At 44.5% G+C, this 142,796-nt stretch overlaps 1 protein-coding gene and 1 long non-coding RNA gene across 2 annotated transcripts in view; both read right to left on the bottom strand.

Moving 5' to 3' along the window:
* Positions 1-43,279: 43,279 nt before the first annotated feature.
* RYBP (RING1 and YY1 binding protein) lies at positions 43,280-116,568 on the bottom strand. Its single transcript, XM_023620086.2, has 5 exons — positions 116,316-116,568; positions 115,430-115,555; positions 47,900-48,076; positions 47,709-47,807; positions 43,280-47,269 (listed from the first exon to the last, which is right to left on the bottom strand). Exons 1-5 carry the CDS (start codon positions 116,345-116,347, stop codon positions 47,017-47,019), a joined length of 687 nt encoding a protein of 228 aa, XP_023475854.1. The 5' UTR covers positions 116,348-116,568; the 3' UTR covers positions 43,280-47,016.
* Positions 116,569-138,726: 22,158 nt separating this feature from the next.
* LOC138918117 (uncharacterized) overlaps positions 138,727-142,796 on the bottom strand; it is a 5,685-nt gene continuing 1,615 nt past the window's right edge. The window contains exon 2 of the long non-coding RNA XR_011427110.1: positions 138,727-139,036. This is a non-coding gene — a long non-coding RNA (uncharacterized lncRNA). The remainder of the gene's footprint in view (positions 139,037-142,796) is intronic.

Raw genomic sequence — 142,796 nt, 5'->3', positions numbered from 1 at the left:
GGTGTCGTAGGAGATGACTCGGGGAGGTATTGGTGAGGAGGGAGTCGAACATCACGTAGGACCCTGCAGGCTGCTGAAAGGGCTTTGTTTTTAATGCTAAGAGAAATGGGCTGTTCTCAAGTTTGGGGCAGAGGCGAGAGCTGATCTGACTTCAGTTCTGTCAGGATCTCTCCGGCGGTTGTGTTAAAAAGAAAGTGATGGGGGGCCGGCTCTGTGGCCGAGTGGTTAAGTTCAGGCGCTCCGCTGCGGCGGCCCAGGGTTCGGATCCTGGGTGCGGACATGGCACCGCTCGTCAGGCCACGTTGAGGCGGCGTCCCACATCCCACAACTAGAAGGACCTGCAACTAAGACATACAACTGTGTACAGGGGGGTTTGTGGAGATAAAGCAGAAAAAAAAAAAGAGAGAGAGAGTGATGGGGCCAGGACAGGAAGAGGGAGGCAGCTGTAGTGAGACAGGAAGGAGATGGCAGGGGCTCGGACCATCAGGGAAAGCAGGAGGAGGGAGAAGGCATGACTTTCTGGACCCAAAAGAAATTAACACCAAATGGGTCTGCAGACATGTTAGATGTGGCATGTGAGAGAAAGAGAGCAATCTGAGGATAATGTCAAGGTTTACGGCTGAGTTTCTGCAAGGAGAGAGTTTCCATTAACTAAGACGGTGGATTTATCATATGCCAAGCACAGAACACAATGCTTTACTCGAATTGTTTCATTTAATCCTCCTCCAAACCTATGAGTTGACACCAGGACCCTGCCAGTCCATGCAATGGGTAGACAAAATAGGCGAGGCCATGTAGGCAGGGCTGGATGCTTTGCTGGTTAAGCTGTGGCTCCTGATCTCAAATCTTGGTTCTGTCATCCTCTAGCTACGTGATCTAGGGCAGTTGACTTTATTGCTGCACCAGTTATGCCTGCATAACAAACCACCCCAAACTTCACAACTGTCGCTCATCGTCTGGGGCCTGGCTGGGCTCAGCTGGGTGGTTCTCCCTCTGAGTCATTTGTGTGGCTATGGTCAGGCAAGGACTGGGGTGAAGTCATCTCCAAGGCTTCCTCGTTCACGTCTCTGGTGCCAGGGTGGAAAGACTCCCACTGCTGAGACTAGAATGGGGGAGCTCCTTGGGGCTCTTTCTGTCTCCATGTGGGCTCCCCCCAGGGGCTCTGCTACATGGTGGCCTCAAGGCACCTCAACTTCCTTAACGGAGGGTCAGGGTTCCAAAGGTGTGTGCCTCTAGAGACAGGGCCAGGAGGAAGCTGAACTCCATCCTGATCTAGTCTGAGAAGTCACACGGGTCCTCCTACCTCATTCTAGTCCTCAGAATCAAGTTGCTCATCTCGGCCCATGTTCAAAGGGAAGGGAATTAAACTCATCTCTGGAAGAATTTGCAGATGTGTTTTAAAACCACTGCAACAACTTCTGTCCCTCAGTTTCCTCATCTGTAAAAGGGAGAAGATGGTAATAACAGCCTACCTCAGAGGGCTATTGCAAGGATGAAATGAGATAATTCGGGTCAAGTGTTTCTACAATGTCCCCTACATAGTAAGGACTTTTGGAAAAAACCCATGGTTAACCATTTCATTTACATCAAATTCAAGGAACTTTCAAGTCAACAAACTGCTCTTTCCCAGATCATCAGACGTCCCCCTGGGTTTTGACTTAGACATTCTGGATTCTTTGCAGGTGCCAACCAGCCCTGGAAGGAGCTCCCAGCTGAGCAGCACTTGGCTGGGCCTGGGAGTTGGGCCCTTCAGGTTCTGCTGCACACCTGGCAGGTCGGGGTTAATTCACTTCTGGCTTGTTAGTGAATTCAGTTGCTGAGCACAGGTCTCCGGCTTCCAGCCAAGCTCCCTCGCTCCCCTCCCAAAGAGCCATGTCAGAAAAGGGAAAATAATTAGTCATTAAAACAAGTGCTTCAGGAACGTGACAAACGTCAAGCCCTGATATCGCAGCTGGGTGACATCCTGACATTTAATACAGTGCCACAGCCCCCTCCCGATGCCCAGGATGCATCATCCATCTGGTTTCTCAAGTCATAGCTGGTGGCCCAGAGAACCCTCAGGCTGCCCTGCTGGCTGCAGACTCAGTGTGCCCTGGGGTTCTGTGAACAACTCTTTGTCATCTATCTGGCAGAAGTGGCATTACAGAGAGAGTGCCCCATGCTAACAGTGTTGAAGTCACGGCCCTGCCTCCTAGCACTCAACCACCAACCCGCTTCTTTATCCATCCATCCACCAAGGCACTCACCTATTTCCCATCCATCTGCCCATCCATCCGTCTGTACACCAACCTACCCATCTCCCCATCCATCTATCCGCCTACCCACCCATCTACTTATCCATCCACCCACCCATCCACCCATACATCTACCCATCCATCCATCCACCCATCCCCCAACCCATCCATCTACTCATCCATCCATCCACCCATCCACCTACTTATTATCTACTCATCCATCCATCTATCCATCCTCCCACGCATCCATCTACTCATCCATCCATCCATCTACCTACCCATCCATCCATTCATCCAGCTAGCCAGCCACCCATCCTTTCGTCTATTCACCCTTCCATCTATACACCAACTATCTATCCACTCATTCCACCATCCAACCATCCATCCATCCACCTACCAACCCAACCCAGCCATCCATCTCCCAGTTAATCCACTCATTCACCCAGCCAGGTAGTAGACACTTAATGAGCACCTACTAGCCATTCATGTATTCATTAATTTATAGCAAACATTTATTAGCAACTACTATTAAGTCATTCATCCAACAAACCAACATGTATAGAGAACTTAATATGTTGTTCATTTATTCAGTGATGAGCACCTACTGTTTATGCATTCACTTAATAGTGATTGGGTAGCAACCATTTATCCATTTATTCACAAACATTTGAGCAACCAGTATTCATCAGTCAGCCAGCAAGCAGGTATTCATTGAACACTTACTAATGCCAGACCCTGTTCCAGGCACTTGGAATACTGTGATGATTAGGACCAAGTCAATGCCTTTAGCAACAAACAGTAGAAGCGAGCAGACAGACCTATCAACAGATAACTGCTCTATAAGGTGGTCAGCGCATTGATAAAGACGTACACAGAGTGTAGGAGGGCTCCCCGAAGGCATCCCAAATCCAGTCTCGAAGCTTTAGAGGAGGCTTCCTGAGGGAGGCCGATGAGCTACGACTCACCTGTGGGCTTGAAATTCAGACCACCTTAAATCCCAGCTCTCTTTTCTAGCTCTGTGACAGGGGTTTGTGACTTGCCAGCGGAATGTCAGTTTTCTCACCATAGAATGGAGACACTAACAGTACTTACCAGGTGAAGAGGGAGGCAGGTTTGGTTGCTGATCAATGAGTGGTTGCTCTGACTACTACTTAAAACAGGAGCAGCAGTTAGCCCTTGAGAAGTGGGAGGGCGGGCACCCCAGGCAGCAAGACCCAGAGCGAAGAAAGGCCCAGAGGCCGGAAAGTCTTGCTGAGTGCAGGGCCGGGGCATGGCAGCCTGAAAGGGAGGTCCCTGCAAGAAATGGCCAGAGAGGAGAAGGAGTGGCAGGCAGGAAAACATGGGCCACAGTGTAGGGCAGCGATTCTCAAAGTTTGTGCCCTGGAGCACAGCACCAGCATCACGTGGGGACTAGTTAGAAATGCAGATTCCTGGGCCCACCCTCAGACCTACAGGATGAGAAACTCTGGGGCTCGGTGTCCCCAGGCCTTCCAGGTGACTGTGATGCACTCACGTTTGAGAGTCTTGAGACTGACCTAGGGGGCGGGGAGTTATCTTGTATGGGGGCCAGGAGGGCGGGGCGGAGCCGGTAAGGTTTCCATGGAGGAGGGTCTGTCAATGGATTTGATTTCCTTACCAAATAAAATACATTTAGTTGCAAATTGTTGACGAGGGGAACAAGGGGCAGGGAATGTACTAACAGAGAAAACCCATCTCTCCTGCTGGCAAAGAAATTCCCTGCCAGGATTGTGATTGGGAGTGGGGGTCCCAGCGAGAGGAAGCCCTTGTTTGGGGGACCCCTTACTCCTGAAGGCAAGGGGCAGCTTCTGGCTCAGACCTCAGGGCACCAGGCCATGGATCAGCCAGTTCTGGGGGCTCTACCTCCCCGGTTCCCCCACCCTCCGCCTGTCACACGCGGGGATGTCACAGGAAACAATGTGCCTCTGCCAGCTGCCCAGGCAGCGTTGGCGGCGGCCTGGCGTCAGGCATCACAATGACTCTCATTTCCTAGGAAACAGGGAGTCGCACTTGTACCTTCGCTGGGAGCCTCCGCATTTGGAGCCGTCATGTGACTCGGGGAGCTATTTTTAGCCTCCCCTGGCCCTGTGTTGTAGGAAGAATGATTTGATGAAAATACTAAACTCATTAAAAGCTTGGGGGATGGGAGGGAAGAAGGGACTGACAGAGCAGGAGGCTGCAGCCTCCAAGGTTCCAGCCCAGGCTGAGCAGCCCGGAGGTGATGACAGCTGGGACCTGCCATTTCCATGGGGTCTGTGCCCCGGGGAGGGCGGGGGAGGGAGAAACTAATAACTCGCCTACCTGGGATTGCTGGCTCACACTCTGGGCTGGGCACTGCTCACACTTCACCTGCATCGTCTTGTTATGCCCTCCTCACAGTACTCGTAGGAAGTAAGAACAGCATCCTGTTTGCGGATGAAGAAACTGAAGCTCAGAGGGCTTGAAAAAGATGTTCAAGGTCGTTAGCTAGGAAGCTGGGAATCCAGGATTTGAACCCAGGCCCCCTGACCCTGGAGCTTGCCCCTTACCCATCCTGCCAGAGGGAACCCCTTCGGGACCCACTAGCAATTCAAAGCAAGGGAATAGGGCCAACTTCATGGGCGGGTGACCCGGCTGTCACACAGGGCCCGCGCTTAGAAGGGCTCCGTGCTCAGTTGGATAAGCACCATCACTGTCTTGAAATTCTCAGTCATCTTTTAACAAGGGGCCCCATATTTTCATTTTGCACTGGATCCAGCAAATTAGGTAGCTAGTCCTGCTGGAAAATTCTCCTGCCCTCTTCACAAGCTCTGATCTGGATGCTAGACAAGTTTTTCCATTTCATTTTCTTCTTCCTGTTCAGGATGGAAGAGGACTTTCCTTTTATTGTGTTTGCAGTGACGATCCAGATTCTGGAGTCACCCAGACGTGGCTTCCAGTCCCAGTTCTGCCACTTATTAGCCGTATGCTCCTGGGAATCGGCTTCTCCTTTCTCTGCCTCAGTTTCCTCCTCTGTAAAATGAAGACAATAAGAGTTCCTACCTCATTTCACTGCCTTGAGGATGAAATGTGATTTTTTGTGGCAAGCACCCAGCATGGTGCCAGGCCCATAGTACATACTCTGTCAAGGCGAATTGTTATTGTTGATGTGAGTAAACATAGCACACAAGCCAGCCCCAGTGGCCTAGTGGTTAAGTCTGGTGCACTCCACTTCAGCTGCCCAGGTTCAGTTCCCGGACACAGACCTACACCACTCATCTGTCAGTGGCCATGCTGTGGAGGCAGCTCACATAGAAAAAGAGGAAGATTGGCAGCGAATACTAGCTCAGCTAGAATCTTCCTCAGAAAAAAAAAAAAAAGAAAGCACAGCAAGCATCTGTGGCTCTGCCTCCACTGCACCCCTGGGACCTTTCCTTCCCTGCCCCGTTCTGCATGTGCTGGGTTTTCCAAGGCAGTGTCTCGCGTGGTTCAGAACCTGCTGCCTGTAGCATTTGCCATGGACTTCCTTCCTCTGCAGCCCCCTCCATCAATGCTCACTGCCTGGAGTCTCTTGCGGGGGTCCTCAGCTGTGCCCCCAATGCCAAGACGGGTAGACCCCATCACCTAGGCCAGTGGTATGTGTGACTCCCAGCAACCTCGCAGGCTCAACGCCTGCAAGAAAGAACACACCCCGAGAAGCCCCGGGTTCCAAGCTGAAGTGAGGGGACGCTCTATGCTCCACTCCATCCTGTATCGGATGCATCCAGATCTGGTGTCGTACTCGCAGTAGGGAGATATGGAGAACTGGCCCCGGTTTACACATGCAGAAGAATGAGTTGGAGAAGAAAGTATACTGTCCAAGGTCACTGCCGGCAAATGGTCCAGCCAGGATTTGAACCCAAGCCCATCTGCCAGCGCAGTGCCACTGTCAGGTCCCGCCTGTGCGAGGCAGGCAGCTCGTGCCCTCGTCCCACAGAGAAGGCTGGCTTCAGTTTCCACTGCAGCCCCTTCCTCCAAGAGATGCAGAGCCCGGCGGGGCGCTGCAGGGAGGGGTGGGGTGGGCAAACAACAAGCCAGTGGCTCTCACCCAACCTCCAGACCCCCGGGCAGGGAGCTCCTCCCCTCTCCTTTATCCGGAAAATACTTTCACTGCCCTCTCACAAGTCTGCTCCTCCCAGACCTGCCTGCCATTTCCCAGCCAGCCCCGATTCTCAGGAAGGACGCCCCGCTGAAGAGGCATGGGAGGAAAAGCTGGAGAAGACGCCAGCGGGAGGACGGTCCACTCAAGACAGAGACTCATGGTTCTATGGGAACGATGCGGGCCCTTCAGAGGGCAGGGGAGGCCAGAGGACCCCAGGGAGACCACGGACAGATCACATGATGTCCTTGAAGGAAGTCCAGGATAAGGGAGCCCTCAGAGCCCAAATGGAGTCTGTTGGGGCCTCACCTGCATCCCCTCAGCCCTCACGGCTCCTGACACCCACAGGCTTCTCAGGCAGCACCTGCGACCCTCAGCCCTCGGGGGCCCCTGCTCTCAGGAGCGAGCTTGACCATGCAGAGCATATGTGGTTAACACTCCCCAGGAGCAGCCTCAAGCAATGACATGGGGAGGTGGGGATCAACTCTCCCACCCCAAGGGGGACAACTGTAAGACATGTTCCACGTCTCCCAGGGGGCCCAACGGCATTGCGTCCCTGTTGCCCACAGCAGGAACCTACTCATTAACATCCCTGCGTTGGCTGCTTTCCCTTCCCTGTCTCATTTCCCACACCCCTGCCAGTGTTTCCTGTTGTTAACTTCCAGTTAGTTTCCAGTGGATTCCAGCTCCTAGCCACCCTGTGTCCAGCAGAGCAGAACCCTGCCTGGGCTTTTCCGCCATCCTCTCACCGTCTGGCATTATGTCAGACAATGCTCTGCTGTATTCAGAGGGTTTTCATGGCCAGTGTTTTCAGAAGCGGGTGGCCGGGTCCTTCTTCCTAGTCTGTCTTAGTCTGGAAGTCCCGCTGAAATCTGTCCACCATGGGTGACACTGTTGGTATTTGAAGTACCGGTGACAGAGCTTTCAGCATCACAGCAACACACAGCCTCCACAGTATGACACCGACAGATGGGTGGCGTGGTTTCCTGACCGGGAACTGAACCCCAGCCACGGCGGCGAGAGTGCCGAATCTTAACCACTAGAGCACCAGGACTGGCTGGTGTTCCCTGGGGGCCCTCGAGTCTTTGCCTCAGAGTCTGCTGCTGAGGGAACCCAGCCTAAAACTGGAAAACGTTCATTCATTCATGTATGTTATGGGTCCTCCTTGCATCCCTGCTGTTGTATGAGCATAAACGGTGATTTCCTGTGGGCCTCTAGAAAATAGGAACCATCATTCAGTCAACAAACACTCACAGACCACCTGCGTGGGCCCGGCCTCTGACTCGAGCTCCGTTTCAGGAGTCTGGGAGGCGATGGGGATGGATAAAAATAGACACCTTTGCCAAGAGTGTCCCATGTGCCAGCCCCTGTGCAAAGACCTTCACATGCGTTCTCTCCTTTCACACCCACGATGACCCAGTAAAGTAGCTATTCTTAGCCTCCTTTTTCAAACAGGGAATTGAAACCCTCCGGGAGGTTAAGTGTTTTTCCAAGGTGACACAACAAGTAAGTGACAAAGCCAGGGTTCCAGCAGAGTCTGTGGGAATCTCGCGTCTGCTGAACCTTGACTTCCCCATCAAGCCACGCAGCTGCTTGTCGCCCCCACTGCCCGCCTGCCTGCCCTCACCAGCCAAGCGGCCCTGTCATTTCAGCCAACGGCTGTTCGAGGACTCGGCTGTCATGGAGGAGCTCAGGCCAAAAGGACTCAGACTCCAGTCAATGCCCACGCCTCCCTTTACGCACCCTGTGACCTTAGTCAGGTCAGTTCAGCTCTCTGAACCCGAGACCCTTCATCTCTAAAACGGGGTGGTGTGAGGGCCAGCTCTTTGTACTCTGGTTATGAACGGATGCCCTGTGACTACCAGAATCAGGTCTTGGACCCAATTTGTCAGACTCCAAACCGTGTATCTAAAAATACCACCCCCCTCCCCCGACACACACACACACGTCTACCTACAGATCCATCCAGACGAAGTGGTTGGTTAGAGGTAGTTTCCAACTGTGTTTCCAGAAGTGTCTGGAAAGCAGTGGGCTGAACCCCAGATGCTTTTCCCATGGAAACAGTGTTTTAGTGTTCTCAGCCCCCAAGAGCCTCTGAAAGCCGTCATGTGCGTAAGGCTCGCTCAGAGGACCACACCTGCCTCCCTCTGCCAGCTGGCCCCTCTTGCATGAGAAAAGACTGGGGCATAAAAGGAAGAATTCACAAGACCAAACCACAGAAAGCCCCAAGGTCAGAGGGCTGGCAGGGTGTGTGGGGGTGGGGGCAAGCGGGCAGGAGCTATCGAACGGCAGTGGCCAGTGACGTCCATCCGAGTTGCAGAGGATTCTGGAGGCAAAGGGAGTCTGACCGTGCCACTGTCTAGCTGGGTGGCCCTGGGCAAGTCCCTTCTCTGAACTCTCAGTTCCTTATCTGTGAAATGGGATAATAACAGCATCCGCAGTGTGGGCTTGTTGTGAGGGTTAAGTGAGATGATGTATGTAAAGGCGTCAGCTCCCCACCAGGCTAGGAGGTAGCTCTGGATAGACGGGGCAGTAAAGATGTGGCGAACTGTGCTTTCCACACAGGAGCACAGCAGCGTCTTCATTTTGTATATGCTTCTCATGATGTGACTTTGACACTCTTCCTATCAAGGCACAAAGTCCATGCTCCCTTCCCTGGGATCCAGGCAGGTTTGTGGCTTCAGTGGAAATGACACTATGTGACTTCAAAGGTTCGGTCATAAGAGGCAATACACTTTCTGCCTGTCTCTCTTGGGATGCTTGCTCTTGAAACCCAGCCACCTTGCTGTGAGGAAGCCCAAGCAGCCCACAAAGAGACACAAGAGGAACCGAGGTCCCTGGCCCGCAGCCCTGGCTGAGCTCCTGGCCCACAGCCGGCACTTCCTTGCTGACCACGGGCACGAGTCCTCCTGACTCATCCTCCAGACTGGGTGGAGCTGTGTCGGCTTTTGTCAGGTGGAACTGGGAAAAGCTCTCCCCACTGAGCCCTACCCAAACTGCAGATTTATATAAACATATGATGGTTGTTTTAAGCCACTGTGCTCGGGAGAGCTTTGTTTGCAGCAGTAGATAACTGATTCAGAGAGGTTAAGGGGCTTGCCGAAGGTCACACAGCCAGTCAGTAGAACCAAACCTTGAACCAAAGTCCCCAGCATCCTGGGGAAATTCTTCTTCCTTTCACAATCCTCATTTAACAGATGAGGAACACAGGGCTCAGAAAAGTTAAGTAACACGCTCAAGGTCACAGAGTAGTGTTATAGGTTGAATTGTGCCTCCCCAAAAAGGTATGTTGAAGTCCTAACCGCCTTATTTGGAGATAAGTTTGTACAGAGGTAACTGATTTAAGATGAGGACATTGGGGTGGGCCATAATGCAGTAGGACCAGTGTCCTAGTAAAAAGGGGAAATGTGGATACAGCACGAAGACGATGCAAAGGCACAGGGACAACGCCCTCTACAAGCCAAGGAAGGCCTGAGGCTACCTCCAGCAGTCACCCAGTCTGTGGTGCTTTGTTACAGCAGCCATGGCAAACTAGTACAGCTAGTAAGTAGGATTCTAACCCAAGTATGCCTGATCCTATGCTGTCCTGACTCTCCCCTGAGGCATTCTGGGAAGGCTTCCTGGAGGTGGTGACATCTAAGTGCCGAGGGATGCACAGGAGGCAGCTAAGAGGTGATGGGAGGGAAGAGTGTTCTCTACAGAAGGGGCAGCTTGGATGCCAGGAGGCCTGCTCTGAGGACTGAAGAAGCTCTGGCATCTGGACCGGGCAGCGTGTGGCAAGGGCGCGGGCCAGAGCAGTGCCCTGAAATGGGAGGAGGATGGCCTTTGTTAATCCAGCAGGCAGGCAGGTTGGATGTCATCCCGAGGGCAGTGGGGAGCCATCTGCCTTTTTCTTCCGAGCCCTGTCACCCCAGCAGGATTCCTCGGAGAGCGTTTCACACTGTGGCCCGGCCCTCCTCTTTGGAGCCTGGAAGGGAGGGAAATGGTGGGTTTGCTCTCAGCGGGAGAGGAACTGTCTCTGCAAAGCCCCCTCGGGTCTGGGAATTAAGGGCTGCTGCTGTTGGCTTCCACCCTGCAGCCCCTCAGGAAGCCTCGTCACTGCCAAGTATGAAGCCAAATAAGAAAGGCCCCCCCAGAGCTGCCTGGGGTGGGCGCGGGGCCCCTCAGGGGATCCCTTACAGAAATCTGCCCTGCAGGGCATCCCCATCTCCAGAGGCCCTGGGTGGGATCCTCAGGTCCTCACTCATCATGGGAAGGTTTCCTGATTCAGACACCTCCCTCCCCACCCGCTTTGGAGCCAGGCCTGTAACGAGTGGGTATTAAGATTCCTGTTCTCTAGAGCAAGGCCCCGTGTGATGGCAAGCTTTGGATGCTGGAAGCCTTTCCCCACCCCCCAAAAAGATAGCTTCCATGTGTCTCCCAAAGTCTTTCCCTACATTCCTTTCCAATCCAAATTCCTCAGCCAAACCAGAGTCTCTGACGAGTCCCTGGGGCCGCCACCCCCCGGCTCCCCGGCTCCTGAGGGCCTCCTGGCTCCGCTGCGTCAACTCAACTGTTCCCCCATCCTAGACGAACAGAGGCTGTCAGCAAACATCGCATGCGATAGCTATCCCATCTGAGACAGAGCAGAAGCTGGGGGGGGGGGGGGGGGGGGCGGGGTTACACAGGGGTGTACCTGCAGCCCAGAAAATGGCACCGATCCCGCCATCCACCCTCCCACCCTCACCCTGCAAAGGCCCTAGTAGTATTTTCCAAAAAGCTGAAGTTGTCTTAAAATTTAAGGCTCTCCAAGTGGAGGTTGTCCTGAGAGCATAGAAGACTGGGGGGTCGTCCTGACAGGAAGCAGCCATGTGGCCCGGTGACAGGGTGCTCCCCACACGGGCCTGCTGCGCACGCCCTCACCACCCAGGTGTGCCGACCCCAGCTAGGACAGGGTGCAGGGCTCAAGGGAAATCAAGGTATGTGAAGCAGGGACTCAGGAGCACAGGGAGGAAGGCGGAGGGAGATGTTCAACTGAGCCCTTGGTTTGCATGTGTTTGTTTTGTCTTTGCTGCTGGGGAAGAGCCAGAAGGAAGGAGAGCTGTTTGTGGCTTGTTGACAGCAGGCCCCAGGAGGTAGCCAGGCCCCTCGGGGTTACTGCAGCGCTTGGAGACAGCCTCTCTCCAGGCTGCTGTGAAATCTGGAAGGTTAGGCTGGGTTCCCGGAGGGAAGAGAGGGGAAAGATTCTCTAGGAAGAAGATGGAATCTGAAGGCGTTCAGGGTATCCCCAGGGAGGTGGCCGGGCCTGGAGTGGGGCAGATGGTGATGACCGTGTGGCATCCCTTAGGAGACTGGCCTCTGATCTGATACCAAACCGATGCCAGCCCCAGCTGTGGCTTAGAAGGGGCAGCCCTGGGAGACTTCAAAGGATGGGCTGGCATCGGCTGAGGTGGCCGGTGTGGGGGAAAGCTGGAGGGGGCGCTGGAAGTTCTATTCTGCATACAAACCCTGCAGGAAAGGCGGTGGCAAGGCCCCGTGGGGACTGAGATAGAATGCCCCCCAGGCACACAGGCTGAGGCTTGGAGTGAGGGTCAGGTTCTCTGGGAGAATGTACAGACGTAGGATAGCTCCTGCGAAGCTGAGTTCACGGCTGCAGATTCACCAGAGGAGGAAGAAAGGAAACAGGAGGAGCGGGGAGAGGGAGCAAGGGAGGGAGGGAGAAACAGACAACAAAAAGAGACAGGCAGACGGAACAAGGAGAGAAGGAGGGAGGTGGGCAAGGAGATGAAGGACCTGCAGAGAGAGAAAGAGTTCCAGAAAAGGAGAGGAGGAGCCGGAGGAGGGGAGGGGAGGGGAGGAGTGGAAGAAGGAGGGAGAGTGGGAGGGGAAGGAGGTTGAGTAATGACCCAAGACAGTCAGCCCTGGGGTCCCAGGCCATGCAGCTCACGGTCAGTGCTCCACCCAGCCCACTCAGAGCCGTGAGAGCTGGCAGCCTGAGGCTGAGCCCCTCATCCCCTCAGCCCAGCGCCAGGACTGGTTTCCTTGGGGGTGAGTGGAGACTGGAACCCCGGTCCACACTCCGGTCCCCTCTCTGTGTGCCCTAGCACGGGGTCACATGCTCTTCCACGGGGCTCCATTTTCTAACTGACACAGCCCTACCAGCCAGTCACCCAGCCCTGGGCCACAGAGCATCTGCTCAGAGGAGGCGGCTTGTCCCATGTACAGAGAGGGCGTCCTAAAGGCGACAGCAGCCCTGATTGTACGTCCGTCCTGTCAGCCCTAACTTCGGCACACGTCCACACCCGGCAGCAAGGACGGCTGGGGAGGGTCTTCTTTATCCCAGGGGTCCTGGGCCCAGGTGGCTTCCCATTTGGAAGTTCAATTCTAAAGAAGGAAGGACAAATACTGAAGGACATGAAGCAGAGAGCCAAGCCCCAGAGAGTGGGAGCGAGAAGTCAGTGTCAACAGAGGAGGCAGGAAGAAAGCGAGGCTAAAGGTGTGAGGCCTCTCCGAAGAGGGAAGAGCAGAGTGAAATCTTGGGGGGCAGACCCTCCCCGCCCCGGGCGGCTCCCTGCTACCCCTCCTCTCCGGAAGAGCCACGGCGGGAAAAACCCACATCCAGGTCGCTGTTGCTCGTGCCAGGGGGGGGTCCCGCAAGGGCACGTACCGAGCAGGTGAGAGCACTGGGAGCATGGCAGGGGGCCAGGGCGCAGGGGTCCTGAGGGTTTTCTCCCAGGCGTCTTGGAACAGGATGTTCTGAAACAAGGAGGCAAGCCAAGAAGCAAGGCGTGCGTGCACGTGTGTGTGCATGTGTGTGCACGTGTGTGCAGGGGAGATGAGCGGCACCATGGGACGTGAGGGACAGGATCAGAGCGAATGGGGGAGGGGGAGGCGATGAGGAAGGAGAAGGTGGAGGAAGAGGAGGGGGAAGATGAGGCAGTGGGAGGAGAGGGAGGAAAAGGAGGAGGTCAGGGATGTCAGGAGCATCTCACGCTCTCCCTGTCCCCACCTCCTTCCGCTGGGAAGAGCAGGGGGTCCCTGCTCCAAGGACAGCCTCAAGGAGCACCAGTGGTGCAAGTAGGAAGCTGGTGGCCTCAGGTCTCCTGCCCTGTCTCCGTGGCCATCAGCACGTGGCCTCTCTGGCTGACAAGTGGCTTCCACTGGAGTCACAGGTCACCTTACTTTCCCCCTCCCACTACCCCTACCCCCCTCCATGAATCAGGAGCAGGCGGCTGATTTGGGACCACTCATTCCGGATGTTGCTGAGGGTGTTAAGGCACATTTTTGGTTTGATTTAGGGTTTCTGTCAGTGATTTGGTTCTATAAGAAGCCACCCTGTACCTTGATGTCGACGAGGTTAGATGAGTGACTGATTGATGGTGGCTGGCTGGCTGGCTGTGATTGGGACTGACCAGACCTCAGACTGTGAAAGCTGTGACTGACTATGACTGACTGGCTCACTGCGACTGGGCTGACGGATCGAGCCCGACCGGCCGGGTGACCAGTTGACGGGAGACTGACCCGCTTGCTAGTTGATAACAATGGGCTTAGCGTGTAGTGGACTGGTTGGTCTGCTAATTCAAACCGACTGGAGAACTAGGCAACTTACTGTGACTTACCATTTTGCCTGCCTGACTACTGTGACTGACTGATTTAGTGTGGCTGTTGGCTGATTCAGACTGACTGGGTAACTGGGTGACTAACTGTGATCTCCTAACGCATAGCCTTGAGCGACGGGCTCACCTGACTGACTTTGGCCGGCTGCAGGAGTGGCTGGCTCCTTCAGACTGACTGGATGACTGGAGGTCTCACTGGCCCCGGAGCCGTGACTGACTGCCTTGATCACACGCCTGTCTCTTTGAGACTGACCGACTGGCTGGCTGGCTGGTGTTCCTTGTGGCTGTGACTGTGACTGACTGTGACTGACTGTTGAGCTGACGGAAACTGACTGTGCCCAACTGACTGGACGGACTGGGTGGACTGACTGCCCACCTTAGTCATTGGAAACTGGCTGTTAGTCGGCCTTGACTGCCATAGACTGCCCGAGAGGACTAGCTGGCCAGACGACCACCTGATGACCGCCTGACGACCGCCTGACTGGGTGACTGTGGCAGGGCAGGAGTCGGCTGTGAGACAATATCCTACCAGCTAACTGGCTTGCACGTGCTGACTGGCTGACTGATTTGGGTGACATGACTACTAGGTGACTCGCTGGCTGTTTGAGATGGGCCGACTGACGTAGCTTTGACTGACTGACTGACTGACTGACTGACTGACTGACAGGTTGACAGATTAAGACTGACCAGGAGACCTGCTGGCCACGGCTGTGAGTGGCTATGTCTGACCGTGTAGGCCTGACTGTATAATGGAGTCTGACTGTGTGGCAATGACTAATTGATGGACTCGCTGACTGACATTGGCTGAGTGGCTGACTGACCAGTTGATGTGACTGTGACCCTTGGTGTGAACGCTTGTGCCAGGAGTAACCAACTCTGACTGTGAGTCGAACAGCTAACTGCCTGACTGGCTGAGTGCGGCCATGATGCCTATTGTGCGTGGCCCTGCCTCACTGTGTGGCCCTGGCTGTGTGTCGGAGTCTGACTGTGAGACGGTGACAGACTGACTGGTTTTCCTGGCTGACTGCCTCCGGGTCAGCCTGTAAACACAGTCCCTACCTGTCCCAGGACCATTAGAGGCCCTCCCTGGAGCCGGCCCAGCCTGAGGGCACAGAGCAGCTTGTGTGGAGTAGCCGGGCAGGAACAGGGAGAGCAGGACCAGGCCCTGCCCAGGGCTGGGCCCAGATGGAAAGTTCTCCCCTCAGCCTCTCGGGGCTGGGTCACTGGCATGCATTCTCCGAGCTGAGTTTTTGGCTCGGGTCTTATAGCTGCTTTATTTGGGGGATGTGGGGGAAAGGGGAGCTGGGGGAACCTATAAAAATATGGGGCCAATAACTCCCCGACAAGACTCCAGTTATAGGGGCTGGGGTGGGGGAGGGGAGGACGGTGAGGGGCTGGGATGGGGGCCAAAGGCGGCCCTAGAAAATTCTCGCCTTGTGATGTAGGCTGGAAAGCCTCAGGAAGGAGCAGCCTGTCTGTCAGGCACACGTCTGTTACCTCAGGCCCCAGGGCATTTCCCAAAACCTGGCCCTCCCAGGCTGCCCCACCAGAGCCCAGGGGGACGGTGACCTCCAGCCCCCACTTCCTCTCCCTAAGGGAGTGGGGCTGCAGGTTTTAGGGGGCAGAACTGATAGCCTTGGGCAGGGCACTCCTCCTCCCCGAGCCTCAGTTTCCTCATCTGTGAACCGAGGGCCGGGTGGCAGAGCTCAGGCTGGGTTCACAGATGCCGCTGCCACTTCCTGCATGGGAGCTTCCTCACCCACAAAGGGGAACAATATCCACAACGGCTCTTATTCTACAAACTTGTCGTGAAAGAAGAGAGTGATCCAGATAGAGACTTCAGCTCAGCACCTGGCACCTCGTCAACAAGCAAGAAATGCGAACGTTCACAATTATTAAGACTCGTCTCACAGGGGATGTGTTGGGATTAGCGAAGATCTGTGATGTGCACGTACCCAGGAAGCCACGCAGCTCAGCCCCGAGGGGTGGGAGGCAGCTGCGCTGAGCCCAGCGACGCCCCCGCCAGCCACCCTGAAATGCCACCTGTCCCCCCAAAGGATCAACAGACTCTCGGGGGCACCAGCTGCTCCCGACACCATGGCCCCTGGGGCCTGGCCCTTGGGACAGGCAGGTGAAAATAGGAGGAAGTTCCCTGGGGTTCCCCTGGGAAGAGCCAAGGGCCCAGTTGACACGAGCAGGCCCCAGCGAGGCCAGGCCTCTTCCAGGAAAGCCCAGCGTCTAGGACTTCCAGCGACGGCAGGAAAGGCCAGGTTCTCCTCTGAACCCAGCTGGTGAGGGGCGGAATTTCCCCAGGAGGCTGAGAACCCAGGTGTGAGCCCAGAAAAATCCCGCCCACACCCATCCCGCGGCCTGTTCTCAAGGGCTGCCGAGGACCCGAGTTCATTTGACCTTCACAGCCACCCACCTGCGAACTGCCACAGGCCGGGTCATGAAGCATCCCCAGGGTTACTCCCAAGGAACAGAGGGTTCCTCCTGACTTCTTCCTTCCTCATTCATTCCTGCATGAGGTTAAGACCTTAGACTCAGGAGCGAGGCCAACCTGGGTTCGAATTCCAGCTCAGCTGGTTACCAGGTCTGTGACCATGGGCTGGAGTCTTCTCCCCTCTGAGTCTCAGTTTCCCCATCTGTAAAATGGGGATGATTATAGCACCAATCTTACAAGGTCGTGGCAAGGCTTTGATAAAATGCTCAATAAATGCTTAAACAATTTAAGGCTCGGGGAGCTGAGAGCGTGTGCCTTCTGCCCCACAACTGCTTCCTCATCCGCAAAATGGGGGGATGACCTACCCCACAGGTCCTGGGGAGGAGTCAGTGAGCACTTTGCATAATCGCTGTCACCTTGCACAGCTCCGGGGGGCGCTCTTCACATCCTGCTTCATCAGTCTCGTCCTCCGCAGCTCTTCACGGCGGCCCTGTCTGGCACGCAGTAAGGGCTCGATAAATAGGAGCTGTGTGTCTTACTCTAGGAGGGGAGAGCAAAGAAGGAAAGAAGCATTTAAATAGAGAGTATGCTAGGGGCTAACTGAAGGTGTGGTGAGAACGCAGAAGAGAGGCCCCCGCTACGTGGCGGGAGGCGAAAGGAATAGACGGGCTCAGAGACGTCCAGCGCTAAGCCAAGAGACAGATGGAGCCAGCTGGGGAGCTCCAGCAGAGGCGACGGCCTGTGCAAAGGCCCTGAGGTCAGAGAGAGCAGAGCATCTGGGGGCGCCAGACCCTCTAGCCAGGCGGGAAACGACGCCCTTGACCTGTGGTTGGGGTGAGATGGGGCAGAAGGAAAGCCCTCGGCCACGTTCCCAGGTGGTCTCTGAGCACCTCTCTGCTGGGGGCAGGGCTTTTGGGCCCCCCAACTCCTAATCTCCAGGGCCTGCGGCAGAGGCTAGCACTGTCCCCTTTTACAAGAGAAGAAGGGAGCCACTTCTTATACGAGTTTCCTGTTGCTGCTGTTCAAAATTATCCCAAACTTAATGGCTTAAGACAGCACAGATTTACTCTCTTACGGTCCTGGAGATCTGAAGCCTAAAGCCAGGCGTCGGCAAGGCCAGCGCCTTCGGCTGGCTTCAGTGGAGAAACTGGTTCCTTGTCCTCTGCAGTCTCTAGAGGACATCGCTGTCCTCGCTCTGTGGTCTCTTCCTCGTGTCACTCCAACGTCTTGTTTCCCTTTTCACATCGCCTTCTGTCGCTCAATCTCCTGCCTCCCTCCTGTAAGGACCCTTGTGATTACGTTGGACTCACCACGGTAATCTCCCCATCTCAAGATCATTAAATTCATCACAGCTGCACATGCCTCCTGCCCCAGGGCCTTGGCACTTGCTTTTCCATTGCTTGGAATGCTTTTCCCCCAGATACCTGTTTGGCTCATTCCTTCACCTCCTTCAACCATCTGCTCTACTGAAACCCTTGACCCACATCTCTGCATACCTCATTCCCTGATCCTGCTTCATTTTTCTCCATTCCACTCATCACCACCTGTTGTATTAGAAACCCGTGCCTTTGCTTATTATCTGTCTCCTCCAACTAGAATGTAAGCTGCACAAAGACCGGGATTTTGTCTACCTTGTCCCCTGCTGTATCTTCAACACCTAGAATAAATGAACAAAGGCAGCAACTGAAGTTCAGAGAGGTAAAGTCATGTGCCCAAGGTCACCCAGCTAGTAAGTGGCAAAACTAGGTATTTGAACCCAGGTGGGTCTGACTCCCATACCTTAGAGGTTTGGCTCAATGATGCCTTTTACGTCTTAAAATTTACTTCTGTGGGGACCAGGCCTTCCGGCCCTGCCCTCTGCCTTCTCCTGGTTAATGACGGGCTAGTTGTGGGCGGCTGTGTGACTCATGGGAGGAAATAACCAGAGGAATAAAAATAGTTTCTGTTGGCCCAGGGCATCAGATTTCACAACAGAGTGAGGGCACCGCGAGAGCAGGGAGCATACGTGTTTCTCTTGGCACATATGATCAGTGCCAGACAAATGCCTGGCACGTCGTCAGTGCTCGTGAAATCCATGCTGACAAGGGAATGAATGACTCTCACTTGATTGCCCAGAGAAGCCCTGCTCTATGTCTGTCTATGGAACCATCCGTCCGTCCATCCATCCATCCATCCATCCATCCATCCGTCCATCCATCCCTCATCTCGCTCTCTCTGTGGGCCTTGGGGACCGCTCATTTCTGCCCAGAGGTCTGGGCCACCCTCCCCGTTTCTCTGCCCGTCTCTCTCCCCTCTGCCTCTCTGGGTTTCCTGACAGGGTCCCACCCAGCAGAGCCCCACGAGGAAGCCTCTCCCTGCCCTGAAGTCCCTGCTCTCAGAGGTCAGTGCCCATGACAGCGACTCCAGTGACGTGGTGGAAAGGCCCCCATTAACCTCCCTGCCTGAACTGTCCCCTCAAGACTGGCCAGAAGGTGACGGCAGCTGTGCTCTCCTAGGTGCCCCCAAACACGTGTTTTCTGTACCTACCTCTCCAGCCCAGCCACGATTTTCCGGAAAACAGACCCTTTAGCCATCTGGATAGTTTCCTTCCTCCAGAGCTTCCAGGAGGAGAAGTCCACCCAGCTCCCAGCTTGGGAGAGGAACGAAAAGCAACAGAAGATATAAACAAGGATTCATTCAACCCCATGTGCAGCCCCGAGGGGCCGTGTTGGGGCAGCTGCGGCTGCAAAGACACCTCCCCAAAGGGGGAAAGGGATGACAGGTGGGCCACCTGGGCTGACCAGGGCAGGAAGTGACTGTTGCCACACTGAAGAAAAGGGGGTGAGATTTGGAGAATGCATGTCGGCCTGACTTAAGAGGAGGCCCTAACTGATGTCACCACAGCGGTCAGTCCATTCCAGACACAAACATTCAATCAGCCACGAAAGTACCTGCAGGAGCAGCAGCTGCCAGCCCTCCTGCCTCCCTGTTTTAAAGCCTCTTCTTTACAAATACCGTCATCCCCGCTCGATGGAACGATAACGCCGCTGCTTGAGCATGGCCACTTCATGTCCAGCACCGCTGGGAACCAGGGCTCCGTGCTCAGCACCTTGTCTCCCTTAACACTCAGATATTTTTAAAAGTTTCTGTGAGGTAAGGTGTGCCCTTCTCTACAGATGAGAAAACTGAGGCTCAGAGAGGTTAATTCACTTGCTCAGAGCCACAGTGCTCTTCTCATTTCCACTTTTGTTCCCCTACAACAGGAAGGGGCAAACCACTGCCTGTGAGCTGTCCAGCCGCTGCCTGTTTTTAGAAAGTTTTATTGGAGCACGGCCGTGCCTGGTTGCTGACGAATGGCCTCTGGCTGCTTTTGTGCTTATCACCCAGAGCGGGTTAGTCACAACAGAGGCTGTAGGCCTCCAAAGCCAAAAATAATGACCATTTGGACCTTTACAGAGAAAGGTCGCCAACCCCTACCCTACCTTCTAGTCTCTGCCCATTCCCCACCGGGATCCTTTCAAAAGCTAACTCAAGTCATGACACAACCTGTTTAAAATCTTTTGAATCAAATCCAGATTTCTTCCCACAGCCCTCAGGACCAGCAGGATTTGGTTCCTGCTAACCTCTCCCACTCTCACGCCCATTGACTACATTCCAGCACACTGGATCTTTTTCTAGTTATCTAATCTGGCCTCCTTCTAACCTCAGTACCTTTGCACATGCTATTCCCTTGTCTGGAATGCTTTTCCCCCAACTTTAGGTCTTAGCTCGAATACCATACCCCCCAAGAAGTCTTCCCTGTTGTTATTCTCCACCCCCACACCCAGGCTATGTCCTTCCTGGGTAGCAGTTTGTCGTTGTTTATCTGTAGGTTCACTTTTAATCTCTCTTTTGCCCCAGGCTGCAAGCGCCATGAGGGCAAGGAGTGGGGCTGTGTTGCTCAGTGCTCTATCCACCACTGGCATACAGTAAGCAGGTGATCCGAGAATATTTGTTGAGTGGCTGCAGTGCAGGTGTGTTGGCATTGTGACCTACAGGATTCCTAAGCCGCATTCCTCGAGCAGAACCACCCGTCCCCTCTTCCTTCCACCAGCATTCAGAAAGCAATATTCGTGAAAGGCTGCAGGGGATCTAAACCACTCCAGAGGGGTGGACAGCCAGGCCCCTGCCCTCAACCCATTCCCACGGACCGAATCCTCCCACCTCAGCCCCTTCCTCTTGCTCAGAAATAGTCGCCAGAGCAGGGAGGCCCCCATGATGTGTGTCTGGGAGCAGCCCCTCCGCAGAAAGGACTCTGCTGCTCCTCACTCAGGCCCCACCAAATGTCCCCCAAGATTCCTAGCCGCTGGTAGGCCTTGAGACACAGCTGGGCTTCCCTGGAGAAGGTGACACTCCAGGACTGGGGTTGCTGCAAACAGGGCCCAGATCCCAGGTGTAAGAGGTTGAATGGCGGCCCCCAAAACCATAGGTCCCAGTCCTAACCTCCAGCAGCTGGGAATGTGACTTTATTTGAAAAAAGCGTCTTTGCAGATGTAATTAAGTTAAGGATCTCTAGATGGGACGGTCCTGGATGACCAGGTAGGTCCTCAGTCCAATGACAAATGTCCTTTTGAGAGACAGAAAAGACACAGACACGGAGGAGAGGCCATGTGCAGACAGAGGCAAGCCTGGAGTGATGCAGCCACGGGCCCCAGAGCGCCTGGAGCCCCCAGGAGCTGAAAGAGGCCAGACAGGGCCCTCCCTGGAGCCTTCGGAGGGACGGCAGCCCTGCGACACCCTCATTTCAGACGGGTACCCTCCAGAACTGAGAGAGAATACACTTCTGTAGGTGTCAGCCCCCAGCTTGTGGCTCATTTGTCACGACAGCCACAGGAATCCAACACACCTGAGAAGGGCAGGCTCGCTTCGTGCTTTGGCCCACAAAGGACGCGCCTCTGAGAAGCACCGCGCTTTCTGCTGGGAGGGACTCCAGGCCTGAGTCACCTGGCCTTTCCTAGATCTGGGCACCGGGCCTGACCTGAGCGCTCTTTCTTCTTCCACACCCGACTCTACTCTCTTCCCCTAGTATTCGTCTGCAAACGGCCCTGACTTTCTCCTCCTCAAACGCATCTCCGGAGAGAACTTAGGATGAGCAAGGAGAACAGCGCAGCTCGCAATTCATTCGCTCCAACTTTTCTTCATTCATTCAGCCAACAGGATATTTGCGAAGCACCAGCGGTGGACTGGGCACTATTCATGGCTCTGGAAACGCAGTGGGGACGAAGCCCACACACATCCCTGACCTCGTGGAGCTGGCATTCTCGTGTGGAAGGGGAGCGGGGAGCGATAATTGCCTCAATAAATACAAAGCTGTTAAAATTCAAAACCGTCATTAGCATGTTCCCTAAAGTTGTGAGCCCCGCGTGGGGAAGCGCTGATGACAGAGTCCCTCGCCTTCCCTCTCAGGGAAGGAGTTGGGGCTGGGGAGCTGGGTGGGGGCAGAGCCCGGAGTTTGAATCCTGGGTGTGCCACTTCCTGGCCCGGTGCCTTGAGAGCCTGTCATCCCTCCACTAATGCAGAAGGAGCTCCGGGCGCTCCCTGGCGCCCTGTCTCCAAGAGCCTGTGGTTCGGAGAGAGGAAGGGGCCTCCTCCCCAGGAGCAGAGCTGGATCTGGGCTGCGGAGCCAGGATGGCGGCATTTTGAAGGTGCTGGGCTCAGAGGCCGGCCCCGAGGGCAGGCGAGAGGGAGGCTCTGGGAGAGAGAGCACAGCCTGCCAGAGCTCAGAGCCCGTGCCAACCCCATCCTCCCACGAGCGGCAGGAAGGGATGTCGTGTGACTTGTGGGATCTGCGGGCAAACCAACTGTGAAGCTGGACACCTGCCCAGGGAAGACGGGAAGCCTGCTTAGGAGCCCTTTGGTTCTAATAAACATCAATCAGCCACTGAGTATCTACAGTTTGCCAAACCCGGATGACCTGTTTTACACGGTTTACCAGCACAATGATCAGCAAGGTAAGTGGTGCTATTTTGATTTTACAGAGGAGGAGACTGAGGCTCAACAAGGTGGCACAGCTGTAAGTGACAGGGCCAGGATTTGAATCTAGGTCAAACCTTAGCCATTTCATTCTATGTCTTTAGCTCTATTTCTGACTTAGTAAGGTGTTTTTGGTTGCAAGGAACAAATACTCAATTCAAACTGGCCTAAGCACCCCTTTACCCAAAAAAAGAATTTGTTGTAGAAAGAATTTAGGGTATTCAGGCACAGGTGGATCCAGATGCTCAAACAATGTTCTCACAATTCCGTCTCATCCTTTGGCCTTGTTTTCCTCGGTGTCAGCTTCACTTTATGGTACCAGAGGTACTAAGATTGGCTATCTGGGGCTCCAGACTTCTGTTCCATAAGCTTCACAGATTCACTGGAAACATGAACTTCTGTTCTAAGAATTCTAGCTAAAGCCCTGGGTATCATTTTCATTGGCCCAGCTTGGGTCACAATGACAAGTCCAGATCCAATCATTTTGTCAAGAGGATGCAGTATTCTCATCGTCCAGGAAAGGATCAAGTGTCCACTCGTGGAGTTGGCAGGTGAGGACAGTTTGAAATCACAAGGACTGAGAAGGGGGTGAGGGATTCCCCAAAGGGAAATCAGGAATCATTGGATTCTTGGTGAGCAGAGCCAATGGACACCTGCTACAGCCTCTCTGTTTCTTCCTTCAGTCTTCAGTAAAGTTCCTTTGAAAAGTCTCCAACCCCATCCTCATGGAAAGAAGGGCAAAGCCTTTGCCCATTGAAGTGAGGCAAGATGGCCTTGGGCTGAGCCGCCTTCATGTGGTGGATGGATTGTACAGGAGGTGATTGTACCTCTCCCTACGTTGATGGTGTGCCTGGCATTTGACTGCCTTTGGCCAACAGAGTGTAAGTGAGTGTGTGCAACCAGAGGTTTTCAATGGGATGGCTTCGTTTGACTTGGTCTTCCATGCTTCTGCCATTTACCATAGGCGTCCCCTGATTGCAGGAGGAAGAAACACACACCAATACGCCCGATCACAGACCCGAAGCCTAAAGCAGAAGCTGCCTCAGACAACTCAGGCCCCAGGGCAAGGCACATCAGTGATGGTGGTCGGAAGCTCCTGAGATGTGGGGGGAGTTGTCTGTCGTGCAGCATCATCACAGCAAAATCTGACTATCGCAGTTTGAAAATTCAGGAGGTTTTCCGTGGAGGGAGGCCACTATTCCTTGAAGTGAGTACTCTGAGCGGTGGCCACTCTATATTCTGCCAAGTTGCCCTGGGAACCCAGAAAGGCACAGCCACCATGTTTCAACACAGCAGCTGCATTTCAGCTCCCACCAAAGGAAGTCTCCACAGCCCCGAAGGAGTTTCAGCATCTTTTCTGGAGCCCTGCCGTTTGCCTTACCCTCCATCCAGGGTCTCTCAGGATCTTTACCCGCTGTATGACCTTGGGCCAGTCATTTGTCCTCTCTCAGCCTTAGTTTCTTCATCTGCAAAAGGGAACAATACTAACCCTTAGCTTTGGGGGAACTAATGGGGAGAATATGTATAAAACATAGAGCGGCTGGTGCAGTGAAATAGCTCAACAAATGTTAGCTTTATTCTTACTTTTTTAAAAAATTAAATTATTTTTGCCAATTAAATTGAAGGAGTAAAGATGCATTTGAATGTTTGGTCTGCTCCTCTGAGCCTTGGGAACATGGTGCAATACGCATGTCTGTACCCCATAGCAAAGAAACCACGGGTGCCTGAGCCTGGGGGAAGACGGATCTGGGACATTGGTGAGGCAGGTTTTTTCTCTTCCTTTTTTTTCGCTTTTTGTTTTAGTTACCTGAAATCACACAGCCAATTTATTTATTTTGATTGTTCATCCCACGAATAAAAATAAAACAAAAACACACAAACAGTGACAACATTCACCACAACTTGAACCCACGAGAAAGGGCCATGGCTGGAAGAAAATTCACCATTCTGTTCAGGGGGAAGCCAGTGAACTCCCATGCTTCATTTCTGCTGGAAATTTCCTGCGAGGTGGGATTTTAATGCCACTTGACAAAGCAGCCCCGGGCCAGCCTCCTTCAGGGGCTCTCCCTTTGGCGGCCTCCTGGCCCCAGCCGTGCAGTGTGGACCTTGGAGTGAAAGAAAGATCATTGTTAGTGATGGTAGCAGAGCAGGAGCTAGCTTGGCGCTCACCTGGCGCCAGGCTCTGTGTCACACACAGGGTCTCCTTCTGTTCCCACCACGTTCCTGCGAGTAGAGGCTGGAATACGTACAATTTATCTCGGATGAGGAAACTGTGACTCAGAGCTTTCAAGTGACATGCCCACATCCCACAGCTAGCCGGGGGCAGATCCAGGACTTGAACTTGGCTCTGATTCCAAAGCGTGTGCCTCGCATTCCTGTTTGAGGCTGCGCCATGTGGTCCTGGGTACTGCCAGCCCCAGGGGATGCTGAGTCAGTGAGAGTCCCCTCGATTTTGTGCGGAACCCCAGAAAGAAGCTCATCATCAAGGCCCTTCCTCTGCTCATTCTGCACTTACTGTCCCCAGCCTGTGAATCTGGCCCACGGCTACATCCCACCAAGAACAGATCCAAAGCTGTGGCTCCTTGAAGCGTCTCACCAGCCGTATCTAGGGAGGGCATCCTGGGAACTCGAAACTTCTGCCCTCGCAGCAAACCGCCCCCGTCCTGGCCTCTGTGACAGGCTCCACCACAGAGGGCACTGGAGGAAGGGGATGCAGACCCACGTCCCACTCTTGGAGTGACCTCTTCCCGGCTGTGTGGCCTCAAGCGCTCACTAACCTCCCCAGACTTCAGTTTCCCCATCTGTCTAAGAGTGGCACACACTTGGCTCAGTGGTTTCCAAATCGTTTTAGGCAAGGGCACCACTAATAGAAGTGCACGCAGACCTCTGTGTGTAAAAGCAATGAGAGAGCAGCTGTTCCAAGTAAAAGACACCTGGGTCTCGGTGCCCATCAGTCTCCACGAGGAGCAAAGGGAACACCACAACCTGGCTCAGCCCGGAGGCCCATCCACATGTAACACGCTGTGATTCCTGGATCCTGACACATGCCCCCCAGCAAAATTTTTCTTCCCAATGTGTTAATCAGGACCCTTGGGGTACGAGTGACAAAAATGCCATTCAAACCAAGTTGAGCAAACAGGGGAATGTACGGGAACAGCCCTGGAATTCCACTGTGTTTTTTTCAAATTTGACACTCCCTTCCTTACAGCCCTCTTGATAGCTTGCCACAGTCCTAGGGAAAACGCGAAGGCCTTCCTTCAGCCCGCAAGTCCCTGTGTGACCTGGCCCCTGCTTCTCGCTCCAGCCTCATTTTGAGCCTTCCTCTCCCTCCTCTGGGCCTTTGCATATGCTGTGCCCTCCACCTGGGATGTTCTTCCCCAATCTCTTCCATATCTGGCTCATTCTCACCGTTCAGGCTTCAGTTCAAAAGTCACCTCTTCAGAGAGGCCTTCCAGTCCACTCCAGCTTAGGTGGCCCCCAGTGCCTGCCCATCCCCTCCGCTGGCCTTCTTTCCTTATCATGGTCTGGAATGATCTTGTCTATGTGCTCCCGTGCCTGTGTCTCCCTCCCCATTAGAACGTCCACCGCATAAGGCACTGTTGACTGCGGATCCCTGACATCCAACACTGTGCTTGTCATGTCCAAGCGCTCCATAAATATTTATGGAATGAATGAATAAATGGTTGACAGTAACTCTTCATGCTTTATCAAGTCTAGACTCCTCTGCCTCAAAGTCAACGTGTCCCTACAAACCAGACCCTCTTGTTTCTCTCAGAGGGAAGCCCCCCCCCCCCCCCAGCCAGGTCTGCAAGCCAACCCATCCCGGGCACCTCCCTCCCACCCCCTCCAATCCCTCCTCACATCCGGCCAATTCTACCCCTAATCTCTTAGAACCAACCGCTTCTCCCTGCCTTTCTCACCCCCTCCAGGCCAAGCTCCCATCCTTCCCCTCGGGCACCTGCTGCAGCTCCCCAGGGGCTCTGCCAGAACCCCTTCCTGCTCCCCTCCAACCTGGTCCCCTCAGTACAACCCTGATCGTGTCACTCTCTACTGAGAAACTGTCGATAGCATCATCGGGTACACTCCGAGGGAGCCCAGCTGCCTTGCCGTGGGCCACAGGCGCTGCAGGGCTGCCCCTTGGAGCCATCTTGTGCCTTCCTGTTCCTCTCCTTCTGCTCCAGCCCCACGTGCACTGCGCTCCTGCCCCAACTTGACAGAGCGCTGATCACAGCTGGTTCGTACACTTCCGCTGTGGGTCCTGGGTCAGGCTGTCTCCTCCAGCTCCCTTGACACCTGTCAGGCCAGAGAACTTGCCTGGCTTGGCGGGCTCAGCCCAGCCCTGTCGATGGTATTTAATGGTGCTTGCTACATGTTGATAAATGAGTGGATGAATGAACATGGTTGAATACCTTCTCTATGCACAACGTCAAGCTAAAAATCTAAGTACGTTATCACTTCATTTTCTCAGAAATCTTGCAAGGTAGGCACTGTTATATTTGATTGATTGAACACAGGAATGAATGGGTGGACTTGTAAACGAGGGCAGAGTCACAATCCCAAAGCATCCAGAGGCCAGGAGGGAGTGTCATTAGTGAGGGGTGCCCAGTATAATGGAAGGGGCCCTGATAATACGAAGCACCCTGGTATCTGATATGGGTTGAACCGTGTTCCCTCAAAATTCATGTGTTGAAGTCCTGCCCTCAGTACCTCAGAATATGACCTCATTGGGACATGGGGTCTTTGCAGATAACTAAGTGATGAGGTAATTAGGGTGGGCCCCAACCCGGTTTGACTGGTGTCCTTATAAAAAGGGGAACTTTGCACACAGAGACAGACCTGCACACAGGGAAGATGACAGGTAGAGACACAGGGGGAAAATGATCATCTACAAGCTAAGGAGAAAGACTTGGAACACATCCTTCCCTCACAGCCCTCAGAAGAAACCCACACCTTGATCTTGAAGTTCTGGCCCCTAGGTCTGTGAGGCCATAAATGTCTGTGCTTTAAGCCCCCCAGACAGCAGCCCCAGAAAACCAACACAGCATCTGAAGGCATCCACCTTCAAAAGCATCTTTAAGCCCTGATGGGCCAGATACGATTTGTCTGCAGGCCGGTTCTGCCCGAGAGGACACAGGTGGCAAGCCCTGCAGCCTGGCCAGTCCCCAGAGGACATGCTGACCACAGGGGCATCGGCTCTGTGGGAAGCTGAGGGCAAAGAGATCAAATGGGAATTCAATTATGGCTTGGAGACAAGTCCGTGAGGTCACAGATTAAATGAGGACAGAGACCGGAGCCAGGGCTTCACTGTGGCACGTGTGCCCCGGGCTCAAGGAGCTGAGCGGCCGCATCCACATGGAGCCAGACGAGGCCCAGCCTGTTTGTCTACTACAGGAGAAAACCTGAACAAAAAAGAAGAGAGAGTTTGAATCCGTTTGGACATGGTTGTTGAGTAATGCCCTCAGAATATGGTAATCAATACTCTGTAAAGAACACTGGAAACGCTGTTTACAAGGATCTGTTAATTATTAAAATTGAATCTATTTTTTTCCCCTCCATTTGGTTGAGCAATCTCATGTTACATAGAAAGGTTAATTACAGACTGACTTCCAAGAACCCTTTGTTGGAAGCTTCTGTTTCATTTTCTCCAAGATGAGTCTTTGAGCTCCATATTTGGGAATGCAGACTGAGCTGGCTTAGCCAAATTGGTCCCTCCTTCTATCTGGCCCCCGCCATAGCGGTCCTCTCAGATGGCCGATGGAGCTGGGATTAACCAGAAACCACTTCCAACATCCAAAACCCTGTGAAATGTGGTTTTGTTGCTTTTTCCATTTAGACTGAAGACCACCATCTTTTCAACGTGTTGTCCTGGTTGCAAACGTTAAGAGGGTCCCAGGTTCTGGGACCACAATGAGAGACATACAATATTCCAGTGGCTATACCAATTAGGGCTGTTTGCTCCTGGCTTCGCGGAAGGTAAATGGCCTATTACTCGGTGGGTAATGCATACCACATGGCATTCCTTAGCCTCGAGGAAGCCTGAGACGCCTCATTTTTCTAGAGATAACTGGAATGGCACAGTGCAGAGCAGGCCCCCCACACCAAGGCTAAGCCCCTTCCCCAGCAATAGCTGTGCCAAAGAGATTTCCTGCTCGCCCCATCGCAGCCTTCCCAGAATTCAGTTCCCCCAGCCATGCCTGGAAACTTCCTAGTAGCAGGTGGGTCTGCGCTGGTTTTTGTCTGCCTGCCACTTTCTGCTTCCTCTGGCCTCTTCAACTCCGTGTGTCTCCATGTGGTCTCACCAGGCTGTCATTTTGGTACCCAGCTTCTGGGCATCCTGGCTGGGCCAGTCATAGGCCTGTCTCCCTCTGTTTGGGTCAGGGATGGGCACATGACCCAAACACTCTGGGACTTATAGCCAGTGTGTAAAGACAGCCCTCCTCTTTAAAAATTTTTTTTTATTCTGTGCTATAGGGATATGCACCCAGGCTTTCAGGAACCGCCTTTCTTGTCTGCTAGAGTGTTCCTGGCTGCAGCGGATCACAAAATAAATAATAATGATGATAATAGTTAAATATCTATATAGTATTTTCTGTGCCAAGCACTAGTCTAAACACATTACATATATGACCTCACTGAATCCCCACAACTCTCCTCCGAGGGCGGCACTCTTATCACTATTCCCTTTTTCTATAGACGAGGAAACTGAGGCATAGAATGGTTAAGTAACTTGCCCCAGGTCACATGACAAGCAAGACTGAAATCCAGGCAGTCTGGTTCCAGAGTCTTCACTCTTTTTTTTTTTTTTTTTTTTTTTGAAGAAGATAGATTAGCCCTGAGCTAATCTCTTTGCTGAGGAAGCCTGGCCCTGAGCTAACATCCATGCCCATCTTCCTCTACTTTATATGTGGCATGCCTACCACAGTATGGCATGCCAAGTGGTGCCATGTCCACACCTGGGATCTGAATCAGTGAACCCCAGGCCGCCAAGAAGCGGAACATGCAAGCTTAACCGCTCCAACACCAGGCCTGCCCCCAGAGACTTTACTCTTAACCACTCCACGGAGTGAGCTAGGGAAAGAGGGAGGGATGACATTGAATAAACCCCTGGATCCAGCCATGCCTGAAGCTATGCCTGGATTTCCCAGTAACACAAGTGAATTCATTCCCTTTGTTTGCTCAAGCTGCTTTGTTTTCCTGTCTCTTGCAACCAAAGGATTGCTACTTAATACATCCCTCCAATACACTCTTCCTGGGGAGAGGACAGGCAGAAAGCATCTTAGTGTTCTCTATAGTCCATTTAATAGGGCTCTGCCTATGAACATAAAATCTCTATAATAATATGGTTCTATTATTAATCTTATTGCACAAACTATGAAACTGAAACACAAAGAGGTTAAGTCACTCGTCCAAGACTCTATAGCTAATAAGTGGCAGGTGTCACAGGGTCTCCTCAGGTCTGCCTCACCCACTGTCCATGACGCTGACTTCCTCCATCCAAATCCATGGTGTCATGTGGATATGTAATACAGAGCCCAGCTATTTCCAAAATCGACATAAAGGGTTGTGGTAGAAATGCAGAAGCCAGTTCAGTTAAAATCAGTTTTTTTAAACAACAGATTTATTTATATATAATTCACATACCGTACCATTCAACCATTTAATTGGTACAATTCGATGGTTTTTAGCATATTCAGAGAGCTGTGCAAGCATCACCAAAGTCAATTTCAGAACATTTTCATCACTTCAGGAAGAAACCCTGTCCCCTCTCAAGGTCACTCCCAATTTCTCTCCAACCCTCTTCTCAGCCCTCGGCCATACTAACCTACTCTCTGTCTCCATCAATTTACCAATTCTCGACATTTCACATCAATAGACTCATACTGTATATGAGCTTCTGTGTCCGGCGTCTTTTACTTAGAACGATGTTTTCAGGGTGCATCCAAGTTGCAGCATGTGCCAGTTCTCTTTTTCTTTTTATTGACAGCACTGGAAATTGTATGGGTAGACTGTTTTTATTTATCCACTCATGGGTTGATGGATATTTGGGTTGTTTTCACTTTTCCGCTATGGTGAATAATGCTGCTATGAATATTTGTGTACATGTTTTTATGTTTTCCTTTCTTTGGTTTGAGCCCAGGAATTGCTGTGTTATAAGGTAACTCTATGTTTAACCTTTTGAGGAACTGCCAGACTATTTTCCAAAGTTGGCTGCGCCATTTTAGATTCTCACCAGCAATGGATGAGGGTTCCAGTTTCTCCACATCCTCACCAGTACTTACTATTATTTGTCTTTTTGATTACAGGCATCCTAATGGGTGTGAAGTGTATCTCATTATGGTTCTGATCTGCATGACTTGATGGCTAATGACATTGAGCATCTTTGCATGTGCTTATTGGCCAATTGAATATGTTTTTTGGAAAAGCACCTATTCAGATCCTTTGCTCAATTTTTAATTGCATTGTATTTTTATTATTAAGTGGTAAAAAAATCTTTATATATGCTATACAGAAGTCTTTTATCAGATACATGATTTGAAAATATTTTCTCCAATTCTGTGGGTTTTCTTTTCACTTTCTTGATGGTGTCCTTCAAAGCATGAAAGTTTTTAATTTGTATGAAGTCCAATTTATCAATGTTTCTTTGGTTACTTGTGCTTTCGGTGTCATATATAAGAAACTGTTGCCTAATCCAAGATCATGAAGATTTACCCCTATGTTTTCTTCTAAGAGTTTTATAGTTTTTGCTCTTACATTTCGGTCTTTGATTCATTTAATTTAATTTTATATATGGTGTGAGGTAGGAGGTCCAGCTTCATTCTTTTGCATGTGGATATCCAGTTATCCCAGCAGAATTTGTCAAAAAGACTATTTTTTCCCCATTGAATTGTTTTGGCATCCTCGTCAAAAATCATTTGACTGAAAATGTGAGAGTTTATTTCTGGACTCTCGATTCCACTCCACTGATCTGTATGTCCATCCTCATGCCAGTACCACACCATCTTGATTACTGTTGCTTTGTAGTAAGTTTTGGAAGGAGGAGTCCTTTAATTTTGCTCTTTTTTAAAAGATTGTTTTGGCTATTCTGGGTCCTTTGCATTTCCATATGAAGTTTAGGGTCACCTTGTCAATTTCTGCAAAGAAGCCAACTGGGATTCTGATGGGGACCACATCGCGTCTGTAGATCATGGGGGAGTATTGTCATCTTAACGAGATTAAATCTTCTGATCAGTGAACATGGTGTGTCTTTCCATTTATTTTGATCTTCCTTTGTCTCTTTGAACAACATTTTACAGTTTTCAGAGTATAGGTTTTGCACTTCTTTTGTGAAACTTATTCCTATGTATTTATTCTTTTTGGTGCTATTGTAAAATGGAATTGTTTCCTTAATTTCATTTTCAGATTGTTCATTGCTAGTCTATAGAAATACAACTGGTTTTTGTATGTCGATCTTTTATCCTTCAGTCTTGCTGAACTTGTTCATTAGCTGTAATAGCTTCTTAGTGGATTCCTTAGGATTTCCTAGATTCAAGATCATGTTATCTGCAAATAAGATAAATTTACTTCTTCCTGTTCAACTTGGATGCCTTTTATTTCATTTTCTTGCCTGATTGCCCCAGCGAGAAATTCCAGTCCAGAATAGAAGTGGTAAGAGCAGACATCTTTGTCTGGCTCCTGGTCTAAGGGGGAAAGTCTTGAGTCTTTCACCCTGCAGTACGATGCGGGCTTTTCATAGACGCCCTTTATCAGGTTGGGGAAGTTCTCTTCCATTCCTAGCTTGTTGAGTGTCTTTATCATGAAGGCGAAAGCTAGTTTTAAAAAAAGACCTGGAGATCAGATCAAGACAGAGGACTGAACACACATACTTTGTTCCCTCTTGGGTTGTTTTCGTTTTTAGCAAAAAAAAAATACAGGTCTGGGAAAATGGAGAGGAGACATCAACAAGGAAATAGTTAAAGCTGGGAAGCAAATGGGTAGGCAGCCACTGCCTTAATCCAAGTTGCACTTACCAGGAACCAACCAAATCCTCCAAAAGGTCAGGAACTTGCTCACGTAATTCTGGAGTGGAGGTACAGAGTGGGGAGCACTGAACAAGGAGGATCAGTTATAAGCTGTTAACGAGCTAAGTGGTTCCCCAGATCTGCTCCCTGGGCCCACCTCTCCCTCCAAGATGCAGGGTGCCCGGCCCTCCCCCTTCCCTTCTGGAATGGAGGTCAATTCCCTGGGGAGGGGGAGGCTGACTATGTGTGACTGTGTGTGATGAAGGCCGAGGTCCCAGACTGCGCCCGGGAGGCTCCGTCTCTAAGCAGGAATTTGGGGGGGTCTGATGAGCCCGAGGTGTCAAGTCCTAAGGACACTGACATTTGCGGTTCCTCAAAAAAGAGCCCCCCACGTGCCCCTACATTTAACAAGCTCTACTCTTGGATAGTGTTTTCAGCTTTTTAGCCCTCCCATCTAAAATAGGAGATTTAGAGACACTTGAGAAAAGCCTTTAACAGGACATAAAACAAGGAACTTAACTACCACGGAGACTAGTCTGCGGAAAGGAAGCTTTAAATCACCATTAATTTTCTCAAAGAGATGGGAGGATATACCACAGGCGTGAAACAAAAAGAGGATGTGACAAAAAGGAAATGCACAGAAAACAAAATAAAATGGCTCTGGGAAATTGGCAACATGAGAGAAGAAACGAAGAACTTAACAGAAGAAGTGGAAGACGAAGATGAGGCAGAATAGTTTCCTAGGCTGCTGTCACAAATTACGGCACGCTGGGAGGCGTAAAGCAACAGGTATTTACTGTCTCACAGTTCTGGAGGCTGAAAGTCTGAGATCAAGGTGTCAGCATGGTTGGTTCTTTCTGAGGCTGTGAGGGAGAGTCTGTTCCTTGCCTCTCTCCTGGCTTCTGGTGGTTGCTGGCAATTCCTTTGGCATTCCTTGGCTTGTGGAAGCCTCATTCCAACTCCACCTTCCTTTCCAGAAGGCCGTCTCCCTGTGTGCACCCAAATTTCCCCTTCTGTAAGGACACCAATCGTACTGGATTAGGGCCCATCCTACTGACCTCATCTTAACTTGATCCTCTGCAAAGACCCGCTTTCCAAACAAGGTCTCGTTCACAGACACAAGGGGTTAGGACTTGGACATCTTTTGAGGGGGGACACAATTCAACACATAGCATGAGGATGCTTTCTTCCAGGAAGAACGAAAATGTAAAAAGATAGAACACAAAAGAGAAATCACCAGAAAATCAGAGGAAGTACAATATCTGAACAACAGGAATTTCAGAAAGAAAAAGTAGAGAAAATGCAAGGCAATCATCCGTGAAACAGTTCAAGGAAACCTCCCAACACTTGAACTGACTTGAATTTTGGGGTCGAAAGGGCCCCCTGGGCGTTTGGCACAATGGTGAAAAGAGACCCACACCAAAGAGCATAGTCATGAAATATCAGTGCACTGGAGACACAGAAAACTTTCCTTAAATGCCCAGGGAGAAAAAACCGGTCCCCTGCACAGGATCAGGAGCCAGAAGGATTGAGGCTTCTGAGCAGCATCACCAGCTGTGAGGAAGGGAAAGACTTCCAACCAGGGGATTGTGCCAGGCAAGCGGGAAGAAGAACGATGTTATTGGTCTTGAAAGGTCTCTAAGAACATACCTGCCACACACACATGCTTTCTCAGGAAGCTACTGGAGGATGAGCTCCATCAAAATGAGGGAGCAAAGCAAGAAAGAGGAAGACCGGGACAACAGGAAATAGGAGATACAATGCAGAAGAGAAGGGAGATCTGTGCCCCAGCCTGGATGGGTGCAGGGCAGGAGACTCTAGGAGAGATGTCTCCGAGAAGCTGAAACTACTAGGACACCTGAAGCCAAGGAATCTGTTGAAAAGAAATCAGATGACAGGTCAGTGAGAACGTGCCAGTTAGTCTCCATTTTGGCCCACCCCCCTATGCATTTCCTCCCCTTCCCTGACCTGCAGCCTCCAGGAGGCTGTCCCTGTGGATTACAACTCTGGGCTCCCTCATCCTTGGCTTCCTGTTGGGTTTGGCTAATGGGAAGTGCTGGCAGGAGATGAAAGGGGATGAGGAGAGAGAGGTCAAGTGTATTTCATGCTCCTTCCTGCCTGCTTTGATGCCACCATATTGGTAGCAGCCACATTATCCCTCCCTGACAACAAATCCTGCAGGGAGCGCCTCCTCCATAGCTCCAAATCTCCTGGGATCCAGGAACCCTATTTCCTCCTCTCCCCTTCAGGTCTGGCACTGGTCACGGCTTCCCACCATTGCTAAAGCCTCGGGGTGCCTCTCCATCCTTGTCCACTCCTCTCTCAACAGCCCTTTCATTTATAGCCCTTGGGTTAATACCTCTGAGCGAAATGCTTTGTCTGACCAGAGCCCTGGCTAAGCCTGTGTGTGTTTCTGTCCGAATTGGTGAGAAACGCATAGAAAACTAAACAAACAAAAAAAATAATTATCAACTCCAGAAAAACGAAAGATCATGCAGGAAAGGAAAAAAGTAATCATAGACTCCACTGTGATATACACTTACATAGTCAAATATGAATATCAATCTGACCAAATTCCTTAAAATCATACAGAGAGTTGGGCATGGGGTGAGGGAAAAGTCTACATTTGTGAGGTGGAAATCTGTACAAGGAAAGAGAGCTAAAATCTCATCTTCCACAGCGAAAGTCAAGAGATGACACCTAAGACGGAAAACACAAGAAGGAGCACCGGGTGTGATTCTTAGGAGAGGTGGAAGGACGCATGAAAGAAATAGTGATAAGGAAAGAAAGAAAGGCTTCCTCTGAAGAAGGTGAAATGGAAGGGAGGGGAAGCAGGAAGTTGGGGCTGCTGTTTCTCTTAATGTCTTAGTCAGCTAGGGCTGCGCAACAAAATACCATAGGTTGGGGGGCTTAAACAACAGATATCGTTTTTTTGTAATTCTGGAAACCGGAAGTCTACGATCGAGTACAGGCAGGGTTGGTCTCTCGTAAAGCCTCTCTCCTCTGCCTTCTTGCTGTGTTGTCACATGGCCTCTCCTCTGTGTGGAGTGAGAGAGAGATCTCTGGTGTCTCTGACTCTTCTTATAAGAATATAAGTCCCCTAAGGGACCCCATCTATATGACCTAATTTAACCTTAATTATTGCTTTCAAAGCGCTATCTCCAAATAGAGTCACACTGGGAGTTAGGGCTTCAACATACGTATTTGGGGGAACACAATTCAATGCATAAGACAACATGCCTTGTTGGTCTAGGAGATTCTTTATATCATGGGCATGTTGAGTAGGGTGTATCCAGGGAGCATCTGCTGTGTGTTACAGCATCCTGATATAAAGGCCAGGATTAAGAGCATAAAGAATTGGGTGAGAAACGCATAGAAAACTAAACAAACAACAAAAATAATTATCAACTCCAGAAAAACAAAAGATCGTGCAGGAAAGGAAAAAGTAATCATAAACTTCCATAAGAATCATAAAATTCCATATGGACATTTGTTAAATGAGTCCTGCTTTTGGGTCACCACAGGAGACACTGTCAAGGGTACAGAGATGGACCAGACTCACACAGAGGCCTTTCAGAGCAGAAGCAATTAAATGTGTAACTGAAACTTCATCTCTTCCCCTACCCAACACTTCAGACCACAAAACTCCCCAACTTCAGTACCATTTCCCAATTTTCACTTTAAGGAGTCTGACGAGAAGCAGAAAGGTGACTGGGTACGGAAAGCTGTGTTAGTCTTAGTCTTCAGCCCCGCTTGCCCAGAGTGCCCAGTGCCTCCAGCTGGCTTCACTTTCCTTCCAGTTGTCACAATGCAGCCAGGATGGAGAGCCAGGTTTTCCTGTTCAGAGTCTCTCCTTGGAGATGGAGGGCTGAAGGGAGTAGGATGGAGGAAGCCAGGTTAGATCGAGTTCTTTCCAGTTCTTGGTCAATTTCTGTTTATATTCTTATATTCTAATAAATTGGTTTGGTAGACTGATTAATGCTGGAAATATTTGCTGCCACTCCATGTGGCACCCATCCTGTGGGACAATTATGCATCCCTATCCTGTGTGATCGTGTGATTCTTCAGGTGATAAAAGGTGAGCAGAAGTGATGTGTGTCACCTCTAAGCAGAGGCTTGAAGAGACAGAGCATGGTCTGCTCTCCCTTCTGCCTCAGGACTGACAACAATATCCCGGAGAGGGGCGGCCGCATCAGCCTGGGTTCCAGGGTAAAGACGACATGAAGCAGAGCTGTAGGGCCCTTGCGGCGTGGGTGAGAAACCAGCCTTTGTGGTTGTAAGCTTTGGAGGTTTGTGGTCATTTGTTACAGTAGCAAAACACAGCCTGAGCTGACTGATTTCAGGTGGGGATTTCTTCAGTTTGAAGCTGCCCAGCAGCTCCGCATGAGCTCCTGGGGCCATGACATTCTCTGCACAATATAGAGCCCTTCTTTTTCAGGGAGGAAGTCATTTAGAGGAAGAGAAGCAAGAGCCATACCAAAATTCTCTGCATCCTTCTTGGCCTGCAGAACATCCACAGCCAATCCTCCTCTTCTTTGTTGAGGAAGAGTGGCCCTGAGCTAACACCTGTACCCATCTTCCTCTACCTTATATGTGGGACGCCTGCCACAGCATGGCTTGGCTAGAGGTGCTAGGTCCACGCTCGGGATCCGAATCTGGGAACCCCGGGCCGCCAAAGCAGAGAGCTGGAACTTAACCGGTGCACCACCGGCTGGCCCCGATTCCCATGTTTTTAAGAGGCCTTCAGGAGGATGTGTGCCAGGGCAGCTGGCTCTATCTGTCAGCTGTCTGCTAGAGACAGGAAATGCACAGAGTAGGGCCTCGGAACCCAGGCCTTGTCAAATATATGTTCAACCCCTCCCCCACACCCTCCCCACACTAGGCTCCCAGCAGGTGGGGGCAGGGAAGTCACAGGCTTTCTCAAACTTTTCAACTGAAGCTCTCACCAAAGCAGAAGAGTGTACTGAGAATGTGAGATTTCAGGTCTTGTGTTTTATTTCTAAAATCCATGTCGAAGTAGTACTTCACCCAGTTCTGTGCTTCTGGGAATGACATTGTGTATTTAGCTCCTCCCACGTGCCAGGTGGCGGGCGCCTCCCCTCTCCTGCTCCAGGGAGTGCCAGCCTTTCCCAGCCAGACTCCGACGATGGGATCACCCAGCTCGGGAGGAGCGAGGCTCCCCACCGGGCTCCCAGGCCCCGACACACCTCCTTCGGGCAGCGGACTCCAGCAAAATCTTCCGACGCTTGGGTGGTGGGGCTCTGGGGACTGTCACAGGTGCTGGGGACTGTCACAGGCACTGAAGCGGATGGTCATGTCCAGAGGCTGCCAGCGCCTCACCTGCTGTCAGGAAGAAAGGCTTCTGGCGTCCAGGGAGTCAAGAACGACTCACTTAAGCAGGAGCGTGACTAAGATGAGAGTGGATTCGGGATGCCGCTGCCAGCCAGGGCGCACTGTCAGATCTCTCCCAGAAATCCACGGAGGAGAAATGCACACAGCGGGAGGCAGCTCCTTGCCCGGGCGCCGCCGAGCCACAGCCACGCTGTTGGCACACAGATGCTCCAGGAGTATTTTCCTGTCTGCTGTTCGGATGCCAGACCTTTGCTCTTCTGCCATGGGGATTCTGCTTTCCAGCTTTGAATGGTCCTGTCTCTGTAACTAATAGGCACCCAAAGGGGAAATGAGCTATCCTTTCACAAAGCTACCGTGGTTTTCAAATGTGGCCTCTGTGGTGGGGGAGGGGGCACGCAGGACGCCTGAGTTCCCCAGGGCGGTGTGCCGGACACCCGAGGCACCAGGGTGGGGAAGGGAACTAGCAGTTTATGAGCATCTCCTAGGAGCCAGGATTCATCAGCTCGCGGAATTGTTACAACACCTTACCATTCTACGTAGAACGAAAGTGAGGTTGAGAGTGGCTCAAGAATTTCCTCAAGGTCACATTGATGCATGGTACCTAGTATCTCTTAACTGCAAGTCTTTTCCCAAACGTTTCCCCCAAGAGTTATGTTAGCGGGTGGAAATTTGGTCAAATAAGTTTTTAAAACACTATATTAAAGAAAGTTAAATGGGTTTCTTCCCTGCAGGACTTCTCAGAGCTTTTGATATGCTGCTAATAATCACTGTGAAACTCCAAGAAGGCTTCTATATTAAACAGTATTTACAAAATTTATTTGGTCTCAGCCAGGCATCTGGCCGAACTGGCGTTCCAGGAAACATCCTTTGGGGCCAGCTGCCCATTCAGCCTCTCAAAAACTGAAAGCCAGGACACTGGATTAGGCAGCATGGATTCCTCCACTTATTAGCTGGGTGACCTTGGGCAACTCCTTAACCTCTCTGCACTGGAGTTTCCTCCTTTGTAAAACAGGGAGTCAGGGATTCCTTCATTCCACAGCTGTTTATTGGGTGCACGCTGACTCTGCCAGGAGCTGTTCTCCACATCACTGAGGGCCGTCAGCGTCAGTGTCAGCGTCACATTGAATGTGACAGACGGGAGTGCATTCCAGGGTCAGCACACTTTTTCTGTAAGAGACCAGATAGTCAATACCTTAGGCTCCGGGGGCCACACGGTCCCTGTTGCAACGACTCCCTCCTGCCATTGCAGTGGGAAAGAAGCCACAGACAAAACACGAACAAATGGGCATGGCTGTGCGCCAATAAAACTTTATTCATAGACACTGAAATTTGAATTTCCTGCAATTTTCACGTCACAAATAATATTCTTTAAAATTTTGTTTCAACCATTAAAGATGTAGAAACCATTCTTGGCTCATGAGCTGCACAGAAACAGGCAGCGGGGGTAGGATCCGCCAGCGCGTTTAGTTTACCCACCCCTGTACTGAGCGGTGTTACTGTGAGGATTAAGTGAGTTAATCCACATCCGCACTTAAAACAGCGCCAACAAAATGTGATGTTCTTGCTACTTAAATAAATTTTGCTATGACGATGCCCGTCTGTGTTGAGTAGAACTGGTTTCCAGAGTCAGAATGAAATGAGGAACTGTCACAGGGCTGGGAACATAAAAAACGTCCTAGTGTGAACTGTCGGGACACCCTCCCCCCACTTACACGTGTCTCCATTCCCAGGTCACTGTCACCCCTGGGTAAAATTGTCCACTTTTTGGATTCATCGGCTTCTACAGAAGAGCGGGGAGTCCGGCCGGGTGTCGGAGGTCCCGCCTCTGCTCAGCAGGCCACCAAAGAGGTCCCCATCTCTTGGTGGCCGCACAGGCGAGCTGGCCCATCTGTCCACTGCGACATGATGAAGAGCACTGGCGGCTGCTGATTGTTCTGAGATGAATAGGAGGCGCTTGCAATTCTCCCTCTGATGACCCGATTTGTTTGCTGTCTTCGTGGGCATTGTCAGGATGAGCGCTGCAATCAAGAGCCGCCTGCAACTCTACAGTAGAATTTATGAGAGGGTCTTGCCTCTCGGGAATGCCTCAAATTCGCGGTTTCCACTCTGGCAGACTGTTGGAACTCTGGCCAGTGAGATAACTCTACTATACACTCCTCCAAACAGGTACAAATTCCTTTAGCTGCAGAGAGGGAATGAACACCATTTATCCGTCTACCTTGCTCCTGTGCACAGAGCTCTCCCCATTCTGGGCTGCCGTGACGGCTGAATTACTCAGGCTGGAACCACGGTTCTCATCTAGAATTCACTCTCCCTGAGCATTATTTGTGGCTGATCTAGTGGTTTGTAGCTCAAACTTCTCTGTGCTAGGAGCTTGTGACATCTGTGCCTGAGTGCGAAAATCTCATTCTCAATTAATAACTACATATGTGTATATATACATGTGTATGTACATATATGTAACCCAGCAACTAAGACTTACTAAGCTTCTACTGTGCGGTGTTGCCAGGCGCCCTGCAGCTAATTCTCTGACTCTAACATTTTTTTTTCCGAGGAAGATTAGCCCTGAGCTAACATCTGCCACAAATCCTCCTCTTTTTGCTGAGGAAGATTGGCTCTGAGCGGACATCCGTGCCCATCTTCCTCTACTTTATACGTGGGACGCCTACCACAGCATGGCTTGCCAAGCGGTGCCAAGTCCGCACCCAGGATCCGAACCGGCGAACGCCAGGCCGCCGAAGCAGAACGTGTGAACTTAACTGCTTCGCCATTGGGCCAGCCCAAACCTTTTTCTTTTTTAATAATAACAGGGCAGTGATCATCATGTAAACAAAAGCAATCTTTTAATGAAGGAAAGCCGTATTACTTGTAACACTGTAGACACAGAAACACAGAGCAGCTGTTAAAAATCCACTGACTATTTACATGTGGCCTTAACCAACGGCTCCTTCCTCTGGGCCAGGAAAATAAATAAATAAGAATGTAAAAACAAGGTAAAACAATCACAAAACAAACCCTTCTCATTCGTTCCTGGTGTTGACATCAGTGAAGCATTAGAATGAATGTTCAGAAAAACTTTTTGCTGCCTGATGTTAAAAACACAGCAAAACACAAGCAACCACTGGAGCACGGGCCCCGGCGCCTCGGCAGAGAGCCGGGCAGCAGTCCGAGAGGAGGCAGAGCAGCCTGGGGAGGCCAACTCGCCCAAGGTCACCCAGTAGGTGGAGGTGGGAGTCTCGTCCAGTTCTGACTCCAAAGATATATTCTGTCGTTTCCAGGAATCACATCCGTTTGGTGTTCTGCCCTGTTATTCGAGAGTCCCTAAGGTTGACAAAACCGGTGCAACAGCCTGGGCAGGTCCCCATCTGGCCTACATGGCAACACCCATCGTGGCTGGCAGGCCTGTGCGGCTGGCATTTAAAGCCACAGCGCTTCACACCGGCTCCTCCTGCGGTCCTGTGTTGAACAAGGAGCTGAGCCTTTTGAAGAGTTGGGTGTTGGATCTTTAGTTCTCTCCTTTCCTGATGCCTCCAAGCTGGTCTTCCTCTCGGAATTACTATGGGAGTGCCCCATAATTGAAGAGTTGATTAAAAACTGCCTTGTAGGATTCCCCAATTGCTTTGGGTGGGTTTTATCCAGGCCAGTGAGTTTTACCTCACAGGAGCATGGGGTCGTGATGCCCCTACGGCCGTGTTGAGGATTCTGAGTGAATTCATCCGAAAGAGTACTGTGATTGATTAGTCATGTCTGGCACAAGCTCGAGGTGGGAAGACCACCACTGTGGGTGGTGTCACTTATTTGCCAGGTCTGGGTCAAAGGCACCTGCAGCAGCGGGCCAATTGCAGTCTATGCTCTCCTCTCCACATATTCATCCTGTTTTGCTGTTTCTTTGCACAGCTCTGGACTCATAGTTGGGACTACAGAAATGCCTGTTCACTGGAGGCCTTACAGGGAACTGCCCACCCCCCCCCCCCCCAGCCTCGTGGTTAATGCCTTTCCAGAAAGAAGGCAGGCTGACCGGCAGAAGATTAACACCTGGCTATCTACTTCCACTCCAGTGTCTGTCCAGATCCAAGCCCCTCCCCATCTTTCCAGACATGTCCTATGATCTTTTCTAGAAAAATCAGAGCCTTCCCTGCAGTATTCAGTGGTCCATTCCTATGGGACTTGACAGAGCCCAGGCTGCTGAAAGATAGTACTTTCCTGACAAACGCCATTAACGGCAGCCAGTTCAGAACCTGGCTTCTTTTGATGATTGGCAAACAAGACCTTGATCAAGAGTTTTTAATCCTAACACAAGGATGGCTCTGAACCTTCCCTTGCTATGATTTCAGTTTCAGAACTGGTGGGCAGTGAAGGATGAGACAGACCAAGGACCTCCCCGACATCCCTCATCTTCTCTTCCCTGGCCCAGGCAGAGGCTGGGTGGTTTCCAGCTCACAAGATGACCAATAAGCCTGGGCACTTTCCAGTTTAAAACATCATCCTACCCCAGACAAGATTAATTCAGCAAGAGCTTCTTACCATGATGGTGTCACCGCCGGGGCTTAGTTGTCGCCTCCCTTCTCAACTTCCCAACTGGAAAGAATCCACCCTCCCTAGAAGAGCTCCTTGCACTTTCACTGCAGGGGCCGCCTCTCGCTGCTTGTCCACACCTACGGTGGAGGGCAGCTTCCATCCTCTCCAAAGGATGGTACCAGCACCACCAGCAGTGGGGACCCTCATAAAGGACCCCTCAGGTGCCAAAGCATGCTGACGGGCAGCGGTTAGAGCTGATCGCCTGTCTGCATCCACAATGAGGCCCAGGAAACATCAGAGACACCCTCTGATCCCTGCCCTTTAACCCTTCGAGATCCTTTCCAAGACTTTGCAGGAGCCAGACTTAGCTTAAGACTCAGTACGGAAAACAAAGACAAAGGAAAACAGTGTTTGCCAAGTTTTCTTTGACCAGGGACAAATCCACTTTCAAGTTACGGACCTGCACCATTCATACTGTCTTCTTCTCAGTACTAGTTCAAGTGCAGAGTCAGGACAGAGTGTCATCTTTGAGTGGTTTCCATACTCTTTGGAAGGTTAGTGGCTGCTGTGACCTCAGCAGCAGGCTTCCTAGCAAGAGGCTATAAGCCAGCTTTCCTCGTGTGGCTTTTAGGTTTCACATTGCGTTTCATTTACATCTGAATCACAATTTACCCAACTGCATTTGGCCAGAACCGGTTGGTCCTGTGAAGGTTTTCCATCATACAAAGAATTAACCATTGCTAGCCATCATCTCCACTTCCTTCTTTAAATCATTGCAACCTATCTCAAAGGATGCGCTTGGAGACACTGGTTCGTTTTCTTCCAAGATTCCGCCCTTCTTTTGTTTAATTACAGTTCCTACTGCAGCTCTGAGCCATGTAGTAAGGCACACGCATCAACTTCAGCTTCTGATGAACAACTCAAGGACTGACTTACACTCCTAGTCACACTGGAAACACTCCACAAGTTAAAAATCTGGGTACAAAAGTAATAACTTCCCTAAGGGTTAAAATCTACACAGACAAAAATAAAGATTTCAATGTAAATTTTACTATTTTATTTGTGAAAAAACTACAAGCAGAATTCATAAATAGACATTTCTATTTAAAGCAGGAAAATGATAAAGTGGCTTCTAATAACATAGTCGTGCACATGCCAGTAACAGGAATATATTAACATCTTTTATTTGCTAGACAAAGAGCAGTGTCCAATATAAATTTCCCCAAAACATTTAAGACCTGTGAATTTCTGACCAGTTCACAAAACCACCAACGGACACTTTAGCATGAAGAAAAACCAAACCTAACAGACTGTCAGCTCTAAAGACATCACAGAGCAGGAACTTCCCAAAGCGTTATACAAGCTGTCTTTCTGGGCAAATGAAAAATATAGCTCGTATAATACATTAACAAAAATTCACAAGATAAGATTATGTTTTGACATACTTAACAAGCATTCTCTATTTGTCTCCAACAAACAAAGCTAAGGAAATAATGTAACCATCTTTACACAGTAAATTAAGGTTACAAGTCATACACAAGAACAGAACTGCTTGCGCATTAAAAACTGTTCAGCTCCATTGTCATACTCTAAATGTTGGCTCTTAAACCATTTTCGGTTACATACAAGCAAAGGTTATTATATATTCAGCAATTAATAAATTTTCAATAATTTAAGATATGGTAGCTTAAAAAAGTAGACTGAGAATGGTCTTGATAAGGCAGGTGAAACATCTTAGTGGAACTAAACTCACAGAAGCTTCTGCCAATGTTTCTAAATATCCAGATTGAAACTGAAAGGTTTTGATTAAAATATTTTGTGGGTGTCAAGACATCTTTAACTTTTTTTTTAACTGCATGACTCAAGCAGAGCAAGTCAGGTAAGCTCTGTGTGTGCGCACGCACGGGTGTGAAAGATCGTGTGGTATTAAAACAAATGGAAACTTGCAAGCGTAACACTGTGCTTTTGTTTTTTTGTTTTGTTTTTATAACCTGCTTACGGTGCCACTGAATACCAAGTATTTCTGGTCCTCTTTTAACATACATCTTTATAATCTACACTAGTGTTTTTACGCGCTGCCTACTAATCGTAGGGCAGGCTGCAAATGCAGGAAGGTACAGGAATTCCATCTCCAGAATGAATGCCTGAGGGATGTCAGCAATTTCAGAAACTAAGTCTAAAGTACCTACCACCTCACTACTCAACAGAATACACAACAGCAGCTAAAGGTCCGGCCCATGAACGCCCGGTTGCTGAGAAGTCCCACGGTCAGCTGCAGTTTCTATCAAAAGGGCAATTTCATCTCTCCTGTTCTAAAGCAATTCTTCCTTCCTTCACACCCTCCCCAACTCTTTAATTTATTCTTTAATTTCTCACGGAGGCAAAACTGAAAAACCAAGACATTGGCAATGAATTAATTAGCAGCCTATGAGTAGCTGGTTAATCAGCTTTTTCCACTAATCTAGGGGTCCAATCACTTTACATGAAACTAATTTTGAAAAAGTACACAGTGTCTCTGAACAAAGTGCATAGCAACACTTACTGGTTCAAAAAGCAGTGCAACCCATGTGAGTTTGGTGGCATTTAAATTTTTTTAAAAAGTTAATTTAAAAACTTAGCAATTCCTTACATCTCTGGAAAATAAATATGGCTGACTAATTTACCCTCCCTGAGACCCTTAATAAAAGGAATATTAAAAGTTTAGAAGGAATGTCTTTGCAATATCCCACTAATATTAAAATGTGGATTTAAAATTCATAGTCAAATCACTATGTATTATATATTCTGATGCTTACAGAAAGCATCCGATTTCCTTTGGTTCGTTAATAAATACTTTACAAATGTATTCAAAAAGATAAGCATAGTTTGCATCCCAAATACAAGCACTATTTTAAAAAGAGGGGAACATTGTCCATGCATTTGAGAATAGGACCACAGCAACAAATGGCACTGCTTTATAATCTACACCTTTGAGAAGAGAATTTAAATTATGGTACATTGGTGACTATAGAATAGTTTTAATGTAAATGTGAAAGGAACCTTTCCTGTTGGCTACTCAAATCAAGCTGTTAATTTTTTTTTTACTCGTTGCCTCCACACACAGAAGATACTTCTATTCTTAAGGAAGCCAGGTTTCTCACACCAAAACGTGGTGCTTCATCACAAATCAGCTGCCCTCCCGTGAGTCCCTACAGTACGATCAAATAAAGGAAGGGAACGCCAAGTTCCCACCCGTCAATGAAACGCCCCTGAAGTCTAGGAATTCTGCCAATGCCAATGTTTAAGAGTCAAACAGAAGAGACCCTAAATCCAAACAAAGCCAAACAAAACAAAACATTCTAAAAATGAGAAGGGTGGAGTCAAATTAGTGGTTTTGTTTTATTATTTTTGCAAGACAAAAAACAAAAAAAAAAGGAGGAAACTGTAAAAGAGAGTTTACTCCAGCTATCTTTGCGTTGAGGAAGAAAAGCTCACACACTCGCAGGAAGTAAGAGCTCTCCAGGCACCTCTGGCTGCTGGAGCTCAGACCATACCCGGTTCCTCCCACCGCAGGGAGCTGAGAAACGTCCCCCAACAGGGAAGAGCTCCACGTGGGGACTGGAGGTGTGGCTGAGAACCTTGGTTCTAAGAAAAAGAACTCTCCCAACTGAACTGGGTGGGGAGGGAAATGAGGGGTTCAACTACAAAAACCACCCCTGCCACGGCACGTGCCAAGTGGACACAGGGATTTGCTTCTCGTATGGACCAAAAAGACAGTTCAGACGGTTTTAATCCTAAAACTAAGAGACAATTTATAGATTTACCTCAGACATGAGTAGAGGCCTGGAAAATGGATGGAATTCAAGCTACAGAATACCATATTTTCATGAGTGCTTACGTAAGAACAGCAATGTTAACATGTAACCGTAATTTACACGAATACTTGGCATTCTGGAGCTAGTTTAGTTATTTTGAACCATCAAAGCTCTCCCAACTAAACCACTTGTGATTTGTCAGTTCATTCCATTGCAAATGCAGGCTATCTGGAGCAGTCTTTAAATTTGAGATCACATTGTTAAAAAATATATATTTTTATATCGTCCAGTACTCTTTAGACAGATGAGAGACTCAAGTTCCCACGTGGGTTGGAACATACTTCATGTAAGACTGATTTTAATTTAATTTCAGCTCTTTCATAGAAGGGACTGTCCCAGATCTGTAACTGTTCAATGTTGTATTCACTTCACAGTGTATCAAGCACCAGCGTTGCCATGGATTGGTTTCAAATAACCCTTTATATATAATTTTATATTTATATATATATAGTTATATCAAAACTGATAGTACATAGTATAACTGGAAGAAAGAACTAAACTTAAAAGGATATGCTGAAAGGATGGAGTTTGTGAACACAATAAATAAAAGTTCCCTCCCCCTCCCAGCCCACCCCCCAACAAAACAAAAACAAAAAACCAGTTGTAATGTACATGGAAAATTGTGCACAGCAGATTTTTTTTTTTTTATAAAAAGTAGATTCAGGAGCACATCCAATTATAAATGATTGTTAGGAAAATCATATAAAACAATGGAATACATAAAAGTGTCAAGAGTAATCGTCAGGGTGCGAAATTCCTTGGTGGCCAGATGCCCATGGCAAGCAGAAATCATCCTGGCAGCATCACTAAGAGGTCGATGTCCACAGAAGATTCTCCAGGGGTGCAAGCAGCATGGGCAGGTGGAGGATTTGAATTTCATACCCTGATTCATAGTTTTCACAATTCCATGTGCAATTTCAGAAAGATTCATCATTTACTGCTGACATGTCGCCCTTTGGCGTGGAGGAACGGGAGGAGCCCTTGTCTGTGCTCTCCGATCCCGAGCTGCTCTGGTTCTGCTGTTCTGACCCTGCACTGGAGGTCACTGTGGATGAGGATGTCGAGGAGGAGCGAGTCTTTTCCTTAAAGTCTGTGATAATGACGGTGACGTTGCCCACAGTTACTGCCAACTGCTGTGCGGTGCTCCTGTCCACGTTTTTCAGCCGGGGCCTGAAAGCAACATCACAGGGGAACAGCCTATTGAATAAGCCAGGGATTCAAAACGACTCTTGGCAGAACGTCATCAACACACACATAGACTTCATGACCCTCTGGCAATGAATCTAAACTGCCACCCCACATACCAGAGCTTACTACAAAATCTGCTGATTAACCTCGGCAACAATAGAAACCACCAGCAGTTAGTAAAGCTTTGGCACACTGCAAAATTATCATCAATTTCTCTCTCTCCTGTGCTGGCCGCAGTGATATAAAAGTAGCTCACATATATACACACACATATACTTTAAAAGTTAACAATCCCACACCTAGCTCTTCACTCCACCCCTTCTCAGCCTACAAACCCAGAAGGACAAAACCACCTTGGGTTCTTGATTATGACTAAGCCCATCAGAGCAGCAATTCAGTCTTGCCTTCTAGTCTCAATTACCTTGAGGTGTGATTCGTTTCACTGGTCTTTGTTGTAGCATTTGCAGACTGTATACTGTTTGCTTCGCTAGGAGGATCTTTCAGAATATCAGACTTTGGTCTAAAAGGGGAGGATACAAAAAGAGGCATTTAAAAGATGTATTTGATTCACCTGCAAAATAATATCCTGTACTGAGTGATCCAGGAACTTACTTTGTTTTCTTGTTGGTATTTTTCTTGGTAACACTAGGACTAATTTCCTTATCTTTCTCAGGTTTCTCTTTGTCTTGCTTTTCAACTTTCTCCTTCTTCTCCTTTTTAGGGGGTGGTGGAGTGGCATACTGTTGTGCCACTTGTTGTGCCACCAGCTGAGAATTGATCCGAGGTTTTCTAAAACATTCAAGAAAAGACACATCAACAGTTGCTCTATAAATATCTCTTTAATTTTTTAATTTTGGTCTCATAATTTCTTAAGTATTTTATTTATCACTGCTATCTGGGAACTCAAAACGAAATTATATAGTATTATTTCTACATTATTATTTTTATGTAGTATGGATAAGTTCATAAAACTTCTCCTCTTTCAAATATACTTCGTGTCCATCTACCTTTAATGACATATACACGTGTACTCACACAAACACATATCTCTGTGCAGTAAAAAAAGTCTTTCCGCCAACAAAACATGACACTGTTTCTAAGAGTGCTGAGAATTCCACTTCTTTTGAGCTGTCAAGATTATACTGACTGACAGCTTTCAAATACTCCTGCTCCAGAGGGTTAATCTCATTTTATTAAATGGACACTGGTAATCCCTTGAAAAGAGAATGAAATTAGAAGTGTGACATTCACTCCTCAATCTAATTATTCCAACTTGGTCTGCTCCCCTGCAGCTCTGTGACTGGCATGGACAACACACACAGAGCAACAGAAGGTAAGTGTGGTTCATACTAGCTCTCAACGGGATGAAGACTGAAAGTCACTATAAAAAAAAATCTTAGACAAGTGATACATTCATTGTGCCATCAACCATTATGTCCGCGCCAATCTCCAACTGACACTGGCTCTTAACACTATTGTTTACAAATTCTAAGTGGTGCCAAACACTTTTCACAACGCACGACCATTCAGACGCAAATAGGAAAGGGAGAAAGGAAAGCCTATGCATTACTTCTATACAATATTAATTTTCAAAGACATTGCCATCTAGATCAAGGTTCACAATATAATAAACTCTCCAAGTACAAAGCAGGAAACAAATATCCAGACGGGTCATTCAAGAGGTAAAACAACTGGCTGCCACAATGTAATGATCACCTTCAGATTGCACAGCACCCTCTCCACTCCCCAGGACAGAGGAGCTGGCTGCAGAAAGATAACTGGACAGACTAGATGTGGCTCATCACTGGGAGAGCCAGTGGTGGAGGACTGGAAAAAATAAAAAACAAACCTAGGAAAAACAAAACAAAACAAAACAAAGCTTCCTTCTTCAGTAATTCTGCCATTCTTTGCAAGAAAACAACCAACCAAAAAGAGAGTTGCTAGATACATGACATGCTGACCCCAAAGTTAAGCATGGTTACTGGAGCATCTCTTGGGAGCGGCTGTGATGTGGTTGAGAAGGGATGCAAGACGAGCGGACAGATGCTTCCTCCATGACTTCATCAAGGTGAGCCTGAGGTGGAGGCACTGAGTTTGTTCTGAGGGTTTCAGTACTAGTCCAGTGGTGGTGTGGCTTTGCCAGAAAACAAACCAACAAAGGTGCAATCTCAGAGCAAGTTTCCTACCGGCCCTTGGCAACACGGGCCTTGGTCATGGGGTGGCACACCATGAAACCCAGTCACAGGTACATCTCAGCCTGCATCACAAGTGGCCTCACTTGTCACTGAGCAAGGGATTCAAACACAGATGTGAAGGACCCCTACAGAAAGGGAGGACTGTACTTATTCTAAGCCCCGCACCCCCAAACACACAAAGGACCCCATGTGAAAGGTAACCTCTTTTCACAGGTTCCAACAAAGGGAGCAACAGGCATTCTAACACATTCTACTCCTTCAAAGAGGAAGTGTGACTGTGTTAATGCTTACAAAGAAGATAATCACCACTACAAGACACTTCATAAGCACTCACTGGGGACACAAACAGATCAGCTGTCTATGGGGATTGCCAAGCAGTTTAAATCAGAGTTAACAACAAACTGCCCTACACTAACCAATATTCGGGTGTCAAAGTGAAATAACTCAGCCAGAGTTAATACTGTGGATAAACCATTAAACCTCTATGAAAAAGTATACCTTGACAGAGAGTGCCAATTAAGCTAGTTTGCGTCCTTTACTCAGAGAAGTTGGACAGAAGAACAGGAGACACCTGGACACCAGTCTAAGAACCTTCACAGAGAGAGAATCAAAGGTAAACCAGACGCCTGCCCCACACCACTCCCAGCCCAATCACCAGGACCACCCCATCTGAGCTAGAGGTGCCCTACAAAGTCCTACGGTGTCACTTACCACGCGGCACTGTAACTGCCAATCAACTGTATACTCCTCGATGGCAAGGCCACGTACTAATCATCTTTGTTACCATGACCTTCAGCTAAGTGCCAGGTACTCAATGAAACTGTCTACTCTATGAATAAAGAGTAAACATAGAGTGCAGAGAAAGGCAAAGTAGGATGAGGACTAAGAAGGCCCAAGCTTTTGGTGACCAGGAGGTCACTGTCAACTTGCAGGAGAACAAGCCACATGGGATCAGGCTGCAAAGATTAAGAGACTAAAGGCTGTCAGAGGAAGAACAGAGAGGCGGGAAACAGGAACCCTTCTTTGAGAACTGTGGTGCTGAGGTAAAGGGCAGCCCTGGCCACTGCCCAAAGGGGTAAGCAGGGTTTGAGGAGCTTTCTACAGAGACGGGAGACTTACATCATGTGTACACTGAGAGGAAAGAAACTAAAGGCAGGCAAGAGAGCGGGAGTAACTTGGTGGGGGGCGGGGGGGGGTGGTGAGGGGAGAGGGAGTGGCACAGGAGAGAAAGAATACCATCAAGAACATTCCTGGAAAAGAAGTGGGGACACTTTCTTCTGAGACAGGAGCAGGATGCTAGGTAAAGGGGGATTGTGGGCAGAACTGGAAATGAGAAATCAGAGAAGAGAATCAGAAACCATGGACATTAGAGTAGCACCTGCTTTGGTGCGTAGCAGGCGGCTAACAGCAGAAAAGAGAGCTAGTGCAGAACAGAGAAAAAAGGAGTTCCTCGTGTCTCACAAACTGCCCTTATCAGCATGAGGAGGAGCTCTCACTACCCAGACATCATGCTTCTCCAGAATGGACTATCCCCTAACGAGGCTGGCTTGCCAAGGCTCTGCGCGTACCAGAGACAACAGGTGAGGTGCCCGTCTGCGTGCTTCTGCCACGTGATCATCTCCTAACTCTCGAGCAGACGCTCTCAGAACCGCTCTTCAGCACCTGCACCACAATCCAGTATCTACAGGACAACTCCACATGCACAAAACGTAAATTCAGCTGTGGCTCCTAATATGTGGCATGTGTGCAGAACCACACGCATGTTTTCACTTGCTCCTAGGAAAATCAACGTTTGAGTAGAATGGTGGGATGTGTTCCTCTCTCATGAGCAACCAAACCAAAATTTCACAAATGAAAAGGATCAAGGCTAACTGAGATCTGATGCTTACCAAGAACTGTGGGCTGACTGCTAAAACCACCTGTGTTGTTTCAAAAGTACTGCTGTGTTCAAAATGTCCTATGATGTCCTAAGGAGCCACCTAACTCTTTAGACATCACCTGCCCCTTCCTCACAGAAAACCTTCAACAACAGGTGAGCGCTTATTACTTTAATTCTCAGAGCTGCTTTTTCAAACTAGTTCCCCAACAAGTCCCAGAGTACTTCAAGGTCAGGGAAGGAGGGAGGGGTGGGGAAATACTAACTCTGAAAAGGTACCGAGTTTCTGAACCAAGTGCGTACCAACACTCACTGGTTCCAAAAGCAGTGCAAACCTTTGAGAAGGGAAGGTATAGAAACTAGAGGGGCCACGATGTGAGCCCTCACCGGTTAAGGGGCCACCCTGTCAGAAGTGTCCGGCAGCTCTTGCCGTCCATCCCCTCCTTACTGCCAGGCCAAGATGCTCTGACTGCACGTGAAAGAATGGGAATGCCCAATCTCCAGTGAGAGAGCTCCACACACTCCACCCCCGGAGGCCACGCTACGTCCTCCAGATTAGACATTACAAATTGCACCTGAAGTAGGAGAGGCCGAACCATTTCACAGCCATCACGGGACAGGCACACCATGAAGCCAGACTTAACACAACATCCCCAAGAGGAGGAACTGTTGTCTCCATTTCACAAATTAAGACAACGGAGGAGCAGAAAGATTAAGAAAGCTGTCCAAGGTTTACAGTTAAGCGGCTGAGCTGGGATTTCTAACCCAGATCCATCTGGACTCGGCATGGACTCCTCTTGTGAAGGTGACCTCAACTGAGCCTTCCTCCGCCTTGGAAGAGCCCAGACTTGTATTTAATAAGCGTGTGTGTGCGTGATGTGACTCGGGCACAGGGTAGGGGTCAACCCAGGCTACAGTTTAGCCAGACATATCCCTGAGAACCTCATTTCCCTCATTAGCCTCACCATCCTCACTCTGGCCAGAAGAGGACTACTTGGCTGTCCTTAAGGAAAGAGAAAAGGGCAGGGGGGTGCTGGCAAGAATGATTTTAACTGCCTTTGGAACATTCCCTGTAAGGAATGAGTCTTCATCATATTTCCCACTTCCCACAGATTTACGTTGCTTGATGAAGTCTTTTATGCACCATACAATACTCTGCAAATAGCTGGTTTAATAGGCGGAACTCTGAACACGCAGAGAGCCAACTCTTCAATACAGAGCTGAGAGTCTGGCTTCTACAGAATTACCTAAGTTTCCCAAGTAATGAACTTTACACAAGCAATTACCATCCTTCACAATACAGTGGAAAACATTAGATCCAAGTTCATAGCTTTGGGTGTCTAAACCTAAAATTAAAGGCAATCAATTCCCCCTCCGCACCCGCCACCAAGCCTACTAGACTAGAAATGCTGTACCATCAACAGAGGGCCAGTTTCCCTTTATGAGTATGTTTGGCACCAAACAAGTTTTGGTATCTTCTTCAAGACTGTAGTTTTTATGACAAAAATTTCATCCTCTTAAAATTATTTTATAAATTTACTGTTGCTATTTCAATAGAGTTTACAAACGAAAATCTGCTGTGAAATTTCAGTAGCAGACATCATAAGGAAAACACACCTATTTATTTGCATTAAACAGCTAATATTTCAGAAGAGAGTCCACTCCATAAAAAGTGAAGCAAATCTTTATCCAGGGACATATGTAATTTTTGAAAAGGAAAAACTTCAGAGTTCAAGCATACATGCATGAATGAACAGAAATGAGAGCAGAAAACAAGGTCTCTTTCTGGATTGTTTTGATATGTGTATTCATGCCACTTTTGGGGAAGAACACAGGCAAACCACATCATTTTATTTAAAGAGGCATGTGCCCTACAAACACCCTTCTTTTCCCCTGTGTACTCAGAGGAACCTGAGATCTTACTACTCCTTTCTCACGTACTTCTCTACATCTCAGCTACCGCAACAAGCACCAAGACAAAGCCATCTTCTTGTGCTTCAGGCAACAAAGGGCAAGAGAAATCGCTAACAAACGATGTCCTTTCCTTCATTCCATCCAGCTCTTCCTAAACTATCATGTGTGCATTTTGACCACTTAGGGAATTCCATCTAGGACTTCACTTTTCAATTAAAATATCCCAAAGGCTCTGGAATCAGACAACTCAACCATTTAAAAAAGAAACAAAAAGGTATTTCACAACTTACAAAACATGTCTTCACCAAGTAGCTTACACTGCCCTTCAGTTCTTTGGACATTGCCTGCACACCCCTCAACCCCTTCCTTGCCTTGGCAATCTGTCAGCTGAAGAACAAGCAACTGCAAGGATTTAATAACTCTCAGGACGCCCTTCCATTTAGCTCACTCTATCAGGAGCCACAATTCTTTATGACAGGGCACATCATGGCACTGTGATTCCACATGGCCAGTGTTCCTGTCCCTACACTCAGAAGGTCATCCCACACACGTGCATTGGGGTGGCTAGGGGAGAGGGATGGAGAGAGGGGGAGAGAGAGAGGACTGCGTCGTTAGGTGATTTCATTGTTGTTCGAACACCAGAGAGTGTACTTACACAAACCTACATGGCATAGCCTACTACACACCTGGGCTACACGGTACTAATCTTATGGGACCACCGGCGTATATGCAGTCCATCGTTGACTGACTGAAACATTCTTACGTGGCGGTGCATGCCCGTATTTCTGTCTTCACAGGTGAGAGGGAGAGAATGGACTTTGGAGTTAGGACAGCCTTTGGACTTTATTCAGGGCCTGCAACTAAGCCCGGGTAAATTACTCGCAATGGGAATGGGGCCACACCTAATTTAACAGGGGCGAAGTCAAGAGTAAATGAGGTAACGTTCACTTAGCTCTTCTCATAGTACATATCCACAGACCATGTAGATATTCAGCAAAATAATTCCCCTTCAAAACAATACGTACATTACAAAGCACTACTTCCCTAGCGACAGATGTGTCTACCATCCTTCCTCAGATACTTGGCGGCAAATGGAAAGATTTACAAGTGCAAGAAGCTGGTAAGCCTTGCCCTAGGAAATGGTTCTAGGGACATAAATCCCTCACGTGTATTAGTGTCCTCAAGTTAATCAGGCTGTCTAGCAGCAACAGCAGCACTAAGGATCCTCACTGACACAGCTGCCAATCTTTCTGCATATTTCAGAGAGCATTTTGGTTCTGCATATTCCTTTTAAAAGAGGATGTCTCCAGGGAAGGCCACCAGACTTCAGTGGTACAACATCCACGGTATTACACAAACTCTCACCAGGTGCAACTTGCTTAGGAACAACTGGCTCCAAAAGAACTAACAGAAGCACCCTTAATAAACAGCGCAAGCTGAAATGTTCTACTCCAGATTCAAAACTGCCATTTTTAATATTCAAATGTCTCTTCATGCCTTGAAAACACACTTACTTAAATACGTGAGCAGCATAAGTACAGGCACTATAACTTTTCTGCAACTCAGGAACATATTCATAAGTAAAAGGAGCGACAAGTGGTTTAGATTCATGAAAACAAAACATCTGTTTTATAAAGCAACCTGGCAGAAGTGCACAGATATCTGAGGCCAGTGGTCTCAAAGAGTGGTCCAGAGTCTCCTGGGGGTCCCTCAAGACCCTTTCAGGAGGGTCTACAAGGCCAAAACTTTTCCCATAATGATTTTATTTTCCATAGTAATTATTTCCATGATAATTCTAAGATACTACTTGCCTTTTTCACTTTCCAAGTACTCCATGACGTGACATCGCTGCTCTGACAGCTAATGAAATGTATGTTTGTATATGCTTGTGTTTTAAACATTTCTCAGTTTTAACTTCTGATATGGAAAGTATTTATAGATACAATCATCACGAGCAAAAGCTCCTTGGGGTCCATAATAATTTTAAAGAGTTTAACAGATCCTCTGACCAAAAAGCGTGAGAACTGCCACCCTAGAACCATGGCAAATATTTTACGTGCAAGTTCGCTTCATCAAAGGCAAAGAAAGAAGAGACTTTCTTTAGACGGCAACTTCTAGAACAACTCAAGTTTAAATTCTTTCTCAGCAAAAATTCAAAAACGAAATACGAAAAAAAGTTGTCACCTCCAACTACAGGTCAAGAAAACATTTTCAAATAAAGAAAAATTTTAAACTTACTAAACACCAGAACAACTTTCAAGAAGGGGGCTTAAAGTATTATAATCTGGCGTCCTTCCATTTCCCCTCCTTTGTGGTGCCTAAAATAACAGAACTTTACTGTGTCCATTCAAATATTTTAAGCAAATGTCCCATAATAAACATGCCCTTTAGGTCTCCAACAGCTTTTCTCCAAAAGCAACCCCAGTGACAACGAATGCACTAGTTAGCATCATGTAAAGAAAAACGTTTCCTAATGGTTTTCAAAATGCACCTCCTTTGAAGACGGCTAACTGAATTCTTTTTGATACCTCTATTCCGTATTCTCAACATCAGTTTTATTCCACAGTAAAAGACTTTGGTGTTAAGACTGAAAAGGGCCTTTTGCTTGCTGAAGATTTGGTCTGAGGAGCGTTCTGGGGTCACCGCACACTTGCGGCAGTGTGGGTATCACAGCGGTGCTGGCGCTGCGAGTACAGGCATGGTAGAGACACATCTCTCGTCACCTGCCTCGTTTAGAGAAAGCAAGCCCGTGCAGGCATCTGATCCCTACGCTCCGGGCCAGCATTCCCCATCTCTAAAGCCCGTTATGGTAAAGGAGCGGGGATGTAACATTCCTCGTGCTGTCTGTCTCCTCTCCCAGTTTCACCTTTGGCATTCTGGCTTATGTTTCCAAATTCACTAAACAGACTTTTCCTGGTGTCTACTATATGCCGAGGGTGGGTATGTGTGGATATATACTCATTTTTCCCAAGGAGTTGATACGACACAGATTTCAATGGCCCAGATCTCTGGTGAAGGTCCTTTGCATTTTATGGGGTGCTCCCTGTCACACAAGCTGGATAGCAGGACTTAACAGGTGAGACGCCTAAGCTCTCCCCAACTTTGCTTTCTGTCTTTATTTTGGAACCTAACTCAGTCACTTTGGATGACTTACATACTCTCTCCAAACTTGTTTCCTGATTGGTAAAAAAAAAAGATTAAAGTAAATGATCTCTAAGGTTCCTTTAGCTCAGACACCTGTATTCAATATTTAATAAGACAACTATTTGTTCTTAAGGTACAGGCAAGTTTGCAGTTTATACTGTTAGTAACTCATTTAGCCTTTTTTGTTTTTAACAGTCAGGAATAAACATGAGGTACATTCTACAAACTATAAGATTGGCTTAGTGACTTTGATATGACCTCTCTCTCTCCCCACAAAGATACACAAAATTACCTTATAAATCATGTCACTGATTTAAGGGGAATCACAGAAACTACAAATCTCTAAGCAAACCATATTTTCTAGGGTCAAACCATATTTTCAGATGCAAATCGTTCTCCAAGAAACACCACGCTAAAGCAATCCAATTTGTTCTGCAAATTACTTTACAGCTGTCAAAGAATTTATTTAAAATGCATTTAACCATTTTGAAATTAAAGTTCATGTCACAAAACTGGGCACTTGCAAAGAACACAGAAGAGTTAGTAATTCTTCCAAGAAAAGAAAAAGCGATTAGAAAATTCAAAGAAATCCAACGTCTAACAAATCAGTTGCCCTCTTCAGGTCTCGGTTTCCTCACCTGTAAAATTAAAGAGTTGGATTAAATTAAGATAATCCTTAAGGATTCCCTCAATACTAATCCTTAAAACAAAATAAAAATGTACGTGCCAGAAAATAACAGTTCCAACAAACAAGCTAGTTCATGGTCAAATTACCATGTTATATATAACGGGTTTCCTAAACCACCGGTAATGAAAACTGTCTTCAAGCCCCTCATCACTTCAGAAGGATGTCTATCGCAGAGTTTCTCAACCCCAGCACTGTTGATATTTTGGACCTCACAATTCTTTGCTGTGTGGGGGCTATGCTTATGCACTGTACGATATTTGGCAGCATCTCTAGCCTCTACCCACTAGATGACAGGAGCACCACCATCCCCAAGTTTTGACAGGCAAAAATTTCTCCAGACATTGCCACATGTTCCCTTGGTGGCAAAATCACTCCTAGGTGAGAAGAGAAGCACTGGTTTATATGAGAATATACTATAAGAGAATAGGAATATTTACAAATATGGGAAGGCAGCCCACATAAAAATGGCACTTCTCCCATCAAAATTTTATCAAAAGATATCTGCCAAAAACATGTGCAATGTGTTCATCACTCTAATTGGTGGGAGTTAGAAGGGGGTAGGATTTAAGAAGAATCCTAAAAACTCTGAATATACTGATACTGTGTTACTTTTTAAATAAAGTTGTAGGATCAATCTTCTCAACTATTTTGCAATCATTTTATTAAATAAAGTTCTGCACTGCATAGCAGCACACAGATTTACCCACCATAAGATATACCATTTACACTGACTAAACATGTCGTCTTTGGTAATTCTATATATGGCTAAGCGTGACACGTTTGGTCAGGAACACATCAGTCACTCAGATCTAAGTAAGATTATTTAACGTGTAGCACCTATTCCAGGAGGAGAACCCGAGGTAAGGTGTACAGCATCTTCTTTGTATAACACCATGAGATCAGACAGATGCTGAGGGAAGACTATGTGACGATCTCTACACAAGTAAAACTCTGACAATTAACATCATCTATACTTCAGGCATTTCAGATTAATCATGGTCTTCATCTCCAGTATGGAAAGGACAATTTTAGGGTAACTTTTTACTTCAAATGATTGAAAAAGTAGATGTGAACAAAGGTAAAGATTCTGAAGCACCAGCAGCTATCAGCTAGAAACACTAGCCCTGAGTTTGAGAATTCCTTCAACTTTTGTTTTGCTGGGCAATGGGGGGACAGTGTGGCACAGGCTGAAGATGGGAATTCATACACCAATTTAAACAGTACAGTTAAGTCTTTAAATTAAATGGTCATATGTGGTACATATAAATGGAAGATTTTTCTGAAGAAATAATCAGAAGATAATCTGAATTATTTGGATAGGAATAAAAAAGAATAAAGATTAGAATATTTTGAGATACACTGTCAATAGTCGAGTATTACATCCTGACAGGTCCAAGCATGGCATGTTACCTTATCTTAGTGCCTAAGAAATTAGTCATGCATGTATCAAAATCCACTCAGCCAAAGAAAACATCTGTTGGAAAATCTTGATGACCAATTCTTTCTGGAATATATCCTTTTAATTCCGAAGGAGCAAAAGAAGTGGCATGTAGGACATTAATAAACATTTCTATATAAAAAGTTAATACTATGCTGCCCCTACCCATGAGTACTCTTCTTGCCTAAGTAAAATTCTCAAAAGAACTTTTCTAGCAAGTAAGTGTGGTGAAATGATGTCAAATGAATGCAATGTAATGGGTGTTGTCTACTGTTTTCAGTGTCATTCACAACACCTTGTTGGGGACACTCTGGTGTATTCTCCTTTCCTCATTCTTCACATGCCACACGACTTCAGAACACTGTCTACCTCAGAAAAGACTGTCAAATCTATCCTGTTTCCACTTCTACATCTTCACTGTCTTCCTCCATTCTGGTTCAGGACCTAAATACCTTCCTCCACAAGATCCCATCTGGCCTTTTTAGTCTTCTCTCTACTTATCTTACATGACACTATTGAGACCAAAGGTACAAAAAAGAAAGTATAATTGCCTATTTCTCTGTTTAAAAGCTCTGTGGCTTACAGAACTAAACATTAACTCCCCAGCTTGATATAGAGGGCTCCTCACAATTGAGTTCCAACATTCCTCACCAGCTTGCCATTCCTCCACACTCCCCACCCACGGTGCTCCTGAATTCTAGCTCAAGCCATACAGGACTTTATCTTATCTTTTCCAGAAGATACCTTTTACCACTTGCTGTATTTGCTTATCTGCTGATCTCTTAGCTTCTGCAATGTCCTTTCCCATACTTCATCTGTAAAACTCATACCTAATTTAACAGCCAGGTCAAATGCCACTGTTTTCCCACTTTCTCCTGGCAAATAACAGTTTGTGGCCAAATGTTCAGGGTTCCCAAACCACCATGACATACCTCTACCACTTAATGTTTTCCATTATAATATCATCCTATTTATCTGTCTCTTTCTACTAGATTATGAACATCTGCAAGGCAGTACTCACCTTTTAAATTTTATGCTATACTCCCCAAACTTGCTTCAAAATAATTACTTCTTTCCTGACAGTAGCTCAGTTAAAGCCAGCTGCAGGAATGCATGTCCTCTGTATAATGTGGGACAGACAGCAGATGCTGTATCAGCGTGTAACATAACACTGTATTCTAATGCTGTACTTAACAGTCTCTCTGGGCCTCAGAACTGAGGGACTTCGTATAACTTATCTTTTATAGCCATTCTCCAGCAAAAACCTAGGACATAGTAGGTTCTCAATGAATATAGATATCTACCCCATAGACAGAACAGCTCCCAGTTTAAAAGACGGAGATAGTAAGAAAATTAACAGGTAATGAAATAATTCCTATGAGGAGGCACTGTGTTGAATGTTGTACATATATCATCTCATAATTCTCACAACTTTTTGAAGTTATTGAAGGAACCAAAGCCCAAAGGTCCAGCAGGAGACAGAAGGCTAGGGCAGGCGGAGTTTAACCCGAGTTTATGCTCTTTCCACTAACCTACACTCCCCACCCAATGAATCTTAAGAAGGAAGGGAAGCGAACTGAAGCCAGCGAAAGTAAGGGAAACAAAGGAGAATGGGAGATTATTACAAAGAGAAAGTTTCCAGGAAAGAATAGTCAATAATATTAAAAGCTGCAATAAACACGGACTCAAAATAGGTCTCTGAATCTGTCAATCAATGAGGTGCCATTTCAAAGGGAGTGTTTCTCTTCTACTTCACCACTAGATTCCATACATGCCCCTTAACCCTTCACCTTTGCTCCTGCCTCAAACATCCCAACTACTTCAACATATCCCACCTACACTCACAACCATACAGGTATGAAACAAGCAGACTCTGACATTTTGTTATATGGTGCCTGTATTTTTAAATATCTCAGGCCAAGGAATTAGGACAAAATTCTTAGGAACTCAAGTCTAAGTCCTTCAGGAATGCTTTTGGTCTTTTCTGTTTCTCTATCAAAGTAAAAAAGATCTATGTATGGGTAGTAACAACTGACATCTCAAAGCATGGCATAATTAAGAAGTCTGCCTACTTAACCTTGGAGAAACCACATTACCACAAGAGTAGTACTATGGCATCAAGTGAGATTCTCACACCACCGGCAAGCTCTCCAATCACACAGATTGATCTAAATCCTTGGCTTGTAAAAAGGGATATTTGCCTAAAGTGGGATGATGGCATAGTGCATATATGCAAGTATCCACATCACTACGATACAAGAACTTTTCAAGCAGGTATTCCACTCCAACTTAAGTATGTGCCTTTGGCATCAAAGTGAATCAATTTGCATGCCTTGTAATAAATTTCCAACAAGGTAAGGATCCTGTATGTTCCAAAAATGACTTTAAAATGTCTTTGAAGAGGACTTTTTTTCTCTCAAACTAAACTGCTGCAAGTCACTTGCTTCAAACAAAACATTCGCGAAAATGTGATTCAGTAACTTACAAAGGAAAAAGAGATTTTTTCAAATGCTTTTTTAGAATTCTGGAAAGAAATTTTAAATGTTTCATTTTTTAACTAATTTTAGAGTTGCAAAAATAGCAGAGTTACCACAGACCCCTAACTCAGCTTCTCCTAATGTTAACATCTTATATAACCATAGTAAAATTATCAACATTAGAAAATTAATACTGGTACAACATTGTTAACTAAACTGGACATTTTTTTTTTGTTCTCACCAGTTTTCCCACTGATGTCCTTTCTCTCTTTCAGTGTCCTATCTAGGCTCCCACATGGCATTTTGTTGTCATTTCTCATTTTGAGTCTCCCCCTATCTATGATAGCTCCTCAGTCCCTTTGTCTTCAATGTCCTTGACACTTTTGAAGAGTACTGGCCAGTTATTTTGTAGAAACGTCCCTCAATCTGGGTTTGTCTGATGTTTTCTCATGATAAGAGGTTATGCACTTTGACAATACCACAGCAAAGATGTGTGTCCTCCTGAAGGCATCATGTCAATGGTTCATGAGGTTTCCATGTATTATTAACGGTGATCTTAGCCATGCTCACTTGGGTAAGGTGTCTGTCAGGCTTCTCTACCTTAAAATTACTCTTTTAAAAATAAATATCTTAGCAGAAGTATTTTGAGACCACATATACAAATATGCTGTTTCTCCTCAAACTTTCACCCACTAACTTTAGCATCCAAACGTATATTCTGCAAAAATTACTATTTCTTGTTTTGTTTTGGCCTATTGGTGATTTTCTAATTCCCTCTTTCCTTCTACAATAGGAATTCTTCTGTCAGTAAGAGCTGTGTCTTCTCTCCCATTTATTTACTCACTCAATTATTTACATCAGTATGAATTCATAAATATTTACTTTATCCTATAGGTTAAAACTGCCATTATTTATTTTGTTGCTCAAATTGTTCCAGCTTTGGCCATCAGGAACTCTTCCTTCGGGCTGAGTTCTTTTGATAAGTTTCCATCCTTTTTTGAGTCCTTAAAAGTCTAGAAGTTTTTAGGGTCAAATGTTCCTTTGACTATTTTACATTCCTAAGCACTGTAGTCAAGAAGAAAACCATTATAGATCAGCTAGACAAGAAATAAAATAGTCTAACTTGTCGGTCATGCAAAGTGATAAAGCATTACATTCTATCGCAATTAGTGGTATATTCCAGACAGCATAACCAGTAAGCAAAGCTGAGTGCTGCCGAAGCAAGTGGGAGCTCTGGATATCATAATGAGCACAACTTGGGAGAATGTACTGACTAATCTGATGCCTCTACTAACAGAAAACTGCGGTATTCTAAAGACATAGTTGATCATCAAACATTTTGAGGCCAGAGGTAACAATGCCAGGAGGAGAGATGATGACTCCAATTAGATAAAATGTTCTTTAAACATAAAATATTTTTTTTTCTGGGGAGAGAAAGGGAAAAGATTTCAAATTCTGGAAGAAACTGGAGACACTGTGCCCAGGAATAAGGGTACAAGAGCCAAGGCTGAGTGTACGTTCCAAAGAAGGGTAAAAAAGCCTGAGGTGGAGGAAGGCAATGAAGAAACTGTTCCTTCTGACTTTATCTAGCCCTCTCCACAGCTCTAAAAGAACTAAAGACTGGGAGTACCTCCAAAATTGCTTCCTCCTTGCTTATAGGTGCACCATCACCTGCAACCCAAACAAACAAGAGAGGGCTGGGAAGAGTAACAGGAGCTGAGGTTGGCTGACTTGGCCAAGTTTTGCCTAGGATAAATTTTAACGAGGTACAATTTACATACAACAAAATCCACATAGTATTAAGAGTACAGTTTAAGTCTTGACAAACGTATACAGCAGCGTAATTACTACTCTCAAGCAGGGTTCCTCTGTGTCCCTTCCCAGACCATCCCCACTCCCAGCTCCAGGAGGCCACCCATTTGTTTTCTGTCACTACGGGTTAAATTCGTATTTCCTCGAGTTCAGCATAAATGGAATTACAGTGTTCATTTTGTGTATGGATACTTTCACTGAGCATGCCATTTCTGAGATTCATCCATGTGGCCGTGTTTTCTTCACCCAGTCTCCTACTGATAGACATGTGGGCTGTTTCCAGTTTTTAGCTATCTTGAATAAAGCTGCTATGAACATTCATGTCCAAGTCTTTGTGTGCAAATGTTTTCATCTCTCTTGGCTAAAACACCTATGGCAAGAGTATATTTAACTTTATAAGAAACTGCCAAGCTCTTTCAAAGTGATTGTACTGTTTCACGTTTCCTCCAACCAAGTATGGACATTCCAACTGCTCCATATCCTCAACAACACTTGGTACTGTCAGTCTTTTTAATCTGAGCCATTTCAGTGCGTGTACACAGTAGTATCTCAATGTGGTTTAATTCCCCAATAACTAAGATGTTGAGCCAACTTCCTGCCTAGAAGGCACTTTTATACAGGTGCAGTTGATGACTTACCAGAAACAATAAGCTTTCACAATATTTGTGAAGATCAAGAAGCTTCCCAGTAAGTATCGAAGCTGGGTGATGGGCAGGGAGACTGCTGTCTCTACTTCTGTGTTTAAATTGTGTCCATTAAAAAAATTAAAAATAAATAAACCGTAAGTCTACTGGGTTGCATGCCCAGAGAATGTCTTAATGTCTTAACTGAGGTACAAGGGCTCTGAAACAAGAGAATAAAAGTAAAAAGACACCTACTTGTCTAACTGAGGCAGAGAGTAATGGAATAAAGCATTTTCGACTCCGAACTAAACCACTTTTCAAGAACCTACTATCACTAACTCTTAAAAATTACCCAACTGACCCAGATGAGTAAGAGGGTATGTATTTATATATAAAGGTTTGTAAAAATCAGTGAATTAGATGTAGACATAGTAGACAGATGACAAGACTGGAAATGATGGCTGGAGGGATATCTAGCACTATGGATGACAGAATGAAAATCTGAAGGGGTTCAGTGAACTGGAATAATGGATTTAAGATCAGACAATAAGATTTCACACGGTAGCAATATTTATGGAGATAATCTGCTTGCTGTATTTCTTAATCTGAATGTAACTGGTCTAGTGAAAAGTCATAGATGTTAAGAAAATGGAATTTTAGCTCTGGTTCTTTTATCAATTTGCAGAATGACTTAGAACCACAACCTTCAGACCCAGTTTTCTCAACTGTTAAAAGAGAGAATACCTGTCCCATTCCTCTCAATATGGTTGAGTATAAAATGTTGGAATCCGCAAAATAAGCACTTGGCAGCTGGGGGGGCGGGGAGGGAGGTGGGAATGGAAGAGCTCTTTTGGTTTTCACATTCACACATATACTTTATTCATAAAGCAAATTCAAGTTTTAAAAACTTTGGTTTTAGGAAAAATAGAAGAATATTTCTTCAAGTTTCATACCAATACATGCCTGAAGGTTGAAGTTATATAAATACCACAACAAGAAAAAAGACAAACCTTACTTGCCATACTACAATCATTGAGCACCACTAGTGATCTGAGTAAATTTTCCAGAGAAGTAAATCCGTTCAGCGCCAACAGCAAAAACAACCACTTTTAAAAACTGTGCTCCACAGTCGTCGTATTATTAAACACTAAATGGAAAATAATTTAACCTTCTTCTGATTGCTTTAGGCTGCCCCATCTAAAAGCTCACATTTGCAGAATGACTCACCGGCAGGAGGGGTCCAGCCTGGACCCTAAAAGGAGAGAATCTCAGGGTCAGAAGGGGATTCAGAAGCACCTACTTCAACCTAACCAAATTATTCACTTTCCCCACTACAGGGAGCTTCCCTAGAGACGTCAGTCGAGCTGCTCCCGCCCTGTTCAGCCCATGTCGCTGTTTCCGCGGTATCTATCAATGATATCGTCCTACAGTTGTGCCATCCCTGTGATTCTAGCAGCTGTCCATTGGTCCTGCTGTTAATGTAAGAGCCATCCACACCACACCAAGCCCTCATCTGGGAGACTGGAATGCACTTAACATGCCAGAATTGAGAATATAATTGTTTCAGGAAGCAGATTACAATGCATTGCATTTGTGATCATAAATTCAGCATTTTCTCCAAGTGTCTTTTAAAGAAACTTGTTTTCTTAAATGAGTTACTACTGCATTAAATCCATCAACCATAAAAAATGCATTTAAAACTTCCTCCCATACCTAACTGTTGTTAATAAGCCACAGCCATGTTATCTTAATATGTATGCACATCCTAAACCTAAAAACTTGAAGGAAAGCTTCAAGAGGACAGAAACACATCAACAGTCATCTTCATTCTATAAGCATGAAATATCATCTTATGGAAATTCCAAATACACTAAATGGAGACCAAACCCATCCCTTCACACAGCAGCTGGGAAATACATTTTTGATTGCAAAGAGACAGGTGAGGATGTATCAGGGCTGACCATTAAAATCTTAATCATAGAAGAGACGTTCCCCACCCAACAAATGACAAATGATCTTCTTCTAGAATAATCAGCAAATTCAATTCTTAATTTTTACAAAAGCACAAAACTCGAAATAGTGTTATCAATTTAACTTATTTGTTGTGCATAATAACAGAATTAGCTTCATTCAACCTTCTCAATTACTGAAGAATACGGTGAACTCCTTGCTGACCAGGTTTTGGCAAAACTAAACAAACTATCCTACAGATAAGAAAAAAAAGAACATGTTTAAAACAGAAGTGATAAGGAAAGCAAGTGATTCAACTGGGGGGAGGTACAGCATACAGCGATTGCCCCACTCTAATTTTCTGAGTTGTGAGTAGTTATGCACAGTTTAAGATCCCCAGGTTGCAATGACCAGACTGGACAAGGGGCTGACAGCGAAAGCCCTCCACGTGCACCTAAGCTCCTGAAAAGCCCATCTCTTCATCAACAGGATCTTGCCTGAAGCCCCAGCTCTGCTTGTGCACAGCTGCATTGGAAAGAGAGGCAATCAACAGTGCTTAGGGAAAAAACCAGAAGCTTGTCTCTCGCTTCTGTTACTTATCAGGGAGGATGGGGGTTCAAGTCTATATACATATCTGAGGATGTACTAAATGCAAAATTGGCCCCATACTACACGCTGCAAGGAAAAGGAGAGCCAGACAGGGACCAAAATGAAGTACAGCAGGATAAAGACCAAAAAAGTACAAAGGGTATCAGTTTGAGGTAAAGGGAAAAACGCATCCAGTTGGTTGATGAAAATCTCTCTAAAGGGGAAGGAGAAGGTTTCAAGTGGACTGGAAGCGATAAACAGGATTTTCAAACTTTTGAAGATCTAGTGATGCAGTCATGGAAGACTTGTCGTCATAAAGTGACTTGCAACAAACCTAGAGCAGCTTCCAAGTCGCGTTTGGCGAGGTGCAAACAGATGTTCCTTGAAGAAATAACTTTGAGAAATACATGTCATTGTATCCCCTTCAAGGTTCACACAGACAGTAAACATTAAAGACTGAAAAGTTCGACATGAAATATGTGTAACTGTTTTTCTACATTTATTTGATCACAGAACCTTCGTAGATTTTGCTTGTCTTCCTCATTTATATTCACTGAATTTCTAACTTTCACAGGGTTTTCTTTCCGTGTTCCATCTGTCTCACCATCGAACTACAGGATGAGGACTGATGCTTTTTCTGAGGAGAGTGGGGTGGGGGTGGTATTCTCTCTGTTACCCTAAAGGAAGTTGTAGTTCCTTCTTTTCCTTTTTTCTAGTAATAAAAGTTAACTCCAAACAGTGCTAAGTGTCTGTGATAGCAGTTTAAGTTAGTAAGCAATTAGGTAATGAGTTGTACATTTTATAATGCCCAGGATAATCCTATTTTAGCTGCAGAATTATAAATGCCATCCAGGAATGCTAATACAGAGACAGGAGAACACTTGCTGAGGTTACTGGAATATGCTGGATACTCTCTCTCCCTTACTTAGTTTCAAAGTAATTGTTTTTTCAAAATAATGAAAAATTTATTTTACAGATGAGTAAACAGGCTTAGAGAGAACTAGTAATTTTGTCAAGAATCTGGGTTTTATTTGCCTCCACAATTACCAGGTAAGTGCCTAACCAAGACTCCTAAAAATTTTTCCCAGTTTATAACAGAAAAGTCAGTACATAACTAAAACTCTTATTCTCTACTCCAAGCCTCAACTATGTCATGTTTTCTTAATCTTTCCAAGTGTCAAAGGAAAATTTTTACACTTCCACTTTCTAACACCAATTGAGATGAGAACAATTTTAATATGTGGCGCTGCTTGAGAAAGGTTAGAATATGGGAAGCTGGCGCATCAGACGAGCCAAACAGGGTAAGATTTGATTTACTCCTATGGATCACTTAGCACTTGTCAATAAAGAGACACAGCGCTTAAAACTAGAACTGAAGTGATTAAAATCCTCCAATGCTCCAGTTTGGAAGTCAGACTGGATCCCCCCGACCAATCAATCTAAAGCGCGTAGTGAACTTCTATCAGCACTTAACCTAACGCTTCAGGGAGCTCGCTGACATTACCGTATGGCTATCAATTGCCTAAAAAAAAAAAAGAGTGCACAAAAAGTAAAATTTTCAAAATGATCCAGGAAAAATACTCTTCCTTAAAATGCTCTGCATTTTATTCTGCTGTTCTGGGGCCCAAGGAGAAAGAGGAAACAAGAACGTGGGTTAGTGGAGGGAATTATGGGACATCTACAGTAATAGATTTTCCCAGAAAAAATATCAAACTTGTGTCCCTGGGACATATTTACTCACTGTGCTAAGTGCTGAGGAAAGAGCAATAAAGAACACTATCTGTATCCCAAATTCTTCAGTAGTTCTTAACATGGGTGGGTGGGGTCCTTCTTGGAAACTTTTCAGAGTATGATGAAAACTATTAACCTACTCAGAAAAACGTACACACACAAGTAAATGTATGCCTGCAATTTCAGAAGACTTATAAATCCCATGGTTACAACTGGTCCAGCAAATACCAGTTTAGATAAAAGCAAACAAGAACAACAGAGATGACAGTGAAGATTCCAACTGGGACTTGCAGAATCTCAGGATGTGACTGTTCAAACTACCTGATTCCTCTCTTAACTATGAGAACTGTAAATTCAGCATTTAAGTTGGATCATGTCTTGAACGGCATCCAAAAACTTAGCCAAATTAAAATGACTGAAAATGGCTACACATAAATGTCACCCTACCTTTATTCTATAGATAAGCTCACCTCTATTATTTCTAGTAAGGTGCAATTTAATATCCATGTCGTCCAAGAATCATTCCATCTTTCCCTCTCCATCCCAGCCCAATCGCTGCCTTTTTATTACAGAGGAATTAACATAGAGTTTATACTTTTTTAGCTTGCTTATCTATTCTTAAATTGAGTTTTTGCTTGTGTATTTAATTTCCCCGACTAAATTTCAAGTATTTGTGATCAGGAACTATAGTTTTCACCTACTCCTTTCTGAAGTCTGAGCCTCTGTAAAACAGTATCTCGAAGATTAAGAGAGATTACCAACGCCTAGTATCCCAGGATTGAGAGGCGTTGTTTTTCTTTTATCTTGTGACACCCTGAACAACAGGCCTGAATTCAAAATCTGCATTTTAAAGTCCTCTCAGAATAGAGATTTGGTACTATGTTCTCACATGAGAGAATAAGTCTTCATAGAAACACTTACTCCATCTCCTTCATAGCAAATCCATTGGGCCCAATCTGAAAATGTGAACACTAAGAGAGTCTTGGCAGACCCTTGAGTGAGTTGACAGGGGCAGGCTAAAATGGGGTGGCTTAGGTGAGACAAGTTTCACAGGCTGGTGTAGGAAAGCCATCCACTTAAAATTCATACATGTATGTACACACATATGTGTGTGTGCGTGCTGAAATAATCCCAGTTCAGGGCAAAGGCAGCTTCCAAAAGCAGAGACATGGCCACTCCCAGAGACCTCCAAATGAGATCTCAACCCATCTGATAAGAATGGGAAATCTACCCTTTCCCACCCATCAGCCTTCCTTCCAGATAAAACACCACCACAATGTTACCCTGCCTCAACCTCATCTCAGACACACCAGCACACATCCCTTAAGACAGAGACACACACACCCACGCCCCTCAAGCAACCCTCCTAATCCACCCCACACAAGCACATACACACTTCAAACACACACACATACCGTGACACCAATAAAACACACCCACAAATATACCACCCAAATAAACTAGTACTCCTAATTTCACCCAAAAGGTACATATACTCACATACCTTCCTTCTGTCACTTACCCAGAAAAGCCAATAACACGTAACATATGTAACCAAATCACACCCTTTAAAAATACAAAAACAGGGGGCTAGCCCAGCGGCACAGCAGCTAAGTTCACGTACTCTGCTTCAATGGCCCAGGGTTCGCCAGTTCAGATCCCATGCATGGACCTATGCACTGCTTATCAAGCATGCATATAAAATAGAGGAAGATGGGCACGGATGCTAACTCAGGGCCAATCTTCCTCAGCAAAAAGAGAAGGATTGGCTGCAAATGTTAGCTCAGGACTAATCCTCCTCAAAAGCAAAAACAGAACCCATTCACACCCACAAAGCACAGACAACTCTCCAACTCCTACCACTACCACCACCAAAATAGATCACGCTGGTTTTAAAATCTCTTCACAAATTGTTTGATACTTAGGCCTTAAAAACAAAACAAAGCAACCTGGGGAGCCTAATTCTCTTCAGTTCCTGACTGTGGCTACACTTATTGACACATATCCAACCAACAGAATATGGCCACCCTTGCCCTCTCTCTAGGACCACTGGGGGAAGTCAGCAGTCATGTCATGAGGACACCCACAAAGCCTTAAGGAGAGGTTCAATGATGAGTAACTAAGACCTCCTGCCTGGCCTGCCAGCAGCCAGCAAGGAACTGAGGTCTTCAGCAAAGTCATGTTGAAAACAGATTCTCCAGCCTCAGTCAACCCTTGAGATGACTGCAGCCCCGTCCAACATCTTGCTATAATCTCAATAGGGACCCTGAGCCAGAACCACTCAGGTAAGCCACTCTTAGATTTCCTAACTCTTAAAAAAGGTATGAGAATTGGATGAAGGTGGTCAAAAGGTATAGACTTCTGATAAACAAGTATCTGGGGATGTAATGTACAACATGATGGCTATAGCTAACACTGCTGCATGGTATTTTTGAAAGCTGCTAAGAGAGCAAATCCTAAAGTTCTCACCACAAGGAAAAAAACATTTTTTTTCTTTTACTTGAGTAACTATATGAGGTGACGGATGTTAACTAAACTTATTGTGGCAATCACTTCTGCAAGTCAATTATGCCACACATCTTAAACTTATGCAGTGCTGTATGTCAATTATATTTCAGTAAAATTGAAAGAAAAAAAGGTGTGAGATACTATTTGTTTTCAGCTGCTATTATCGGGATAATTTGTTACATAGCAATAGATAATTCATACACAGACACACACCTCCCACATTTCCCAAATATATAACTTTCTACACAGTAAATCAAAATGCCTAGAAAAGAGGACTCATGTTCTAGATTATGATACATCTCTTTTCTACAGAACCTTTAAGATTATACATTCTGATCAGATCTACTCTGGAGGGAAGAACAGTTAACTTGACGAAAGTGAATCTTAATTAATATAAGTAACCCAGCTCTGACCTCGTAAGTCAACTCTTCAGATTTTCAATCAAATACTGTCAATAATATTTATCATATTCTGTTAGACCAGGGGTCAAAAAACTTTTTCTGTGAAAAGACCAGGGAGTAACCATTTTAGGCTTTGTAGGCCAAAAAGCAAAACCAAGAATATTATGTAGACACTTACATAACAATCATTTAAAAATGTAAACACCATTCTGAGCTCCCAGGCCCTGCAAATATAGGTGGTGGGCCATGGTTTGCTGACTACAGAGTCTAGACTACAGAAAGTATATGGTCTCTCATACTAAAGCAAATCCAATGCTTCCTGTGTCTGTATTTCAAAGGCTTTCCCCAGAGGTTGCATGTTATGCAAATCTCAATAAAACAACAAAACTTCTTAACTATAATAGCTGTATTTTCATATAAGAAAGAGGCTTGCTATTCCAAAGTTAACAATATCTCAACACCAGAGTCATAAGAACAAAGACACACGTTCCTGTTAAACTGGAAGAAATGCAAATTTGTTTCAGTCAGGGTATTATGGACAAGAGGGTTATGGTAGTAATGTCCCCAGCAAATAAATTTATCATTAAATGAGAAGGGATTTGAGTAGCAAAAACAACATACTGGTTACTGAATACAGCAAGGAATCATACAATTCACTTACAACTATTGCCATTATCACATCCTTTAGCTTTAAAATTCCTCAAGTTACAGGCTTCCTTATTCACTTATTTATCTATTTATCTACTTCATCTACCTATTTATTTTTTTTGCTGAGGACGATTTGCCTGAGCTAACATCTGTGCCAATCTTCCTCCACTTTATGTGTGGGTTGCCGCCTCAGCACGGCTGCCGAGTGGTTAGGTCCATGCCCAGGATCTGAACGCATGAACTCAGGCTGCTGAAGCAGAGCACACCAAACGTTTTAACCACTACACCATGGGGCCATCCCCTAATTTACTGTTGTTAAAAATAAAGAAGAGCACACAGCTCTGTAAACTCAACTTATTTGGACCAATGGATGCCTGGAATGAGGCTAATCATATTAAATTAGCACTGGAAGAAATATAATAGTCAGGAGACCTCTAATGTCTTGTCCTTACACTCTGTGACTGGCTGTCCAACTTTTGCCTAGTCATTTGTTTCCTCTGGGATTCAGATTCCATATGATGGAGCTAAAATTTACTATATCTGAATCCTCTGAAAGGCAAAACTCCAGGACTCTAACATATATTCAAAACAAATATGAAGAAGTCTAAAGCCTAAAACAATTTAATTCTGTCTACTTAATATCTATTAAGTGGTAAACAGGGATTCTTATACTAAAAAAAGGGGAGAAAATGAAAAGAAAGGAAGATCTGGAAAATACTCCATTTGCTTAGGTTCTCATATTAGGAAAATTCTCTCTAAGAAGCCACTGAAACGCTTTCTAAAAGGCAGGCCTGTCTCCTTATTTAATTTGCCTTAAGACAGTGTTTGTCTCTGTCTCTAAAACTACAGATCCATTAATCTTCTCAGCAGAATTCCTTTTCCCCCCAAAAAAGCTTCCTGTCAAGTGTCCTCGCTATCAGTCTGGTGGGCCAATCCATGACCCTGAAAACCCCTATAAGAACAATAACGGGATCCAGCTACATGGCCACCAGCGGACAGCTGGGTACTCACTGTGGAGATCACACATAGTCTTGCACTCACTTGGCTACACAGTCTGCTGCTGGGTGGCTGAGAGCATTTAGGGAAGACCTCATTATCCTATCCTTGGCAGCTGGTGACAGGAAAGGATCCAGTTTGAATCTCAGTACTATGTCTTGAGATATTGTTTAAAGTCTTCATTATCTTAGACATACTTAGCATAAAGTTGTGAATGTACTTAGAGTCTATACTGAGGTAAAATTCTTTAAAAACTGGTAAATATTAAGTACCTTAGGAAAACTCAAATTTTCTTAAATTGATTTCTCGATAAATTTATTGCTGCACCATGGCTTATCATCTTTTCACCAATAAATCTATTCCATATATTACTTTAATGGGGTTGAGGGACAGAGAAGGTCTAAATGTTTCAAAGTAAAGAGTGGAAATGAAACTAATATTTTAAATAAGCTGATTTGGGACTTGAAAAATTCTAACCATTATTCTCCCTCCATTGTGTTCCACAAAGGATGAGGTGGCTTACAATTTTTTTTAATTACAGAATAAATATTTACTATAAAAAAAATCAATGCTAATGAAAAACAAAAGCAGAAAATTAGGACCAGGAAAAAAGAATATACAACGTTGTAGCTACAGTTAATTGAACTTCAAATTTTGGCTTTGAGTTTCCGGGGGCTCCCGGGTACTTCTGAAAACCACTGGGTAACAGACTCTGGTTAGAGTAAGGACATCAGTAATTTTTTTGCCAATTTTTGTGAGAAGCTGAACGAATTAGTTGGAGGAGGAATTCTCTGATGAAGACCTCGATAACAGAAACCAAATACAGCGGTCCTCCCTTATCCATAGGGAACACATCCCAAGACCTTCAGTAGACAGGAGTGAACTCTACACAGACTATGTTTTTCCTAGACAGTCATGTGCCGCATTAACAATGCTGCAGTCAACAACGAACTGCATACACAATGGTGGACCCATAAGATTAGTATCCCACAGCCTAGGGGTGTAGTGGGCAATACCATCTACATCTGTATAAGTACACTATGAAGTTCCCACAACAAGGAAATCACCTAATGATGCATTTCTCGGAACGTATCCCTGGCATTTAGCAATGCACGACTGTACATACATACCTAAGAGCAAGTTTAATCTATAAATTAGGCACAGTAAGAAATTAATAATAACTAATTATAAAATTGAACAATTATAATATACTGTAATTAAAGTTACCATAGGTCTTAGCAACCTCACCATACAATTTTTTTTCTTTCCTTATGAGGCAAGAGCTTTCACTTTTTCACTTAAAGGAAGCACTTTACCAACTATCCAAATTGCCAGCATCACTACTCCTATGCTTTGGAGCCATTATGAAGTTAAAAAAGGGTTACTTGAACACAAGCACTGCGATACCACGACAGTGGATCTGATAACCAAGATGGCTACTAAGTGTCTCGCGGGTGGGTAGCATACACAGTATGGATACGCTGGACAAAGGGATGATTCACGTCCTGGTGGAATGTCTCAAGATTTCATCACGCTACTCAGAACAGCGCAATTTAAAACTTAATAAATTTTTTATTTCTGGAATTTTCCATTTAATATTTTTGGACCCTGGTGGACTGCAGCTAACCGCAGGTAACTGAAACCATGCATAAGGCGGGAGAACTATATAGAGGTAAGTGCTGAGGCATGACAATTAAGGCATCTAAACCGGGCCATCCACCCCTTTGTGAGGTGAACAGCAGAGGCAGCTGCGAGCAGTGTCTCGTTTTTTGTTATTTGGAGAGCCCACTTCAGCACATGCACAAGTACTAAACTGACCCCTGTGGAAGACGATCTTCGCGTGGAAAATTTTCAGAAGGGGTGCCCACAGGATCACAAAAAGGTCTTCAGGATGCTGGCGTGGATATTCCAGCTTTGGCAATGCTCTCCGGTGGGCTTAGCCACTAAATAGGTTTAAGCTTCCTGCAAGGCCAGTCATTAGCAAAACACTGATAAATCCCCAAGCATTTTATTTCCTGGACAATTAAAAACAGAATAATTAATGAAAGAAAAAAGCCAACCATGATCATCTTTTTTCCTTGGCTTGTATATTAGGATGTGTTTTCTTTTAAACTGTGGGACAAACTGAGACAAAAAAAATAGTAGGTAACCATGTTTTGCTGGTTCTCCTCACTTAGAAAACTTTGAGTCTAATTTCTTCCATTTCACAGACGACAAAAATGAAACGCAGATACTAGGTGATTTGCCAAAGGTGGTGCTGCTATTTAGTGTCTTCTAACTCCTGGGTACAGTGGTCTTGCTTTTTTTAATTCTTATAAGCACTGCCTTCCTTATAAAATTCACCTAAATATCCTGAAAGTAATATTCACAGAGATATGTGAAAATACATACCTAAGATTAGAAATTTGTCTTAAGACTCATTTGCTATTAATAAGCAAAGAATTAATGAATACTTGGTTTGCCTACCAATTTTAAACTTAAAAAGGTATGGATTATCCCCATCTCGGAAAAAAAAAGCCACTCGGAAAATTCAGAACTACTTTACGTCAATAAATTTTGCTACCACTTGATAACAATTCCTCTTAAATTACTGCTCTTTAAACCACCGTTTATTTGTCATGCACAAGCTTTCTCACACTGACTCCTTACCATCCATCCTGCAAGCCCAGGGATGACAAACACCCAGCACAAATGCCATCCCTTCCAAACCCAGAGCAAACATGGCAGAGCCCAAATGGGGCTCCAGAATCCTCAAAACTACATTCCAGGAAGCTGTACAGTAAAATTCATATCCTACTCTTTCCTCACACCTAGATTTCCAGTTCCTTCTTCCTCTTTAGCCTCTACCCTAATACCAAATTCATCTTTTAAAATACTGCTTTGATCCTTCCTCTAAGACCTTCAGAGTCTTTCAACTACCTGTAAAGTAAAACCTAAGCCCACGATGTTAACACCAATCTAATGCCTGCCTTTTCCCAGCCTGACCACTATACCCTAAACAACTAGATCTGGCAAGTGACCACGCCGCCCCCTAACTGCACTTCCCTCCTGAAACTGGCAATCATTCCCCTTCCTCCCTCCTTCTACCTCTGTTTCACAGCCTCCCCTGACTGCCCCAGTCCACAACAGTATCTCAAGCCTCGGAAATCTACGTGTTCCTATTAGCTCTCCTATTCATTTGCTCCTAGACACACGGAGCTGAAGGAACTTTTGTCCAGTTACCTTGCACTTTCATTCACTCATGCATTCAACATATGCTGTACCATAAGCACTGTGCTAGAGGCTAGAAACACAATGGTGAGGTAAAACAGGCCGATTCCTGCTCTTCAAGAACTTGGTCTACACCGGAAGTCCAACCAGAAATAATCACACACATAGATAGAAAATAACAACTAAGGAAAGTGTTCCAAAGGACAGGAACATCAAGGGTATATTCAAAGAAGTGGCTTTGGAGTGAGGGAGTTAACCATGGATGGAGGGAGGGAAGAGTCAAGGACTGGTGGTCTCAGATACCGGAAACATGGAAAATGCACTGTGGTAGGAAGGAAAACCCTACAGTGTTAGGGAATACTAAAAGACCAAGGGGGCTGATTTGCAGAGACTGGGCACCACAAGCTGAGGTGGGAAGGGCAGGCAGGGAATCAGATCAGCACTATTAGTTTGGAGTCATATGTTCAGATACTATAAAGCCCTGTACTATCTACTGCATTACTGTACAGTTGGAAACTTAAAACTCACTTGCTCAATAAGTTAAATGCATCAATTGGAGTGTGCTGAAATATTAACCAAAATACACAGAATTTGCTAAAGAAATAAGCAGTCTGGGAGACAATCACAACTGACTCCTATCTGATTCTCAACCGTCCCTGCCCTTAGATCACGATCCTCAAATCTGACTGCACATTAGAATCAACTGGGGAGCCTTTAAAGAACAATGCTGCTCTGGCCCCACCAATAAAGATACTGATTTGGTGGGTCTGAGAAGGGGCCCATCTAGGCAAAGGTCTTCTAAACAGCTCCCCAGGAGACTCTCATGTAGAATGGGTAGAGAACTATTTGTCTAGGGACAGCTCTCCTAACAAACTTCTTAGAAACAGCCTTGTGTTTCTTCTCAGAGCCCTTCCTTAAACACTAGACATTGCCTCCCTGATTCCTCCCAGCTTTAACCCAACTGCTGGGGTCCTCAAACACATCTGAGTAGCTCAGTGCCAGGAACCACACTCCTTCTTTTCACACCCTTTCAAACAAGCAAGCTGGTATCAAAAACGAGGTGGGGGTAGAGTAAGGTGTTGAGTGGGAATAACAAAACCACCCTGAAAGTAAGCAATTCAGTCTTGAATACTCTAGTCCAAAGTGTGGTTTGTGGGAGACGGGGTAAAATCCATAAGGTGGCAGATCAAACGAGAAAAATGAGCGACTTCTGTGCAAGAGAGCAGCTTTCCCCTGCCCTCACCAGCAGCAGAAAGGGAAGAAGAACAGGCAAAGGGAAGCCACTTGATTCACGCTTGCAGTGCCCCCGGGAAAAAGCTTTGAGAAACCGACAGAGATCATCAGGCAGCAGGGTCCCCAGAAACTGGAGGAAGGAGGCATTCAAAATTGCTCCTGAAGTTGCAAGCCTGTTAACAGTTATCAGAACTCCAATACAAATCAAATACAGGTCAACTCTTAAGCTATTAAAATTGCCTGAATTTAAGTGGAGAGACTGGCTATAGCTTGTGTTTTGTCATATAAGAAAACTGCTGGTCAATGTTATCTGTAATAATAGGACTCTACCGCTAACACTGGTTATATACAAAGGTAATGTTTATAATAATTCAAAATTAAATGCATCTTATGAATACATTCAGATTTCACTGGCTACTTTGGATCATCTGTTCATTTCTCTTCAGTATTAGGCTAATGAGCAAGGCATAAAAGAAATTTTAACCATTGAGTAGGCAGTTTTACACTTAAAAAAAAATCAGGATTTGTTTACTGAAGTTTTTCTCAAAAGATGCAATGTGGGCCAGCCCTGGTGTCCTAGGGGTTAAGTTCAGCATGCTCTGCTTCAGCGGTCTGGGTCCAGTTCCCAGCTCAGAACTACAACACTCATCTATCAGTGGCCATGATGTGACAGTGCCTCACATACAAAAAGAGGAAGATTGGCAGCGCATGTTAGTTTAGGACAAATCTTCCTCAGCAAAAAAAAAAAAAGAAGAAGAAGAAGAAGAAAAAGAAGTAGTGATGCAATTTTCACCTATTTTAAAACTAAACACATTCTAAGAACAATTACAAGCAACACAATGAGAAAAATTAGCTCTTTCCAAGTACTTTCTGTTCTAAGATGAATGTGGGCCAACTGTAAATGGCACCATCCTGGCATCTTTATTTGAAGTCATTTTCCATTTAAAGAGCCTCACATCAAAGGGAGAAGTGTCTTTCATTACCCATCCCACTTAATGCCCACAAACTCCTCTCAGTTCCACTGACCAGAGTATATAGAACTGACATGAGATGGGATTACTGGGCTTCTTAAGGCCTTTACTTGCTGTTGGCTAAAGGTCGAACACTTGGCATTGTGCCTGACCTATGCAACACATGTGGAATTGTCAGCCTAACATAAAGTGTCTCAAGGAGAGTCTTGAATGAATGAGTGAAATAAAAAACTATGTCTGCTCAGCAAATGCCTCTCACCTGCAAACTTGTAAGTTTCAAACATCCATGAAATATTGTTTTTTCTTTAAATCCAGAATCAGAACATTCCATTCCACCTTTTGATGACGTAATTGGAAACACATTTCATTCAGATTTTTATTTCCTTCCCAAAACCTGGTTACGCTTGGAAAAAAAGGAAGACTTTAAAATGTCACTCAATAGATGTCTGTCTTTTAGCAATGGCTGCATTCTTGGAAATGTGTTCTATTTCATCACCATCATTAAGTCAATAGTATGTCTTATTGTTTAAAATATTAACAATATAAATTTTAAAACTGGCAGAAATAATGCAAAATTATCATGCATCAAGAATCTTTTTCAAATACAGTTCTCATCTTGAGGTACTCAAAAGTTTTCTGTAAACTCAACAATTTAATACTCCCCAAACCATTTCCTCTACCTGTAGTATTTCATTCAAATGATGAAGCTTAAAACATACAGAAAACACTACACTACTACCCTTCTTTACAAAAACTTTCTAAAGTAATGAGCCTGTTTACACAGGACTAAGCTCAACCTCAAGTAAATGAACGACATTACAATTCCCTGTTGGAGATTATAATCTAAAATTATACAGCACAAAATATTCAGGGCATATAAAACAAAACAAAATATCTGATACAAGCTAAACAGTGCATTCAGCGGACTGGTGAATAAATAGGCAAAGGAGTAATGGCAGTATGTTGCAGTAAATAATTATGACTTCCTATGGAATAGCTGAACACTTCTTGATATTATAGGAATCTACTTGATTCAAATCTCTAGGATTACTGAGAGGAGGAAGCTGACAAGCAGAAAAATTTAATCTGTTCAAGGGGGGAATATAAAACAACAGATACAGTGTGCACAGCCAAACATAAGAATGATAAAAATTTTATTTTCATTTCTTCTCTGGGTGGTTAATACGGTTAAGTCACTCAAGTGGGAAGTTAGTTACTGGACAGAGTTTAGTTTTACTTTCAGAAGTATGTAATTGTTATTTTTCTCTCCGGTCAGAATTTTTACAATGCATTACCATCATTCAATCATCAGCTGATCTTTTTTAAATAGGTAGTGTGCATTTTCAAGTTGGTTAAAGATCCTTCCTCACAGTAAGACTAATGTTCAATCTAACAAAACAAACTTAACGTATGACTTCTTTAAACAATAATTAGTAAATAATTTGAACAAAAACAAGTAACGTTTCCAAAGAAATCCAATCTAGCTTCACCTTAGTTCTCTACCAAATTTGTACAGGCGAAACCCGAAGAGGCCCACAGTTAAGGGCGACCAATGCCTCAAAACACAGTTACCTTCCACTTTGTCTTCAGTGTAACTCCTTCCTCTGCAAGTTAGCATATCATACTGACTATGTGTGTGTTCTGCATGGGTTATGCCTATCCTCATTCTTAAAATGGGAGTAATACTAGATAAAGGTCATCTATAAAATGACTTGTACCAGGCCTGGCATATAATGGCGCCTCAATAAATGGTTATTACCCCGCCTCCTGCTGTAGATCAAAGTACGGCTCACCTGAGCTACTTCCTATGAACCTCCTCGCCAGTACTGTCCTTTCTTTAGTTTATCACAAAGAGTGTCAAAGTTCATTCTTCCACTGTCACTGATCATACCACTCCCTTCCTCAAAAGTTTCAGCAGGAGTTCCCACATTTACTATGGGCCAGATCTAAGTTCTGAACTTCACAATCCATTCCCAAGGAGCACTGGCACTTCTAGACATTCTCCAGAAGCATCTTTTGTGTAGACAACTCTTTCTGCACCCAAATTCAACCTACAGAGTCATCTGTGTTAATTATACCCTGAAGTCTCACTTCTTCATTGTCTCATCAAATATTTACTGAACGTCCACTATACGCAAGGCGTATTTATTAACCTCTCTGACTGACAAAAGAAGTGATAGCTAGAAACCCCTCAGCAATTCAAACTCAGAATTTGTTTGGTTTCACTACATTTCACACTTCTACTTTGTTGCTTTCTCACTTTCAACACTTTTGCTCATACATTCGGAAGCAATTCTCTCAAAACAACAATTTCACAAATAAGAAAACTATGAGAGGCCCAGAGTTGGTACTGACCTTTTAAGACCCTCTACTTTTAAGATCTTCTGGCTAGTGACAATGCAGGAACAATCTCATTTCGGTCTCTGGGGTACATACCTCCTTGGAGGCACTTGCTCTCTCTCACTCGCTCTATTTATTTAAAGACCTTGCTGGCTTGTTCTCTGCCATGAATTATCTACCTGTATTTGATGTACTACAGTCTTACGTCACTCAGGACATGTTTTAATGTCTTTACACTACCGTCAGGCAGTCGTAGTAGGAGTTATGGGTTCAGTTGGTTTGAATGTGATGTTAATGAAGCCAAGATTATACTTCTATCTCCAGGTAGACCGAGGTGTTCGGCTCTGTGGTGCCCAGATACACTGCTGCTGTTACGACTGTTACTATAAATGCCTACCATTACACAAAGCAAGAGAGTAAACCAATCATTCAACATTCAACCAACACACACTGGTGTTGACAAGTCTAACAGTCCTTTCCATCTGTGGATGGATAGGGATAGCGGTGGCAAGACAAGCCTATAAACTATTATTTTTAAATGTGAAAGATGGTGGTTATGAGGCTAGGTTATTATAGCACAAAAGAGAGAATACCAACTTTGCCCCGGGAGATGAGTAACGGAAATGACTAGGGAGTCGTCAATCAGTGAACCAGGCGAACAAACGGACCATCCCTAAAACACACGTAAAGGGAGAGAAAGATTAAGTGTGGGGACTCCAAATAATTTGGGCAGCCAAAGCACGTTATCATAGAAAGGACCATAGGTGTTCACTAGGTATTTGGGTTACCAGAAGACTAAAAGCATATGCCAGGCTGTGATGTCTCAAGTACAAAGAACGCCTCTGCTGCCAGTTTCATTGTGCATTTGTAAATTCACATGAGAACTGATTATATCACAGTATATTCTTCTAGGTCCACAATCTTTCTCAGCTTGAACCACAGAACACAAAGATTTCATTGATTATTTTCTCACTTCTCCCAAGGATATATCTAACTAGTAGGATTCTGAATGCATAGGGGAGAAGGTAATTCACTATCTCCAATGGAAGCCTTACAGCAGTAGAGATTAATTCTCTTCACAACTGGTTAAGAAGGGCTGTTGGGTTTAAAAACTGTCTTTGAAGTTATCTTAGTACTGAACACAGAACGTACATCTATCTCAACTGAGGTTTGTGCTCTTCTGTGAAAGCTAATAAATGGTAAGAAATTTCCATTGCTGTTCACTTTTCCTCTTAGAGGTGAAAGGGGAAGAAGCAATAAGATACACTGTTTTCCACAGTCTCTAAAATAACTGCAAATAATTTAATTGCTAAGCACCTTGGATGATGAATTTATTTAAAGCAAAATTTTGTAAAAAAAAAAAAAAAAAAATTACAACCCACTAATTAAGGAGGATTTAGAGCTGGGAAGCACTGCTGAGATCTAATAAGCATAAGCCTTTCAACTTACAGAGCAGAAAACAAGTCAGGGAAGGTTTAGGTGACTTGCCCAGAGTCACACATGGTGTGCAGGCAGGGCGCGCTGAGCTCAAGATTTTCCAGGCACTCCTGGTTCACTACCCATCATCTTTTCCATCAACATACTCCACCTCAAAAACAAGGACTTTATAAAGGAGTAATAATTAGCAATAGCAATCATGGGGAAGAAATGCTTCCCAAACTCAGTATTTACATTCATTTGAACATACATTCTCATAACGAAGCCTATGTGGCTGTACTTCAAATGCCAACTGTTTTTTTTTTTAGGAAGACTGGCCCTGAGCTAACATCTGTTGACAATCCTCCTCTTCTTGCTGAGGAAGATTGGCCCTGAGCTAACATCCATGCCCATCTTCCTCTACTTTATATGTGGGACGCCTGCCACAGCATGGCTTGATAAGCAGTGTATAGGTCCATGCCTAGGATACAACCTGGTGAACCCCAGGCCGCCAAAGCAGAATGTGCAAACTTAACCACTGCGCCACGGGGCCGACCCTCAATGTCGACTTTTTAAAGTCTGAAAATCCTTTTAAACTTGTTTACTGTATTAATGACATTGTTGTTCAAGTCAATGAGAAACTGATTACTATCAGGAGAAATATTCTCTTATATGCTAAGAACATCTAACTTATAGATATCCAATTTTGTAATAATTTTTAAAACAAAGTTAAAAATAAAACACAAACTACATCTTTAAGGCTTCTATAAGAAGATATTTTACAAATTCAACTTTAATAACATCTTATGTCTCATTTACACCTTCACTTTACCAGAAGAAATAAGCAAAGTCTGAATTTACTTGGCTCAAGCCAAAGTAATTTATTTTCAGTGCTACAGGTTTTAATAGTGGTTATTATTTATCTTTTGCTATGATCTACTTAGACACTTTAAGGTATATTCTAAACTATATTGACACCTCAGAACACAAACCTAAGGATATTTTATATGTAACGAAAATGAGCAATTTTAGCGTAGATGACAAGTTCTAGACTAACAACCAGCAAAAATTAAGGATGATTCAGCCAATCTGTAAACCTGTGATGAGAGGCCATCTCAATATTTATCTCTAGAAACTAATGTAAAAAGAGGATCCCCCATGTCCCATGAAACCACTTCACAGGTAACCAAGACTACATATGCACCAAGCTTGGCAGCTTTAAAGGTCAAGACCCATAGGGAGGCAAAATTGAGGTTGGTTCATTATTATCATTCTCAAAAGATTCAGAAGGGTTCCAATCAATCCTTATGCAGCTATACTAATGGTGTGAATAGAGACGATAGAAATTCAACAATTTTTTCCATATTGCGCCCAAATGGGATCCCATTATTTGCTAGCAGATTTACCTTTTCATATACACACATGCTTAAGTGGAGCAGAGCAACCTAGAGATCAGGGCAAATTTCCAGGTCAAAGAGGAATTCCTTCCCCAAACACCTACCCTCCCTACTCCCAAAGACACTGACAAACAAGTGTATTAGAGAATATTCTTCAAAAACAGAAAAATAAAATCCATCATCAGCTCTAAATGCTGTGAAGAAAACCTAATTAAACTATACAGTGAAAATGTAGCCAGTGAGAACTGCCATGCTTGGGAAGAAAATTAAAGAAAGGAGATTAAGTCCAGTCACCTGCTCATTAACTATCCACATTTCTTCAACAGTCTGCAAAACACACTTCCGGGTTTGTAACTGACAGACAGCATCCAAATCAGCTTGGAGCGGCCCTATCCACTCAGTTTTCTAGACTATGGTTGGTAAGAGGACAGGATCAGACTGCCTATATAGCTGGGTGCTGCTTGGCTAACTGCAGCCTAACCAAAAGTCAACTCAGCAGGACCCATTGCCACAGAAGGACTGAAAACCGTTACTTGAAATCTGTTTCTGGGAAACTCCAAGATAGTAGATGTTTAAAAGAGTCTAACATGCTTATTGAAACACTTGCCCATATTTTCACTTCCGTGCAACAACTATGTGGGAAAAACTTGTGTTAAGTTAAAAGTCCACAGAAGCAGGCACTCTGTGTCTACAACACGAACCTTCATGTAACTGTGCACAATGCAAAACAAAGGAGACATCTTCCCAAAAGAACGCAGCTAATTCTCTGATGAGAATGATCGTGCGCTACAGCTTAACATGTTACTCCACCAACACTCCAGATGCCACACACGTTTCTTCCCTCACAGAATTATCTCATCTAAGAAGCTTTTCAGTGAAGCAACAACTAAATTCTCATTAACTTTCCTCCCATCTTATCACTAAGTTTAGATATGTTGTTTTACTTCTTAGGAAGAAAAATCTGTAGCTTCTGTAGGCAAAAATATGCATACGAACTAGGAAGTGTACACTTCTTAGTTCACGCTATTGAGTCTTATCTGAGAGTGATCTCAGGCACCTCTAGTTTCTAATTTTCATTATGAGAGTCACTTACATGGCTTGCTGTCCACATACGTTTACACACTGCCCCAAAGCCAGGACTGGCCAGCACAGGGGAGATTCATAAAAGATGGTTGATGCAAAGCAGTGCAATGCATGTGGGAAAAGTACTCAAATAATCTTTTAACTTGTACCCATTTTGAAATCCACTGGAGAAGTTCACTTTAAATTGTTATCATTGTGCTTTCTGCATACGAAGATGATGAGTGGGTATGAATCGGCTGTATAGTTTGCATTGCTTCATCAAATTTTCTCTTTTTTTTTTTTTCCTGCTTTATCTCCCCAACCTCCCCCTGTACACAGTTGTATATCTTGGTTGCATGTCCTTCCAGTTGTGGGATCAAGTTTCTCTTTTTTTTAAACAGAACTTACTCAAAATCTACCTTGTACTTTGGTAATTTATTACTAGTTTAACTGATGGCAAACTAAGACAAAATTGAGACATACAGTTATGAAGGTAGGAAAAAATGTGGCACCTCTCACTGTTGCAATTGATCTCCAGATGTCAATTTTTCAAAAAAAGCTTGTTGCAACAATAAAGTCTACGTTAAAAAGATGAAGAAGGAGAAATTAAAAAGCGCTTTTATTTCTTCTGCTATGAGTTCTCAACAGACTGAAGACAGATAAGAGAGCTCAAATAGAGACACTGGTTCTCCACTGGCCTGAATCTCGAATAATCTGATGGAATCTGGCGTTAGTTTTAATAAATATGTATTCTGCATCTCAAGCAAGCTTAATTACTTGCTCTTCAAGAAAATGTCCTGAACGGGCCTAGGGTGAAAGTATTTATTGCTTTTTCACTATAAAGTATAGTCACCCCTCAGTCTCCATGGGAGATTGGTTCCAGGACCTCCCTCCAAAACCAAAATCCACAGAGGCTCAAGCATCTGCAGCCCTCTGTGTCTGCCGAGGTGCAACTGCAGACAACGTGTGCTGGCTGCTCTATGAAGAAAACCAGCTTTTCACACTAGATTTATAATTCTTTCAGAAGGTTCTGGGGCAAAAACAGAGATACTATAAGCTGTTTTGTCATTGTTGGGTAAGAAAACTAAAAACCAAGAAAAGAAGAGTCAAGGCAGTAGCTCAACACTGTTTTAGACTACTACAGGCTCATAATGTACATATACTATGTTTTCATTGGTAAAACTGCCTTCTTAAAAAAATGTACTTCTGTAAGAGGAAGAGAAATGATACATTAGACTTCATCAAAATTAAAAACATTTTCTCTTCAAAAGGCATCAATAAGAAATGAAAAGCACATATATTTGATAAAAGATAAAAGACATCTATCCAGAATACAGAAAGAATTCTTAGAACTCTAAAATGACAGACAACCCAATTTTTCAAATGGGCAAAATATCTGAATAGACACTTGACCAAAGAAGATAAACAAATGGCTGATAAGCAGAAGAAAAGATGCTCAACGTCATTAGTCATTTGAAAAATGCAAATTAAAACCACAATGAGGTTCCACAATACACCCACTAAAAAGGCTATGATTAAAAGACAATACCAAGTGTTGGTGAAGACACAGAGAAACCGGAACCATCATACGTTGTTGGTGGTAATATAAAATAGTACAACTGCTTTGGAAAACAGTTTGACAGTTTCTTAAAAAGTTAAACATACAATTACCATACAAGTCAGCAATCGACTCCTAGGCTATTCACTCAAGAGAAACAACACATGTCCACAAAAATGTTTATAGCATCATTATTCCTAAAAGCGACAAATTGGAAGCAACCCTAATCCATTAACTAGTGAATACAGAAAATATGGTTTACCCACGCAATGAAATATGACACAGCACTAATGTAACAAGGTGGACAAACTTCAAAAGCATTACGCTAAGTGAAAGAAGCCAGACACAAAAGACTATATACTGAATGATTCCACTGACATGAAATTTCTACGAGACTAAAAGCATATCAATGGTTGCCTGGAGAGCAAGGACTGCAAACAGTCACAGGGGAGCTTTTCCAGGTGCTGTCAGTGTTCTAAAACTGGACTTTGGTGACGGCTGTACATCTGCGAAGTTCACTAACACTCACTGAGCTGTCTGATGGGTGAACTGTATAGTAAATTATAACGCAATAAAACTGTTAAGAGTGAAAATTTTAACAACCCAATCTTCTAAAAAATTTTAAGAAACTAATTTAATTTTCAAAATATTCTCACATCTTATTTCTTTACCAATAGACAATACACAATGTTTTCAAACAGAAACTGTGTTAGGATTAAAGAGAACTCAAGAAGGTAGCAGTCTCCCATTTAAAGCATGTTGTTTAGACTTTCTCACATAGCACACATATTCCACTCTTATCTGTAGAGTCAAAAAAAAAAAAAAAAACACAATCAATGCAATGCCCAGTAATTCTGGGGCATTTATCCTAGAGAAACAAAAACTTATGTTTACACAAAAACCTATACACAGATGTTTATAGCAGCTTTATTTATTCATATCCCCAAACTAGAAATAACCAAACGTCCTTCAATGGGTGAATGTTCAAACTGCGGTACATCCATACCATGGAATACCACTTAGCAACAAAAACGAATCAACTACTGATACACACAACTTGAAGGGATCTCAAAGGAATCATGAATGAAAAAATCCAATCTCAAAAGGTTACCTAGGTATGATTCCACTTATATAACATTCTTGAAATGACAAACAGAGAGAGAGGCAGAACACATCAGTAGTTGCCAGAGAGGCTGAGGGCAGGGGAGGTGACTGGGACTATAAAAGAGGAGTATGAGGAATTCTTATGATTGGACTATTCCGTATCTTGACTGTGATGATGGTCAAAAAACTAACATTACACAGAACTAAACAGGCATACACATACCCACCCACTCACTCACTCTGTCTAACAACGTCACACAGGAGTGCAAGTAAAACTAGAGGAATCTGAACAAAGTCTGGGGACTTCTTCAATGTCAACTTCCTCACTATGATATGGTACTAGAGTCATGCAAGATGTTACCATCAGGAAAAACAGGGTAAAGGGTATATAAGATTTCTCTGTACTATTTCTTACAACTGCTTATCCATCTACAATTATTTCAAGATAAAGTTTCCTAAAAAGTTTAAGAAAAAAATCAGCATACTATCTTCGCACTCCTACTTCAATGGAATACCACACATCACATATACTGAAGCTGCATTATGTTCAAGTCTTGCAATATGTCACTCAAAATTGTATGGCACATAAACCTTTTCCGGAACAGAAGCAGACCAAAGAAAAGTGGGAATCAAAAACAATCGTTAACTGTTCATTCCTAAACACCAAAGAAAAAAGACAGGAAAGAAATTCAGCAGTTACAACTTCTACACCAAGCCACACAAAACAATCTCTTGAAGTGGATTTAAAATTTTCACAGAAAATAAGATCAACCAATCAAAAAGGTATTTTTCTACAGTATGGTATAGATGGAGCCATACCTCTAAGACTATAAGACACACAAACAGGCACACCTTTTGTTATGAATTTCAGGTTAACCAAGCAAATTCAAATCACTAACCTGGGTTTTGAAGCCACTGGTTGACATGACTATTCACACCTGAATTTAATTAAAATCAAATAAGATTTAAAATTCGATTCCTCAGTCTCACTACGTTTCAAGCAATCAACAGACACGTCGTTAGTGATCACCATATACTGGAGAGTGTAGATACGAAACATCTACCATCACTGAACCAAGTCATATTGGTATTGGACAGTACTGATCTACAGCTTCAACGTAATCCCATCAAACTCCCAGCAAGTTTCATAGAAATTGACAAGCCAATAGTAAAATTTACACGGAAAAACAGAGGACTCAGTATAGTCAAAACAATTTTGAAAAAAAGTACCAAGGTGAAGAATTGACACTACCTGATTTCATGATTTACACTGACTATTTACAGTATTTAAATTCAGTGTGGTATTGGCAAAAGGAGAGAGACACAGAATCGACAAAACAAAATAGAGTCCAGAAACAGATCCACACACACACGGGCATATGATCTTTAACAAAGATACCAATGCAATTTGATAGAGAAAACAGTCTTTCAACAAACGGTGCAGAAACAATTGACATGTCCATATGCAAAAATTAAGAACCCCAATCCATACCTTTCTCCATATGTAAGAGTTAACTCAAAACGGATCATACACCTAATTGTAAAACCTCAAACTTACTATAAAACTTCTAAAAAAACATAAAAGAAAATCTCTCTGACCCTCGTTTAAGCAAAGATTTCTTGGATAAAACATAAAAGAAAAAACTGATATATTGGGTTTCATAAAAATTAAAAACTTCTGCTCTTTGAAAGATACTTTTTTCCAGTTTTATTGAGAAATAACTGACATGCACTTCACCGTTTCAGGTGTACAGCACGATGGTTTCACTTACATATATCTCGAAATTATTACAACAGATTCAGTTAAGATCCATCATCTCATATAGATATAATAAAAAGAAAAAAATTTCTTGTGATGAGAACTCTTAGGATCTGCTCTCTTAACGTTCCTATGTATCATACAGCAGTGTTAACTAGTCATCACGTTGTACATTACAGCCCTAGAACTTATTTATCTTATAACTGGAAGTTTGTATCTTTTGAGCACCTTCCTCCAATTCCTCCTCACCCCCTCAAAGACACTATTAAGAAAATGAAAAGCCACAGACTAAGAGAAAACATTTGCAAATTACATCTGATAAAGAACTGTTATTCTAGAATATACGAAAAACTCTGAAAGCTTAATACTTAACAACACAATTTAAAAATGAGCAAAAAAAATTTGAACTCACGTTACTAAAGAGAGATATATACAGATAACTTAAACAAGCACAGAAAAGATGCTTGTCATTAGGGAAATGCAAATTAAAACGACGACATACCACAACCTACTATACAGTAGTCCCCCACTTATCCATGGTTTCGCTTTCCATAATTTCAGTTACCTGTGGTCAATCAATGTCCAAAAATATTAAATGGAAAATTACAGAAATAAACAATTCTTAAGTTTTAAACTGCACACCATTCTGAGTAGAACGATGAAATCTTGCACCATCCCACTGTGGCCCTCCCAGAATGTAAATCATCCCTTTGTCCGGCGTATCCACTATATGCTGTATACACTACTGTATATGCTACCCACCTGTTAAGTCACTTAGTAGCCATCTCGGTTATCAGATCCACTGTTGTGGTAACGCAGTGCTTGTGTTCAAGTAAATCCTATTTTACTTGAGCACTTGTGTTCAGGTAACCCTTATTTTACTTAATAATGTCCCCAAAGCACAAGAACAGTGATGCCGGCAATTTGGATATGGCAAAGAGAAGCCATAAAGTGACTCCTGTAAGTGAAAAGGTAAGCCTCAGATAACCTGCTTCATCAAACCTCAACTCTGCAAGACAAGGTGACCGGATGTTCCACATTACTGGACAATCTGTTTCTAATGCACACAACCAATCAGATAAGCTTCAAAAAAGATAAAGACACGTAAAGCATTCCACCCTCTGCCAAAGTACTCCAGGTGCTCCCCAATTATCTACAAAGAAAGTTGTCAAGAATAATCATCAACATGAAAGGATTCTAAAAACAAAAGGAATCTTACAAAGGGAAAGAAAGTGCTATGGATGTGATACAGATGGTAACTTAAAAAAAATCACCAACCTACACTCATACATACTTCCCACTGGGGGAAATCAGGTGGGCAGCAGAACAGAAACATGTCAAGAGAAAGCAAGTCGACATGCTGAAGCCTCTCAAATCAAGTAAGAAGTTTACCTGTCAAACACACCAAATGATAGACTTCTAAGACAACAGCCAAGCACTGGAAGTCTAAGATAGTTACAATTGTTTATGGACTGCAACAGGGAATATTTCACAGAAGTGTGTGTATAGAGAAAAATGAGAGCTGGAAATTGAAAACAAACAATACATATTGCATTATGAAATACACATGTGCCTACCATGGTTCTGAATCTTAGAAGTAAAGAAACGATAAAATAAAGAGCATAGCAGCAGTTATACTGCATACAGTCCACAGCAATACTCTAGTCATCTTCTTAATGCTTGGTTTGTCAGAGAAATGGTATAATTTGATGCAAAGAGGACATGGCTAGTCCAGGAATCTGGTCCAGGCTCTTATTACTACTTAACCTGCCCCGTGACCTTGGGCCAGTCACTTAACCTCTCTGGATTCAGACAAGATAAGTTTTCTTCGATATAGTGGTTAGATAAAATTCTCTCTCAGGCCCCTCTTCTCAAGGAGGAAGAAACAGTAGCCAAGAGCAATTCACAGGATTCTAGCTGTTGTTGGCCAGATGTGCCATAGCATATTTCTATGAATGAGGTTTAACACTATCTCATTTTATAAAATTCTCTATTACGTATTTCCCAAGAGGATATGAGTTTTAAGCAGAAAGCAAAATACTGCTAAACAAACCCCATGCACAAGAAACATGAAGAAAACTACACCAAGGCCCATCATAAACTGCTAAAAACCAGTGATAAAGAGAAATCTTAAAAGCAGCCAGAGAAAAAGACACATTTTGTAGAGGAAGAAAAATAAGAATGACAGCAGACTGCTCATCGAAAATGACATAACCCAAGACAATGAAACAACATCTTTAAGGTACTACAAGAAAAAACTGCCCCATTGAAAACATCTTTAAAACAAGGGCAAGAAAGCAGAAGCCTCAGATGCTGTTGATGGGACTGTAAAATGGTGCAGCCACTTTGGAAAACAGTGTGGCAAACCTCAAAAGGTTAAACGTAGAGCGACCATTTGGCCCAGCAACTCCAATTCTTGGTATATACCCCAAGAGAAATTAAAACATCTTTCTACACAACAATGTATACACGAATGTTCATGGTAGCATTATTCATAACAGCCAAAAGGTGGAAAAACTCAAAATGCCCATCAACTGATGAATGGACAAAATGTGGTATATCTACACAATGGAAGACTATTTGGCTATAAACAAGAATCAAGAACTGAGACACATTACAATGTAACACATTTCCAAGGTGAGCCATGGAAATATTATTCTAGCGAAGAAGCCAGTCACTAATGACCACATATGGTATGATTCCATTTATATGAAATACCCAGAAGAGGCAAATCTGCAGAGACAGAAAGCATATTAATGGTTCCTTAGGACTGGGGATGGGTGTGTGGGGTGGTTGGGGTGGGCACTCTAGAGGGTGAATAGCTAAAAAGTACAGGCTTTCTTTTGGAGTTGATGAAACGTGACACTGGTTCATTACTCTGTGAATGAACTAAACAACATGAAGTGCACACTTTAAATGGATGAACTGTATGATATGTGAATTGTATCTTAATCAAGCTATTACCAGAAGAACAGCAAACTAAAAACTTGTGAGACATAAAAAACAGAACAAAACGAAGAATAAATCACCATCAGACCTGCACTATAAGAAACATTAAAGTTAGTCCTACAAGCAGAAGGAAAATATTACCACATGGAAATCTGGATCTACAGGAAGGAATGAAGAGCACCAGACATGGAATATATGTGGGAAGACACAAAAGACTTCCTTTGTTAGATTTTTGAAATCTCTTTAAAAGATAAGTGACTACCTAAAGTAAAAATTGTAATATATTGTAGAGGATTACAACATATGGAGAAGTAAATATATGACAATAGCAGCACAAAGGCCACGTGCACAAAAGGGGTCAACGTACTACTATAAGGTTTTTATATGTAACAAAGTATAATAACACTTGAAGGTAAACTGTGCTAAGTTAAAGATGTATACTATAGCAACAACTAAAACAAAGAGTTATAGCTAAGAAGCTTAAAAAGGACATAAATGAAGGATTTAAGAAAAAATACTCAAGCCAAAAAACACAGAAAAGGGGCAACAAAGAATGGGTGGGAAAAATACAAAACAAATAGCAAGACAGATTTTAAACCAATCATATCAATAATCATATTAAATGTAAATGGTCGAACGCCACTATTAAAGAGCAAAAACTGTGATGTTCGATTAGAAAAACAAAACAACTATATACTGCCTATATGAAACCCATTTCAAATACAAAGGCACAATATGGGAAAGGTATGCCACACTAACCCTAGTCAAAAGAAAGCTGGAGTGGAGCATCATATTAATATATGACAATGTAGATATCAAAGCAAAAAAATTACCAGGGATAAAGGTCACGTCATAATGACAGGGAGCTCAATTCATCAAGATGATATAATTCTAAGTAACAAAGGTGACATAATTAAATTAGATGTTAAAAACAGAAGGATACTTGGAAAATCTTCACATATTTGGAAACTAAATAACACAATTCTAAATAATCTATTAGTCAAAAAAGAAATGAGAACATATTTTGAACTGAATGAAATGAAAACACATCATCCAATTTTATGAGTTGCAACTAAAGTAGTACTTTAGAGGGAAATTTATAGCAATACATGCCTATATTTTAAAAAGTTCTCAAATCAATGACTTCATCTTGTACTTTAAGAAACTAGGAACAGAAGAGCAAATGAAATTGAAAATAAGCAAAAGAAAGTAAATGGTAAAGATCAGATCAGAAATCAATGAAACACAAAAGAAAAACAAAGAAAAATTGGTGAAATCAAAAGCTTATTGAGATAGAAAAATCTGATAAGCCGGACTCATCAGGAAACAGAGAGAAGACACAAATTACCAACAAGGAATAAGAGAGGTGGCAGCTCTAGAGATGCTATAAATTTTAAAGGAATTTAATTTGTAGTTAAAACCTACCTACAAAGAAAACTCTAGGCCCTGACAGGTTCACTGATGAATTCTACCAAACAGTTAAAGAAGAAATACTACTAATTCTATACAAACTCTTCCAGAAAATTGAAGAGAAGGGAACATTTCCCAACTCATTCTATGAGACCCACATTAGCTTGAACACAAAACCAGACAAATACATTACAAAGTAAGACAACTACAAAACCTACGTCCTTCACGAACAAAGACACAAATGTTCTTAACAAAATAATCCAACATGGATTACTACCATGAGAATACATCATGGCAAAGTGGGATTTATCCCACAAATGCAAGGTTAGTTTAAAAGTCCCAAAAACCAAACAATGTAATTCAGCATTAAATATGAAAAACCATATGACTGTCTTAATAGATGCAGGGGGGAAAATGCATATAACAAAGTCCAACATCTATTCCTTTTAATAAAACTCTCAGCAAACTAGAATAGAAAGAAGTTCCTCAATCTATATAAAAAAACAATAGTTAATACCATACTAAATAGTAAAACACTGAACGCCTTACTCCCTTAAAAATTGGGAACACAGGGCCAGCCCAGAGGCATAGCAGTTAAGTTCACGCACTCCACTTCTGTGACCTGGCGTTCATGGGTTCAGATCCAGGGCACAGACCCTACACACACTCATCAAGCCATGCTGTGTCAGTGTCCCACATATAAAATAGAGAAAGACTGGCACAGATGTAAGCTCAGGGACAATCTTCCTCAAGCAAAAAGGGGAAGTTTGGCAACAGATGTTAGCTCAGAGCCAATTTTCCTCACAAAAAAAGGAAGAAAAAAGTTTAGGAACAATGCAAGGATATCGTGATGTCCACTCTTACCTTCTATTCAACATTGTACTGGAATGTTAGCCAGTGCAATAGGCAAGTAAAAAAAATAAAAGGCATCCAAATTGGAAAAGTAGTAGTAAAACTGTCTTGATTCACAGAAAAGATCATCTATGAAAAAACTTCTACGCGATCGACCAAAAAAGCTACTAGAACTAAATAGCTAAGTTATTCAAAGTTGTAGGATACACGATATACAAAAATGACTGTATTTCTATAAATTAGCTACAATCAGAAATTGAAATTTTTAAAATACTAACATTTACATATCATCAAAAATGTGAAACACTTTATGATATAAACCTGACAAAAGGTATGCAAGACTTGTACACTGAAAACCACAAAACACTGCTGAGAGAAGACCTGAATAAATGGAGAGCTGTACCATGTTCAGGGATTGGAATACTGAATCCAATGTCATTAAGACATCAGTTTTTCCCAAGTTTGTTTATCTATGGATTCAATGCACCCCAATAAAAATCCCAGTAGGATTTTTGTAGACAAGCTAACTCTAAAATTTAGACATCAAGCCATGCTGTGGTGGCATCCCACATACAAAACAGAGGAAGACTGGCACAGACGTTAGTTCAGTGACAGTCTTCCTCAAGCAAAAAGAGGAAGACTGGCAACAGATGTTAGCTAAGGGCCAATCTTTCTCACCCAAACAAACCCCAAAAAAAACAACTTCTAGAAGTACAGATCTGAGAAAATCTTAGTGATGTTGGGTCTGGCAAAGATTTCATAAATATGACACAAAAACTAAAAGTTAAGAAAACAGTAAATCGGACTTCAACAAAATTAGCAAGTCTGCTCTTTAAATGGCTTTTAAAACACGTCCAAATCTAGAATAAAGCACTCACAATTCAATAATAGATCAAGCAACCAAATTTTAAAATGAGTAAAAGACACAAAAGGAAAATAACAAAGAACATATACAGATGGCGAATAAGCACATAAAAAGATGCTCAACATCATTAGTTATTTAGGGAAATATAAATTACAACCACAATCAGATACCATTATACATCCTGTATCAGCCTAAAACTAAAAAGACTGACCACATCAACGTCAGCAAGGATGTGGAGCAAGTGCAACTCTCATACACTCCTTTGGGAATTTAAAACGATACAACCACTTTGAAAAAACTTAGTTTGGCAGTTTGTTAAAAAGTTAAATGTACCCACCAATTCCAATCCTAGGTATTTACTCAAGAGAAGTGAAAGCATATGTCCACACAAAGACTTGTTCAGGAATGTACAAAGCAGCTTTATTTATAACAGCCAGAAACTGGAAACTCAAATGTCCATGAACAGGTGAATGCATAAACAAACAGCAGAATATGCATACAATGGAATATTATCCAGCACTAAAAAGGAATCAACATGGATGAATCTCAAAATAAGTATGCTGATTGAAAGGAATAAGACCAAAAAAAGACTACGTAGTGTATGACTACATTTATATAAAATTCAAGAAAACGAAAACTATCTATAGTGGGAGAAAGCAGATTAGTGGTTGCCTGGGGATAGAAAGGGGCAGAAGCAGGAATTACCAAGGGGCAAAAGAAAATTTTTAGGGGTGACAGATATGATCATTCTCTTGTTTGTGGTGGTTTCCCAGGTTACTCTTTAAATATGAAATTTCTTATATGCCAATTATACTTTAATAAAGCTGGAAAAAAAATAAACACACTTGACAAGATGTTACGCTTTTTCTCCTGACAGCAGTACAATACTTTTTGGTTTTTCTTTTACACATTAGTATGCAAAATTTAGTTTAGACAAGTTTTACTGTTTATCATCTTTTAAAATCGGGAGATAAAATCTAGTTGTTTAGTGCTATTTGAGGATACATTCTAGAAATGCTACAAATAGATATTTTTGTAGAGCAAAGTATTTTCTCACTAGCTTACAAGTATTTTCGAAATGCTCTATCTCCATTCCTAGTAATTTTAATTGGCAACAGAGCCTAACATTTTCGCTGTAAATTTAGTATCAATACCATCATTACCATTGCACACACACACAAAGCACACCCTATAAATTACAACATGCATCTCTTCAGAAACAATCTGTACCACCAGGGTCTCACCAAGGCACAAAGCAGTTTTGCTATGACTGGAAGAGATCATAAATCTCGCTTCTTTACAGCTTCGCGTAACTTGGGGGTCACTACACTATTTCTCATATTCTCTTCAGTAGAGTACTCTTACTCTTCTCTTCTCTCCACGCTATCTGGTCCCAATGTTTTTATGGCCTGCACACGAACAGATATGAAAGGAAAGAAACAAAGGCAGGCTGAGCTTACTCAAACGTGAATTTTCTAGTTAGCTCCTTCTTGCGTCATGTCATCTTAAGTTTTTGCGGGGCTGGACAGCGGAGAGGTAGCACTTCTTTTATTTATGAATCCTTGACTCTTGAAAAGCCAGAGGTAAGGGAAGAAAAGCACATCTGCTTTCATTTGCCAGAAGTCTTCTTTTGTTTAATGCGAGCATTTGGGTTTGTTCGGATTTTGTTTGGGGGAGAAGGTGATGAAAAGATTGAAGCTAATGATTAAATGAATTGGGGGGTTAGATGAGGAAATTCTAAATCATCTAAGACAACTGGAAAATGGCACTAATTGCTCTGCATTCATCATTCTTACGCTGCTTTCTGCTGTAACGCAGGAGTAGAGAAGGCCAACAAGACTGCTTTCTCTGGTTCTAAATACAGCCAGTGACAAAAATTAAAAATATGTTCGTTCATGTACAGTAGAAAGTATTCCTCAACTTCACGCAAATATTTGCAAAACTGAAAGTCAAATTATATCCTCAAGACAGAACTAGAGAAAAAGTCTGATTTATCTGCACACTACAAATATTCTGACTCTGAAGAACAATCCATCAGTCCAAAAGCCTACTCTTCAAAGAAAAAATATTAAGAACCCAAGAAAACTGCATACTATAATCTTACTTTCTCCAATCTAGATAGGTTTGCTCAATTACACAAAGGTAGAAGAGTTTTAAAATGAAAGACTGAGTAGCAGACACCACTATAAAGTCAAAGTTAGTAGTTTAGCTATTTCCTCTTTTCCTGAAAATCTGATTCATTAGAACTAGGGTCAGAAAAGTTAAATGACACAAAAATATCCAAGATAGATTTGTCATTATGCTACAGTTTGAAAGGTTTTCCTACTTTACCACACTATTATTAAGAAGTTGAAGAAAAAAAACCACAGTAAATTTGAATTTCACTTTATAGATGAGACAGCTCAACAAGAGTTACAAATAAAAATCTCATTTATGAAGCATTATTTCATATAACACTATAGAGCCTGGATAACGGAAAGGGGAAGAAAAGATAATTAGGACCTACTTACTTAAGAAAATCACCAAACCGGAAACAAAACAAACCTCCAGCGATAGCAAAACAAAACTAAAAAGTACACTTTAAAGATTATATTGCTCGCTGAGAAAAACAAAGCAATATCCTTATACCAATTTTCTGTGGGATTATGAATAAAATTAATTCTGAAAATACATCTTTCAAAACCACAAGAAGATCACAATGATTCATTCAGTTATCATTAGTTGATTTAACTATTAGGATTAAGTCTAATACTAAATTTGGCAAAAGTTTCTCCATCCAGGGATCAACCGGGTTGCTGTGTACTCAATTTATTCACTTTTCCACAGGACATTTCCTGTTTGTAAATATTTTTTTAAAACTAGGTATTGATTTTACAAAAGCTTCCATGTAACACCTATTTAGAAACCAACTTCGCAGTTCAGCGTTAGTCTCTATTTTCACTGAGAATTTATTCTCAAAGTTCGTACTCCATCGTTTATTAACAGCGAATAGGTTAATTTAAATGCAACAAATTTCTCACCAAACATCCCAATTCATCAAAAGAAATATCTTCTCTCATCAAGTTCATTATTAGGTCAAAGAGTAGTGAAAATACTAATAAACAATTCAGAAGCTTCGTTTATAAAACAGTACCAGCTGAAAGGAAAGACGATCCAGGACTTCACTCCTGAAAAATAACAGATAAAATTCCAATATCTAAATTATTAATCAGTTCAAAAAATTCTCTAGCCTACCTCTTGGAAAATCCTTTGCTGAGAGAATTATAACCATTCTGAGTCCTATTCGGATAAAAAATTTTAAGAAAAATATAGACTTCATAATCTAGTTGATTTTAATCCTCTTTAAGCCATATTCTGAGTCTAAACCACTCTAGTCACTGTTTTACAAACCTTTCAAGACAGCTCTATTTCTAAAACGTTAAGCCAGCAAGCATAGAACAGAAAGGAATTTAAGAAGGCATTCTTTAAGAGTACTCCTGAGAGTGATCACCTTTTAAAACAGACAATGCTTCAGAAGAATTCTATTTTGCAATCAATTGTTACCTTAGCTGTGAGCAGAAAAGCAGGTCTGAACTTGAAAGGGAGAAAAATCAAGGGACCTATCTTAAGAGTAACAACAGACTATGCAAAGAGTAAAGTTAGAAACTAGAGAGAGGAAGTAAACTAGCGTTGGCAGTATTTCCAAGTCATTTACCAAGTGTTTTTTTAAATGGAAATACTCATTTGCAGAGAGGGTTAACCAATATATGACACAATTATTTTAAAAAGGAAACAGATTCTAAACAAGAGATTGGAAGAACGGACTACACTCTAAAAGGTACATTGAAGAATACAAAAGCAGCAACAGAGTAAGACCCGGAGGCTGAAGATTTAACAATGTCACTGTCCCTGCCCAGGAGGGATTCAAATGTAAATTTGGGGCAACAAACGTAAACAAGAAATTCTAGTGTGAAATGATGATGTACTATGCTACAGATATGCACAAAGTGCTTCTATGAACACAGAGGAGAAGACTCAAGGAAAGTTTCCTGGATAAGGTGACATGAACTGGTCTTGAAGCAAAAGGTGGCATTAAGCAGGTAGCCATAAGAGGTAAGAGTCTCCAGGCAGCACAGTGGTATGAAGAACATGTTGAGGAACAGGAGGTTTGATGGGAAGGTGCACGGTAAGAAGTGGCACAGATGAGCTGGTAGGCAGGACAGAACCAGACCAGGGCGGGCCTTGTGTGTCATATTTAAGGAGACAAGGCAATACCTCCTTGGGTGGTGAGGCAGCAACCAAGGATTCTAAGCAGACAAGCTATATGATCTACGTGTTTTCTAGAGGTACCACGTAACACCCAGCAGACCAGTTTAAAGGCTAATGCAATGGTCCAGGTGCAGGTCTCAACTACAGAGGCTTGAAGTTAAGTTCATACTGAAGTAAAAATGAAACAGTCAGGACCTAAACTAAGGTAGAAGCAACAGGAATACAGGAAGAATAAATCAACAGACTTTGGTATCCAACTGCTATGGATGGGGGTCTAAACTGAGGTCTCCTGAGGACAGCTGTATAGCTGGTAATGCCATTTTCAGAGAAAAAGACTAAACAGAAACAATAGGAAATCCTCTGAAGCTGGAAAAGATCTGAGTCATGTGCAACTGTGTTATATAAATTTGGGTTAGGAATCTAAGCTCTAAGCCTCAATTTCGTTATCTGTAAAATGGGTATATATCTATGTATATACAGCATAGCCTCGTAAGGATTAAACAAAACGATACGTGAAATGGGCTTAACCTAGTGCCTCCTTTATGTTAAATGCCCATTAAAGGTTGGCCCTTATCAATATTATTGGTAACTGGGTGCAGATCACAGATGAAGCCTTTCATGAGTTGTGTCCCACTGTTCTCCGTTAGCCAGTGACACTCCTTCCAGGTCTGTGTTACACTGACAGCACCTAGCTCACTCAATAAACAACTGTTCGATAAATACTAAGCATGAAAAATGTCTAATGTACACCTGTTCTATTAGAACCAAGTTTTGCCTTGGGGTATGACGCAAGTATTAACTATTTCAGCAATACAAACTTTTCAAAAAAAAAGATGCATCAAGAAAATAAATGACACACTCTATTACAAATCTCAACTCAGTGTTGCAATTGACACGCCTCTACTACAAATGACTATAATGAAACTGTTAGCTTCTAAATTTAAGGACAATGTGACATTTGAAAGTGTTTTATTAAAACCTTTTCAAAAATAAAAAAGATGCCACAGAGTCATTCTTTTAATTAAATGATATAACAAAGACTAAGTAAGAATACCCCTAAGGCTGTAATACACCCGTCTGTTCTTTAAAAAACACTCATCTCCTGCACCAGGTGTTCTGATGGGAAGCCCTTATCTTAAAGATCCTTAATAAGACATTAACTGAATCTAGTATTTTGGTCAGTCTGTAAGGAGTTTAATTTCTTAGACCAGGAAAATCAGGGACAAGGATTCGTTAACCTATAAATAAAGGGTTTCAAAATAAAAACATTAGTATAACTTAAATAAGGAAACTGTTCAGCTACACATAAACCCAACAAAGCCAAAGTTTCAACAGATAAAGCTTTCCTGTTCAGAGATTCTGAAACGTATAAATATCTACTGATATATCTTGGGGGTGGGGGTAAGACACTACAAATAAATTATGTCCTATATATTTTTAGACAATAACTTGGCATCATGATATTTAAGAGTCATTTTATTATTATACTGTAAACGGCCAAAACTGACATAAACCACAGTATTTTAGAACTGGAAGAGTCATAGAAACCACATAGTTCCGAGAATTTCAGGGAATTTCAAGACTCACACTCTTAAATCCCCACCAAGCATACATATCTATATATCTATATATATATATATAATACCTTACAAGTGATTTTTTTAAAGCTTTTATTGACAATATAATTGCAGTAGCAGAAATTGTGTACAGCGAAACTTTTAAGAAATCCTAAGCATTAAGACTTCCCCTGCCAAAATAAAAATCTTTGAAACATGATTACATCAAATCAAGTTTCATCCCAAACAGTCACATTCCACAATCCTCACAACAACCTTTCAATAAAGAAAAAAACACCACTGCAGAATTTCATGCTGCCAAGATTCACCAAGATCAGAAATGATGTGTTCTTCATAGAGGACTCTGATGGGTTCTTTGCATACGATTTATACTCCTTAATCTACAGTAAAGGTTGAGTAGGAAGAGAGGCTTGTCAGGCATATGCCACCCAAAGTAAAAAAATCTGAAAAGGCAGAGAAAACCAAGGGGCAAAGAACACTCTACCTACCTACCTCCCCCATCATCACTCCTGTCCTGAGCACCAAAAAATAATTCTCCTTTTTATAAATACACTTCAGTGATGCACACCAAAAGTACTTGCCAAGATGAGCTGAGCCTTTACTGTCATACATTTTGTCCTAGAGTACATAACCACAAATTGGATGTCCTGTGACTTCCTCAAGTTTCTTAATTGGAGAAGAAACCGGAAATAAAGCCAGCAATGCATACAGCAAAAGCAAAACCTACATATCAGAACACAGAGACTGAAGATCTAATGATACATACTCCATCTGACTCTGCCCAGGAGACAGGTGCCTTCACTGCACCACTGCCTCGGGAGAGCCAATCATTCACAAACTCACTGCCTCTCACCTCTGATTTTAATGGTGGCATGCAACGTTCTTTCAAAGAACTGTGTAATTTTCTGAATAAGCCAAGCGACAAACAGGACTTCAAAAATCTGATTTTAAAGCAGTCAGCATATATTGCATACTCTCAGCCCATTTTTATGGGTATATTGAACCAAGAGACAGAATGTGGACATTCAACTTTATGAAGAGAAACATCACAACAAGCAAAATGAACCACGTAATCTCTACAGGCTTATGTAAACTTTTTACATCATAGGTGATCTGACTAGGCTAATCGCAGGACAATTCTGAGCAAGGCAGCTATTCCACTGACATTACATTACTGCCCTCTTCTAACTTAAATGGCCCTGGAAGAAGGTGATGTGTTCTCCCCTGAGACGGCAAAGGTGAAAGGGAAAGAAACCGAAGAATGCAGTCAAAACTCTTCGGGACCATATTAACTTGTCCATTTAATTAAGTCACATTTCTACTGCTTCCATTCTACTAACTAGGTATGAAATCATCTAAGTTACTTCACTTTTCTCAGCCTCAGATACTTCAATTGTGGAAGTGGGAGTAACAACTACCTCTCAGGATTGCTTTGAGTATTATATTGGAAAAACAGACATAACACTGGCATGCAAAATGTAAAGTACTATGCAAATATATAGTATTTGAGGATATCCTCTTAAGACTTACAGTCTAAATGTTCAGGTGTCTGGTGTAATATTCTGCACAAGTGCTCAAACATTTGTCCACTCATTCAGTCATAATTTAAAAATTAGGGCCCAAAACTTTAATTCTGGAAAACAAAGATTATCTCATGTTCTACTTATATATTTATTCACTAGTATTATTATTAAGAAATCAGTCGTGCTTCTAGAACGACTAATCATTCAATCCAAGACACAATCTACCGGAATAACATTACGAACAGCTGTATACCATTTACAGTAGGTGTTCTGTGCCAGGTCTTGTGCAAAGTATGCTACATACATTCACTCCTTTAATCCTTACGATATCCCTATGGAGAAGCTTTTATCCATAAATGAAAAACTAAAGCACAAGTTCAAGTAACATGCCGAAGGTCACAAGGTTATTAGTAAATGACAGAGCTGGTGTTACCCAAACTTAGGTCTGACACCAAAACCCTGGCTCTCAACTCCTACTACTACTCTTCAATATGGTAGCCACCAGGCACATGTGGCTAGTAAACCCTTGAAACGTGGCTAGTCTGAATTGAGCTGTACCGTAATCGCGAAATTCACTCCAGATTTTGAACACCTAGTATGAAACAAAGGAATGTAAAATATCTCACTGCAATTTTTTTTTTTTTTTTGAGGAAGATTAGCCCTGAGCTAACTACTGCCAATCCTCCTCTTTCTGCTGAGGAAGACTGGCCCTGAGCTAACATACATGCCTATCTTCCTCTACTTTACATGTGGGACGCATGCCACAGCATGGCTTTTGCCAAGCAGTGCCATGTCCGCACCCGGGATCCAGACTGGCGAACCCGAGGCTGGCAAGAAGCAGAACGTGCGCACTTAACCGCTATGCCACCCGGCCGGCCCCTCACTGCAATTTTACAGTGATTAACACGTGGCAATGATAGCATCTTAGATACAATGGATTAAATAAAATATGTTCTTAAAATTAATTTCACCTGCTTTCTACTTTCTTACTGTGACTACTAGAAAGTTTAAAATTACGGGGCTGGCCCCGTGGCCGAGTGGTTAAGTTCACACGCTCCGCTGCAGGCGGCCCGGTGTTTTGTTGGTTCGAATCCTAGGCGCGGACACGGCACTGCTCATCAAACCACGCTGAGGCAGCATCCCACATGCCACAACTAGAAGGACCCACAACAAAGAATATACAACTATGTACCGGGGGGCTTTGGGGAGAAAAAGCAAAAAAAAAATCTTAAAAAACAAAAAGTTTTTTTAAAAATCTAAAAAAAGAAATTACATGTGGTTTGCAATGCATATACATCTACTGGACAGTACTGATTTAGAACATCATACAAGAAGCTATTTTGTAACACAAGGAGCACAAAACAATTTTAAACTTACAAACACAACATGATGTAGAGTATACAGGTACACTCATCTTAATAGCTGTTTTAATACTAGGTTAGTGTAACCAATATAAACAAAAACTTAAAATCCCTTAATATGAAAATATAGTTCCACTTATTTAAATTTCAATATTCCAGAATTAGATCATTTTTTAAAATTTCCTACTACGAATATTGGTTTTTCCAATTACAAAAGTGATATCAACTCATCCACACTATGGAAATTATAGAAAAGGACATACACACAAAAGAATCCATCATCCTACCAATGAGAATCAATATTCTGATCAGTCATTACTTCTAGGCATGTATATTAAATGGCATGAAATATTACTTAAAGTGGGATCATATGTATCATTTTCTAACTTGCTTTTTTCTACTATTATGAACATTTTCTTTTATTATAAATTCTTTCTAAAATTTTTAACTTTTTATTTTAAAATAATTACAGATTCACAGGAAATTGCAAAAATAGTACAAGGTCCCATATAATTTTCACCTACTCTCCCCGAAATGGTTGGATCTTCTCGATTATAGTACAATATCAAAACCAGGAAACTGGCAGTGGTACTGTGTGTGTGTAAATAGTTCTACACCATCGTACCACACGTGTAGATTCACGTCACCCACTACAAGCAAGATACAGATCTATTTTCTCACCACCAAGATCTCCCTCTGGCTAACCCTCTGTAGTCACACTCATCTCCCTACCTCCCCCACCAGCCCTAACCCCTGACAACCATTTATCTGTTCTCTCTGTAATTTTGTCATTCCAAGAATGTTAATGGCATCCTACAGTATGTGACCTTCAGAGACTGGCTTTTTTCACCCACCCCTTGAGATCCATGCCAGTTGTTGTACATACAAAGTTTGCTCCTTTTTAATTGCTGACTAGTATTCCATGGTATGGATGTACTGTTCACCAAGTGAAAGATATTTAGGTTGTTTCCAGTTTTAGGCTATTACAAATAAAGCTGCCAGGAACATTTGTGAACAGGTTTTGTGTGAACTTAAGTTTTCATTTCTCTGGGATAAACGTCTAGGAGTGCAAATGCTAAGTCATATGCTAAGTATATGTTTAGTTTTCTAAGAAGCTGCCAAACTATTTTCCAGAATAGTTGCACCATTTTATATTCCAACCACCAATACATGAGAGACCTCGAACGTTTTTAAGAGCTGCAAAATATTCAGGGCTATTCCATAGTTTTTAACAATTCCCTGCTACTTCCTATGTAGGTAATTTTCATTTTTGTTATAATAATGATGCAATTAACATACTTACATAGAAATTTTTACATGCAGATCACACAAATTCCTAGAAGTTAAATTGCTGGGTCACAAGGTACAAATGTTTCAAGGGCATTTGATACCATCGGCTATAATGGCCTTCGGAAAATTTAAGTCAACTTACACACCCACCAAGGGGCTGTGAGAACACCCATTTCCTCGCCTCACTAAAGTTTTTTTAATCTTTAAAATTTGAACCTGCCAAAAAGGGTTATCGTGTTTTGTATTTCTGTGAGTAATGGGAAGGTTATACATTTCTCTTGTTTCCTAACTTAGTTTGTAGTTATTTTATGAATTAACTGTTCATGTTCTTTGCCAACATTTTACTGGAATATCGGGTTACTGATTTTAAGATCTGGTTCTAACATATGCTGCAAAGAAACAGGTGTTTTAAATACCTGTATCTGAAATCCAATCCAAGTATTAGTAATGCAAGATAAGAGCTGATTTTAGAACGTAGAAAAGATACGCATTTAGTTGATATGGTCCCCCAATTTATAAATGTTCCTACACTTCACATAATGTGTTTATTAAGGAGTCACCTCTAATGCCAATTCTAGATTAAAAACACGGTTCCTAGAATGTTGATCACTTACTTCTCTTAAGTTCACTTTGAAATGCCAAGATGTAATTTGTCCATAACAAACATCAAAAACTATCTTAAGCTTCATTAGGAAGCCTGGCTGCCTTCTCCTAAGGAGAATCTAAGGTCATCTAACCACGTAGTCCTCAAAGTGTGCTCCCTAGACCAGCAGCAGCAACTTCGCCTGGGAACTTTTAAGAAATGCAAATTCTCAGGTCATATGCTAGACCTACTTAATCAAAAACTCTGGGAGTGGGACACAGCGATGTGGTTCAACAAGCTTTCCAGGTGATTCTGATCCATGCTCAAGTTTGAGAACCACCACTCTAAACAAATTTAGTATAAAAACATTAGGGGCCAGCCCCGTGGCCTAGTGGTTAAGTTCATGCGCTCCGCTCAGGCAGCCCAGGGTTTCACCGGTTCGGATCCTGGGCGCGGACATGGCACCACTCGTCAGGCCATGCTGAGGCAGCATCCCACATGCCACAACTAGAAAGGACCCCCAACTAAAAATACACAACTATGTACACGGGGACTTTGGGGAGAAAAAGGAAAAATAAAATCTTAAACAAAAAAAAAAACCATTAAATTTGAGTTGCCTTGTATACTTAATTGTTCTTTAATAGAGGTCTTGGGCAAAGTTAATTATACTACAGATATTAAGGATTTAATGATCTATTTTTGTCCTGACGCAAATTATAACAATCCAAAAACAAACAAAAACCACAGAAACTGGATTTTAACTTTGTTTTCTACAAATAGGAATCCTAAACCCACAAAATGTTCACAAAAATTTTCCCTTAGAAGAATAATCCACAATGAACCAAATAAACTAAGAAGTCAGAACACATGTCTTTCAAGTCAGAGATTCGATTTGTTTCCTATCACACATCGCCTGATTTTCCCACTCCCACACAGAAGTACCACCCACGTCATTTTGAAAACTCAATAAACTAACACATAAAACACAGCACCTGGAAAACTACAGTTACTCACATATTTGTGGTCCAGTGAATAAATAAATTGCTCAATAAATAAAAATAATTCTGGATGGCGGGATTATGGGTGAACTTTATGTTTTCCTATTTTGTCCCCCAATTTTCCATAATTAGCAAGTATTACCTTCATAACTAAAATAAAGGACAAAGAATCAGTGACCACACATAATGATAAAGAAAATTAACCTACAGAACATAAGGATTTTTAAATTTACCAATGTTCACTGATAATCTTTCTTTCCTTTATCCATATCATATAAATTTACAAGGTGCTGGGGTAGTACCAGATAAACAGAAATCCTGCCTTCAAACAGTTTACTATAGTTTGAAATTAGAACTGAACATGAGTATTAACCCGGTAACAAAGCTGGTATGCTAAACTATGGTAGCTATTTTCTATCCACCTAGTTAAGTGTCACATCTCCCTTCAAGTAACAGACCCTGCAGATGTCACAGCATCCCAACCACCAGGCAACAAAGGATGGTCCAGGAATTGGACAAGTTAACAGGAGACCTGATTCCTACAGTTCTTACTTTGATCCTAGGTTCAAATGGTATTCTTCTCATTATTAGCTATGTGAGGCAGTAAATTGGTTTTTTTGTTTTGACTTAAAGTAGTTTGAGTCAAATTCCTATTTTTTGCAACCCTGAATATACCTGCAGCACCTACGATATTAAACAACTTTTAGTTTTGTAGAAGACTGAAGAGAACAATGCATAAACCTAGTAACCTATGTATGAAATCTGATCTGTTCTTAGAAAGCAGTCACCAGGTCTGTTTTCACCCTTTGACTAATCACTGTGCACTTTGCGTTTTAAGACCCAAAACGCCGATGAAACTGGCATCCCAAATCATCTCTAATTTGCTGTCCCTCCCAAAGGCCATCAAAGTTTCATCTTAAATTGTAGTGCTCATGCTCTTCTAGAGAAAAACGTTCTGAACACGTTTCACGATGCTTTTTTTTCACATATCCCTTGCACTAGTTTTTTTCCCCCAACTGAAGGATAATAGATGTTCTAAATTGACAGAGGGAGGAAAGGAGAGGATGAAGTGAGATCTAACCCTACTGAAAAATAAAAATTTCATCCGTTTACCTTGTGAGTTCAACTACTCATGATTCTGAGTAACACAATAGTGCATCTGCACTGCCTTTACTGAGCATTCCTCTTTGGCACCACAGTCTGTGTCAATCACTGCATGGAACTGAAATTATAGCTAAATAAATGAACGAAGTGAATGAGTCAAGACTTCAACTTAACAGAAGTAATTAATCCAAACTACTCAAGAGAATAGTAATGTACACCATCTACAAGGTGTAACTAGCAAATTATGCGTGTGCTAACACAACAGAACTTACACAATGGACTGCATAACATTTCCAACAATACCCAGAATGTTCTGTAGCCATTTTTAAACTGCCTTTAGGTGCCAGCTTACAAGAACAGCCATCTAGTCCCTTATCACACCTCAAAATTGGTTCTGCACACTAAGATTGATCCTCTGCATTATTAACAGACTTTCAATAGGAGTTTTGGCTGCTTAAATCACCAAATGAGCAACCAAAAAGGATTGAGACTCATCACAGTTATTGTTATTTAGGTAAGTGTGCTAAAGCTCTGAAGCTCAAAACCACTCCAGGAAGTACTTTAAATGCATTGCCTACAGCCTCCAAGGCTGCAGTTCTGTATTTAATTTCCAGTACATGTTTAGAAAACAAAACCAGAAAAACAGGAACACTACTTTTAAGGACATACTTCATAAAGACAACTTTTCCCTAATCCAACATTACACACACAATATAAGCTTTAATATGAAAGAATATTTATCAGAACTCTTAACTGGAACAGTTTTAAAGGGACTCCAATTGAAACTCCCAGTCTTCATCTATTCTGCATACATTTACTGAACCCCCGCCAAGTGCCAGGCACTGTAATAGACACAGGAAAACAAAGCTAAGAAAGGTCCTGCCCTCAAAAAAGGTGAAAACATAACAAAGGGGATTAAAAACACAGTTCAAGTGTTATGATCAGGTATACATGATTGGAGGGTGATAGAACGGCTTCCTGAGACATCTAAAAAGACAAAGAGGAGTCAGCCAGGAGATGAAAGGAAAAGCGTTTCAGAAGAAAATCCAGAGGAAAAGAATGTGTGAAGGTATGGAAATAGATGTCACGGCCCATGTTTGGAAAACACCAAGCAGTTTGGCATGAAACACACACACTCTGTGTGTGGAGGGCAGATGGGGTGTTGCAGGCTGCTTCTGGAAATACTAAAGAAAGAAACAGTAAAGGACCAAAGCAGAATCCCTTGTGATGCTTTGGATTTGGACTTTATTCTAAAGGCAATGAGAACCAGGAGATAGTAATTTAAGTTGTCCAAATGGAGAGGCCCAAGAACCAGTTGGATTTTTTTGTCATGTGTATGCATCCACGGGGGGTGGTGACAGGTGGTTAATAAATAGTACCTGGAAATTACCAGCCAGTGGGGAGAAGTGGAAACGTGTGGAGGACATCTGAACAGAGTGAAATGTTAAAAAGGAGGCAGGAGGGGTCAAAGAACTAACTTGTATCAGCTTGGACAACAAACCCTACATCCAAGAACAATAAAGGCCTCATTTAAATCTCAGATTTAGTGAGGCCTTCCCCAACATACCCCCATTTCTCACCGTCTCTACCTCCTCTAAAAAGTACTCAGGGTCTCTACCAAGTACTCATTCATTCCATGCCTACCATGAAGTTCACATCACTTGGTTATCTTTTAATGGTCTTATCTTTTCAACACGTTTGTTAGGTTCCTTGAAAACAGGAATTTTGTTTATTTACCCAATGCCTTAAATATAAATGACTGATGAACAATATTAGTGATGCGAGGCAAAAGTTTACTCCATTTACGTATTGTAGAAAGGTTCACACACCAGGTTTTATTTCTTTCACCTAATGATGTGATTTATGCTACTGCTGGGAGAAGACAGCTGTGTTTTAAGTGTGTGGATAATGAACACAAGTTGAAGAGAGAGCCTATCTACAGAATGTGTAAGGGTCTGCATGCAAAGAGGTGAGCTCTAAGATATTCTTAGCATAAAACAACACTGGTAAAATAAGCAAGAACCACACACAGCAACATGGATGAATCTCACAAACATAACAATGAGTGAAAGAAGCCAAACCCAGAAGTATACATACTGTATGATTCCACTTACATACAGTTCCAGAACAAGCAAAACTCACCTCCAGTGTTAGAAGTCAGGAGAGCAGCTGGGGTAGGGGCAGTGACTGGAGAGTGCAGAAGGGGCCTCTGGAGTTCAGGTAATGTTTCTTAATCTGGGAGCTGGGCACACAGGTGTGCTCGCTTTGTGAAAGTTCATGAAGCCTTATAATTACGATTTGTGCACATCTCCGTTATGTATGCTACAGTTCAAAAAGTTTACTTAAAAACAAAGAGGCAAAAAAGAGATGATGGGGAGTATAAAGGAAGATGCCACAAAGAGAAAAGGCCCTGATGATGGGGCAAAAGAGAAAGTGAGAGCCAGAAATATCATAGACTGTTTTATAGTTCAAGTCATAAAGGAGACGTTCAGAGACCTACCGTTACCTGAAGTACTAACAAACTGAATTAGGGCCGTTAACTATTTTGATAAACTACAGCCACTTGAGGAAGTTTTTATTAATCTTGGAATTTCTTCAGTATCCACAAAAGCACAAAATAAATGCAGGCCACATGAATAAATAATACGTAACCGAATCCATTCAAAACTTCCCATTCTAGTAACTAATAAAGATACACTGGCAAGTCAGTTGGCCTGGGCTTAGTCTACAACACAGACCTAAGAAAAGCTGAGTAGCCTGTGCACAAAAGCTTCAACCCTAAATTGCCTGCAACCAAATGAGCTAAACGGCACAGGTAAACCTATAGAATAACTATCCCCTTGTTCCAAAAGAAAGCAGCATTAATGTTTCCGAAAAAGGCAAATGTCTATCTCAACACTGTCTATAAAGCAGCCAGCCACTCACTCAGTTCTCATGACTCTACAGTTCCCTACCCTGCTCAAAGGTCTTCGCAGCACTTGCCACTAGCTGAAATTATCTTATTTTTCTATTTATTTCCTCTTCCTCTCCACAGCATTTTAAGCTCCATGAGAACAAGGACCCTGGCTGTCTTTATACCACTGTATACCCAGAGCCCAGATGGCTGTGTGCTCAATAAAAACTTGTCCAATAACCACAACTACCCAGGTAATTTACTTTAAGGTCACCAAGTATACATAAGATCAAGTCAGTACCAATAAATCAGTAAGTCAAATGTAATAGCAAATACAAAATAAATTATCACTCTGTTTCTGGGTAAGAGTGATCTTTAAAACTGTACCAGCTCTTGTACCAGCTTTGAGGCTGAAAGGTTTGATAAGGTTTGATGGTTTGGAAGACAGGTAATTTTTCGAAGTATTTTATGGAGAAATTTTATGAAAGATACACACTACAATAAAACCAACGTGACCTAAGGAGCAAAACCAGGTGGTGGATGACCAGGAACCAAGAGGAAGAGGCCTGGCTCTGCTCCAGGCCAGGCACCCCCTCTACTTTCTGGGAGTTTTCCTATCTGAAAAGTATCACAAGATGACGCATTTTTGAAGCTTCCAGCAAAGATCAAAACTTTCACGTATCACTAATTATGTGTTTTCCCCTAAAACTTCCAAAGTACTTCATGACTATTCAAGAGGTTTTGAGTTGTTAGGGTATCTGAATTTAAGGGGAGAAAAAGTCCAAAGTTACAACTGCAAAGCATCAGGGAGTTTCTGAACAAGGAAACGTTTTACAGACAAAACAACTCAGCGCCAACTTCCACTGCAACATCCTGAGTACCAACTTTTTTTTTTTTTAAGGAAGATTAGCCCTGAGCTAACTGCTGCCAATCCTCCTCTTTTCACTGAGGAAGACTGGCCCTGAGCTGACATCCACGCCCATCTTTCTCTACTTTATATGCAAGACGCCTACCACACCATGGCTTGCCAAGCAGTGCCGTGTTTGCACCCAGGATCCAAACCCGTGAACCCCGGACCACCGAAAAGTAGAACGTGCCAACTTAACCGCTACGCCACCGGGCCGGCCCCTCAACTTTTTTTTTAAGCTACACAATTTTATTATGCATCTAAAGTAAATTCCTCACTTTTGTCTGTAAAAATTCTAAAAATGAACACTTTTCAGAGGGTTAATATTCAAATAAACAGGAATTAAATAAACCACGATTTCAACTCATCACCATGATAAACTCTGGAGCTGAAGACCAGAAAAGTTCTAAATCTATGGTAATCATTCAAAACAAAAATTTTCCAATTTCTCAAGTGAGTGTGATTTAAGCAGTAGCTGAAGGTCAAAATGCAGCATTATCATCAAAGAACCAACCATCAAGAAGAGTTGCAGCAATGTCTTGGTAATTCTCACTTTACAATAAAGACATCATTGAATTCAGAGACATAAGACAACCAAAAGTAAAATACATTTAATTTATCACCTAGTCTAGGAAGCTACTCTGCCCAACACTCAAGAATTTCAACTTAACAGAACGGTTAGATAAATGTGTGAATCTGTGATTTTTTTTTTCTTTTAAAAGCTGGTATCTTCTTTCACGAGGCTGGCAAAGTGGGCTGGGAAACACTACTTGAGCTATCACCTGGGAAAGGGATAGTGTTTCTTCCCCACCCACCACCACTGTACATACACAGTCCTTTATCTTCTACCTAGCCAGGCCTACAGCACATCAGCATGGTGGGGAGGCAACCTTCCCAGTGCAGGTGACTCCTCCACGCTCTTGTGTTTAAAGACTGAAGTCTATCACAGAACAGGAACGAGGAAAGCATACAGTACGGTGGAAATGACCTAAAACTGGTTTGTGGTGATGGTTGCACATTTCTTGAAAGTTACTGAAAATCACTGAATTGTACATTTACAATTGATGAATTTTATGGTATGTAAATTATACCTCAATAAAACTATAAAAAAAATAACTAGCAAGGGGTTAAGAGTGGGATGGTATGGCTGGAAAATGGAGCGTATCTAAGAACCAAAGAGACCCAACACATAATTGATGATACATCCAAAATACAGATCTCTACTGCCCTCTGACCCCCACAGCTAGCCTATTAAGCGTTCCCTCTTTCTTCCCTTGACATGTTCCTTAGGAGCTTCTGACGACCTTCCTTTCATTCTGCTCTATCCTCCTCCAAAAAGAAGAGAAAAGACCTTCTGAGTCACTTTCATGATACCACCCGCAGAATTAAACACATCTGGTACACACAGCACTAGGGAAAAGTCAGCAGGTGATTTTGTAGAAATCAATTCTCCTTGTCCAGAAGAAATGGGGGGTGTGTGGCGGGGGGGGGGGGGGGGGGGGGGGGGGCACGATCTAATTGATTCCCCAAGCCAGACTGCTCCAGCCTCCCACAGCACTTTCTTTATACCCCTTAGAACCTTTGTAACTTGGATTGTGGTCATTCTGGTAGGTCTTACCAATCTTTTAACACCACCTTCCCCTCCACAATGTCTTGAGAAGCCTCTTCCACATTCTAGGAATTTAATATATCTTCTTTGGATGAGTAGCAATATTTTCCTAATCAATTGAGGAATATCAATCTTATCCTCAAACAGTAACTGTGTTCTACCGGACTACCACTAATTCAAAGCTGACATTACTTAGTTGACTGATAGACAACAATGACAATTATGACAAGAATGATGAACAAACTCCAAAATGGCCACTGGCTAGCCAACCAGCTAGGCTGTTAAATACGAACATCAGCTGAGAGCAATAAAACCCAACGTCTTTCTTTTTTTCTTTTTTTGGTTGAGGAAGATCCACCCTGAGCTAACACCCATGCCAACCTTCCTCTATTTTTAGTATGTGGGCCACCAGCACAGCTGGGCTGCTAACAGAGTGGTGTAGGTCCATGCCCGAGAACCAAACCTGGGCCACTAAAGTGGAGCACACTGAACTTAACACCACTAGGTCACCAGGGCCAGCCCCAAACCCAATTTCTACACCAGTCAAAAGGTTAAAAAAGCCCTTTTATCATTTAAAAACTATTCTAAAATCACAAACTTTTGCCTATTACCCAGCGTCCAAAACCCAACAAGTTTTCTAATGCCATCAGCGCAGAAAATGTGAAACCTCTGAGGTACCAAGAAAATTACAAGCAAAAAAAAAGGAAAAACATAGCAGTAACTAGTGTCACAACGAAATTAACCAACCGTTAATACACTGGACGGGACAGGATGCAAACCTGTCAAATTCACCTTTCCACATGAAGCCCATTCATAGCATAAAAAGCCAAAGTTATTTGCCTTCTGATTAATGATGACTTCCAGAATAGACCTGAAACAGCAAAATATTGGCAATAATCAAGATAAAACAAACTTAGGCTAAATACGGGTATGACGAGTTCCTAAGAGTTCAAGTCCTCAGATCTCTAAAACACGTGTTCAAGCCCCATTCAATCACAGACAACAAAAAACTACATGAAGACCCTTAAAGATAGTAGTTGAGTTTCCTGTTCCTGAGGAGACTCTAAAATATTCTCATTCTTAATAATTTAATATATTTGTTTAAAAAACAATTTCACCGTCATCATCTATGACTCTGAAAAAACTTTAAACATCTATATTGTTTTTAAAGACAAAACCTTCCACGTGCTTCCAAAAAGTTGATGAGTCAGATTTTTTCATACACGTAGTAACTGAAATGCATTTCATTATGAGATGATTATTCCCAGCAATACAGCAGATGTAAACTTTTGAATTTGGTTTAAGTTTCTGTTCACCAGCAGAGTTCTCAAGTTCTTAGGAGTTTCCTAGTCATTTACTTGAACATCATCTACGGTAACACTCAAAGCAAAACCACAATAAAGAGGTTTGGCCTCTGAGGGATTCTACACGTAAAAAAACATTACTCATAAATAAAATACAATCACTATTGCTTTAAATAACAAATACATTTCAAAACTTTCACGCAATTTGATGGAATTCCCTGTTTTAGACGGCAACACAAAATCTACTAAGCTCCCAAGGAGCGTTACTCATTTTAACTAAATCCATTCTATGATAATACAAAAAACTGACAGGAACTTGCTTTAAAAACTAGTTATGGGGAAATATTTTTAGTTCTTGAGCAGTTTTATTCAAAGGTCTCATTACTTAAAGAGTTGCTGGAATTCACAGAACTGTTCCACAGCAACTGGACCAGTTCATCCCAGTTATAGCCTTTAGGTTGCCAATACCCTATTTAACCCCAGGTGGAAACGAAGCAATGAAACCCTAATGGGACGGGACACACTCACTTGGCCAAGGAACAACATCCAGACAGAACTATGGAGTACTACTGCACAGTCGTGATATCAGAATGCCACCCATTCAGAAACAAGTACTTGATGAAATGAGGCTCTTGGCATCAACTTTAAGTCTTCAAGGATCCGCTAGGAACTCACTCACTCTCTCTCGCTTTCACATGTACAGATACCCCAATGCCTGCCCATTCAATAACACCCAGGAATAGTTTAACTTCAAATTCTAACATCACTGAAACAAACTCCGGATGCAAGCGAGAAGGTGACTGGAAGAGCACAAAATCAGCTTTGCCATCTTATCCAAGCATATCTAACTGTTAAATCTGGAGTAGTTCAACTCGTTTTGATACCAGATGCCGTTTACTACCTTCACCAAAATAAAAACGAATTCTTTAAACATTCTTTTCATCACAATACAGCTTTAAACACAAACTTCAATATAGTCACACTGTTCATTTCACCATTTTGCAAAACCGTTCTCCATCACCAACCACTCTACATAAGCTAATCAGACCAAAAAAAAACCAAACTGACAGCTCAGCCTTCCCAAAAATGCACTTTCTTCATCAAACCCCAACATTTATTTTGAAGCGCAAGAAAATAAGAGACATTTGCAGCTCAAGGCAGGAAAATACAACCAGCCTTACGGTACTACCACCAGGAAATTTCCCAGAGAAGAGAAAAATAATTCAGGACAAGCAAATTAAAAACACTCCGCACATGACAAAAATAAAAAAGATCTAACGTCCTACAATCCATCGCAAAAGCACCGCTCCCTCTCTTTTTCGAGCCCATACCAATAAGCCAATGGACACAAGTGTCAAATAAATCCAGCGTCTGTTTGAAACAGGACGAAAACCCGGAAAAATTCCCTCCCATAAATCATTTAGTGAACACGAGCCTTTGCACCCAACACGAAACACCCACCGCCAGAAATGCACATCACCCACCCACCCCCCGCCCCAAACGCAGAAAAAGCCGTCATCAACAAGTTGGAAAGAGGGCAGAAAGTATAGCTCACCACCGTCTCCCCCACCTTAAGAGGAAAAAAAGAAAAGTGGTCCTTTAACAAAAGGTAACAGAGATCTGCCAGTACCTGGTGGAGGTGCCTTTCCTCACATCGCAGATGCTGCATTTAAAGGCTTCCGCGCTGTTTCTGAAGGTGCAGACACTACAATCCCAAAAGCCCTCGTCTGCGGCAGGTTTCGCTTGTCTCTTCGGCCTTCGGGGGAGCGAGGAGCGGGGGAAAGGGGAGGGAAGAGGCAGGGAGCAGGAGAGCGCGAGGGGGAAGAGACAGCAAAACACAGGCGCGGGTGAGCCGTCGTAATTTCGCAGGAATCCGGCGCTGGAAACTTCGCTCGGGCGACCACCCACCCACCCTCCTCGGGGACGGAGAGAGGCACCGGGGGAGGGGACGCGGCGCCCCCGCCGGCGCCCTGCCACCTCCGGCCCGGGCCGTGCAGCCTCGCGCAGCAGGCGGCGGCGGCGCCCCGGGCAGGGCCGCGGCGGGCGCAGGAAGCGGGCGGACTTGTGGACTTGAGCGTGGGGCTGGGGGGGCCGGCAGGGGCGCCGCGGGCCGGATCTGGAGGGGGCGCGCAGGGGCAGCCCGAGGCCGGCGGCGGGGAGTGGGCCGGCGGCTCCCCTCTCCCCTCCCCTGCTCGCGCCCGCCCTCCCTCCCTCCCCACCTGGTTAAATCTCCCTTTGTCTGGGAGGAGTGGCGGCGGCGGCGGCGGCGGCGGAGGGCGGCTGAGGAGGAGCCGCCATGGCTGCGGCGCGCACGGCCGCCGGCCCCGAGCGGGAGCGACACCGCCTCCCGCCGCCGCCGCCACCGCCCGCCGCCGCCGCCGCCTCCCCCCGCCCCCGGATCTCCATCTTAGCAGCGCCTCCCCCCGCCCCGGGTGGCTCCGGGGCCTAGTCGCCGCCGGCCCCCGCCCGCCCCCAGCCCTCCCTCCCCTTCCGCCCCCTCAGCTCGGAGCAGGTACCTGGTCGGGCTCTTCTTGTCGCCCATGGTCATGGATGGGCTGTACCCCCGCCCCCCCCAAAGCCGAAACCGGCGCCGCTCGGAGGAGAAACGCCGTCCAAGGAGTCGTCGCGGACCGGCCCCCCTCCCTCCCCCGCGCCCGCCCGCCCTCAGCCGCTGGGGCTCGAGCTCCGGCCGCCGCCGCCGCCGCCGCCGCTGCCAGTCTCCGGACGAGACTAGTCCCCGCCAGCGCCGCCTCCGCCGAGTGACTGACGAGGGGCGGGGCCGGGCGCCGCGCGTCACGCGCCGTGCGGCCAATGGGAGGGCGGCGGCGGGCGCCGCGAGGGCGGGGGCGGGGCGCGGGGGAGGGCGGGGCGTGGCGGACGTGGGCCGGGCCGGCGGTGTGCGTGCCCGGGAGTGTGTGCGCGCTGGGGGCGCGCGTGCCTGCCGGTGGCCCCGCGGCCCGGCGCGGCGGAGCGTGCAAGCCCAGTGGGGCGCACGTGGCCGCGCCCGGGAGGCGGCTATGGGCTTCGAGCCCCGCGCGGCCGCCCCGTGGGGCTCCCCCCGGGATCCCGGCCCCTAAGCAGCCTCGGGGAAGTAGTTCCGCGCACTTTGCGCGCGCCGCTGGGGCTAGCAACAGCCGCGACGCTCGCAACGCCTCGAGGCGGGTCGAGCCCCTGAGCCGGCAGGGCCTCTTTCGGCTCGGGCTCCCCCGCGCCCTTCTGTCGCTCTGCCGCGCGGAGCTTTGTATCTGCCTCTCCTGAAGTCGCAGCCTCCAGCCCTAAGCCCCTTCCCAGGCCCCTGACGCAGAGGGGACTGTGCAGAAAGGGTGTGGTCCAACTAAAGGTTCCCCAAGGCCGGACACCGACCTCCTGTGTTCTGACTCCCGCTTGAGCCCCCCAGAGCCTAAATAGGGCGTTTCCCTAGGGAAGTTGCTATTCAAATCGTGGCGGCCACGTGCCAGCAGTCTAACCGTGTGCCTCAGTTCCTTCATCTCCAAAATGAGGCTAAAACCCTCCTCCTGGGTTTGTTTGGAAAATTCAGAGACGTAATGCAGGCAGGTCAGTGACTGGCACTTAGGAGGGACCAATACAAAGTAGTGGGTTGAGAACTACTATAACTGGACCTGAGTTGTGCACCACTTGCCCTGCTTTAGAAGATTCTCGAAGGCGAGGAACATAGAGTACCCTTTACTCTCTGCCCTGCTCCAAGAAAGCTTGACAAATTGACTTGAACCTCTGCCCTCAAGCATCATGGAGTCGGGGAGTCGTGGTAGGGGGAGGACCCGAGATGATAAGATAAAAGGCTTGGCTGGGCTGAAGCCCTGGGTGGGGGTAGTGACAGGGTCAAAGAATGATGCTAGAAGTTGGGGAGTGGGGATAGGGGTGTGGAGGGAAGATAAGAGAGGCCCTCAGCGTCCACCTAGATAGGCCCCGTTTATATGCAAAGTGGGTTGTTATCAGGCCGGCCCCATGGAAGGGAAGCATACCAGGGCATGAGACCGGGGAGACTCACGGAGACTGAGTGACCAGGGAGCAGGGAGTCCTAGGATCAGTCCAGGGATCAGAAGGGAGAGAATAAAAGAGGTAGGAAATGTGTCAATGATAAGCTTGATCAGCACACACTGTCCTCTCTGGACGGGCACACCCTGGAGGGCCAGGAGGGCCAGCGCTGTTTAGGAAAGGTCAGCAGCCTCCTGCGCCTTGCTGCCACCCCTGCCTTCTCAAGAACGGAGGGAGGAAAGGAGGAAGAGGAGGAGGGAAGCATGAAGCCAGGGCCAAAGGAGCTAGAGAAAACCAAGGGGCATGCACACAAGCCATGGGTCAGTGCCCGCAGCCTTGGCCTCTGGTGTCTGCCTGGCATGCTCCCAGGACTTGCCTGGTGTGAAGGTACTGAAAGAAAGGGGGCATTAAGAAGTCTCAGCTGGAGGAGTGGCCTCTGGGTAGCTGAGAGCCACAGGTAGGGGGAAAGAGACTAGCTTTATCATTATTTACATAGAGTAAAATGCATAAATTGTTTTGCAGCTCCACGAGTTTTTTTTATATATCTACTACATCTTTGTATCCAGCATCCAGATCAAGATATAGGACATTTTCCTCCTCCCAGTTCATTACTCCCCTCCCTGCAGGTAACTGTTATTCCAACTTCCGTCACCAAAGGTTAGCTTTGCCTGTTCGTGAATGCCATTTACACGGGTCATATGGTATGTGCTTGTGTGCTGGCTGGCACCTTTTGCTCAACATAGTATTTGTGATATTCACCCTTATTGTTGCCTATATCGGTAGTTCATTTTTGTTTGCTTAAGTGTCGAATTCCATTGCAAATACACTATAACTTTCTTACCCATGAGAGACTGACTTGTTTAGTGTATTATTTTTTTGTGTCTTTGACCTGGTTTACCTTTTCAAAAAAAGAAAAAGTTTAAAAGAAAGTTTATAAGAAAAAAAAGTTCCAGAATAGAGAACTAATTTGTAGGAACATATCAGACCCACACCTCACCATGTGGTTGTGATTGTAGAAGCTTTAGTTTCGTTCACATTTTGGAGGTAAATATCTACTGGAAGTCTCATTGTAGTTCGGGAGGCACACTAGACTACTTCTGGAGTGGTGTGCTCTAGAGCAGGATGGCTCCGTCATTCTGGAATGGTAGTTTGAACCCCAGCTGGGTGGAGAAGAAATCTTCCTCCATGGTATTGCCTTTGACCAGTGTGGGGTGAAGGGACAAGTGGGAGTTGACAGAGGGCCCCTCCCTTGCTCCTCTGTTTCCTATCTCGTACTTCCATTTCATGTTCATTTGAAGGAAGGGTTCTACAGCTTTAAAAAGTATTTGAAACCCATAGTTTTAGAGTAGATGCTGGTTAGAAGCACTCCCAAAGAAATGTCTGATGTCAATAATTCCACAGATCCATAGGACAGATTAAAAGACCACATTTTGCCTCACTTCCCATCATTCACTCCACTTCAGTCAAGCTGGCTTCTTTGCTGTTCCTGGAACAGTTGTGCTCCCGCCTCAGGGCCTTTGCACTTGCTGTGCCGTCCACTTGGAATGCTCTTTCCCCAGATAACCACATTTTCACGGCCTCCCTTTCTTCAGGTCTTTGTTCAAAAGTCGCATTCTCAGTGAGGTTTTTCCTGGTCACTCAATCTGAAAATTTCATACACTAGCTCAGAGTCTGATGCCTTGTGTCCCCCTCAACTGCTTTACTTTTTTCTCCTTCGCACTTATCACATCTCACGTACCATGTAGTTGACTTATCTTGTTTAGCAGATCTTTGCTCCAGTAGAACATAAGCTCCATAATGGCAAGGATTGTTTTCTGTTTTGTCCCTGCCCCCCACTGTTATATATAAGTGCCTAGAACAGTGCGGTAAACATAGATTGAAGAGAATTCTTTTGATTTAACAATAATTAATTGAGCAGCAACTAGGTGCCATGCATACACCAGGAACTGGAAGATCAGATAAACAAGATAGACTTGATTCCTAATCTTTTGGAATTTACAATGTAGTTGAGAAGCGCAGTTTTGTACAAGTAATTGGTGACAGTTGCTACAAAGACAAAGCGCAGGATGCAAGGCGAGAGGGCACTAAGGGAGGGAAGGTGTTGATGCAGCTGGTGGTGGGGGGGGGGTGTCCCTGAAAAAGTTGAGATTGCGAGGAGAAGAGAAGGGGAGAGCATTCAGGGACATGGCGTTTTGGAGGAGCTGAAGGCAAGCAGCTGGAGCTGGAGCCCTGTGGGAGAGGAGAAAGGGGGAGAGTAGACCCCTGCTAGATCCTGTGCGGCAGGGTAGCTGGGAGTGGGGTCTTTATCCTGAGTGCCCTGGAAGCCATTGATGAGTTTACCAAGAATGTTGTCTACCTGGGACTGTCTGTGGTCTGCCTCCATGAATGAGATGCTGGGAGAGGCAGACCCCTCGGGTGGGGAGGGAGCAATGGAAGGACCTGTAGATTGACCTGAAATGTGGGCCAAGAAGGGCAGCTCCAGTGGGCATCCCTCCTTTCTTTTGCTCAAGTAAGAAGTAAAAATTACTCATGCTTATCAAAGGAAGGGACTGGAACATTGTTAACTCAGCTTCCTTCTGCCTTTAAATTTGAATTGCTGCTCCCAGGTGGAAAACCTAAATACTCAGTAAGGCTGGGACTTTGAACCTTGGGAATACCCAATAAAGGTATTATAAACAGGGGAGAGGAAAAGGCCTTTCTCCAAATACCTCAGGGTTTACCTCGCCCCACCCGTGCTACACCTTCATTTGGTCTGAGTCCCAAACTGTGACCCAGGGTGTGGTTTTCGCCAATCTGCAGGGAAATGAGAAAACTAAGGGGTAAATGGATGAAAACTTTCCTCCGTCCAAGAAGATTACCAAGAGCTGATTCTCAGAAAAGACTTTTTAATTCTGAAATTATATCCTTCCAATTATTTTCTTTTCTTGAAGGGTTGGGTAATTTAAATGCCCCCTTGTTAATGGAGCGATGGCAATAGTAGACAGTAGTTGCCTTTCTTACAGTGTCCTGAGCTGGCCAAATCACAAGTTGACAGTTCTGTGGCTTCCTAACCCTCTCTCCTCACTAATTTTATTCTTGAAGTTTTAAGCATACCAAGATCTAAATGATGTCAATGAAAGATTCAGAGCTCGTGTTACTGAGGGGAAGAAACAAGAGAAAACTGTATCACATGGTGACTGAGAAAGCCCCCAAGAAGGACAGCAGCTAGGAAGGCTAAGATTTCCATCCCCATTGCTAAGATTTAATGTTCTACTTTGCACTGAATGTTCCTTCCGTGGTTTAAGAAAAAACTTTGTTTCGTGAAGCAATGAACTACCTAGCGTGTCTTAGGAACTGGGGAGAGCCTAGCTCGTTTCTCTTCAGGACTCAGGCTTGTGCTGCTGTCACGGGGCCATCCGCAGAGGGATATTGAAGATGGAATTAGCTTCTAAAGCAGCAACCCTGGAGGCCAAGAGGTGGAGCTTCCCTGACCTTCTGGGTTTGAACCTTGACCAGATTTTGCAACCAACTGCAACGTCACCCGTGCATGTGCTTATCAGAGAGAGGAAGTTTTATTGATCTGCTTCTTGCACAGTAGGAAATATTACAAGTCAAAATGGTCCTGGGTTCTACTTCACACCATTTACAAAAACTAATTCAAAATAGATCAGAGACCTCGTGTAAAATGTAAAACTATAAAACTTCCAGAAGAAAACATAGGAGAAAACTTTTGTGGCCTTGGGTAGACAAACATATATTAGATATGAGACCAAAAAGGTATGATCCATGAAAGAAAAAGTTAATAGTGTGGACTTCGTCGAAATTAAAAACCTGCTCTTTGAAAGACACTGTTAAGAAAATGAAGACGAGTCAAAGACTGGGAGAAAATATTTGCCAAACACATATCTGATAGAGGACTTGTATTCAGAATATATGAATATTTTTGCTATGCACTAAAAAGGCAAGCAACCTAAGGAGACCATGAACAAAAGATCTTAATGGACATTTCCCCCCAAAAAAGCTATATGAATGGCTTATAAACATGAAAAGATGCTCAACATCCTTATTCCTTGGGGAAATACTAATTAAAACCACAATCAGATACCACTGCACATTAGAATGGCTTCAATCAAAAAATCTAGACAATCCCAAGTGCTGAGAGGGTGTGGAGCGAGCCTCATCTGATGCCAGTGGGAGTGCAATATGGTGCAGTGCCTCTGGAGGAGCAGTTTGGCAGTTTCTTGTAAAGTTAAACATTCACCTACCATATGAGCCAGCAATCCCACGTCTAGAAATTTACCAAGAGAAATAAAGACATATGTCCACACGAAAACCTGTACTCAGATATTTATGGCAGCTTTATTCATGATCGCCAAAACTTGGAACAAGTCCAAATGCCCTTCAGCTGGTGAGTGATAAAGCGTTGCACGTCCACGCTGTGGCATACTACTCAGCAAGAAAAAGGAACAGATACTGGCATATACGGATGAATCTTAAATGCCTTATCATAGTGAAAGAAGCCAGTCTCTGGGGCCAGCCCAGTGGCATAGTGGTTAAGTTCACGCACTCCACTTCAGTGGCCCAGGGTTTGCCAATTTGGATCCCGGGTGTGGACCTACGCACTGCTCATCGAGCCATGCTGTAGCAGCATCCCACATAGGAGAACCAGAAGGACCTACAACTAGGACATACAACCATGTAGTGGGGCTTTGGGGAGAAAAGAAAAAAAAAAGAGGAAGACTGGCAACAAATGTTAGCTCAGGGCCAATCTTCCTCACCAAAAGAAAAAAAAATACCTTAACAAAAAAAAAAGAAGCTAGTCTCCAAAAGTCGTGTACTATGTGATTCTATTATGTGACATTCTGGAAAAGGTAAAACTACAGGGCTGGAGAACAGATCAGTGGTTGCCAGGGGTTAGGCGTAGTGGGACGATTTGACTACAAAGGGAGGAACAGTAAAAGGGAATTTGGGGAGGTGATAGAAGTAATTTATATCTTGATTGTGGACATGGTTACAAGACAAGATGTATTTGTCAAAACTCAGTCCTGTAACCAAAAAGATTACTTTTTACTGTATATGAATTAGACCTCGATAAATCTGACTTTTGATCATTCTGGGATGAAAAGTTCCCCAAATGTCTACATTCCATATTGCCTGCCCCCTTAACAGTAATGACCACAGGAGCTGGCACTTTGTAGTTTTGTCGTGTGCCCAGCACTGTGGGTAATCCTGTGCTTTCCTGAGTGTTCTTCTTTTCAGTAATTCACCCAATTATCAAGCCCCAAGCCTTGGAGTCGTCCCTGACTCCTTTCTTTCCCTTGTACCCTACAGCCACTCCATCAGCAGATCCTTCGCACTTGGCCTTTAATACATATCCTGAATCTGACCTCTGCTCCTTCTCTCTATTGCTATCACTGCAGTCCAAGCTCGGATCGCCTTTCAGCCTCCTGACTGGCCTCCCCACTTCCCCTCTTGCTCCTTGTATCTGTCAGGATATCTTAGGTTGTGCTGTGGTTCTGACTCCCACATCTTCCCGATTTATCCCCACCAAGGTTGGTTTCTCGTGAAGTGATGTGCCCACTGCAGGCCAGCTGCCGCTCTGTCCCGTCTCTCCTCCCCCTGGAACCCAGGCGGCCACGCAGCCTCCACTTTGGACGTCGTTGGTCGCCGGAAGGGAGAAGGCGCTCTGGAGTCCCGGCGCTGGCAGTTAACTGCTGGGCCTGGAAGTGACTCCGTGACTTCTGCTCAGAGCTCATTGGTCAGAGTCCCACGGCCCCACTCGGCAACAGGAAGTGCAGCCCACTGCGTGCTGTGCCCTGGGAGGGGAGGTGGAGAGCAGGAAATATTGGGTGATCAGCTTTGTGATTGCTATGATTCCTTAAAGTCTCTTCTCCAAACAGCAGTCAGAGAGAGATCCTTTTAAGATATAGATGACAAAGTCACTGTCCTGCTGAAATCATCTAATGATGTCTGGTGACAGACTAAAATCCAGAATCTTGACCCTGGCCTTCAAGCCCTGCTGACTTCATCCACTCCAGAGTGAGCTCCAGGCACACGGGCTTGTTGTGGTTTCCTGCGAAGCCCGGCCACCCCTTAGGGACTTTCTACATGTTCTCCCCCAGATATTCCGGTGGCTCCATCCCTCTCCTCACCAGGCGTCTGCTCAGTGCCCCCTCTTCAGAGAGGACCTCCCTGACCAAGATGTCTTACACGGCATAACCCCCCTCAGTGCCATCCCTTATCTTGCTTTGTTTTCTTTACGTCTTTACGATGACCTGGCATTACATGATGTGTTATTTGTTTTTTGCCTGACTCTTCCACTAGAATTTCATTCCTATCAGGGTGGTGACTTTGCCTTTTCCCATTCTGTATCCTTAGTGCCTAGAGCAATGTAGGAAATGTCCTTACACGTAGGAGGAACTCAAAAATGATTTGTGGAATGGATGGAGCACTTTTCCATCCGTTACCCTGTTGGAACCCCAAACAACCCAGTGAGGTAAGAATGATTATTACCCCATTTGATAGGTGAAGAAACTGAGTCAGTGGAGTGATTGGCCCAGAGTCATGGATGGAGTTTGAATTCAAACTCGGCATCTGACTTCCCAACTCCATCCCTCAATCTGTCTCTTCACTGTGTTGCTTCTAAGGCACACTTGTCACTGAAAAAGAACCAGCTGGTTTTGGAGGGTGCCTGAGGAAGGGGGGCAGACGAGAAGGTTCAAGGGGTCCTTTCTGACAGGGGAACAGAGTCCTCATAAAGACAGGGAACTTTTCTGGACTTGGCACACCTCGTTTACGGCCCGTGTCGCTGTGAGTTCTTGCTGAAGCAGACAAGCCACACGTGCCAGAACCCAGGGAATGAACGCTGTGCTTCAACACTGCTCCAGTTTGGGCCTTAGGAATTTGTGGAGCGGGGGTTTTTCCCTAGGATGGTGTGATTTCCTTCGTTGATTCAAGTGTCTATTGATGCCTTGGGCCCAGAAGTTGCTTCCCCAGCAGCTTGTTCTGGATGCGTACTTGAATTTCTACCCTTAGAATCAGACTGGTAGAATCTTGAGGGGAGATAGGAAAGTCAAGACGATCCACCGTGTTCTGTCTTTTCAGTTCGGAGGCAAAGCCCCAGGAGTGCGGAGATTATGAGGGCTTGCACACACATCATTGCCCTTGAGCCTCACAGCCACCCTTGTGTGAGTTTCTATTGTCTCCTCCTCCTCCTCCTCCGATTGAAGTCGCAGGCTAAGGCTAAAGCTGAGCATGTGACTAGCCCAAGGCCAGAGACTCATGAGCAAGTTTTAAACTCTTCAAAACCTTCTTTTCTGATGACTGTCCTCTCTACTGCACCAACAATGGGATTCCTAGAACCCAAACATCCTGGGATCCGTTAATTAGGAATTAGATTAACAAAGAGGCTCAACCACGGGAATGTCTAATGGTGGGGTGTATCTACACATTGTCATGGACTGAATTGTGTCCCCCCCTCAGATTCATATGTTGACGCCCTAACCCCCAGTTCCTCAGAATGTGACTGTATTTGGAGAGAGGACCTTTAAAGCAGTGATTAAGTTAAAAAGAGGACACTAGGGTGGACCTGATCCATCTGACTGGTGTCTTTCTAGGAAGAGGAAGAGACGTCTGGGATGTGTGTGCACAGAGGGATGACCATTGAGGACACAGCAGAAAGCGGCCGTCTGCAGGCCAAGGGGAGAGGCTGCAGGAGAAACCAACACTGCCTACACCTTGATCTTGGACTTCCAGCCTCCACAACTGTGAGACCACACATTTCTGTGGTTTAAGTCACCCAGTCTGTGGTATTTTGTTAAGGCAGCATCAGCAAACTAATGTACATATCGTGAGTTTGTGGGTAGCTAAAGAGAGGCCACCTGAGGGACAATAATAATCAACACATATGGAGTGTTTACTTGGGTGAGGGGCTAAACTCTTTAGGCGTTTTGAGTCAATGAATGCATACAATAACCCTGTGAGGGAGCCTCTATGATGGAGCCCTCTTTGTGAACAAGGAAACTAAGACGAAGAAAAGTCACCTGCCCTGAGGTGCACGTTTGGAAAGTGTCAGGGCTGGGATTTGAACCCAGGCAGCCTGGACTCCCCAGCCCATGCTCTGAAGGACCTAGTTAATTTATCAATCCCATCTTCCAGATGAGGAAACTGAGACCCAGACACTTGTCCAACATCCCAGAGCCAGAGCATGGCAGAACCAGAATTTCAAGTTCTTTGTACTTCATCATAAACAGATTCCCTGGAACTCAAGAATACTGAGGACCTGCCCGGTGGGTGGCGTGGTGGTTGGGCTCACGCACTCCGCTTCATAGCCCAGGGTTTGCCGGTTCGGATCTTGGGCATGGACTTATGCACTGCTCATCAGGCCATGCTGTGGCGGCGTCCCACATAGAAGAACTAGAACTTACAACTAGGACATACAACTATGTACTGGAGCTTTGGGGAGAAAAAAAAAATACTGAAAGTCATTAATTAGAAGAAGGAAAGGGACCCACCTGGAGGAGTAAGAGCAAAAATCTATGTACACACAAAGTGAGCTTGCAAGGGGAGAGGCATCTGGTAGACACATTTGGCCCACTTGAAGGGTAAGCAGCGATAGGAAAATTGAGCCAGAGTCTGGAAAGGCTAGGAAGGGAGATCGTGCAAATGACAGCTTTGAGGAGTACCACACCCCACACCTCCTCTTCCTATCCTCTCCTCCCTGTTGCTCCTGCCAGTGGACAGAGAGGTGAAGTAACTTGCCCAAGGTCACACCCTAGGAAGAGTTGGCAGGATTCCTTCAGGTCTCCTTGACTCCAAAGTCCACTCCCTTCTTACTTTTATTTTTAGTTTTGATAGCTATTTATGAAGCACCTACTATGTGCCAGATACCAGATGCTGACAACGTTGGGAAAAAGAACATGGCAGACCTTGGCTGCTAGAACTCATCATCAGGGAGAAGTGGGCACAGATCATGAGAACAGGGTGGTGCAGGCCATGGTGGCCAGGTGACTGTAATTGTCCCTCTGTGTTCTTTTCTCCTGCTATGTTCCCCTTTCCCAAGCAGATTATTGGACCTGTGTTCTCTGTCTTAAGGAAGAAATGTGACAGAGTAGAAGAAAAAAGGCCTGTCAGTCTCTGCCTCTCATGTTCTATCATTCTAAACTCTCAGAGTTCCCACAGGGGCACTGAGGGGCGGTGGGGGATAGACACATGTTCGAAAGAAGGAAGTAGAAGGGGCGTGTTTTTCCAGACAAGAAAACTCTTCCCAGGTGCTGGGGGAGGGAGAGAAGACAAGGAGTTAATAAGATGGGGAGAGCTGAGGGCCAGAGAGCAGGAGGGGTTCTGTCCACATAGAGCCCCGGGAAGGTGGCAAGACCCCAGGGCAGGAGTAGGGGTGCTGGGATCCATGCAGACAAAGCCAAAGGCCACCTTGCAGAGGTTCCAGGGACCCTGCATGGGGTGGCCATTGCCAAGATGACTCTGGGACTTGAAGGGCCACGAAGAGAAAAACAGGACTTCTCTATGGCAACCTGGGATGAACAGATGCCCTGAAACCAAGCAGACACCTCCTTCAGCACCTTGACACTCGAGAGTCTAGAACTTAGGTGCAACACTGGAGAAAGGGAAAGTGCTGAACCGACTGAGATGAGTCGGGATGGCGGCTCAAGATAAAAATCAAGGGGGGAGAGATGAAAATAAGGAAAGATATTTCTGGCATGCCTGAAATTCACACCTGCCACGTTGTACAAGAGGCAAACACAAGATGCATGAGAATGTACTGAGCAGCCAGTATTGCCCAGGGAGACAGGTCAGGGAGCCATCCCAGGCCCAGGGAAGGGCACGTGCAGTGACTCTAAAGAGCCGTGGCTTGTGGACCACAGAGAAATCAGTGTGCTGGAACTTAGAGTACATGTGGAGCAGGGGAGGTCAGAGTCCAGCGAGGTAAGCCCCGTCTTGAAGCATTTTACAAACCATGCTGACTGGTTGAATTTTATTTTGAAGACAAGGGTAGACTACCGACACATTTTAATCAAGGAAGATGCAGGATTAGTACTGAGTCTTAAAAATCTCTTTGGGAGCAATGTAGATGGTGGTGGCTTGGGTCAGAGCGAGAAAGGGATCAGAAGACCAGTAAAAATGCCAAAGAACTGAAAAGGACAAGGAGAGGGATAATGGAAAGAAAGAAGGAGAGATTTCGACAGTAGAATCTCCTGAACTTAATTCATGATTGGACTCTGGAGGTGAGGCAGAGGGAGGAGTCAAGGATGATGCCCAGGTTTCTCACTTGGGTGACTGAGTGGGTTGTGGTGATATTAACAGAGAGAGAGTCATACTAGGGGAACTATTTAGGGGAGGAGATACTGAGTTGAGGTGTAGATATGATGAATTTTATGTGTCACTTAGGATGCTTTTGGCTGCAAGTAACAACAACAAAACAAAAACCCATACAAACAATGAAAAAATATATTATTTAATATAGTTGGAAGCCCCAGTCCCAGATAAGACACATTCAGCTCACATTAAGAATCCAGTTTCCATCCTTCTCTTGTTGGATTCAACCCATCCCTCACGGTTGCCGAAGGGTTTCACCACTCCCATAACACAAGACACAACATGTCAAGGAAGAAAAGGCACCGTCTTCTGGGTCTTTTTAAGAGGAAGAAAAACCTTTCCTAGATGTCCCCAGCAATCTCCCTCATCATGTCTTACTGGCAGAATTGGGTCATATGCCCACTCCTTAAGCCGTCACAGGCTTTGGCCAGTCATCAGGAATTGAATGGCACCTGGGGAGTCCACCATCACCACCTCTCCAAGGCAACTGTGGCAAATGCAAATAGAGGTGTCTTGGAAACAGTTGGGAACAAAAATCTCAGGACATGTTTTGGCCAAAGACATCATAGAGGTACTAACTGAGAGCAAGGCCATGGATGAGCCCCTGCAGGGACAGAGGCAGAAAGAAGAAAAGGGGGCCAAACACAGAACCCTGGAGAACACCTCTATTTAAGGGGTTACCCGAGGCAGAGAAATTCCAGTGCAATCGTTGAGAACTTGACTCTGGATTCAAACAGACCTGGATGAGAATTCCAGTCCTGCTGCTTGTTAGCTATGTGATCCCATCAGCCCTCAGAGCTCTAGTTTTCTTGTGTGTGAAATGGAACCACTAAGTCCTACCTTCCAGGGCTGCCGTGAAGAGCAGATAAGAAAAGGCATGCACAGCCTCGCCTGACCTCAGCCCCCAGCAGCTGCTTAGAGCCTCAGGGGGAAAAATAGAACAGTCCAGAGGGTGTCTGAGAAGGAGTGACGGGAAAGCTGGCAAATAACCAAGATGGGATGGTGTTATTGAAGACTCAGGACGAGAGGATTTCAAGGAGGAAGGAGTGGGCAATTATGTCATCTGCTGAAGAGAGGTCAGGTCAGAAGTGGACTGGAAAATGCCCTTTGGATTTAGCAATTAGAAGGTCACTGGTACCCTCGACAAGAGCGCTCTGAGTGGAGTGCTGGGGCTGGAGACAGGAAGCAGGGGTCAGCAGTCAAGATGGGAATTCTAGTTGCCTGGCTGCCAACATCAGTGCTCTTTTCCCTATGCCAGGAGCTGCTTTGTTTTGAAAATTCTCATTTTAAGTCATGCCTCAGAAATACTCATTTGGAGAGCAGTAAACAGTAGGATTCCACGATCTGTGAATGAAACGGCCCCTCTTCATCATTTTTTATTTTTTGTGTGTGGATAAAGCGAAGGTGGTTGTTTCCTTTCATTAGAAATATGTTGCCTCCTTTTGGAGGGTTTGTGTTTACATTACCATTTTATTGCTATATGGTTCTTTTCTAGATAACATATTTTGCAACCATAAAAACAAACAAACAAACAAAACCCAAACAACATATGTGCTTTGCATTAAATTCAAAAAGTTCAAACCTTTCACTCTGTGCACATTTTTGAGGCAAAGTGTGGGGCTTGGAAAACCCTAAAAGAACCATACAACTTGGCAAATCTTCCTTTAATAAGTGATAGCAGTTGCTTTTTGAGACCGATTTGGTCATATGGATCATGTCTGTCAGGGCTGTCATTAAAAGCCTAATATTTTTCCCGTTGCAGAATGTCTCCATGTAATGCAAACGTGGGCAGCGGCTAAGCACGGTCAATTTCGTGACCTCCTTCCTGCTACCCACCTCCCCCACGCCGGCTGGCTCAGCTCCCCAGTGGATGATCCCTCATCCCCAGCAACTGCAGCTGCTACTGTTTCTTGACTCTGGCGAGGAAAGTGGGCTTAGGGCCAAGTCTTCTGTCCAGGGCTCCCCGTGGAAGATGCTAGAAGAGAGCACCGCACACTCCCTCCCCATCAATGACCCAAGTTCATCACCTCTGCTGAACATCTGGATTGCAACACACAGAGTTCAAAGGTCCAGCGTGTTGAGTCTGCACCTGGCCTGGCTGTTTAAACGAAGCTGACCTCAAACCCAACGTCAGTCCTCTATGCTGTTATTTATGCGGAGGGTTAGATGTCAAGTCTAAATATTAACTTCGGCATCTTCTCCCCACAGGGCTTTGTGACTAAAGGATGCATGTTAACCATCTACCATGCATAAAAAGCTATCCAACTTTTCTCTGAGTACTCAACTCTTCTCCCCAGTAGGCTGATCTCTTTTCCTGCAACTGTTTTGAATGTTTGTTGACTTTGATAACATCAGGGTTCCTTTCCACCATGAGCCTTCTGGAGCCTCCTGCATCTCAAGTCATCAGGTGGTGGGCACGCTGCAGAGGTGTGCTTCCCATCCCCGGGAGAGGCTTGTGAGCAAGCACCATGTCTTACTAAGAACTCTTCGAATTCAGTGCTGGGACTGGCGGCACCATCAGGAAGAGCGAGGCAAAACGAGGCTTTGAGGTGAAAGTGGGTTCTCAATTCTCAACAGCTCTGAGACTTTCCTCCTCTTTCAGGTCAGCTAGGAAGGTGGATGAGTGTGTGTGTGGCAGGTGTGGCTGTGAACGTCCAGGGGCAGAACAGATGTAGTAGCACAAGGAGAGGTAAATCATGAGAGTCCTGGGCTCAGGAATGGACCTAGATTTTCTGTTTTCCAGAAAGAGGCATGAAGACAGAGAGACCATGATTTAATTTCTACAAACATTTATTAACAAATTGATTGTAATTATTATCCAATGTAATAATGCTGGGGGATGGAGCATATGCAAAACATTATGGGGTAAAGAGAAGAAAACACTCTAACCTTGACTAGGATACTTAAAAGTTTCACAGAGAAGGAAGTGTTTGAATGGGATCATTCAATCATTCCTTCACTCGACAAATATTTGGTGAGCCCTATGATGTCCCAGCACCATAATGGGCACTAGGCAGCAGACAGACAAGGTCGCTCCACTGTGGAGCTCACTCTTTCGTGAAGCTAGACTGCATGCCTACTGAGTGTCAGGCCCTGGGAGGTGCCCTCTCGGAGAAAACAGTCTGTTGAAACAGATGAGACAATCAGACAAGTCACTTCAAAAATGTGCCATGGGATCAGGGAAGAACAGGAAGCAATGGGAGGATAAGAAGGGGACTTGGTCTGGTTCAACAGTTGTCAACTGGGGGCAGTTCTGCCCCCCAGGGGACGTTGGGCAGTGTCTGGACACATTTTTGTTTGTTGCAACTGGGGGAGGATGCTACTGGTATCAAATGGTAGAGGCCAGGGATGTTGCTAAACATCCTACAATGCCCAGGACAGCTCCCACAAGAGAGAATTATCTGGCCCTAAATGTCAGTGGCACTGAGGTTGAGAAACTCTGGTTTGGTGCAAGGCTCATGGAATGCTTTGGGGAAGAAGTGAAGTTTGATTTGAGAACTGGAGGATGCTAGGGGTTCAGAATGCTGGAGGGTAGGGGTCCAGCATCTAATCAGTGGACATAGTGGAGGGAAAGAGGAGCTCCTGGGAGCTCAAGCTAAGGATGCAGGGAAGGTGGATGGGAGATAGTAGGAGATGCAACACAAAATCCAGTCTGTTCCCAGAGAGATTAGAAGGTCTTCTGTGCCATGTTATGAAGTGCGGACTTGATTTGGAGGTCATGATGGCTAACACAATCTCTCCACCCACCCCCCATCACACACACATCTACCCTCTTGGAAATTTTAAAATTCAGCGATATGATTCCATTTGTTTTTAGAAAATCTACTCTAACAGCAATGAAAATGATTGGAAAGGGGAGAGATTGGAGGCAAGTGAGAGGTTTTTGTAATACAGAAATGATGAATGGAGGCCGTGGTGGTGAACATGGGGGAGCTGCAGCAGACTCCTGAGAATAGAGAAATTTTTATGGTTGGTGATTAATTGGATGTCGGGAGAGAGGAATTGCTCAGGATGACTCCGAGGTTTCCAGCTGAGCGCTAGTGTGAGTGGTGAGGTGTGTTATGGAGGAGAAGTAATTTGTAGGGGACATAGTTCAGTTTAGAAATATGGTGTTGACGGTCCTGTGGACACATCCTGTTCTCAGTGGATCTGGTGCTGTAGAAAGAGCTGCACTGGAGACTTAGATGCTAGGATCACTAGGGCCCACAGGTGCTAGTAACCAAAGTCTTGGAAATGGAGAAAGCATTCAGGGAAAGCGCCTGGTGAGAGATGAGAATGCAAAGGGCACAATGGCAGGGTTCACACGGAGTTGAGGTGTTGAAAGAGAAGGGGCCACAGAAGAGGGACCAGAGAGGTAGAAAGAAAGATCAATGATGCTCACTAAGGGAGGGACTCACTTTAAGAAAAAGAAAGTGGTCAAGCTGTCCAATGGAGCAGAGGTTAAGCAGGATGGGAAATTAGATGAAGGCGTTGGACATGTCAATCAAGAGGTCATTGGTGACCTTTTCAAGAGCAGTTTCACTAGAATGGTGAGCATGGAATTTATTTAAAGGCACTTGATTACCCAAATGAAGAGGAAGAAAATGGGCACTGAATGTCTTCATATCTGGGCCGAATTTGAATAGCAGCTATTTTCCAGGCTTGGCAACCGGAAAAGGAGTGTTACAATTACGTAGCAGAAAACCAGACGAACAATAGGCCAAATCACAAGAAGAGCTATTGTATACTAAAAAAGAAGTTTGGAGGCCAGCAGCCCCAGAGTGGACTGGGCAGCTTAACAATGTCATTAACAATCTGGACTCTTCTGTTTTTCTGCTCTGTCATCTTAAACATGTTGACTGTTGTCCTCATGCTTGTAACCACATGGTCACAAAATGGCAGCTGCAGCTGCAAGCATCACATCCTCACATGACAGTACCTACCGCAGGAGAGAGAGGGCAGGGACCAAAAGGAGGCTCACCCCACATGCCTCTCTCCTGTTATTGGGAGACTTTTTCTTGTATCTCATTGGCCAGAACTTGATCACATGCTCTCTCCTACACCAATTAGGTTAAAGGTAAACAGTCTGCCCTAATTGGCTTGCACCAATCCTGAAGCCTTCCCTGGGGCTAGGCACGCAGCTGCCTGAAGAGAACTGGTGTTCTGTTCCCAGGGAAGAAGGGAGACTGGCAGTTGGGTGGCAGCCAGCAGTGGCAGCCGTAGGAGGGGGAAACCATCCTTTCATAAGGGGAGGACAAGCTATGGGGGCAAACCAGAGACCTTACAGAATGGGGCAAGTCCTGGGGCTAGCGTGATAGAGTAGTGGCTAAATTTGTGCACTCTGCTTTGGTGGCCTGGGGTTTGCCGGTTCACATCCCAGGTGCAGACTAGCACCACTCTTCAAGCCATGCTGTGGTGGCGTCCCACATAAAATAGAGGAAGATTGGCACAGATGTTAGCTCAGCGACAATCCTCACAAAAAAAAAAGAATGGGACAAGTCCTTGAGGAGCTTTGAAAAGAATGATTAACTTTTACGGTTGATAGTCACAGCAGCGACATTCTAAGAGCCACCGTTTATTGACCACCAACTTTGGGCAGAGGCTGGTGCTTTGCAGATCTCCTCTCATACACTCAGCAATGTCGAGATGTAGGTAATTATGATGCTGACAGTGCTGCCAATAACGTATACTTACTGAGTGCTTACTGTGAGGCAGGCACTTCACATTCACCTCAATTAATCCTTAAAACACGAGTAAGATAGACAGATGCTATGATTATTTCCCTTTTAAAGATGAGAAAACTGAGGTGTGTGGCAGGTCAATAACTTGCCCAAAGTCCCTCAGCTAGAAGCAGACAACCGAGGGGCAGCCTCATCCCAAAGTCAGTGCACACAGTGACCACACTCTACCTCCTTAGATAAAAGGAAGCCACTGAGAAGTTTGGTTATACCCGGGAGTGGAAGCAATTGTAGGTAAGAAGGGAAAATTTGCTGCCATGTGCATTCTCTGTCTACCAGTGCCCTGAATTTTCAGCATTTCCTTTTACCACACAACTTTGCAACTAAAGCACATCCAACAGACAGCCCATTCCATCCAGCTGTGCATCCTTGTTAACAAGCTCACCCATCTTACCTGGTGCCCTCCAGGACCCGGAGCCCGAGGTAGTTAGGTGTGCTCACGGGCAAAGTGCATGTCGTGTAACCAAAACTTCTTCCTGGTGGGAGCAGCGACACGGACGAGGTTTTGGGGACCAGGATCAGATTCTGACGGCATTCACTTAGAGGAAAGAGTGGGCTTCCAACAAAAGATGACAAAAATTGTCTTAGGTGTTCGAGTTCTCAACCGGAATTTTGGTTCACATCTTCAGATGTGAGAAGAAGAGCTGGCATTTATGTGTGCTGTGCTCTTGGCTCTGTGCTCAGCATTCTCACTGAACCTCACAATGAGGTTATGCAGAAGAAACTTTCATTGCCTCTGTTTTACAGATGAGGAAAATGAGGCTTAGAAGGTTTAAGCAATTTGCTTAAAGTTATACAGCTAGTGAGTGGCAGAGATGAGATGTGAACCGACCCAGATGTCGCTCCAGACTGATCGTTTCTAACCACTGTGCTTGACTGCCTAGTACTCTCTAGGTGCTGCCACGCATAAACATCTCCAGGTATTGAAGGAACCTCGCGGAGGGGCAGGAGGAGGGAGATCTTGAAACTCACAATCTTTCTGTTCCTTTAAAATCCTATTTCTGTTCCAAATCTATTCCAAAGTGTGTATATTTCAGGATGAGCACACATGCATAATTAAAACTGTGGCAGCATGTCGGAAAGGCATCTTCACAGTACCTACAAACAGAAGTAAAGAGGCCCTAAATCCCATGTAACCCCTCAGCTACGCAGCAGTGTCCTGGGGGCCGGGCGGGGAGGGGCTTCTAGTTTCCTCGGAAGGAAGCAAAGAGCTCTAAGGCAAGCCACCCTTCCCGGGGTGAAAAGTGGCCCGGTCTAGGCTGAGTCTTCACTGAGTTGTTTTGCTAATCGAGTTCCAGTTTCTTTCCCACCATTCCACACACTGCTAAGATTACCCCTGTGTCTTGGATTAGGGGCTGTGGGTAGAGAGGCTGGAGACCAAGCTGGGCAGTTGTAAGGAGAAGACCTCCCCGCCCCCCTGCCCCCACCAACATGTGGAAACTCAGCTCCAGGCACCGGTGTCAACCTCTCTCCCTGGAGAATGACTTACAGGATTTGGATTCCTCTTGTCAGCACAGAGATTAGAGGTATTATCCAGAAATGGTATTATCACAAGTATAATCACAATCTAAGACAGGGGGACCTGTAAACAATGTTATATTCATGCACGTCTGCCCCCAGCCCACAGTGTACCCCTGGGGTGCCCTAGGCAGTGACTTAGAATACGGCAGCTCCTCCTCTGGGTGGTACCCCCTGGTGCCGGGGTGCATGACTTGGTGAGCGGAGGGCAGCCTGGATTTCAGCCCTCACTGTGCAAAGCGCAATAAACAATGGCGGCCCCAACCCAGGTGTTGCCTTGGATTCCCAGAATGTTTTCCAGCGGTTAAAAGCAGAAAGCTGGGGGACACATTCTCTCCCGGCTTAAAGGAAAAGGAAGCACATTCTGAGGACTCCTCTTGTTGTTGAAGTACTTAAAGCCTGCAGCTCAGCCTGGAAAGACTCAATTAAGAGGAGTTGTTGGAAAACCTCAGAACCATGAAAGGCCCAAGGCCATGTTCAAAAAGCTTTCAAAAACTGTTAGCACAGAACAATTTTGTTTAGTTCACAAAATTGGCGTTGACCCAGACAACGTCTCTCCTCTTAGCGTCATCTCTTAGCCTCATTCACAACTCCTCATGGCACAGGAGGAAGGAAAATAGAGTTTTAAGAGGACTTGCCTGTAGATATAGGTTTAGAGTTGGCCATAGTGCTTTGGTGCTGTGTGACCTTGGGCAAGTTACTTACCTTCTCTGAACTCCAGTTTCCTCACAGGGTTATCGTAGTGAATAAATGAGATAATGGTGTTTAAAGCACTTTATGTCATGCCTGCCCCTTGGAAAATGGACAGTACATAATAGTTGTTATTAACCCAAGCAGTGCTGGAAGAAAGCACTCAGGAGGGGTCAGTCCAACTGACCTCCCTTTTCTCCTTGACTCAACACCTAGATGGGTTATGGCCAGCATGAAAGGCACTATTAGAAGTATGTGTGACTGGAAGTGGGCATGACTAACTTTATCTTTATCTTTTTTTACTTGTTGAGCATCTATATATGAGGCACTGAGCCAAGTGTGGTGGTACAGATAAAGATGGAAAAAAAATTCTCTACCCTTAAAGAGTTTGCGGATCTGTAAGAAACGAAGAAGCCAAGAGGTATCTGTTAGTATCAGTTCAGAAAAAATTCCGGAGGCATCTATCATTTCCTTCCTGCCCCATCCACCACCCTTCATGTCTTGAGACCCGTTGACTCAGCCTGGAATCAGCAGATTGGACCAGCACTAGACACCTGACCAGGCCAAGCCAATCAACTTCTCCCTGGGAATCTACAATTGAGTGGATTTGAATTCAGACTCAGGATGAAGTTAGTCATAACGGTGGGTACAGAACGAAAAGTGATTCAACTCGAGGCTGATGGAATTCTCAGCCGTGGGCACACCAATTAGCAAGCAGAGAATTCCAGAGGAAGGCAATGATGAGAGGCCAGGTAGCTCCAGAAAGAGATGGAAGAGATGGAGGCAGTAGCCCTTTTGGGGTCCTAATGGCTGTTCACTTCCTATGAGGCTCAGCTATCCTTTCTCCAATGGGGCTCCCTGAGTCTTCTCTTCTGATATACCCCTTTTACTTGAGCAGTCAGTGCCCCCCGGTTCCAGAGGAGGGCTGAGTGTGTGGGACTCATTGATTGGATGTGAGAAGCTGCTAAAGGCCCTTCAGCTATGAGTCCTTTAATCAAAATAACTGCCCCTTAAAAGCCTGATTCGATTAACCGTTTGGTTTTAATCCAAACAACTGTTTGGCAATTGATCCCATTTGAACACATCCAGGAAGAGAAGAGCATCATCTTGTTTTACTCAGGGCACCACCATGTTATATGATGATAGACCATTATGAAGACTTCCCTGAAAACACATACTTCTGAGGAGATAAGATTCCAAAAGTTGTAGACAAAAGAGAGGTGGAATCAAAGTTCCCTTAGGCTCTTTTAGGCCTGCCTTGTGATTTCCGGGGGGGGGGGGGGGGGGGGGGGGGAGGGCAGGCCACGACTACACGGCTAGCTTTCCGGTCTTGGGCTTCTAGGTGCGTAATTATTTTTACAGCAGGCTTAAGGGCACTTTATGCCAGCACCACCCCATTGTGTAGAAGACAGGAACAGCTGGTCAACAACCCAAAAGCAGTGTCCATCCCAAAGATCTTTTTCAAAAGCATAAACACAATTACTTTCATCCAGGCACTCTTTCTGAATATCCTGAGCTTGCTGGTCCATTAGCAACATTGTTTGGCCATCGCTAAAGCGTCTAAAATTTAATTCAGGGGAGTCTATGAAAGGGGTATTGCATTTGAGGAATATGTATATTGCCTGTACATCAATTGGCATCTTGGGACCACTCTGGGGCACAGAGGTCAAAGTTTAGTGATGCATGGAGTTGTCGTCCTAATGGTAAGTATTGATTAGCAGCCTCAGAAACAACCAGCAGGCACTCAGTCTTTTTCCACTCAGACGCCAGGCTCCCAAAGAAGGAGTGTTGTTCCCAGAGAGCCTTGAAAAACAGTGCGTGGAACCCTCAAGCCCGCAGTACAGAGAGGCACTAAGATGGTGAATGATTGCTTCGGCAGGATAAGTGGAAAATGATAAATAGCATCATGCAACATCTGCATAGCTATGCTACCTGATAGGACAGTACTGAAAACCAATAAATAACATATACATATGAATATATTAGTTTTCTATTTCTGCCGTATCAAATTACCCTAAACTTAGTGACTGAAAATAACACAAATTTATTATCCCACACCTCTGTAGATCCAAAGCCTGGTTGGCTGGGCTGGTTCCTCCGCTCTGGGTTTTGCAAAGCCAAAATCAAGGTGTGAGCAGGGCTGCCTTCCCTTCTGGAGACTTGCAGGATGAACCACGTCCAAGCTCGTTCAGGTTTTTGGTTGAATTTGGTTCCTTACTGAGGTCTGTTTCCTTGCTGGCTGTCCGCTGGGGGCTGGGCTTTGCTCCTAGGGGCTGCCAACATCCATTCTCATGCTTTACACATTGCTCCCTTCAGCAATGGTGGGGTCTCTCTCACGCTTCAAATCTTGCCTACCATCAGCCAGAGAAAGTTCTCATTTTCTAAGAGTTGATGTGATTGGATTGGGGCCCGTTGGATCATCCAGGATAATCTCTCTATTTTAAAGTTTGTAACCTTAATTATATCTACCTAGTCCCTTTTGGCACGTGACATAACATATTCATAGGATCCAGGGATTAGGATGTGGACATTTTGAGGGGCCACTATCTGTCCTACTACAATATACTGTTATATCCTGAAAATCAGTGTTGCAGCTGGAGCTCTAGTGGGATCTGCATTGCAATCTAACCGAGCAAAATATATTTGATGGTGTATTAGTTACCTATTGCTGCATAACAAATTACTCCAAAACTTAGCAGCTTGAAACAATGAATCTTCATTATCCCACAACTTCCCCGTGTCAGAAATCTGATGCAGCGCAGCCGAATGCCTCTAACCCAAGGTCTCTCATGAGGCTGTGAGCTGTTTGCCGGAGCTGCGCTTTCATGGGAAGGGGGTTCCATTGACTTCGGGGTTGAAGACCATTTCCAAGCTTATTTACATGTTGGCAGCCTCAGAAGATTCACCTCCAAGTTCACTATGTGGCTGAGGGCAGGCTCTACTCCTTACCACGCGGGTCACTCTCCAGGCTGCTTGAGTGTCCTCCCAACATAGCAGCTGGTGATCTGAAGGAGAACCAGAGAGAGAGCAACAGAGAGTGAGCACACCAAGAGAGAGCGAGAGAGCCTGAGATGGAAACCACAGTCCGTTGTGTTTTTTTGACCCATCTCAACCATTTTTCAGTGTGCAGTTCAGTAGCGTTGAGAATATTTGCATTCTTGTATATCAGATCTCCAGAGCTTTTTCATCTTGCGAAACTGACACTCTACACTCATTGAACAACCCCCAAATCCCCCTCCCCTCAGCCTCTGACAACTGCTATTCTACTTTCTGTCTCTATGAGTTTGACACCTCTAGGTTCATCACATACAGTGTTTGTTTTTATGCAACCGGATTATTTCACTTAGTATAATGTCTTCAAGTTCATCTCTGTTGGAGTATAGGATTTCCTTTTTCAAAGTGGACTAATATTCCATTGTATGTATACACCACATTTTCCTAAGATTGGCCCTGAGCTAACATCCATGCCAATCTTTCTCTATTTTATGTGGGATGCCACCACAGCATGACTCGATGAGTGGTGCTAGGTCCGTGCCCAGAATTGGAACCTGTGAACCCCAGGCCACCCAAGCAGAGCACGCCAGCTTAACCACTACACCACCAGGCAAGCCCCCAGGAATCTGTATTTTAAACAAGCTCCCCAAGGAGATTCTTTTGCCCACTAAAACTGAGACTTAGAGCAGAAGGAAAGTGAGGTGGATAGCAGGAAAAGTGATAATTCCCTCTAAAAATATTATTCCCAAGGGACACCCTTTTCAACAGTTTTTAAAGGTGATGTGATGAGATGTCAGTTCGACATTTAGCAATATGGCTGTGATGAAAAGACCTGAGTGGACGCCGCATGAACACAAAATCTTGAGACACATAGAGGAGGTAGTCCAAAGATGATACCTCTTACTGTTTTTTCTGTTTTCTGTTTTATCCCTCTGTAGATCGTGCCCTCTGGCCAGGCCCCACCCCCAGACCCACATCTTCTGACATAAGAATTTACCTAAGTAGGTCTAATGTCACAGATTCTTACAGCAGAGAAGGACTTAGGAGCTTGTCTTGCCAGTGGCTCCCAAACACAGCTCGTCTGCCAACCAGCTTTTAGGATTCTTTTTGAAATCCTGCTTTCCAACACTTCCCACCCCCGACTCCCTCACACCAACTCCAGAAGTGTAGATTTGGTAGCTCTGGGACCTTGAAATCTGTGGCTTTGCAAAGCTCTCCAGGTGAATCTGATGGTCAGCCAGATTCAATAACCACTGGTCCAAAACCTTTATTTTTCACAGCAGGAAGTTGACCCAACATCAGAGAACTCAAACAAACATTGCCTAGAAGTTATGTCTCCTAAATCCTTGTCAATATGCTTTGAAAACTGTGTCATCCAAATGTCTAATCATTGGAGTGAAAACCATATGGAATTTGAGAATTCAGATTGTTGACACTGGGGTACAAGCCTGTGCACAACTATACTGTCAGGATTTAGGTCAGTTCTTGATGTCGTGACTGTCAGCTGGCCGAGGTTCAATTGTGAAGAATGACCCATGAGTGAAATTGTCATTACCAAGTTAACACCATTGGGAATCAGCAGCCGTTAATATTTTAATTCAGGTTATATCTCCTCATGCTTTGATTATCATTAAGATTTAGAAATTAGAAAATTGGGATTTCAGCCATATCATAAATATGGATAAAATACTCGCTCACATACATGTACCACAAACCCGGAAAATAACTTTCCAGCTCACTGGTTCTCCAGTCTCGCTGTGTATTGGAATCACCTGGGAGGGTTTAAAAACACCCTTGCCCAGCCCCGACCCTCAAGATCTCAAGAAGCAGAATCCAGAGCCCGGGCTCATCTATTTTAAAGTAAAGCTCTCAAGTTATTCTGATGCATAGCCAGTGTTGATAACCACTATTCCAGCTCCTTAGATGTCTAATAAGATGAGAATAATTAGGAAACTTTGTTTCGCATCATATTCCTGAGAAACATTTTTGCCCTGAATGGGCTCATGAAGGATCTCATTCTGTGATCCTGCAGCCTGGGAATTCTAATGGGTAACATTTGTGCCCCGCTTTATAATTTACTAAGTGCTTTTACCACCCAGTTATGATTATTTATTAAGTGTCTATCATACCTTTTCTACTAGAAGTTCAAGGCAGTGGATTCTGCTGCCCATTTTAAAAAGGACTCTATTAATAAGGCTTTTCTTTTCAGAATTTTAAATAAGGCAAAGGAAAAAAAATGTCAGAAAACAGGAGAGAAATCTTTTTCACAGGGAAACTGTGCAGTGTGTAACGATACCTGGACTCTTTGAATATCGTATGTTGAGACCGGGCTAAATTCAGCCTCAGAGATTCACAGACCCTTGGGGTTGAAGTAATGATGAGAAAGGAACCGAGGGGAAAATCTGAGTTCCAGACCAGTGCTTTTCACACTCTAAAGTGCATGTGAATCACTGGGGATCTGGGTAAAATGCAGATTCTGTTTCAATAGGTCTCAGGCTAGACTTGAGATCCCGTGTTTTTAACAAGCTCCCAGGTGACACAAAGGCTGCAGGTCCACAGATCACATTTTGAGTGGAAACATTCTAGAATTACAGACAGGCAGTTGGAAAGAGGTCAAGAAATCTGATTTTCCCGAGTTCTGTCCCCAAATCACCATGAGACTTTGGAGAAGTCACTTCACCTCTCAAAATCTTAGATTTCTCAACCCTAAAACGAGGTGGGGCATTGGTCTAGATCAGCGATGACAAATACTTAACCCTTGTCACTGCTTTCCCAGATGCCGTGGAAAGACCGAAGATCCTGCAGGCAGAATGGGAACCATTTCTAGTCCTACAGCCCAGAAAACGCAGGCGGTGTCTTCAGGAAACACCTAGTAAATTGTACACCATAACATTCGGCAAACTGTGACCCAGGACCTCTTTCACATGGATCTGATTGTCAAAGCAATTAGGTTTAGAGAGTCGGACTTGGTATGGATAAGTTTCGATGGGGAAAGAAGTTGCCATGGTAAGAGAGCCTGAAGCAACCAAGAAGCCCTTTGATGAGAAAAATGCCAAAGGAGGAAAGGAGTCCAGCAGGAGATTGGCAAGGAGGCCACAGGGGACACGCTTAACCCACTTCACATTGCCCTGGTCCTTGGATTATCATCTGAAACCTTGGTCTTCCTAGGGTTTCCGCTTCAGCCCCCAAACCTGGACTATAGAGAAGTCCACTCTGCCCCGACCCAAGCAAAAGAAAGGAGACTCCCATAGGCAGGGCCTGCCCCCATTCTCCCCTCGGGACCCTGGTATCCTTTCCAGCCCTGACTGGCGCTGACTGGTGCGAGGAATGTGCTCGTGGGACTTCCGGGTGGGCCACTGGGTCTCGTTGCCTGGACTTGAGCTCCAGCATCTCCTAATGGCAGCGGGAGATGGTTCTATATCAATCAAGAGAGGCGCTGTTCAGTGGGAGGCCGTCCATGGGCAGAATTGATCAATGCACTCCTCATGCAAAAGCCTCGGGGGGTCGCATGGCTGGCACTGCTTTCAGATTTTCCAGGTTAAGAAAGATATTCCCAGATGGAAATATATATATTCTTAGACACAGAGAACATGCCAACGCACCACGCTAGCAACTCTCACTTTTATCCCATTTAAGCAGTACAACGCTGCAAACATAGTGTGATTGTTCCCATTTCACAGATGAGGAAACAGAGGCTGAGAGGTCAACGAAACTCCTGCAACTCACACAGTGGAGTGTAGATGACCTGGCGTTTGATTCTCAGTTCCTCTG

The sequence above is a fragment of the Equus caballus genome, chromosome 16 (assembly GCF_041296265.1).
Source record: "Equus caballus isolate H_3958 breed thoroughbred chromosome 16, TB-T2T, whole genome shotgun sequence".
NCBI classification, from domain to species: Eukaryota; Metazoa; Chordata; class Mammalia; order Perissodactyla; family Equidae; genus Equus; species Equus caballus.
The sequence above is the reverse complement of the archived record's forward strand: the minus strand, read 5'-3'. Positions and strand labels throughout refer to the sequence as shown.

Coding starts and splice junctions, on each gene's coding strand:
- RYBP (XM_023620086.2), bottom strand. CDS start 116,347: ATGACCATGGGCGACAAGAAGAGCCCGACCAG. Junction 48,077..115,429: donor AGGAAAGGCACCTCCACCAG/GTACTGGCAGAT, acceptor TGAATGTTTTAG/AAAACCTCGGATCAATTCTC. Junction 47,270..47,708: donor GAAACGAATCACACCTCAAG/GTAATTGAGACT, acceptor TGTTGCTTTCAG/GCCCCGGCTGAAAAACGTGG.